The sequence below is a fragment of the Bubalus bubalis genome, chromosome 20 (assembly GCF_019923935.1).
Source record: "Bubalus bubalis isolate 160015118507 breed Murrah chromosome 20, NDDB_SH_1, whole genome shotgun sequence".
NCBI lineage: Eukaryota > Metazoa > Chordata > Mammalia > Artiodactyla > Bovidae > Bubalus > Bubalus bubalis.
Window position 1 is genome coordinate 64,975,509 of NC_059176.1, and position 122,764 is coordinate 65,098,272.

Sequence of the window (122,764 nt, forward strand, 5' to 3'; positions counted from 1 at the left end):
GCTCCCTCCTCCTCTATTTCATAACAGAATTTCTATGAAATTGGTATCATTTCTTAATTAAATATTGATACAATTAACTAGTGAAGCCATTTGGTATTGGAGATTTTCCCCTCTGGCCAGGTTTTTGTTTACAAATATTTTATGTTATATAAGGTTATTCAGATTATATATTTCACCTTGTGTCAATTTTATTAAGTCATATTTTTAAACGTGCCCATTCATCTTTGTTACTGAATTAATTGACATACAGTTATCTCTAATTACTCTTTAAATAGCTTCAAGATCTTTAGAGATAACCTCTTTTTCAATGGTATATTGGTAATTTGCATTTAGTCTTTTTCCCCCCTTGATTAGTCTTTGTAGAGCTTTGCTAATTTTTAAAAATTTTCAATGTGCCATCAAGTTTATCTAGTGCATTCTTCATTTCAGATATTGCATTTTTCTGAATAGCCAATGAAGTCCATTTTTCTAGTTTGTATTTCTCATTAAGATTCCTCTTGACTATTTTTTATTAATTGATTGATTGACTGATTTTGGTTCCACCGGGTCTTCATCCCTACATGCAGACTCTCTCCGGTGGTGGCGAGCAGGGGCTGGCCTCTGGCTGGGGTGCACATGCCTCTCACTGTGGTGGTTTCTCGTGTTGCAGAGCACGGGCTCTAGGTGTCTGGGCTTCAGCAGCTGCGGCACGCAGGCTCTAGACTGTGCAGGCTTCAGTAGTTGTGTGCACGGGCTTAGTTACTCTGTGGCATGTGGAATCTTCCCAGGCCAGGGCTTGAACTCATGTCCTCCACATTGGCAAGTGGACTCTTATCCTCTGTACCACCAAAGAAGTCCTATTTAAAAAAATTGTTTTTAAATTATATTATTGATGTATTTCATTGTGTTGGGTCTTCATTGCTGCATGTGGGTGTGGTGAGTGGGGGTACTCTTCCTTGCAGTGTGCAGGTTGGGCCTCTCATTGCTGCAGATTCTACTGTTGCAGAGCATAGGCCTATGGGGGCTTCAGTGGTTTCGGCATGTGGGTTCTACAGAGAGGACGGGCTCAGTAGCTGTCGTGCACGGGTCTAGTGACTTTGCAGCACGTAGAGTCCTCCTGGCCAGGGATCAAACCTGTATGCCCTGCATTGGCAGACAGACTCCTATCCACTGCGCCACCAAGGAAGTCCTTGGCTATTTTATAATAGCTATCTCAGAGACCTTGTCTGAAATTGTTTCTCTTGCTTGGATCTTCTCTTGATTATAGGTCCCATTTCCCCGTATACATGTCTCCTAATCAAAAGTTATTAATCACTATGGCAGCCACACAACCACAGATCTTGACAAGAAGACCCTATGTATGCAGAATTTAACAGGGCACAGTGCAAAAAGGGTCCAGAATCAGAATGGGGAGCCCTGAGTAAAACTCTGCCCAAGGTACTAAGAAAGGCTTGATTGAGGAGGAAATTTTGGATATCTTCCTTTGAAGAGCAGCTAAGTTGTAGAGCAACAAAGCCCGTGTGCACAACTACTAAAGCCTGCACACTCAAGGGCCTGCCTGCCACAACTACAGGGCTTCCCTGGTGGCTCAGGAGGTACAGAATCCGCCCACAATGCTGGAGACCTGGGTTCAATCCCTGGGTTGGAAAGATCCCCAGGAGAAAGAAACGGCTACCCACTCCAGTGTTCTGGCCTGGAGAATTCCATGGACAGAGGAGCCTAGTGGGCTGCAGTCCATGGGGTCCCAAAGAGTAGGATATGACTGAGCTACTTTCACTTCATTTCCTTTGAGGAATATTAATTTTTGTGAGGTTCCCGTCTGTTAAATTTCTTGCCGAACATCTCAATTTTGTGGAGATTTGTTTCTCACACTTGTTAGGGGAATTCTGTTTGGATTTTGCCATTGGTTTTAGGATAAATCTGAGATATAGTCTTGTCTCCTAATATACAGCCCAATGGAGTTTCAATAGACATTTCAAGGTGTTTGGGAAGCTCCTCTAACCTAGTGGAATTCTGAACTCTGACTTTCCTGCAGTGGGAAGCAGCTGAATTTTTTTACTAGCTTTTTCAGTTAATTCTTTCCACTGTGTTCTGTCCAGTTGCCCCCATGCAACAATTCCAGAAGCAACTGACTTAGTAAGGGAGCTGATAGGCAGATTTTGAAGTTCTCCTCTCTGTGTCTCCCTGCTTCCTTTGCTTTCTCTTTTTCCCTTCCAGATGAACTGTCAGTTCAAACCCCACCTTCTGGTGCCTCAAGCCAATAATAATGGAGCTTTCTTGGTTCTAATCCCCCAGTGCTCTGTGGCCTGGACAGTGTCCTCCAGGAAAAAGCTGGATAAATAATAAGCATGATTATAACAATATGTAGTTCTCTTCTTTCAAGAGTTAAATCTCCTTTAGCATTTGTCTGATTTTGGTCACTCTCCAGTGCTTCAAATAATTTTTTCTACTTTCCCTTTTTGTGTTTTTATTATCTTCTTTTTGCTATTTTGTTCATAGTTTATTTTGCTATCTATGGGAGGGTTAATCTGATACACAATACTCCACAGTTATTCCTATTGTTTAGTCACTCAGTTCTGTCTGACTCTTTTGTGACCCCCCTGGACTATAGCCCACCAACCTTCTCTGTGCATGGGATTTCCCAGGCAAGAATACTGGAGTGGGTTGCTATTCCCTACTCCCCTGTTACTAAAATAAAAACTCTTCTCAGTACTGTGTATTTTTAAAAAAGTATTATTGCATCTGTATTGAATTGCATGTTTTGGAATCTTAAAAAGTATTTAGCCTTTTAAAAAGGCAGAAAAATGATAAAGTACTTAGAAAAGTACTTAGAAAAATGATAATGATACTTTAAATGATAAAGTATATATGAGTTCTGTCATTCTCCTATGGTTCTGAAAACATACCATTCCATGGGTTTTCATTTCCTAATAATTTGTGAGCACTTTAAATTGAGTGCTGAAATCTCCCTGACAAGTAGACACACTGCTTCATGTTCCCTCCACACCCTGACCCCTGCCCCAACATGAATGTTGGAAAAAGGCCGATCTAGTGTGAATTCTGGATCTGCCATTTATTATGTGAGCTCTCTGAACTTCGTTTCTTCCTCTGTAAACTGAAGTCAAGAATACTGATCTCATAGAGGTTAAGTAAATGGAGTAACTTATATAAAGTGCCCGGGACTTAGTAACTCTTCTATAAATGTTAGTTTCATGATTCATAAGGGAAACATTCCATTTCTCTGAAGTAAGACTCATTATTATACCGAAAATTCTTTGATTATTTTAAGCTAAAAATTGGATATCCCAAGCTATTTGTGCAAAAATACTTTATCTTAGTTGTTATTTCCCCTTGGAAAATAGCCCCTGGATTCTGTTATCTTCTTCTGAAGAGTGTTGATTTTTGTGAAATTCCTGTTAAATTCCGGCTGAACATCTCAATTTGGTGATTTGTCTTTTACACTTATTAAGGGAAGTCTGTTTGGATTTTGCCATTGATTTTAGGATAAATCTGAAACAGTCATTTGACGGCAAATGTTATTTGGTGGCAAATAACCCCACCAAGAGCCTAGAATGGAAGTAAAGAGAAGCTAGTACTGGCTGTACACTGACCTGCCAGGCCGTGGTGGGTGAGGAAGGTGAGTGAGCCTCGGTTAGGGCCAGTCTGGTGTAGCAGCCAGGGATCCACAGGTGAAGGCAAGAAACCCCCAATAAGGAGCTGAAATCTACCGGGATTAGTGGAAAGGGGCCTGGATGGGGTAAGGAGGCGTGACAGAACTCCGTCAAAGTGCCCAGGAAGGCTGGACTGATCTTGCCACAGAATCTTCATATTTCCTCAAGAAGAGAGGAGGTAGGAATTCCAGCCCCAGGATGCTATGTGGGCCAAAGCTTGGAGCTTTAAGAGAGGTGTCTTGTCCCTTATCGGGGAGGTATGGTGATGGGGTTAGAACTCAAGAGTCCGGAAAGGTGGGAGGAAGCAGGGTCAATCAGGGCCTTAGGGCGGTCAGGCCATCACGTCTGACCTTGAACCAGTGTCCTGTCTAAGCAGAAGAGTCCAGATAAAGATTGCTTCTTTAGGAGGAAGAGCACGTAGACCCAGAGGAGGCTGGCCTGAAGGAGCAGGAAATGGTCAGGAGGTACACCAGCTCTCGGGGGAGACACTGGGGTGGGAGGAGGGGCCATCCGGTGACTGCGTCCAGGAGCGGCTGAACCACTTTGACGACTCACTAGAAGTGCGTCTGGAAGTTGATGACTCACCGGAAGTGCATCTGGAAGAAGTCTTGAGCAACTGAGATTTCTAGGTGGGGCGGTGATGTGGGGGTGATACGTTAACCGAAGCAGTGACAGGAGGTGCCCCAGGTCCTGTGAATTCTCTCCTCAGTCTCGTAGGTAATCATAACTGTGACCCCTTCAGAGGAGGACGCCAGTCTCTGCCGCGGGCAACTCACCTGAGATCACAAAGCAGTGGGTGGCCTGGCGCAGGGCCTGGTCCGTTGTCTGTGGAGTTGATCCGAACCAGTGCAAACCAGAGCTTATTCTGGAAATTGCAATTCAAATAAAAAAGCCTGACTTGAAGCATTTGCCATTTCCTGAGTTGTAAATATTCTTCCCACCTAGGCCAATTTCAGACCACCAGCAAGATGTCACTGAACATGGAGTTGGGAAGGGCTGTGTGTAAGTCATTGTCACGAGTGGGTGAGTGGGTACACGCCAGCTCATCCCTGACACTGACTCAGGTTTGCCTGGTACTGGGGCCCCTTCTTCCAACACCTCACAACTTCCCCAGTTTCTTGTATTTTCAGTCACTGGCCTTCACCCCAACCTCTCCAGGGTTTATCTCTCCACAGATTGGTATAGCAAGTGGGTTACAGTGAAATACAAATTCGTGAGAAAAGCCACACTTCCCCATTCTGTGCCCAGGCCCCCTTCCCTGAGATTTCACGGCAGTGAATTCCTTGGAGCTGTATTTCAGGGCAAATCTCACACAGGGACTTTCTGCTGAGTCTGCAGAGGAAGCACTCCAGCCAGCACACATCGTGTGTCTGGAGGACTCAGAGGAACCACACTTGGCAGCTCTCCTGGATCAGAAGGACTGGATATCTGCTCATCATTCAGAACCCAACACAGCGGTTTCCTGTCCCAAGTAGGGATGGTGTTACTGGTGCCACAATCTGGAAGTGGATTCAATACACACAGCAACTGTCTTCAGAGTTGTCCAAGCTACAACTTACGGACAATTCACATTCAGACAATCTGCAGTATTTTAGCACGGACCCTACGAACATCCATGTGTCACGGGTCCTCCCCCATCTTGTTTGTGAGTATTTTCCTTCTAATGTGGAACTGACTGCTGTAGAGGCTGAAGAAAGGCAAACACATGAAGCAAGGAATTAGGGCAAGAGGAACCCCGCGGATGGTGCCCTTCTGTGGGTGAGGAGGGAATGAGGATTTAGGTGAAACCAAGCAACTCTGTGACAAACTTATCTCCAAAGCAACTTGGGGGCAGCAAACTGCTGCAGTAGCCACTCTGAGGGAAGGGCGGTGTTAGGCCCTCAGCTGGGAGGCATGATGGTGGCTGGCACTGCAGGGACCCATCTAACAGGAAGTCACCAGCGGGTGAAATAGAAGTCGTGCATTCTCCCAGCTGGGGGACACCTGGCAGCCAAGCCCTGGGCCGTGGGCAGGCATGAGGCCAGGCTGCCCCATGACTCCCTGAACCTCAGGCCCCTGGCTGGGGCTGGAACAGGGCTTCCTGTCTTGCTGAGTTGCACAGCATATGCCTCACATCCTCCCGGGGACATGGCTCATGGTGGGCTGTGCTCACAATTTGCCTCAGAGAAACTGGCCCTGGTGAGCTTTTGCTGGCAGGCACACCCTTTTGGGAGAAGGAAAGGCTTGTCCCCAAATCTAATTTTAAAGAAGGCCTGTGAATCATAACCCAAACTGCTCATTACCCAGGGACTGCCTGGTAACTGACTCGGACCTTCAGCTCCAGCCAAGGAGAAGTCAGGAAGGCACGTGTTAACTGTGGTTTCCCCTAATCCCAAGAGGCTCTCAGAGACCTCCAGCTCACCCAGGCTCAACAGGGGTCTCAAGGTGCCTTTGTCTATCACAAGGTGCCCTTATCTTCCCTTTGTTGCTGCTCCTACTAACAAAGGATCGCTCACGGAAGCCCTCAGCCTTGAAATTCAGTCATGGGCTTTAGCTTCCAGGGAGCACAGAAGCCAAGTAACAATAAATTGCATTGTTTTATTGAGAAATGAAATGAAATATTTCCTGCCATATCAGCAAACAAAGATATCACAGTCATTGGTGATTCCAGCCCTCCAGTGTGAGCTGAAGGGCCCTAAGGGCACTTAGGAAGGAGAAGAATACTGGTATTCAGACTGCAGCCACTCCTGATGGTGAGCCCCAAGGGAGCTCAGGACATGAAGAAACACCGGATACCAGCCCAGGAGAGCTGAGATGCTTATTAAAGGAACGATTTCAGTGAACCCAGATTCTTGCATCTTACAATACATAGAAAAGCACGAACTCCTTAACTTGGGATATCTGGTTTTCTTTAATTAACAATAATCTCTTGCTGTTCAGACTAGCTGCCCCTTTGTTGCAGAACTTCTCTATAAACTGGCTCCTCCCCTCACCTCTTCAGAGCCATTCTCCCAGGGTCACTTGAGATCCTGTCTCCCAGGCTTGAAGTCCTAATAATTCCCATGGATTAAAACATAACTCTCAACTTTTAGGTTGTAAACTTTTTTTTTAAGTCAACATGTATTTTATACATTGTTTAGTCACTCAGTTGTGTCCAACTCTTCTGCGACCCCATGGACTATAGACCTGGCTCCTCTGACCATTAGACTCTCCAAGCAAGAATACTGGAGTGGGGTGCCATTTCCTTCTCCAGGGGATCTCCCAGCCAGGGATTGAACCCACATATCCTGTGTCTCCTGTATTGGCAGGCAAATTCTTTACCACCCAACCACCTGGGAAGCCCATATTTCATATATTACCTAAAATATATCATTTTATTTATACAGAACCTCAAAACCTCCCTACAACATAGGTAAGGGGTCAGTGGTAAGACTGAAATTAATTCCCATTTGTGTTCAAATGTACACTTTTCTCTGTGGAAAAATGCCTTTGCTTCTGGTCACATGGATCCTAGCATCTCTGGGCATGTCTACGCCCACCCCACTCCAAGTCTGGGAGGAGTCCCTTAGCTTGAGCTGCCACTTTTGTATCTTGCTTTGATCTCATGGGACAAATATCTGTGACCTGGGAGTGGAGATATGTACCTCATTCCCAAACAGCCCATCTACTACACCTTGCTTCCCCTCACCCCTGAGTCATCAGTAAATCTTTCTGCCTTTTTTCTCACTTTGCAATGACTCAAGTTTTGCAGCAACAAAATTAGGTTTGTTGAATTTCTGTTTTCACGGGATGATGTAACCAAGACACAGGGTGCAATATTCCCACAGTATTTCTTGAAGGCCATTTAGTTGTTCAGGTTTATTTTTAAAAGGTTTTATTAAATGACTAGTAGGCACTAAATGTCAGTGTTGACCAAGTGAAATACCAAATGACTTAATGTCAGAAGTGGCCAAATACTAAAGTCCCTAGAAGTGGATGACCTACTACTGGAAACCAATCTGATGATCTAAAGTATGAAAAGGGCTTTGTGCAAAAGGCTTCAACTATAGTGTTATCCAAGATGGAACAGGATGCTCGAGGTGGCCAACAGCAGGGAAATTCTCAACTCTAATAAGAGACATGAGGGCCTTTAAAGACAATTGTAGAGACAGTGTGTTTTAAGTGGGAGAGGGAGAGCAAAATGTCAAACAGTATGTATGCATACATTAAACTATAAAGAAAAACCCTAAAGAAATTTACCAAAATGGAATAGGATGGTGCAAAAGGAAGGTACTAAAGGCCATTCCTTTTCCTTCTCTACTTCCCAGTAAATCTATATTTGCATTGTGAAGACACTGTCATTTACAGTGGAGGAGACAGTCTTCATCTAAAACTCCAAATTGCTTCCTTCACAACATGATCATTTGAATGTGCAGTTTTAGTTTTACATTTCTAGTTTGCAGAGGGCATTCTGAGCACATGAATGAGATCTCCCCTTTAGTTATGTAACAGGAAGTGTTTTCCTAAAGAAAGACCTGAACTTAATTTGGAATTAATAAATTTGAAGGTCATTTTGAGGTTTGGCTAGAAATGCTCTCTTTTCTGCAATGGGAATATGTCTATAGCACTGAGCTAGGCGTGTGTGGGGCTGGAGCTTGACACAGGGTGATGGGTTGGGGCAAATCAGCAAAAGGAAAGAGGAAGTGGCAGCTCAGAGGTGTCATCGACTGAACTGTGATGGGCTACTTAACAGAGAAATTCATTATGGATGCATCAGCTTTGTCTAAGCAGATTCCAGATCTGGCCTAATTTGCACCATTAAATGATTTAATCAATTTATTAAGTTTTTTCATTAGAAATCAATGGATAGCTATTACCGTCTTAAAGGAAATGTAGCTAGGATATTCTTAAAGGAAAAAAACAACAACAACAACTTTGTTTTGGTTTACAGTAGTAAGAAAAGAAGACCCTCATAACTGGAATATGAGTGGTAAATTGAATGTATTAAAAAAAAAATCTGACAACAGGCACTTAAGTGGCTTAACTGCACTGATGACAAGCCAACCTCAGCTCTGGTTGGTCCTGTGGTTTTCAGTGAACGTTTTACTCCCATCTCCTCCTCCACGTGGTTGTCACTGTTTAGTTGCTCAGTTGTGTTAGACTCTTTGCAACCCCATGGACTGCAGCACACCGGGATCCCCTGTCCTTCACTATCTCCCAGAGCTTGCTCAAACTCATGTCCATTGACTCAGTGATGCCATCCAATCATTTCATCCTCTGTTGCCCCCTTCTCCTCCTGCCTTCAATCTTTTCCAGCATCAGGGTCTTTTCCAATAAGTCAGCTCTTCGCATCAGGTGGTCAAAATATTGGAGCTTCAGTTTCAGCATCAGTCCTTCCAGTGAATATTCAGGGTTGATTTCCTTGAGGATTGACTGGTTTGATCTCTTTGGTTTCCAACGGACTCTCAAGAGGCACCACAGTTCAAAAGCATCAATTCTTCACTGCTCAGCTTTCTTTATAGTCCAACTCTCACATCCATACATGACTACTGGAAAAACCATAGCTTTGACTATATGTACCTTTGTCAGCAAAGTGATGTCTCTGCTTTTTAATATGCTGTCTAGGTTGGTTATAGCTTTTCTTCCAGGGAGCAAGCATCTTTTAATTTCATGGTTGCAGTCACCATTTGCAGTGATTTTGGATCCCGAGAAAATAAAGTCTGTCACTGTTTCCCCATCTATTTATCATGAAGTGATGGGACTGGAAGAAAGGGAAAGGGAAAGTCACTCAGTTGTGTCCAACTCTTTTCGACCCCACAGACTATACAGTCCATGGAATTCTCTAGGCTAGAATATTGGAGTGGGTAGCCTTTCCCTTCTCCAGGGGATCTTCTGAACCCAGGGATCAAACCCAAGTCTCCCACATTGCAGGAGGATTCTTTACCAGCTGAGCCACAAGGGAGGCCCAGGACTGGATGCCATGATGTTTTTTTAATGTTGAGTTTAAAACTGGCTTTTTCACTCTCTTCACCTTTATCAAGAGGCTTTTTAGTCCCTCTTCACTTTCTGCCATTAGGGTGGTGTCATCTGCATTTCTGAGGTTATTGATATTTCTCCCAGCAATCTTGATTCCAGCTTGAGCTTCATCCAGCCCAGCATTTCACATGATGTACTCTGCATGTAAGTTAAATAAGCATCTGCCTGCCACTGCAGGAGACACAGGTTCAATCCTTGGGTTGGAAAGATCCCAAGGAGAAGGAAATGGCAAGCACTCCATATGCTTGCCTGGGAAATTCCATGGACAGAGGAGCCTGGTGGGCTAGTCTATTGGGTCACAAAAGAGTTGGATACAACTTAGCAACTAAACAACAACCTCCTCCACATACACCTCTGTAAAAAACAAACAAAACCCTGAAACATAGCAACACTTCTACATAAAGTCACACAAAATGAGTTGCTTTAATTTGATCCTCTGCATTGTAACACTTACATTTCATTGTATTTATAACAAGACTAAGCATATTTGGTGCGAGCTGGCCTTTTCCTTCAGGTGGAACAGGGACATTCTTTGAGGACTGGGAAAGTACAGTGGGACCCCTCGAGGCAGCTGTGTGGAGCCACTTCATGAGACAGATCCCTTGCTGGCCCCCAACACTGTGGCAATAAGCTCCTTTGCAGCGGAGATTATAGCAGATCACATGCAGCAATGCAGTTGAAACCCCCCAGGGAGGGCTGGCACCTGCTTCCTGCCATGATAAGGAAGCATAAGGAGAGATCTTGGAAGTCTGGGACTGGGTGGAGCCCCTCAGCCACTGGCAATCTGTCCAGTGGGTAGGCAGTGCCCAAAGTGTCATCTTCCTGGAGGAAGGACTTGCAAGGGGAGAAAAGCTTCTGTAGACCCACCGTTCTCTTAACCTGACCACTATCCTCGGGAGGTGGTGTGGAGACCACATCTCGCTGGTACCCCATGGAAACACTGAGTAACACATGAAGGTGGCTGCAGACACCACCAGAGCCTCAGTGACCTTTCAAGTGCCGAGAACTGAGGTGAAACACGACTTGTCACTTAGCTTGGTCACACATCATGACAAAGGTTGTGCTAGGAGCATTAGCCAAGGCCCCCGGTCTGCTGTCTGCGCTGCATGTTTTGCTCTGCTCCAGTTGCATCAGGATGCAGTTGGCCTTGTGAAACAGGATGTGGTCAGAGCGCTGGGCAGAAAGGAGGGGAAGGCAGACTTGCCCGTTGCTATCAGGAACTTGGCCACTGAGCTGATGATGTTTGGGGCAGTGGGACATGGACCAGCTCCTGAGGGTCATGGCTCCTTCTGTGTCTGGGCTCAGAAAGGGCCCTGGAGGGGAGTACCACCCAGCCCTTCTGCTCTCAGACTCTGAGAGTGATGGCACTTCCCTTGTGCCAAGAGGGCTGCCGCATGGCCCACACTATGCGACACGTGGCCTGTCTCCAGCCGAAGTCCTGCATGCTAAGATCTGTCGTGCACGTTCTCACGCTGGCTCAGAGGAACAGTGCTGGGAAAGCGATGTGGCCCTCCAAAAGTAACGAGCTGCATTGTCTGACCTGAGACAGGCTCTCCAGCCTCCACTCGGGCAGACCTCCCACACGGGCAGCCACACCTGGGCAGCCCACCCAGTCTGCTTTCCTCCAAACACAAGTCCGTAAGTCTGCTCGTGGCAACAGAGGCTGGCACAGATCCAAGCAAGCATGTGCCCTCCCTTATCCATTTCAGTGAAGTTTTAAAATGCTACCAAGTCAGCCTATTAAACAATTCATCCCGCCTACCGTACCAGAACCCCACACACCTGGTGGTTCTTGGCGGGAAGGGCCTGAAGGCTGGCTGGAGAAAGGAGGGGGGCTGTGCATGTCTTTGTGCGTTGTGATTGCCCCTCTTCACCACTTTCACATATTATCCTTAATTTTTAACAGGAATTATCTGGTTTGGGGTTTATGGGCCATTTCAGTTGAATTCTTCTCTGTATTTAAAATAAAGTTACACAAGCTAAGAGAAAGTCTAAAGTAAGAAGCAAAACAGAGTTCTAACCAGAAAGTGTTCCAAGTTTAAGGGAAGAAGGACTCATCTGTAGATCTTGAGTGTGGGAGGCCATGCAGTGGGCAGGCAGGACGGGGCTTCATCTGCCAGGAGGCGTGTGGGGTGGGCTCTGTGACTGGAGCATGGATGCAGGGCCGGGCAGCGTGGGGTACTGCAGGCTTCTGCAGACGTGGGCCTGGTGTGCGCGGTCATCACCTAGGAGAGACCCAGGACTGCGGTCTAGGGACACTGTCCACCTGTGTCACATCCACACTGGGAGGGCCTGAAATGACACCAGGGTGGACACGGGGGAGTTTCAGGGTCTCATGGAAGATGAGTCAGTGGTGAGGCAGGGAGAGTGCTCCAGGCAGAGGGAAAGCACAGGCGGATACAGACTTGACGTCCTCATGAATGAAGAGACTGTTTGGCTGGGTGGCATCCTGCGGGTCCTACAGAGTCTTCTTTCTGGGCAGCAGGGGGAATCAGAGCTGCTGATTTGGAGGGGTGCTTTAGGAAGAAGGAGTGTCCAACTGGAGCATAAGCCCACAGGCCAGGGGTACCGAGTTCAGGCATGGCAATGCCAGGCGAGTGAAGGGCTCCAACGGCATCTCTAGAGCCAGAGTCTTGATGAAGAGAGGGCAGCACTTCCATTATCAACACTGATGTTAGGAAGAGGAGCAGACACAGGTAAGAATGAGATTAGGGAAGGAAGTGGCCGGTGTGAAAGGATCACTGGGACACCTGATGGCCACTGAGGCTCAACAAAGCAATTGCTCACGCTCTGTCCTATGGTTCCCTATTATGATAAACAGGAGAGAAGTTAACTGACTTTGTCATCAGGATGTATACTATGCTCTTCCTTACTGAAGAATAAAAACGTCTGTGCTTTTTTCCAAGGAAAAACTAACTACTCCCACAAAGTAAATGGCAATTAGGCTGAAGGACAGCAATTCCTACTGTGAGCACGATGTCATTATCCTGGATCTTCACTGTCATTACATGGTAAATACCTGTCCTGGGAGTGTAATTCACATCCACAAAGCTTGCTGCTTTGGCGTCAAAGATCTTACTTTGTTTGATTCTTAGATTATATGGCAACTGTGGGCAATTTATTCTGTAGCTAGATCCACCTTAAAATCCTGAGCACATTGATGCACACAGTACCAGCAAGTGGACACTTGTTAAAATGCAGATTCTAAGGGGCCTAGCAGGTTCACTAAGGGGCCCTGAAAGATACACTTGTATGAAGAAGCCAGAGGGGGCTTGGATCTGGTTTGAAGACCTTTGTTCTATAAAACACAGATTCAGCAAGTTCTTTAACAAGAACAAACATAAGATGACGCATTCATTCCAGCAAAAAAAAAAAAAAAAAAAAAAAGAGGAAAGAAGCACTTGAAAGTTTCATTTCATTTCCAACTGTAGTGCACATAGATACTCCCTCAAATAACTTGAAAAACCTTATGAATCAGTGTTTAAGATTTTTACTCTCCAAATGTAATAAAATTCTTCAGCTAAAACAGGAGTAATGAGAACAAAATGGTTTTGCAAAGTACAATAGAAAAATATTGTCCACTGGTTTATTTTTCCAAATGAGCAATAGGCTATTTACAAATAAGCAGACCTCCAATGATGTATATTAAAACGACAAAACTATTACTGTTTGAAATCTAAATGAAAAAAAAAATTTATTAAGGCACATTTGTTCTGTGAGTCTAAAACAAACTTTCTGGTGTAATGACAGATTCATTTCACTTTTGTCCGAAAAACACATGAGCACCAGGATTTATCAAACAACACTCAATATTTAGTAAAACAGTAAGGAATGTAAAAATTGAGGATAGGGAAGAGTTTCCAAAAAGAAATCTTTGGAGATCAGTTTACTGCAAATAAAATATACTAAACACTCCTTATACACATAAATACTAATAACTAACAGAACTTGGGAAATGGTAGAGCTCTAAACAACGGATATTAAATAAATTAAAGGTATTTCAGATACAAAGGATAGAACAAAACAGTAATTAAAAAATGAGACACCCATCTCTGTCAACATAACACAGATAGGATGAAGTGAACAAAATCGGATACATTTTCCCCCAATTCTTTAATTAGGGTTAGGTTTTGTTTATTTTGTTTAACCTTGCATACATTACATTTATGGCAATAATTCTTTGCCGTTCTAAATATTAATATTTTATCTTTTAAAAAGAAGGGTCTGGAGAGGAGAAAGTGTCAGACTCTTCTTGAAATCCAATGCCAGGTCCGTCAGGCCACACTAATTGCAATAAGAACAGCCATCTATCTTACTATGCTTTCCTGCTCCCCTTGTTTTGAAAAATGAGACAAGTTTTGGGGAAACAATCACCTTTGGAAAGCTCGAGGATGACGACATAGCTACTGTCACATTTCCTTATTTGACAACTGGAACATGAAATGGCTTAAAAAAAAACTGTTGTAAAAAAGACAAAAGGTAGAATCTGTGCAAAGTTAACAGTCAAAACAAAACATTTATCAGAGTTACAGTGTTTTGTTACAATAACACTTTGCAGTAACGTTCATGTTTTCTGCCATAGGACTACAGCAAAGAGGTCTGAAAAAGAAATATTAAAAAAAAGTTTTGCTCCTCAGGTACATTTCAAGTCATAATTAAGCACATCTGCTACATAATGTTTAGCAAGAAAATGTGTTCAAAAGGCAAACATGATCACATTTTTGTTTAAAAAGCTCAATCCTCAAGGAGTCCTTTGTAAGAAAACCATGTGTAAAATATATCCCCTTGTATGGACTTCAAAAACTGATCGTACAAAAAAATTTTTGAAAAATAAATTAATTAAAAATGTCCTTTCCAGCAAAGCTGGACATTAGGCTGTCCTCACTGAGCCATTATTATTGCTGCTTTTACTATAATTTGGGTCATTTTTCTCTAGCCACATTTCAGCCAACTGATGTGTGGACCCATATGTTGACGCTTTGGACCCCAAGCACATTTTGTACTGTTTGGGATCAAGGTTGGGATCACAAAAGACAGGATGGTGGACATGGACTACTCCTACTTCTTGGCTCCTAAATGTCTTCAAACCTGCCTGGACAACCTTGTTGAAAAGGTCAACATCCTCAAGCCCCCAGCCTTGGATAGAAACATCAAAGCCGCCTACTCGGACGAGATCTCCCTTATAAATACAAGTGATGCCAAACCCATAGTTTCTCCAGAAGCCAGTTTTTTGAGTAAAGGCAAAATGGTTGTCACTGGGAACCTTCCCACTATAAACAATCTTTGGATCATACTGGCTAAAGATGATTGGAAAATATATTTGTTGGCCCAGAACCGTATTTGCTCGACATCGCTGGAGAAATTCTGCAGTAAATACAAGGTCAACGTCACAAAAGAAGAGCAAAGATTCATTATTAAACTGGGACGATCCCACTTCTAGGGCCAGAGCTCTTGAAAATTCTCCAGACACGGGCAAAATCTGCATGTCGGCTTTAGGGTACTTAATGCGGTAGTCTCTCATGAGTTCAACTTGCTTGGCCTTGTCGGGGTTGGAGTCAGAATTGAAGAGCAGAACAACGAGCTTGACGTTCTGATTAGGAATGAGGCACGTCTTCTCAAAGTTCCCCATAAATCTCACAAACATGTCAAACCGTCCAGACAAAGGAATCAATATATTGATCTTTTTCTCTTTGGGTTCTTTGTGCTCATTCTTGGACCCAGGAAGCTGAAAGGGAACAAGCTTCTTCAGGGAATTTGAGAGAAAGGACAAGGATCCGGATTCTTGATTGATTTTGTTGGCCAATTCCTTTGCGTCCAGCTCCTCGTGCTCCACAAACTGGATCTTGCTGAAGGTCTGCTGTAAATACGCGTGCCTCCGCACAGGGACCGTCATCTTCTTCCCTTTGTGCTTTTTGTACAGAAGCAGCAAGTCCAGAATGTACTCAGCCCCATACATGGGGTTCACTCGGCGATAGCCGTACTGTATCTCCTTAAAATCAATTATGCGCCCTCTGGTCTTGGCGTTGGCATTGATCATCTCCATGACCTGCATGACAATGTCATCCAAGGCCTCGCGCTGCGCGGAGTCCATCCCTCTTCGAGGGGGCTGGCTGTCAGCGGCTGAATACAAGTATTTCCCAGTCAGAAATTCCCATTCCAGAATCTCTTCTCGTTGGCGAGGCTGGAACCTCATGAAGGAAGGAGGGATTCCCAGCTGGAGGTCTTCTTTATGAACCTCGGTGTTGCTGTATTTGCTCATCAGGACAATCTCGCGGTGCAGCTGGATGGTGCGGTGGCGAAGCTCAGCGATCTTGCGGCTGAGCATGTAGCTGTGAAGCCTGTACTGGTAGGGCGGGTTTTTGTTCGGGTGCAGAGTGATGGCGCGGTGAATTTTACTGTTATGGAGATCCCTAATGTACCCCTTCTTGTTCTGTTCATAGTTCTCATAAAAAAGCTGCTGCATCTGTGAAGAAATAAGTAAGATTTCTATTAGTAATATGTGGGTGAGTGTCCCCCCTCTTGTACTTCCTTATATATCTGCATACTCTGTATTATAAATCTTTCTAAATGAGTCAGAGCATACCTAAGATTCTAGGTAAAGCTCGAAATACAGCAGTCCAGTGATAGTAGAGTAACTGTAAACTACTTACAGAAACAAGACTACATCAATAACCAAGTTGGTCAATACAATTCTGTAGGCAAATAGAACTATGAAAAAAAGTTTTCCCATAAAGTAAAAGTATAATCTTGAGCTCACAGTGCACCAACTCAGCATACCTGGAAGAGAATGCCACCTTTAGCCCCCAACAAACCTGGGAAGGGGACTGGAGAGCCAAGGTCCCCTTCCTGAAGACTGGCACCCACAAGGAGCTGCCATCTAAACAGGAGTAAACCATTATCAGTGGGGTGAAAAGCAGAACTCCAGGAGAATGAGCCGAACACAGACAAATGCTGCTTCCAGGGAGCTGAGCAGAAAGAAAACCATCCAACCACATGCAGAAAGAGGCCTGCCACTTGGCAGGGCACGCTGTAGGTAAAATCAAGGGTCAGCAAGGTCGCCAGGACCACACTCTGAGAGTCCCTTCACCATCTGTGTGTTCCTAGGCAGGCAGGAGAGGGCCTGCTCGCTAGCCACCAGCTATCAAGCACCAGGGCAGAGCAGAAGGGCAGGCAAGGCAAGGGGGCTCATTACCCCATCCGCTCTCTCTGTCTTAGGACACTGGTTGGGCAAACAAAAGTTTGAGGTCCTTCAGCCAAAACAGGGTCTGTTGCCTCAAGCTAGATAGGGAATATACTTAATTATCCAGTACATTCACGCAACAGAATGATGACCTCTACAAGAACGAAGAATTAAAAAATTTGCAAAAAATGTTTTAGTAAAAATAAGGTTTGCAGCTGGTATCTGATAACCTAGTCTTTGTTTTATTTGTGGCTCAACTTTGCCTTTCTGAACATGTTACTAAAAACTGACTCTTGATAAGGGTACATGGATTTGGATCAAGTAGTTTATTTGCCTCTGGACAGTCATATTTTTGAATTTTTTTTTTCCTTGAGCCACTAAAGTTGTAATAATAGAAAAATACAGATTAATATTTTTACACTGCATTTTCTTTTTCTATACAATTACCATAGGCTACCAATAAATGAAGCCAGTAAGAGCAAAAAGAAGAGAAATGCTTTCAAAGAATGGCTTAAGTGGAAAAATAAAAAGGCACACATGTAATGCTACCGGTGCTGAGTAGGGGCTGTGCGCACATCCACTGGCTCAATCCCCTGGAGCCGCGAGTCTGCTGAACGCTGACCACCTACGTCCTGTCCTTGGAAGAGCAAGCCAGCCTGGAACTCATCATTTCCAACTTCGCTCTCCAAATCATCTATAATCAACATACAAGGCAAGTGTGTACATGGAATTATCCACTGAAATAATTTCCAAATGTTACAGTTAAGTGGAACAGGTAGTCAAGCAAAAAAAAAAAAAAAAAAAAAAAAAAGAAAGAAAAGAAAAGGAAGCAGAGAGAGTGTCTCTACCGTTGGAGAGAGCACCACCCTTCTCTCTGCAGCAGGCACGCGGGGTGCTCACCCACCTGTGTGCAAGTGCCCACTCACTGTTCCTCTTAGCACAAACAGCACTTAACTCCTTAAAACACCCAACTTAGTAAATGATCTGATTTGCTGAGAGGGCTTTCAGTAACTGATGCTTGAACTCCTCCAGCCCTGGACGGGACAGGCCACAGAATGATAAATAAGAAAAGTGACAAGGTTTGGATGATGATCATAAGGACCATAAGAATTTACCTTTCTTTTAAGTTCACTCTTTAGACAGGTCACAACAAAAAAACTTCAATGGAATTCCTATTGAAAGTATTTTCACCATTCATTTTCTAGCTGGGCTGATTTCTGGGGAAGAAGTACCTGGCTCCAAGGTGACAAGTGAGTGTCCTCTGAGGATTCAAAACCATGAAGAAACACTGGGGAAAACCCTTTGCAGATGCTAAAGATATGAAACAAATACCTTCAATACCGTCGTTTCCTTCTTCTGACCCTAACCCCTATATGCCCCAACAACTTGAGGTCATTCTTCCAGTTTTAACAAAGTCAGCCTTTACAACATCCATCAAATTAGCTAGGCAAGCCACCTTATCCCGCTTCCTCCTCCTGAAGACTCCACTGTGTGAGAAGAGTCATTTAAAGGTCAGCAACATCCTCATCAGAGCAAAGAACTCGGCAAAACCCAATGCTCTGAGGTCAGGGAAAAGTACAATCACCACTGTAAGCCATATGATGGAAGGTTTCCTAACGATTTTGGCAGAGAGTTTAAATATTTGTTATAATTACAAATTATTTCCATTTTGTCTGCTTATAACTTTCAAAGTTTTAAAAATGAGCGCGAAGAACCACGACTGTTTTGGAAAGGTCCCTTTTACATCTTCAAGAATACAGACACAGCGAGCCATCAGCCTGGCCGTAAACACTGCTTTCCAACTCTGAAGATGCTCTGAAGCAGGCAGGCTCCTTCCTCGCCCTGCGCTGCCAATTCCGTCTGCACAGGCGTCTCAACTTTGCTCTGCTCCCTGCCTGCTGGCTGATGTCTCTGTCTCCCAATGGGTGTCCCTGCAGAATTCTGTTCTTTCCTCAATTTCTGCACAGTACCAAAACCAGTCTTCTTAAAATATAAATCAGAGGCTTAAGGCTAAAATATGAGTGGTAGAACCCACATGAGTCTCCTTCCCAAATGCTCTTAAAAGAGAATAAAGATATGCAAAAGGAATAAACTCGTAAGGACCAAGAGAATGGGGTCACAGACACAGACACAGTAGACAGGAAATGTCCCCAAATTCTTAGAAAATGGAGCATGAAGGAAGTTGAAACCAAACAGACTGCTCTGAAGAATAAGCCAATTTATTTAATCCTGAGAACCCTGGGAAAAGATACTGGTGTTGCAAAAGCTAGTGGGTGGGGGAGCTCCAGGGCTGAACACAGGGAGAGTGGAGGAGCTGGGAATATGAAGCAGGGAGAGTGGAGTTGCTGGGAATATGAAGCATGGAGAGTGGAGGAACTGGGAATAGGGAGCAGGGCGAGCCCCACGGCTCCTCCCACAGAACATCTCAGGAGCAGAGGGAGGCCATTGGTAGGAGATGCCCAACATCTTTAGAAACACGCTCCCAGTCACTCTGCCATTTAGACGATGGGTCTTTTGCCAGAATTCATGTAGGGTTGCCTGTCAATTGTTGCAACTAAACTAGCACTGTGAGTAGCAAATACTGGCGGCTTCTCTGCGATTTCTTAATGCAGAAATCATTTATAGTAGTTATTCCTGAATGTCCCTGTCTATAGGTTCTTTCTTTATTCCTCTGGGGTTACTTCATTGATAAGCATATAAGCCTTAAGTTCAATCTCTCCAAAAATGAAATGTGAACACCTGCGTAGAGGTGAGTTCAAAGCTGACAACAGCGGGAAGTGAAGTGAAAGTTGCTCAGTCGTGTCCAATTCTTTGGCACCCCATGGACTGTAGCCTGCCAGGGTCCTCTGTCCATGGAATTCTCTAGGCAAGAATACTGGAGTGGGTATCTGTTTCCTTCTGCAGGGGATCTTTCCAACCCAGGGATCGAACCCAGGTCTCCCACATTGCAGGCAGATTCTTTACTGTCTGAACTACCAGGGAGACCGCAAAGATACTAGTTTTAAAAAAAATCTTGCCTACAGAGATTCCACTTAGTTTTTCAATGCTTCAGTCTCAAGTGATAATCAACAGCAAAGACCATCAGGCAACTGAAAGAGGGTTCCAATGGGAAAGATGGAGACAAAACAAAGAAACAAAAAGCTTGGTGAAAATGCAAACAGTGAAATGACTAGAAGAAAAACTCTACAACCAAAGCAAAAACTACCAGGTATTCAAAGAGAAGCTACTGTCTCTGTGCAACAAAAATGGAATACTATAAAAAAGAACAACCAGAAAACAAGTAAGCTCTTGCAATTAAAATAAAATAGTAAAACAAAAAGAATAGAGTTCAAAGATAAAACTGAAGAATACACCAGAAAATAGAAAAACAAAAACAGAACACAGGAGAGAAACATATTCATTCTAGAAAGAGAAAGCACGTGGGGAAGAAAATACCAAAAAACAGGTCTAAAATGAAAGTGTTCAGATGCCTGGATTGAATCCTAAGTGCCCAAAACAGAGTACAGACTGGGAACGCTACAGGTTAAACTAGTAGAGGAGAAAAAAGGCTGCATATAAATAATTCAGAAACTGGAGTGGCACTAAACATATACAAAACTAAAGAATACCACCTTCAAAAGTGGGAAGAGGGAAAATTATTTCTTCATATAGAAGTGTCTTCCCAACCAAACTATCCATCAAGTAAGAGGGAAGAAACAGTTTCAGGTATTCAACAACCCCAGTTTTACCCTCCATCCATTCTTTCCCAGGAAGCTACTAGAGGAAGTGCCCATCCAGAATACGGGGATAAGTCTGGAAAGATGACACAGGATCCAGGAAGCAAGGGGAAAACGCAGAAGAAAGAAAAGAGAGCCCAGACGACAGTGCCAGGAAGCCCACCCAGAACAGTACTGTGGACTGCAGGTTTGTGTCCCCCCAGATTCGTGAGTCAGGAGGGAGGCCTCTGGAAGGTGCCTGAGCTTAGACAGGCCGTGAGAGTAGGGCCTCCAGTGAGACAGGGGACCTCACTCACAAGGGGACGGAGTACCAGGAGAGGAAACAGCAGGAAGGTGGCTGTGTGCAAACCCCCTAGACAGTCCTACCGAACCCACAATGCTGACACTTGGATCCTGGACTTCCAGCCTCCAGAACTGTGAAAACTGCTGCTGTTTAAGCCACCCAGTCTACAGTATTTTTGTGCTGGCAGCTGGAACAGACTAGACAAAGAGCTCTGCAGCAGGCTGAGGGTACCAGTGCACACGGAGAACGGCACAGATAGCTCACTGCTTGCATCTCCAGAGTCCAGCTCGGTGCTTGACACACTGCAAGATATTCAACTTGAATTAATGATTAACAGTGGTCCTGAAGCATAGCAAGTATCAAGAAACTGAACGACCACAGCTGATGCAGATAGACACAATACAATATAGCTGTGCTCCACTGACCAGGATACACTCTAAAACGTAAAAATCAGCAGCGTGTCTTGAAAGAGAATACATACCACCCAAGGATATAGCTGTCATTTGGTTTTCACTCCCCAGACACCAGTATACTACTGTGAGTTTTATTCTTGGCTATCAAAACCCTGCATGAGGAGAGCAAGGCCCATCAGGAGTCCTCTGTGAAAGCAGGTCTTCACACGTGACTGATAATTCTTACAGACTCAATATGACATCATGTTTCCAAACACTTTCAGGGAAACATTTCTCAGAACGTTTCAGACGTGGTCCACGGCCATTACTTTCATAGTGACTGAAGTAGAGACCAGCTTTACCTGAAACACAGAGTTTCAGCGTGCTGAAGGAATAAATACAGAGAAGAGAAAATGACTGACCAGCAGGCTTCTGATCCCCTGGAACTGTTGCAGACTGAGAATTTCAAGCTGTAGTAAAGCTGCTGTAAGCATCTTCTGGCTAAAGTTTGGCTGAAAGAAATGTTGTATTATATTCTTTTCTTTTACTGAGAGGAAATCTGTTGCAAGACAGAACTGTGTATGCACATTTGTGAGTGCGTGTGTGTGTTTAGTGGAGGAAGCACTTATTTTGTAACAAAGAAGGTCAAGTCTATACCTAGACTAGCTAGTGCCTCCCCTCCTCAATTCACTCCAAGCGACTGACCTAGTCCACGAACACTGCTACAAGACAAATGTTTTAGACATAGAAGCCACTCACTTGGCACACAGGATGGAGTAACGTACCTGCTAGGATCCTAAGAAAAGTCTAAATAAATGCCAGTGAAATAGCTCCGTTTCTAAAAGGACAAATGCAGGTACAAGTACTTTACAGAGAAGTGGACACAGTGTAACAGGTGAGCATGGGCACCTCCGCAGAAGGGTGTTAATGGCAATATTCAGACCCTGCCTGAATCAGCTGCCCTTGGCACCTCGTGGTCATTTAGCACATCTAGCAATCTCCCTCAGCTTCTATACAAAGCCTTATACCGTGCAGAGGCAAGAAATCATTTTCTTCTCACCCTCAATGTGGCACAATGGGAGAGGAGGGAAAATTCAGATTTCAGGGAAACTTTTGAAGAGAGAAATACATACAACAATGAACTTCCAAATTAAGAACAGAAAAATAAAGCATAATTCCAAGTAAAGATGTCAGTGAGATATGAAGGCCAGGTTAGGGAAGAAGGCTCGAGAATACTCTGTGACTTGAACCTGAAAAGGAGGCGGGGGCTGGAGGGAGGTCCTGGAGAAGCAGCCTGTGCTTAGACACGGCCCTCCCACCCCACCTGCCCAGGCCTGCAGGGTGGCCCTGGCGGGGGGTCAGGGGCCCCCGCATTTACCCCTCAGCACTCCACCCCTCGTCGCCCTGTCACGGCTCACCCGAGCCCACCTCAGCACTTGGAGGTCTCATTTCTGCCATTGTAGTAGTTCAGGCTGCATTTGATTTTGGAATCTCTGGCAAAGCTCTCCTCAAGCTATCTTTGTTTTTACCTTGACTAGTTCTCTGCTGTTATTCAGGTTTTTCCTACCTTTTACTTTTCTTTGAAGGTGTCCGCTTGCATTTAAGAAGGCATGTTGTGGGTGGGATGAAATTAAACCATTTTGCTCTTAGGCACTTGAATGAGAAATAACTGCATCATTAAGCTGACCATCTATATCACTATCCGTTGTCCGTCTTTCCCTCATACATGAGATAGCTAATTCCACTGCTTACTACAACGTTCCCCATTAAGCAGGTGAAATGCAGGTAAGATTTAATTTCTGAACTCCAGGGAATTTTCTGGATTCAACAGGAACGAAGTTTTCAGTCTCTTAGAGGAATAACCATATCATTAAGAAAACTTGGCAATTTTCTAATAATAGAAATAAAACTATCATTTCTCTTAAAGAAAATTTAGAATATAATGACTTAAAGTATAAAGGTTAAAAAAATAAGACTACATACTGACACTTACTGCTTTTATGCTACCAATAAGTTATAAGACCTCAGACAAGTCATTTGAATTTCTTGGGCCTCAAGTTTTCTCATTTATAAAATGATTGTATAGAGGTTCCTTCAAAGTGAAGAATTCTAAGCTCTTACGTGCTAACTGTAGAACCAGTCCCATAGTCATGCCCTGATGTTCTTCAACCCATCCATCCTGATATGGTTGAAGGTGTAACATCAGGATGTTACAGGATTCTACCTTTACCATATCAAACTGTATTAAAGGGTAAACACATCCCAAGGAACTGTTTCCATCTCATAAAAACAAACCTCCAATTATGCTATAAATGAAAAGAGTTAAGAACATGAGACTCATAATAGTTCATTTTAGTAACACTAGAGGTAACAAATATCCAAGCTTTTGGTAATAAAGAATATGTATTTTGCAGAGTACCAAATTTAGAGCAAGGATTTATTATTAACAAGTATTTCAATGATCTATTACTTGGCACATTCTTTGGAAAAATATTATAAAAAGCAAAGTTGAAAAGCACTGCAGAAGAAAACACAAATCAATGCATATAGCTTATCTAATAATCACAAGGAATACCTTGTTGAAAACACTCTAAAGGCTTTTCAAGATGGAGTACCACTGAAGGTTTGAAGTTAATTTCCAGTGTCCATAAAATAGCCCTTAATCTTTGATCTAAAAAGCAGCCCCATAATCTTGGATTCCAGAAAATCTCTCTCTTTTCTGGGAGATGTTTCAAGACTCTGAGTCATTCTATTGTAAATCTGAAAGGGGTTAATAAATAGCAAGGTCACTCTATTCCCAGAACTTCTAACCAGCTGGGAATAACTATCAACTACCCATGTCTAATCTTTAGTTAACAAATACTTCAATGGTCTTCATTAGCAAATGTCCTTCTTGTCCTCTGCAATGAACATCAACATTCTCATTAAGTCAAGACTCTTCCCATTAACTGTTTACATTAATGTCATCATTAAGTACATATTTCAGCCATATCAACAGATTATCACTGCTCCAGATGGACAGCTATTTCTAACTGTGATTTATGCAGTGTTTTAATTCACTGCACAGAATTTTTCTTACCCTTTTGTCCTGAGAACTGATTTAAAGAAAATATGGATTGTGTAAATGTCAGGAGACCATAACTAGTGGTAGTTTCAAAATAACTATATTCACAAGTTTTAAATACTTAAATTAACAATGTCATAAACCTGCAGGTAGGGTTTCCAGAAAGTTTATTGCCTGAAGCAGGATCTTCTGAGATGAAAGAGGAAATCTGTTGATTATCAGGTCAAGATCACTGGTACAAACTGGGCCTGTTCCCAGCTCTCAACACATATGGTTACTCTACATGTCCCTATTAGGTCTCTTCTAATTAGTTTTGTGTAGGCTTTGCCAATTTTCATCCAATTAAGTTCAAGGATTAGGTGCTTAGTGTTTTAAAGACTCTATTCAAGAAAGTAAGTTTTCCATGGGAATTAAGCTGGGTCTTTAATGGTAAAAAAAAAAAAAAAAAAAAAAAAAAGAACTATATGCGTGTCTTGAATGGTTAGTGTTAAATTTTGAAATCTAAAAACAACCTTTTAAAAAAGCCTGACACATTTCAAAATAATTGAGAATTAATCTTGGCAAAGTAAAGGAAAACTGTTGGTAGTAATTTAGGACTTCTACATCAGACAATAAAAGTATATGCAGAACTATCTTTAAATGACCAAAGTCTTATGCAAATACAGCACCAAATACTTGACTGAACATTTACATTAAAGGCATTGTACCATGCAGGGAAAATTCACAAGGCCATGTATAAAGAAAGGATATGCAAGCACATGCACACACAAACACACCCGGCCACATACAAAGTGTCACGCGAGTCTATGTTCCTCGGTTCTTTGTCTCGTGACAACAAAGATTTGGAGCAAGGGACATTAAAGCCCTCGGCGTGTCACAGCTCTTGGGTCTTGGACAAACCGTGCTACAGCTCTTAAGCAAATCAGTATTACAGCTCTATTTTATTTAGAAGATAGCAGGAGAGAGAGAGAGAGCATGCGCGCGTGCACGCACGCAGCAGAGAGAATCCGTGAGAAAGCGCTTTGGCTCCTTCTTTTATGTTTTTTCCTCCATCTGGGCCTGCCCTATGCAAATTGGGCTTAGCCAGGAGTGCTGTTTGTTCTGCCTGAAGTCTTCACTCTGGTCCTCGGACCTTCCTTTGACCTTCCTTGTCTTGTAGCCACCGCCACTTTGGACTCCTTTTCCCTATTCTACCTACCGAACAAAAGGATGCGTGAGCATGTGTACACACACACACACACACACACACACACACACACACTCTCGCTCTCTCTGATATGCAACAGAGCCCAGCACTGAATAGCCTGACACAGGACACCAGTGAGGTGCTCCCTCTGAAACTCGGCTCACAGCAAGTACTTGTGTCCAGCCCCCACTGGCCTCTGCTGATCCATCACTCACAGAACTGGCAAGTAGGTCCAGTCAACAAGCGACACACTAGCTCTCACACTTGACCAAAAGTCTTTGTGACAAACTGAGTTAAGCTGTGGTCTAGATCACCAAAAAACAAAGCAGAACAGAAATAAAACTAAGCAAAAGGGAGTCAGGAGAGCAGGATATATAGGAATATAGCCCTGTGAGGCCAGCTTTTAAAGAGAAACTAGAAATCTGACTGTTTTGGGTAGAATCTTCTACCTTTTAAATCTCAGCAACCATTTCAAAATAGAAAAAGAAACCAGGCCAAAATAAGTCTGTGGGTCAAATATGGCCTATAAGTTCATCTCCTTCTAAGATTTTTTAAAAGTCTATTTCTGATTTGTTATGGAATCTCATTCTGTCTAAAGATATTTTGTACCATTAGTATTTTATTTTAAAATGTTTTATTTATTTTAAAGCTGAATTTGTTACAGTATCACTTTTGGACACAAGATACCTGGAGTCTTAGCTCTCTGAAGAGGGATCGAACCTGCACCTGCTGTGTTGGAAGGCAAAGTCTTATTAACCACTGGACTGCCAGGTAAGTCCCTGTACCATTTAACTTTCCACGTTATCAAGCAGTATCTCACCAACGCCCACTCCCTAAAGATTCAAGTGGCCTTTAAATTATGAAGGACTATGAATGACGAGAGCTGCAGTCATGAGATAAGGCCATCAGGTGAAGGCAGCAAGCAAACTGGGGGAGGGGGCAGTGGGGAAAGCACAGATCAATTACCCTGCATTTATGAGACCCTGAATGTCTCATAAAGCACAGCAACCACTTTAGAACCAATGGTGTACAGATCTGTTTCACACATTAAAGTCAGTATTTTAGCCAAGTACACAGCACTGAGGAATATGCACTTGAATTAGTGGATCCAGAGTGGGCTTGGGATGCTCAGGTTTAATGAACTCTGTGGGGTTAAAACAGAGTTTAAGTCTGTGTTAAGACTCAGACTGTGTTAAGTCTGAGAAGGGATTCTCAATACACAACTATCACACAAACTCTTGAATTCTTAAAGTTTTCTTTCACAAAAGATTATAAGAAAAACTTTGTTGGAAGACATTTTGGCCATTTCTTATAAAACTAAATGTATTCTTACTGTATGATCTAGCAATTGCACTTCTTGGTATTTATCAAACTGAACTGAAAACTTGTATCCACAAAAAAACCTGCACATGAATGATCATAACTGCCAAATCCTGCAATCAGCCAAGATGTCCTTCAGAGTGTGTTAGGTGCTCAGTTGTGTCCGACTCTTTGCGACCCCATGGACTGTAGCCCTCCAGGCTCCTCTGTCCACAGAATTCTCCAGGCAAGAATACTGGAAAGTGAAAGGGAAAGTCGCTGTGTCCGACTCTTTGCGACCCCATGGACTATACAGTCCATGGAATTCTCAGGCCAGAATACCGGAGTGGGTAGTCTTTTCTTTCTCCAGGGGATCTTCCCAACCCAGGGACCAAACCCAGGTCTCCCACATGGCAGGTGGATTCTTTACCACCTGGGCCACAAGGGAAGCCCAAGAATACTGGAGTGGGTTGCTATTCTCTTCTCCAGTGTCCTTCAGTAGGTGAATGGATAAACTGTGATGCATCCAGAAAATGGAATACTATTCAGAACTAAAAAGAAATGGTTATAAAGCCATGAAAAAACATGGAAGAACTGTAACTGTACATTATTAAGTGACCGAAGCCAACCTGAAAAAGCTACATACTATTGTAATATCAACTGTATCACATTCTGGAAAAGGCAAAACTAGGAGCAATAAAAAGACCAGTGTTGTTAGCGGGTAGGAGAGGGATGACCAGGTGAGGCACAGGGGATTTCCAGGGTGGGGAAACGAATCTGCATGGTACTACAACGGGGGCCACGTGGCATCACGCACTTGTCAGAACCCAGAGTGTTCAATACCAAGACGGAACCTAAGGTGGACTATGGACTCTGGATAATTACGATGCAGGTTCATAGATTATAATAAATGTACCACTTTGTGAGGGATGCTGATAATAGGGGTGGCTTTGTGCGGTGGGGTGGGAGGGCTGGGGTATATGGAACTTGGTACATTTTGCTTTGAAACTAAAACTACAAAAAATGGAGCTTATTACTTAAAACAAACAAACAAAAAATACAGGCCACCCACTAGGGAAAGAAGTCCTCAAAATATTTATGTTAATTAAGACAGATTCTAGGGGAAAACAGTAAATCTTTTTTCTCTGTATTGTTATTTATGATCAATTCTTTCATCCCTTCCTTTGTTCATCCATCCACTCACTGCTCTAGACAAAACAAACCATTTAGATAAATATATAAAATACTTTAAATTTCAGATCCTTTGTGGAGAGAGGTAGGTGAAAATAAAAATGCAAGTGATTGATTAACTATCACAATGGATATAATCTTTTGTCCTTTAAGACAGTAATCCAAACTAAAAAGCCTTATAGAAAGAGAAGAAATAGTTTGAGCATCTGACCATCTACTACGAGACATCATGCTTCTCTACCTTTGATTCTCTCCACAAATGCACACATTCTTCACAACTTTAAACCCTTTGAGGGAAAACCTAGTTTTATTCATAAGCCATTGCCCCATCAGTACTTCCTGAATAAATGAACATCATTTCTCACATCACACAAATGAGGACAGAAAGATGAATCACTTAATAGTAAGTGGCTTCAGACAATATTTAAACATAATAAGTAAAAAGCAGCACCAGTTTAGAAATCATTGGAAGGACTGATGCTGAAGCTGAAGCTCCAATACTCTGGCCACCTGATGTGAAGAACTGACTCACTGGAAAAGACCCTGATGCTGGGAAAGACTGAAGGTGGGAGAAGGGGATGGCCGAGGATGAGATGGTTGGATGGCATCACTGACTCGATGGATGTGAGTTTGAGCAAGCTTCGGGAGTTGCTGATGGACAGGGAGGCCTGGCGTGCTGCAGTCCGTGGGGTCGCAAAGAGTCGGACGCAACTGAGCAACTGAACTGAACTGATCACCTCATACCAGTTAGATAAATGCTGGAGATGATGCAGAGAAAAGGGAATCGTCCTATAACCATTAGTGGGAATGTAAACCGGTGCAGCCGCTGTGGAGAATAACATGGGGGTTCCTCAGAAAACTAAAAGTAGAACCACCAAATGAATCAGCAATCCCGCTCCTTGCCATATATCCAAAGAAAACTCTAATTGAAAATGATACATGTGCCTCAAGTTCATGGCAGCACTGTTTACAATAGCCAAGACATGTAAGCAACCCAAATGTCTATGAACAGATGAGTGGATAAAGAAGATGTCATAGGCACACACATACACACAATGGAATATGACTCAACTGCCAAAACTAGAGACTATCATACTAAGTAAAGTCAGAGAAAGACAAATATCATATGATATCACTTACATGTGAAATCTAAGGTATGATACAAATGAGCTCATTTACAAAACAGAAACAGCCTCCCAGAAAACAAACCTATGGGTATAAAGGGGAAAGTGCGGCAAGGGTGGGGGTGGCATAAATTAGGAGTTTGAGATTGGTAGATACAAAGTATTATATAAAAAATACACAACAAAGTACCTACTGTACAGTGCAGGAAACTATTCAGTATCATGTAATAACCTATACTGTAAAAGATGAAAAAGAAAATATATATACACACATACACACATACTATGTATATAAACACACAACTGAATCACTCCACTCTATACCAAAAACTAAGACTACATTGTGAAATCAACTATATTTTAATAAAATAAATTCCAAGACAACCTACCTCCCTCATACAACCATTCAACGGAACTGTTATTAGAAGTTACCCTTGAGAACACAGGTCTTTTCCTCCAAAGGGTTCTTCAAGGGTACTGGACTTTGTAACAAAGGCTTCTCACCTCGAACCCAGAAAGGCAGGTAGGCATTAGTAAGCAGCACCTCTGGGAGGGTCTGTGCAGCACTCAGCACGGGCTCACGTGTGAGGCCGTGGGGGTCCTGCTGCCCCGCGCATCTCACACATGGGTGGGGGATGTCGGGGGTGTGTGCAGACCATCAGCAGCTACCCGGGGCCCCCGGGGGTGGGGTGGGCCCTGCTCTTGGGGCGTTCACCCTCCAGGGCCAGAACATGCAGTGTAGGAAGACCAGCTGACACAGGAGGCTGAGGACCAGAAGGTGGGAGACTGGACAGAGGGGAGCTCTGCAGACTCAGGAAGGGAAGGCGCTCAGGCAGGGGCTGTCAGAGCCAAGCCCGGTCAGAAGCAACTGGGAAGGGAAGTGCTGCAGAGGGCGCAGCAGGTCAGACGTCCACTCCACGCTCATCCACCCTGCCAGAAGCAGACCGTGGCTGGCTCCCCTGAGCTCCGTGGCCCAAGGGGCCCTTTTTCTTCCAGCCCACAGGTGCTACTACAGTCCCTCCAGGCCGGCTCACAGCAAGGCATGTTCATGTGGCTGTGGGGCCAATGATAAGTTAGTTACATAACAGAGTGTGTGTGTGTGTGTGTGTACCTCTGTGAACAGAAGGCGGGGAGGGGAGGGAGATGGACAGAATTTTAACAGCATAATCTTATCAAAGGTTTAAAAGAAGGAAATGACTACCCTGAACTTCCTGAATAAGTGTGTGTCTGTACACAAATGGGGTTTGCCAGGTGGCACTAGTGGTAAAGAGTCTGCCTGCAATGCAGGAGACCTGGGTTCGATCCCAGAGTCATGAAGATCCCCTGGAGGAGGGAATGGTAACTCACTCCAGTACCTTTGCCTGGAGAATCCCATGGACAGAGAGGAGCCCGGAAGGCTACAGGCCATGGAGTCACAAAGAGTCAGACTAAAGGGACTTAACATATACATATACATACACACACACACAGTGGGACCAAAATTTGTCAGACAGTATAAGAGCAAAGACAAGAATGAATAAGCCCCTTTTTGATGTGAGCACAACACAAACATCCTGGCACCAAGGAAGAGGGGGCGGGGCCAGCAGCAATGCCCCGCCCTGCGGGAATGGGACTGATGCTGTCTCCGCCACACGTGTGATGCCTCTCACCAGGGAGCTGCTGGGGGCACAGAGTCTCAGCACCGGGGGGGTACTGAGTGTCAGCAGGGAGCAGCCGGGGGCACTGAGTGCCAGCACCAGGGAACAGCTGGGGGCACTGAGTCTCAGCACAGGGAGGGGAGTGCACTGAGTCTCAGCACCAGGGGCACTGAGTCTCAGCAGGGAGCAGCTAAGGGCACTGAGTGTCAGCACCAGAGGCACTGAATCTCAGCAGGGAGCAGCCGGGGGCACTGAGTCTCAGCACCGGGGGGAACTGAGTCTCAGCACCAGTGGGCACTGAGTGTCAGCAGGGAGCAGCTGAGGGCACTGAGTCTCAGCACCGGGGGCACTGAGTGTCAGTGGGGAGCAGCTGGGGGCACTGAGTCTCAGCACTTGGGGCACTGAGTCTCAGTACCGGGGGTACTAAGTCTCAGCAGGGAGCAGCCGAGGGCACTAAGTGTCAGCACCGGGGGCACCGAGTGTCAGCGGGGAGCAGCTGGGGGCACTGAGTCTCAGCACCGGGGGCATGCCGGGAGAGGGGGGCCTCTTGCACTTGGCACAGATCCCCATACCTCCCTCTCCACCCACTTCCTTCCTTCTTGAAGCTGCTTAGAGGCAGCCATAGCCGCCAGCCCTTGCCCAGCACCAGAACCAGAACCAAGTAGGATCCAAGTGCCAGCCCAGTTGTCTTTAAAGCAGAAGTGGCTCAAAAGTACTAAGCAACTTTCCCTCAGTGCCCTCTGGATGGAGTGACTGAGTCTTGGACAGCAAAGCCATTATAAGCAAAAGGAGTTAAGGAATTTCTAAGTCAGAAAACTGAAAAGAAAACTGGCTGTAAAACAAGAAAGGGTAACTTTTATTTTATCACTAACGTTTATTTACATACGGGCCTGGGGTACTCTAAATTGAAAGGAAACAGAATGATGAGAAAGTTCATTCCTGGTAAAGTTATCTCCACTAATTAAGAGTTTCAGTTCAATTCAGTCACTCAGTCGTGTCCGACTCTTTGCAACCCCATGAATTGCAGCATGCCAGGCCTCCCTGTCCATCACCAACTCCTGGAGTTCACTCAAACTTATGTCCATCGAGTCGGTGATGCCATTCAGCCATCTCATCCTCTGTCGACCCCTTCTCCTCCTGCCCCCAATCCCTCCCAGCATCAGGGTCTTTTCCAATGAGTCAACTCTTCGCATGAGGTGGCCAAAGTACTGGAGTTTCAGCTTTAGCTTCATCATTCCTTCCAAAGAAATCCCAGGACTGATCTCCTTCAGAATGGACTGGTTGGACCTGCTTGCAGTCCAAGGGACTCTCAAGAGTTTTCTCCAACACCACAGTTCAAAAGCATCAATTCTTCGGCGCTCAGCTTTCTTCACAGTCCAACTCACATCCATACATGACCACCGGAAAAACCATTGACTAGACGGACCTTTGTTGGCAAAGTAATGTCTCTGCTTTTGAATATGCTATCTAGGTTGGTCATAACTTTCCTTTCAAGGAGTAAGCGTGTTTTAATTTCATGGCTGCAATCACCATCTGCAGTGATTTTGGAGCCCCCCAAAATAAAGTCTGACACTGTTTCCACTGTTTCCCCATCTATTTCCCATGAAGTGATGGGACCAGATGCCATGATCTTTGTTTTCTGAATGTTGAGCTTTAAGCCAACTTTTTCACTCTCCTCTTTCACTTTCATCAAGAGGCTTTTTAGTTCCTCTTCACTTTCTGCCATAAGGGTGGTATCATCTGCATATCTGAGGTTATTGATATTTCTCCTGGCAATCTTGACTCCAGCTTGTGCTTCCTCCAGCCCAGCGTTTCTCATGATGTACTCTGCATAGAAGTTAAATAAGCAGGGTGACAATATACAACCTTGACATACTCCTTTTCCTATTTGGAACCAGTCTGTTGTTTCATGTCCAGTTCTAACTCTTGCTTTCTGACCTGCATATAGGTTTCTCAAGAGGCAGGTCAGGTGGTCTGGTATTCCCATCTCTTTCAGAATTTCCCACAGTTTATTGTGATCCACACAGTCAAAGGCTTTGGCATAGTCAATAAACCAGAAATAGATGTTTTTCTGGAACTCTCTTGCTTTTTCCATGATCCAGCAGATGTTGGCAATTTGATCTCTGGTTCCTCTGCCTTTTCTAAAACCAGCTTGAACATCAGGAAGTTCACGGTTCACGTATTGCTGAAGCCTGGCTTGGACAATTTTGAGCATTACTTTACTAGCAGGTGAGATGAGTGCAATTGTGCGGTAGTTGGAGCATTCTTTGGCATTGTCTTTCTTTGGGACTGGAATGAAAACTGACCTTTTCCAGTCCTGTGGCCACCGCTGAGGTTTCCAAATTTGGTGGCATATTGAGTGCAGCACTTTCACAGCATCATCTTTCAGGATTTGGAATAGCTCAACTGGAACTCCATCACCTCCACTAGCTTTGTTCGTAGTGATGCTTTCTAAGGCCCACTTGACTTCACATTCCAGGATGTCTGGCTCTAGGTCAGTGATCACACCATTGTGATTATCTGGGTTGTAAACTCTTTTTTGTACAGTTCTTCTGGGTATTCTTGCCATCTCTTCTTAATATCTTCTGCTTCTGTTAGGTCCATACCATTTCTGTCCTTTATTGAGCCCATCTTTGCATGAAATGTTTCCTTGGTAGGTCTAATTTTCTTGAAGAGATCTCTAGTCTTTCCCATTCTGTTGTTTTCCTCTATTTCTTTGCACTGGTCGCTGAGGAAGGCTTTCTTATCTCTTCTTGCTATTCTTTGGAACTCTGCATTCAGATGCTTACATCTTTCCTTTTCTCCTTTGCTTTTCGCTTTTCTTCTTTTCACTGCTATTTGTAAGGCCTCCTCAGACAGCCATTTTACTTTTTTGCATTTCTTTTCCATGGGGATGGTCTTGATCCCTGTCTCCTGTACAATGTCATGAACCTCAGTCCATAGTTCTTCAGGCACTCTGTCTGTAAGATCTAATCCCTTAAATCCATTTCTCACTTCCACTGTAGAATCATAAGGGATTTGATTTAGGTCATACCTGAATGGTCTAGTGGTTTTCCCTACTTTCTTCAATTTAAGTCTGAATTTGGCAATAAGTTCATGATCTGAGCCACAGTCAGCTCCTGGTCTTGTTTTTGCTGACTGTATAGAGCTTCTCCATCTTTGGTTGCAAAGAATATAATCAATCTGATTTCGGTGTTGACCATCTGCTGATGTCCACGTGTAGAGTCTTCTCTTGTGTTGTTGGAAGAGGGTGTTTGCTATGACCAGTGCGCTTCCTTGGCAAAACTCTATTAGCCTTTGCCCTGCTTCATTCTGTACCTCAAGGGCAAATTTGCCTGTTACTCCAGGGTTTCTTGACTTCCTACTTTTGTATTCCAGTCCCCTATAATGAAAAGGACATCTTTTTTGGGTGTTAGTTCTAAAAGGTCTTGTAGGTCTTCATAGAACCGTTCAACTTCAGCTTCTTCAGTGTTACTGGTTGGGGCATAGGCTTGGATTACCGTGATTTTGAATGGTTTGCCTTGGAAACGAAGAGAAATCATTCTGTCATTTTTGAGATTGCATCCAAGTACTGCATTTTGGACTCTTTGTTTACCCTCCTGTTTCTTAGCCTGTTCACATATCAACACATTTCACATGGTGGATCTCTGAGATACAGTTAAGCAGGCTAGGTAACATTTCAAAATAATATATTTTAATGAATGCATTTTAAATGATAACTTCTAAATTAATTTTCCTCTGAGTTCTGTGGCCAATACAACTCTCGAGCTATCAATCTTGCCCTTATGGCCCTCCCTTGCTTCCTACCTAATATTCTGCACCTTTACATACTGGGTTGGCCAAAAAGTTCAGGTTTTCCATAATGCTTTATGAAAAACCCAAAGTTTTTAGCCAACCTAATATAACTAATAATCAAGTACTAGAAAGAGAATGGGCTTCCCTGGTTGCTAAGCTGGTCAAGAATCTGCCTCCAGATCGCCCAGAGAAGGCACAGGCTACCCACTCCAGTACTCTTGCCTGGAGAATCCTCATGGACAGAGCCTGGTGGGCTACAGTCCTCGAGGTCACCAAGAGTCAGATGGGACTAAGTGACTAAGCACAGCACAGAAAGAAAATGGGATAACTGCTTCTAAACACCAAATGAAGTGGTATTTAATCACACAAACCCACTGTGGCCTAGCCTAGCAAAGCAATAATGCTCTTCTTTTGTACTTCACTCAAAACTCTTTCTCCGGGATTTAATTTGGAGTTGGGTACAGAGGCCAGATTAGGCTTCAGTAACAAAACCAAATTATAATTGGTAAATTAGGTAGTGTGTATATACTTATTTTATAAACACACCACACATGAGTAATAATTCTACTTTTGACCATCTTATTTTCTTGAAACAGTGTTGTTTCTTGAAACAACAGTGACTGCTAAATAAAATCAAGCTATCAGGACTTTACACAAAGAAAAAGGGTCACTAAAATTATAAGCCATGAGGAAAGCAAAAATTTCATAGAAGCAAGAAAGCTGAAAGGTTAAAAGTAAAGGAATAAGTCATACATCAACCAAAGGCTAGAAGTACAAACTTCTTTCATTAAAAAAAAGTTTGGTGGGGGAAGAGTATCAACTGAATAGAATTTCATAAAGATTTAGAATCGAATTCAAGTTACATATTATGTTGACCCAAGTTCAGTTCAGTTGCTCAATCGTGTCCGACTCTTTGCGACCCCATGGACTGTAGCACACCAGGCCTCCCTGTCCATTAGCAACTCCCAGAGCTTGCTCAAACTCATGTTCATTGAGTCAGTGATGTGATCCAACCATCTCATCCTGTTGTCCCCTTCTCCTCCTGTCTTCAATCTTCCCCAGCATCAGGGTGTTTTCTAATGAGTCAGTTCTTTGTATCAGGTGGTCAGAGTATTGGAGCTTCAGCTTCAGCATCAGTCCTTCCAATGATTTCTAAGCTGGTGCTGCTTTTTCCTTGTTATGTTTAAATATTGTCTGGAGCCACTTACTGTTAAGTGATTAATCTTTCTGTCCTCATTTGTGTGATGTGAGAAATGATGTTCATTTATTCAGCAAGTGCTGATGGGGCAATGGCTTATGAATAAAAACAGGTTTTCCCTCAAAGGGTTTAAAGTTGTGAAGTAATCCACCATGAACTACAGACACATTCCTAGAATACAAAGGAGCAACATATATTTAGTTTTAATTACTTTAGTCTTTGTTGTACATTACTTTCAAGTACAATAAATGTAAGGGTTTTCCCGTGGTGCCATTGGTGAAGAGTCTGCCTGCCAATGCAGGAGATTTAAGAGATGCAGGTTCAATGCCTGGTTCAGGAAGATGCCCTGGAGGAGGGCACGGCAATCCACTCCACTATTCTTGCCTGGAGAACCCCATGGACAGAGGGGCCTGGCGGGCTACAGTCCACAGGGGCACCAAGAGTCAAACAGGACTAAAGCAACTTAGCATGCATGCAAGCAAGCACAACGCAAATACTTAAGAATCACAGATTTTGCTTTATTTCTTCCCAAAGAAGGTGGTGCTATGTGAACTCAGTCGTGTCCACTCTTTGCGACCCCATGGACGGCAGCCCACCAGGCTCCTCTGTTCAAGGGATTCTCCAGGCAAGAATACTGGAGTGGGTTGCCATTTCTTCCTCCAAAAAAAAGGTGGTATTAATCTATTTTCCCTCAAATTATTGGTAAATTTGACTGCAAACCTGACAATCACAAATTGGCACCTGTCATCTACAACAATTAGATCATGCTGCTGCAACTGCTGATCCTCAATCCCTGCTGAAAGGAGTTCAGGGTGGAGGGCAGAAATGAGGCGCTCTGTGCTGAGGGAGAGGGGGCGGGGGCTGGAAAGCAGACCCTTAGATAGTCAGATAGTTTGATTTTATGAGCCCAAGTCTTGTATCTTCCCATAACTAGAAAAGCACTAAAATCCTTCATAGTGACGACTGTTCCTCATGACCAGCAAAGCTCCATGAGACTAGTGGAAACCTTCTGGAAAGATACGTGCTTGACTGTATGTATTCCCCCTTCACCAGAATCACATATATACTGACCGTTCCCCTCTGCCTCTTCAGAGCGGTCTCAGAGCTATCTGAGGTGCTGACTCCTGAGCTGCAGTCCTCATTTTGCCCCAAATAAAGCTTAACTCACAACCCTTACATTGTGCATCTTTTTTCAGTCAACAAACCCATTATATTTTCTTTAAGCTCTGATAATAGTAATAAAGCATTTCCATGCTCCCCAAACGGAAGTTTAATCACAAATGCATTCCCAGTCTCAGTGTTAAGAGTAGGGGTAAAGTTAAAAGACACATAGCAGATACCCCAAGGGAAACTCCCAGCTGGACTGATTTGCTAGTTTCACACTGTAACTTGAGAATATTCCTAAGTCCTTACATTACATCCTACTATTACAGCCACTATGTTTTTCCATGAGAGGAAAACTCAGGGGCAGTATCTAAGGGCACCCTAAATTATGGCACTTATATAAAGTTAATTAATTAATACCAAAAAACCATACTACATATAATAAAACCGAAACCACGAATGAAAGGAAGCCCCCCATAGAACTGAGCTTCTCTGCAAGCTTATCATTAACCTTTCTATCTGAACCAGTATTTCCTTTCAAGTCCCTTTTCTGTTCCCCTCAGGACTGAGGCTATCAAAGTAAACAGGATAATACTGAAACCCAGCGGAACCCTGCCAAGCCCGCCCTGGTACAAAGCCCCCTCCACTTCCCGTTTCTTGTTTGTAGGAAAAAGTCTTTAGTCTCCTAAGGCCTTCCCTGAGTTAACAGAAAGCAGACTCAATTAGTAACTAATTAGGAAAGTGAGAGACTGCAGAACAAAGGAAGAGCAGTCAAGCAAGAAAAGTCATGAGAGCTCAACAATCTCATGCAAATCTTCGAGTTGTTCTACAGAAACTAAGACTCCCACCCAGGTGGAGGATGGTGACAACAAATGCAGACCCCAGACTGCTTGGAACCAGAAGGTTCATGCATGATTAAGATTCCCAAAACGCCACGCTGCTACCTCACCACCAACCTGTCAGAAGAAATCCTTGCCCTGCACCCCTCACCCCAAATGTTGCCTCTAAAAGCCCCTCCCTGAAAGCCATCAGGAAGTTCAGGTCTACTGAGTATGAGCTGCCTGTTCTCCATGCTTTGTGCTTCTTTGTTTGTGTTTAGTGGTTACGACCCCATGGGCAGCAGCCCGCCAGGCTCCTCTGTCCATGGGGATTCTCCAGGCAAGAACACAGGAGTAGGTTGCCATGCCTTCCTCCACGGGGTCTTCCTAACCCAGGGATCGAACCCAGGTCTCCCACATTGCTGGCGGATTCTTTACTTCCTGAGCCACCAGGGAAGCCCTGCAAATGGCACCCTGCAAATAAATGCTGCACTTTTCTTCACCACAACCTGGTGTCAGCAGACTGACTGGCTTTGCTGCTCATGGACTCAAGCTTGTTCAAGTAGTTCAGTTCAGTCCCTCAATTGAGTCTGACTCTTTGTGACCCCATGGACTGCAGCATGCCAGGCCTCACCATCCATCACCAACTCCCAGAGCTCACTAAAACTCATGTCCATTGAGTCGGTGATGCCATCCAACCATCTCATCCTCTGTCGTCCCCTTCTCCTCCTGCCTTCAATCTTTCCCAGCATCAAGATCTTTTCTAATGAGTCAGTTCTTCTCATCAGGTGGCCAAAATATTGGAGTTTCAGCTTCAACATCAGTCCTTCCAACGAATATTCAGAGTTGATATCCTTTAGGATGGACTGGTTGGATCTTGTAACAGAACTACAATGTATTGATGACCAGTTCCTAACAGTCAATGATTCTTGCCAATGGAAATGCTTGATAGAAACCTATTTCCCATTCAGATCTCATATTAGCTTTTTAACCTAAAAGTCAATTAAATGGGACTGTGCAACTGTAACATCTGACCCTGGTACATTGCCATGATTTCCAAATGTTTCCCTGCCGGCTGGTATCTTTCCAAGCCTGACTGTCTCCCTAGGCCCTGGTCTCCTGTGCATGTACCCAGAGCACCACAACCGTGCAGCTGAGGACGAGGCCACCAGACAACACGGAGAAATGAAACTACATACAGACCCGTTCAGGTCCCTAAATGACTGTGAGGAGCAGAGTCCCTTCCTTCCTGGAATACACGCCTACCCAGAAAGAAATTAACGTCCATCTCCACTGCATTTCTCAGCTGGCTGTGATGGTGTTCAGCCCTCTTCTAAGTCATATGTAACTCTGTAGGATGACATCTCTCAAAAATTATGTAGCAACTATTTTCTGAGCAGGATTTTACATAGTTCGTGTGATCTCATGCCAGTCCTGGGGATCATTCCCATTTAACAGAAGAAGACAAAGAGCTTCAGGAAACCAGCTGAGCCGACAAGGAGACCAGCGAGTAATGGCAGAGCTGACGTCTGAACGCCCGTGTCTTAACTGGAGCAGAGACCAGCACGTTCATGGCAAGTTCTGCTTCTCACGCTCGTTTGCCTAACTATTGTCTATGGCTGCTTTTGTTGGGACAGACACCTTACGGCCCACAAAGCCTAGAGTATTTACTGTCTGGCCCTTGACAGGAAAAGTCCACTGACCCCTGATCTGGAGCCGCATGCTGTCACAGTGCCTCTGCTCACCAGGGCCAAGCCAGGCACTCAGAGACTGTGCCTGGTGCGGTGCCCTCCCCAGGGCTCACCTCCCTGTCCGCAGCCCTGTGTCCCTGCCCCCAAACCCACCACTCTTGACCAGGGCTGGGCTGCGTCTCCCTCACACAAGGCGCTCCATTACACCCATGGAAGTCACATCTCTGGCATCTGACCTTCTTGACGCTATCTATACAGCTCTTAAAAAAAAGCAATTTCAAAATTAAAAACTTTATGTAAGTTGCTTAAAATAAATACTTGATTCAAGGGAAATTAAAAGTCTGCAAACAGTAACACCAGAAGCAGAAACTCAATGCATCAAATTCTGCATACTTTATACTTTGTGGTATATATTCATTTGCTTTGGTTTTGTCCATAAAGGCCGTTTCAAGACACAAAACCATGACATAATACTCCCTGAAATAGAACCCTCGAAGACCACGAACAGCAGACTTCTGCTCATTTTATCCCTGTTTCTAACCAGCATTGGAGTTGCACGAGCAACTGGATATGAATGAGTCACAAAAGCTCCCAGAAGCATCAGTCTGAATAAGGTATGAGAAAAAGTGACTTCATCTACACAATTCATTTCACAACAAATGGAAATATTTGTTTTTCACAACAAATATTTTTTGAACACCTACTATGTATCAGGCAGAGGTGTACAGTCACCCAGTACTCTAAAGCATGATGTAAATATTCAAGTACTTGTCATCTACGTGACAATACAGATTAAGACAAAACACAATCACCATCTGCAGTCATTTAATGAGCCGATTTACTTCTAGATTTTAAAATTTTCATTCTTATGTGTTTCAAGGTTAAAAAAAAGAAGTTTTGACTCCTCCTGCCACAAACTGCCAGCTGTGAAGAAAATTATGAAGGTCTGATCTATGTGACTGGTACATGTGCTGTGAAGATGAGGCTGAGATCCCAGAGCCTGTTTAGCTCCTCACAAGCTATGTGTTCTCAAACAAGTCTCAGCTTAATTGTGAAATAAAGCAATTGGGAAATAATGAAAGTCCCTTCCAGGGTTATAATTCAGGGTAAACTAATAGTATGAACAGGATAAGGGGGCCCATTCAAACACTGCTCTCCAAGACAACACCGAGGCACCGACAAGGATGCCTGGTTATCCCCTGCCTCCAACCTGCACCCCTGAAATCGGTCCGCCACCAAACTGGCAGTGCAGCCGAGGTGCTGCTGACACGCCCCTCCTCCGCAGCCCGCAGCGAGGGTCCTGGTTACCACCGACCTTCATCCTGTCTCACCGGGCTGCTGCGGAAATCTCTTCTGTCTTCCCTGCTCCAAGCCTCACCTTCCTCTAAACCTGTCGGGGTGACCTCAAATACATCATGCTTCTTGCTTGCTGGGAGTAATCAGATCCACCCAAAAGAGCTGCTCTATGTAACCCCGAGGTCTCCTCTCATTCCAGCCATCTCCACCAGGCCCAATTCTGAGGCCCCCTGGGGCTGGCAGCCACCCCATACCGTGCGTACCAATTGCCCTGTCCCCCTGGGACTCAGTCTTTTCCTGAGCCAAAATCTGTGGCTCCAGGAACCTGGGCACTTTTTGCCACATGATCTCGCGCTGCCTGATTCTGAGCCCTGCCTCCCAGGATGTCCTGGGGTGTGCTCACAGGTGTGTGGGTGACTGGGGTGGGGGGTGGGGGTGGGTAGTTTGAGGCCAAACAGAAGATAAAGTCTTCTTATAGAGCAGTGATTCTCCACGAGGAGAACATGGCAGAATCAACTGAGATTCCGATGCATGCCCCTGGCGAAACTCACTCTATAAAGAATCTGATGAGGCTGGAGTCAGAGAAAGGGGACCTTAAGGACCAGTGCCTATTACCCCACATGTGCCCCGCCCATGGGTATCAACACAAAGGCACTCTGGCAGGAAGGATCATCTCTCAAATCCTGTGGCACAAAGGTGCGGGACAAATGGATAAGCCAGAAAAGACTTCATAAGAAAGATGCCAAAAAACGGGTAGGAGGTTGGTTAGCAGTCCCCAGCTCACTCCTTCATGTCTTCATGGGGCTAATTTGCTGTGTTTAATGGGTAGAGTAGTGGCTCTTCGTCCAGCAGGATGCTGGGCAAGCAAACAGGAGGAACCGAGTCACAGAGGCTCAATCTTCACTGAGAAGTGCGGCTGTGAGCCACTGGGTGGAGAGGGGACAAGCGGTCAGCAGAGCGGTGGCAGGGAAGAAACGCAGACAGGCGCTCCCTGGCAGCTCTGGGGCCCTGCAACAGGGAGGGCCGCTCATGTCTTTCTGAGGTCTCCCTTTTTCAAGGAGACCAGGCTAGCCAGATGGAACGGAAGGAAAGGAAGACTGTCGCCTTCCACCATTCCTGAACTGGGACCGAGCAAGCACCGGACATTGCCTTTGTGCCGAGAAGTGACCGGAGGGGTGAGAAGTGATCTGAGGTCAGTAGCACCTGAGCCAAGGCCATTACCAGATAGAGACAATCTTCAACTCTCTGACTGCACTAGAGCTTTCAATCTGAGCTAACGTGATGGGTCAGACTGCATGTCCTGAGCAGCTTCAGAGGCTGCTGAGACAAGCTCTCATCCTAGCCAGCCTGCCAGGGAGGCAGGGGAGGGGCAGGCCTGGAAGAGGACCTGGGCTCTGGAAAGAAGGGCAGTGGGGGACCAAGGCATGTGGGACTGCTGGCAGCACTCACTAGCTGGGACGAGGTAACCCCAACTTAGGGTGGTGGGCTTTTTCTTCCTTTTTTTAACTTTAAAAAGGCTGATAAATAGTAGTTTGCATGTTTAGAAATTTTGGGAAGGTAGTTAAGACTGAAGGATAAAAATCATAAAATGAGAACCAATAATTAAAAGAGATCTATTTAATGGAAAACATACAAAGAAAAAAAAACCAAATACTGGTGAGATAAATTGTGTGTTTTAGAAGGCTTTTTCCCTACCAGCCTGAACCAGCTGTAATCTGGGGGGGAAACGTCAGTATCTTTGGGCTTATACGTAGACCAAGATTTCTTTTCTCTTCCCAAATCCACTTTGACCTGCTATAAAAAGGTCACTTATTTCTAGAAGAAAACATTAATACCACCAGTTAACATATATTTTTTTAAAACTGTGATAACAAGATTCAGTAACAGCTATCTCCAAGTAAATGAAACAATGTTAGTCACTCAGTCCGACTCTGTGATCCCATGGACTGTAGCCCACCAGGCTCCTCTGTCCATGGGATTCTCCAGGCAAGAATACTGGAGTGGGTTGCCATTTCCTTCTCCAAAATGAAATAAGACCACCACATATCAATTTTTATTAAGAACTGTTTAGACCTAAAACCAAGCTTTAAAGTGGAATATGCTGAGTTCCAGAAGCCACAAGCCTCTGAAAGGGGAATGAAGACTATAAGACAGCCCAGGCCCCCAGAGAGCACTCAGTAGGTCCTGTCCAAAATTCCCACAGGCCCCACACCTTCTCCCTTTGAGCCACTCACTGCACAGGTCAAGGCTAACACCCACGAGTACAAGGTGACAGAGGACAAGGGAGACACTGTTTAATTTCAACACAAACACTTAGCATATTTAGTCACTCAAACTATTTCTAGGAAAGTAAACAATTACCAAAAAGCTCCATTATAAAGTTGCCAGACATATAAACTAGCATCTGGTAAAGAATATCACCATTTGACAAACATCAGAGTAATTAACTCAGGTAAGAATCATGAATGGATGCTAAAATTAGTAGATGGCAGTAGAGGAGGAATAGGATAGCTCATGGTCTCAAAATATCTCCCTACAAAATAAGTATCTATTAATTACAAAGGGGAAAATAGAAGCAGTCATAGTTAGTCCTGCCCGTTGGGGGGTCACATTGACATCACATGTTCCTATTATGTCCTTATTCTTAGAAAATACATGTAAGGAGAAAAAAGTGTATAATATTTGCAACTTATTCTCAAATGGGTCATAAAAACATATATACATAGAGAGAAAAATGATATGGCAAATGTGGTAAACATTAACAACCAGGAAATCTGGATGAAGGGGTATAGGAGTTCTTTGCATTATTCTTGAAATTATCCTGTCTAAAGTTATTTCAAAAAAAAAAAAACAAAAAAACCACCAAAAAGAGAGGTTAAAAATGACCACGGTCTTTTTCTGTAATAGTCCATTCACCAACAAAGAAATCATGAATGACACTAAGTATTTCTAAAAGGTTCTTCAGCTGTTCAAAGATGTTTTCAGAAGTATAAAGCAAGATGCTTTTGATCTGTAACAGCTTTTATTCAACCTAAAGTTTCAGTATTTCATCTTTTGGATCTATTTTCCACTCTTTTTTTAAAAAGTAATCAACATGGCAATGCCTCATTATATTCTTTGAGGTTTCCTGGACAAAAACTTGTTACTATTTCTGTCTCTAATTCATCCTTTTTGCTGCTGTGCTGTGGGCATGACATCAATTTATTATACCCAATAATTTACAGTGCCTCCTAGTTACTAAATTACCACCATACACACTGATGATTCATGGTGGGGGGTGGGGAACTTAGCATGTACTACTAGAACCTGTATACTCATCAGTTAGGAAAAAGCTTAAGTCTTTGTAGTCCCCTTAACATAAAAAAAGTAGTCATTAATCTATATATGTTCTATAAACTTTCTGATAATCAAAGAAAATATACAGCTCTACCAGATCTTTATAGCCACTTGCTGAAAGACACATATGCAAACCTAAATGGTATTATAAAACTCTTATGAATTTGACATTTCAATTGATGACTATCTGTACTAGCCATTCTGACACTGGGACACACAAACCCATACACACTTAAACTGCTCAAAGTGGAAAACGTTGATTTTGAACATGGTTTAACAATTTGCTCTATCTCCCATGCTCCTCGGTATGGTACGGATTTCTATCAGGTTGGTGCAAAAGTAATTGCGGTTTTGGATTTTTGAAATTTGCCTTTTGATACTGGAATACATTCTTAAATAAATGTGGTTATGTTACATGTCATTTTGATGCACATTTCTTTGCTTTGCGTTTTTTTTTGCTAATGACTTATTGTTTATTATCTATTTATTTTAGACTAGGGAAATGATGTCAGACAAATTCAATCAATTTTCTTATTCGAGTTCAAAAGGGTTGTAAAGCCGTGGAGGTTTAAGAAGTCTTGCAAAGGAGACGAAAGCCTTGAAGATGAAGAATGTAGTGGCCAGCCATCAGAAGCTGATAATGACTGAGGGCAGTCACTGGTGCTGTTCCTCTTACAACTACACGAGAAGCTGCCGAAGAGTTCAGCGTTAACAATTCTACAGTCATTCAGCATTAGCAGCAAACAGGAAAGGTGAAGAAAGCTGGGTGAGTGGGTGCCTTGTGAACTGACTGAATATTTTAAAACTGGTCATTTTCAAGTGTTGTCTTCTCTTATTCTGTGAATCAGCAATGAACCATTTCTCAATTGGTCTGTGACATGTGATGAAAAGTAGATTTTATATGACAACCGGTGATGACCAGTTCAATGTCTGGAATGAGAAGAAGCTCAAAGTACTTTTCAAAGCCAAGCTAGCACCAAAAAAAGGTCATGGTCACTGTTTGGTGGTCTGCTGCAGTGTGATCCACTACAGTTTTCTGAACCCTGGCGAAGCCATTACATCTGAGAAGTACGCTCAGCAAACTGAGGAGATGCACTGAAAACTGCAATGCCTGCAGCAGGTACTGGTCAACAGAAGGGCTAAACTGTCCTCCACAACAACGTCCAAATGTATGTTGCACAATCAATGCTTCAAAAGTTGAACCAGCTGGGTTACAAAGTTTTGCCTCATCCACCATATTCATCTGACTTCTCGCCAACTGGCTACTACTTCCTTCAAGCATCTCAGCAACTTTTTGCAGGGAAAACACTTCCACGACCAGCAGGAAGCAGAAAGTGCTTTCCAAGAGTTTGCAGAATCCCAATGCACCTATTTTTATGCTACCAAATAAACTTACTTCTTGTTGGCTAAAGTGTGTTGATTGCAATGGTTTCTACGTAGATTAATAAAGATGTGTTTGAGCCTAGTTATAATGACTGAAAATTCACAGTCCCAAACTGCAATTATGTTTGCACCAACCTAATATTTCAAGTGCATATAGGTAGGGAAATGTTATTCATCAAAAATCAAAGACCCTTAGTTTAAGGATGGAACGTTTCCCTACCTATATGCACTTGAAATATTAGGTTGGTGCAAACATAATTGCAGTTTGGGACTGTGAATTTTCAGTTCTTGCCTGGAGAATCCCAGGGACGGGGGAGTCTGGTGGGCTGCCATCTATGGGGTCACACAGAGTCGGACACGACTGAAGTGATTAGCAAAAAAAAAAAAAAAAAAAAAAAAAAAAAATAGCACACAGTGTATGACCAAATGTGAAGTTTAATTTCAAACCCAAACACAAGCCTACATTCCTTTCTCTCCCACCTGGGGCAGTCTGAGCAAACAGGTAGGGTCTAGGAAATGGACTGAGGCCATATGGGCATATCTGGCTCTTGTGCCAGGTGTGAGGTTAGACAAAGCTGCAGAAGAGCCAATTCCCAAGTGTTTGTTTTTAAAGAGTCATAATGATCTGCTGAGAAACTCTGACAGATAGCAAAGGGCAGGGGAGCCTGCAGTCCATGGGGTCGCAAAGAGTTGGACACAACTTAGTGACTGAACAACAGTCCGTTAGAGAAGCAACTAAGCCTCTGAGACAGGGTGGGGGACAGGGAGGAGCAGCTGGTTTATGGGGCTCTGAAGACCGCAGAATGCTAAATGCTATGGTCACAACTGAGACCTGTTTCCTGTGGAAGTGGCTCAGAGCAGATTTATGTACATTCATTTCATACAAGTAACACTTGAGAAAATAAACGAACAGATAACAAATTATTATTCACTGAAAGAACATGGTGTTATATAAGTAAACTAGGGAAGTCAGAAAAGAGAGGAGCATTACACAACATCAATAAATTCGTTACAGAAAAGAACAGGGTAAAAGAGACGATCTAGCCTGTGAGAAAACAAATGTATTAAAAAAAAAATAGTTTTATTTATTTATTTTTTTGTTGTTCTGGGTCTTAGTTGCTGTACTGGCATAAATGCATTTATTTTTTCTTTTTTGCACACAGAAGTACCTTAATGGCAGAGAAGAAAAGATGAGTACTCCTGCAGTTTGGAGGGCATAGTCTAAAGCAGTCCTCCAATAAATATTAAATTTCTTTTCCCACTTTCAATCTTAAACCCCTTCCTGACCCAGGGACAAACCTGCATCTCCAGCACTGGCAGACAGACTCTTCAGCGCTGAGCCACCGGGGGAGCCCAAGCTTCCATGGTTATCCTCCGGCTACTCATTTTTCCCCAACCTAGCAGCACACACTTGAGAACACTTTTGGAGAAGCCTGGTTCTAAAACTAGAATTTTATTTAAGAGAAGTAAGACCAGATGAAAGAAAACAAAACCAACAGCAAAGAAATAAAACTTAACGGGGGGAAATTTTAGTGGGATGTCTGAAACACATCTTGTCTAGTCAGGAAAAAAGCCCACTCACGATAAATATTTTCTACATTAACGTAGCATAGCCAGCCAAAATAAGAAAACTCACTACCTAAAATGAGAAAGGCTTTCTTCTACACCTCAGTTCTTGAAACAAACAAACAAAAAATTTTGGCTAAAAGAAGAGGAAAGAGTTACACCCATATAAAACTTCAGAATGGGAAGAATTATATCACCAAGTACTTCTTGACTTTGCCAAGTAATAATGGTATTTTAGAAATTATTCATTCTGGTTTTTACAACCCAATTCACTTTGCTGGCTGGCTAATAGCTATATAGTCTAATACTTTATATAATATTTTATTTCAATTTTAACATCATTTTTTAAAAAAATCTCAAGGTAACTTTATCATAGTACCTATAAATACTAATTTATCAAACACATAAAGTGCTTAATATGTTAGGCCTCTAAGAGGAATATTCTGTAAGAGGAATACAGAAATGGTTAAGACCTAATTTACCAGGAAAGAAACAAAGTCGAAAATTTGATTCAAAGTCACACCAAGAGAAAACAGATCTTCAAGAGAACATACTATCAAAACAAATACTGTTTTGGTAAATTTATCAATAGGATCATAAGAGGAGGGCTACGTTGCTATGTGACACAGTCAGGTATTACCTAGACTCAGGTAACTAAAGCTACAAAAGCCTGTATGAAGATGGATTTAAGGGCTCTGGTTCAAGACGATGGAGCAGAAGGACGTGTGCTCATCTCCTGTGAGAGCACGGAAACCACAAGCAGCTGTGGCACAACCGCTGACAGGAGGACGCGGGAACACACCAGAAAAAGACGCCCCCGTCCAGAGACCGACAAGCAGCCACCCCGAGACGGCAGCAGGGGCACAGCCACGACACAATCACATCCCGTACCGGCCGGGTGGGCGACCCACAAACTGGAGGGCAGTAATGCCAACGCAGCCCTCCCGCTGATGTGAAGGTTCTGAACCCCACGTGAGGCTTCCCAGCCTGGGGGTCCAATAAAGGCATTGGGAATCCCCAGGGAACCTGATCTTGACGGCCCGCGGGATTTGACTACAGGACTTCCACAGGACTGGGGAAACAGACTCCAGTCCTGGAGGGCACAGAGAATACTGCACACACCACGCCCCAGAGGAGAGGAGCAGTGATCCCACTGGAGGCTGAACCAGACCTACTTGCTGGTGCTGGAGGGTCTCCTGCGGAGGCGTGGGTCAGCAGGGCTCCCCACAGGGACAGGGGCACTGGCGGCAGCAACCCTGGAAGGCCGCCCACAGCGTAAGCCCTCTCTGAGGTCGCCATTAACCTACCATCAACCCCTCAGATCCCAGGGCCAGGCTGCCTCAAGCCAACCCCACCCATCAGCAGACAACTGGATTAAAGCTTTGCAGAGCAAGACCCAGTTTCTCCCACTGCCAGTCCCTCCCATCAGGAAGCTTATACAAGCCTCATAGCCTCCTCCTCCATTAGAGGATAGACAGAAGAAGCAAGAAGAACCACAATCCCCCAGCTAGAATAAAACCACATTAGAGAAAGTTAATCAGGATGAAAAAGCAGAAGGTTATGTCCCAGATGAAGTTATCTTGTCCCAGATGACAAGATAAAACACCAGAAAAACAACTAAATGAAGTAGAGACAGTCAACCTTCCAGAAAAGGAATTTAGAATGAGAGTGAAGATAATCCAGGATCTCGAGAAAACAATGGGAAAGATGCAAAAAACGTTTACCAAAGACCTATAAGAACTAAAGGACAGACAAAGATGGAATCAATAGCAGAATAACTGAGGCAGAACAGATAAGTGACCTGGAGGACAGAATGGTGGAAATCACTGCTGCAGAACAGAATACTGGAAAAAGAAAGAAAAAAAAATGAAGACAGCCTAAGAGGCCTAAACACACCAATATTCACATTATAGGGGTCCAAAACGAGAAAAGAGAGACAGAGGACCTGAGAAAATATTTGAAGATATAATAGCTGAAAACTTCCCAAACATGGGAAAGGAACTAGTCAACCAAGTCCAGGAAGTACAGAGAGCCCCAGAGAGGATAAACCCAAGGAGGAATACACCAAGACACATAGCAATCAAACTGACAGAAAATAAAGACAGATAAAATATTAAAAGCAACAAGGGAAAAATGACAAACAACATACAAGGGAACTCCCATCAGGCTATCGGCTCATTTCTCAACAGAAAACTCTACAAACCAGAAGGGAATGGCATGATATATTTACAATGATAAAAGAGAAGCACTTACAACCAAGAATACTCTACCCAGCAAGCCTCTCCTTCAGATTTGATGGAGAAATCAAAGCTTTCCAAACAGGCAAAAGTTAAAAGAACTCAAGCACCATCCAACCAGCTTTACGACAAATGCTAAAGGAACTTCTCCAGGCAGGAAGCACAACAGAAGGAAAAGATCTACAGAAAATAAACCCAAAACAACTGAGAAACAGGTAACAGGAGAATACATATCAATCATTACCTTAAATGTTATTGGCTTAAACACACCAAACAAAAAACACAGGCTAGCTGGGCAGATGAAAACATGTGCAGCATATATGCACTTCCACTTACCACATCACTCCGTTTGACCCTCCCAAACTGTTCATAATCATTTTATATCATTAATCATGTTTCCATTAAGGCTTATAATTGTAATTTTCTTTTATTTTTTGTCTGGTTATTGATTGTGAAAACTGATAAGCATCTTTTCTATTGTGATTATGTAACTATTAGTCAATTATCATTGTATCATGATTGGTCAAAAGAAAAATAATAGAATTCTGTATCACCAAAACTACCATTTAATAGAAAAACCTGTAGTCACTTTTTAAAAATCCAGATGCATATAAGAATTATCTTCGAATTATTTGAAAAATACAAATGCCCAGTTATTGCTTTTGTCCTCCAGAGCTCCAGATATGTTTCTAATGAGCAGCCATATTTAAAAACAACTGGACTATATGAAGATTTTTTTCTTTCATCCAGTTTGTTTCACTTTTTCTATTTCGTATTCAGTGCTCCCATTTCATCTTTAGTTTATGTTTCCCAATTTCTCCATCTCTCTTTTTTTTTGGATGTTCTTTCTCAAGCCTTTATCAAGCACAGTAGAAAAGTTTTTGTATACATATATATAAGTAGTATGCATAATATATATCTTAGAAAATTCATTAATTTTTGCCTAACTAAACTCTATTTGTTTGACTTAGTATGACTAGAATGTTATATTTCTAATTAAAAAAAATATGCAACAAGCAACACAGATTTACTGTATATAGCACAGGGAACTACAGTCAATATCTTGTAATAACCTATAATGGAAAAAAATCTCAAAAATAATATATGCATATATGTATAACTCAATCACCTTGCTGTGCAGCTGAAATATTATAAGTCAACTGTACTTCCACAAAATATAAATATTATGAAAAGGAAAAAAGACAGATTTAGGTTTCCTGCTCAGAGAAGGCAATGGCACCCTACTCCAGTACTCTTGCCTGGAAAATCCCATGGACGGAGGGCTGGTGGGCTGCAGTCCATGGGGTCGCTAAGAGTCGGACACAACTGAGTGACTTCACTTTCACTTTTCACTTTGATCATTGGAGAAGGAAATGGCAACCCACTCTAGTGTTCTCGCCTGGAGAATCCCAGGGATGGGGGAGCCTCGTGGGCTGCCATCTATGGGGTCGCAAAGAGTCAGACATGACTGAAGTGACTTAGCAGCAGCAGCAGCAGCAGGCTTCCTGCTCATTCTGCACCCTTTTCCTGAAGTAAAGCCACCAATGACACCAGGCAAGGCAAGGTCCCTAACGGGAGGCAGGTAGCACCAAGGGTGGAGTATCCAAGCCTGAACAAGCTATACAAAGGTGTCCCGTTAACCACATACAGTGGAATTGACCCAGCGAGTGTCTATTTCTGAGGGTAGTGGGAGCTAGATTCTTCAACTGTCAAAGAAAGACACAAATATGGAAAAGGAGAAAATTACAATGAATCCTTTAGTGTTGAAATGGGATTCTGGGTACCAATGTAAATTCATGGATACAGACACAGACACAGACACACACACAGACACAGACAGACACACACACACACTTACTTTGTGGTTCAGTTCACTGAACAGGCCTGAGAGTGGCAATACCCCAATAGCAATGGGCACATTTAGAGCCGAGGTCTCTTCCCTAGTGACTCAGCTGGTAAAAAATCTGCCTACAATGCAGGAGACCCAGGTTCGACCTCTGGGTCGGCAATATCCCCTGGAGAAGGGAATGGCTATCCACTCCAATATTCTTGCCTGGAGAATTCCATGGACAGAGGAGCCTGGCAGGCTACTGTCCATGGGGTTGCAAAGAGTCAGACACAACTGAGCGACTAACACTTTCATTTTTTCACTTTCTTGGCTTCTAAATATTTCCCATGAAAACGATCCAGGGTCTGAGATACGGCAGACTGCACAGAAATAGCAGGGAAAAAAATAAGAGCTTGGAAGATTTTATTGTGCCAGAAAGCAAGAAACTACTCAAAATAAAGACAGATACAAGTTAAAAAGACCCAGAAGCCAACAACAGAAGATGGCCACTGGACAAATAGGGGAATATTTAAACACAGAAAAATATAATAGTAAAAGATTATCACCCACTAGAAGATCCTTCCTCATATAGACACATACATGAATAAACAGATGGAAGAGCAAGCTTTATCTAGTATCAACTAGTACAAGTAGAAACAATGACTGTAACTAGACAAGCATCATTTGGCAATCATTTGTAATAATTTATTCAGCTAAAAATCATTGATGGCTATTACAACTAGTGGGTATGAGTTTGATGAGGAATTTACAGAGCCTGAAAGTTCCTCTCCATAATGACACTAATTACCAAAAAAAAGTCATGCACCCCAATTTTCATAGTGGCACTATTTACAGTAACCAAGACATGGAAGCAAGCTATGTGTCCATTGACAGAGAAATGGATAAAGATGTATATATAAATAAAGATAAACACACAAATATACACACACAGAGAATATTACTCAGCCATAATAAATTACACAGTGACACTTATAGAAACATTGATGGAGCCAGAGATTTTGATACTGAGTGAAGCAAGTCAGACATGAACAGATAAATACCATATGATATCACTTATATGTGAAATCTAAAAAGCAATACAAACGAACTTATTTACAAAACAGAAACACATTCATAGACATAGAAAAAACTTATGGTTACTAAAGGGGAAAGGGGTGAGGATAGATAAATTACAAGTTTGGAATTAATAGATACATACTGCTTCTGCTGCTGCTAAGTCGCTTCAGTCGTGTCCGACTGTGCGACCCCATAGACAGCAGCCCACCAGGCTCCCCCGTCCCAGAGATTCTCCAGGCAAGAACACTGGAGTGGGTTGCCATTTCCTTCTCCAATGCATCAAAGTGAAAAGTGAAAGTGAAGTCGCTCAGTCGTGTCCGACTCCTAGCGACCCCATGGACTGCAGCCCACCAGGCTCCTCCGTCCATGGGATTCTCCAGGCAAGAGTACTGGAGTGGGGTGCCATTGCCTTCTCTGAGATACATACTACTATATATAAAATAAACAAGCATTTACTGTAAAGCACAGGTAACTATATTCAATGCCTTATAATAACCTATAATGGAAAAGAATATGAAGAAAAATCTCTATATAACGGAATCATTTTGCTGTGCACCTGAAACTAACACAATATTGTAAAGTAACTATGTTTCAATAACATTTTTTTAATTAAAAAAGAGACCAAGTAACTTTATAGTGGACAACACCTTGATCATGTGATCAGTGTTAATACCACCAGTAACAGAACAAATCAAAACCATGCACTTAAAAATACAAGAACATAGCATTATTTCTGTTATATTCCTGCCCCAAAGGCATAACTTTAATCTAATTGGGAGGAAACAATAAGCAAGTCCAAACTGATGAACACTTCACCAGTCTATGCTCTCGAAAAGCATCAAGGTCTAAAACTCAAGAAGCCTGAGGACCTACTTCAGATCGAAGGGACACAACACTCAGAGCACTTAAAATGCTACCTATTCTAATAAAATTTCAATTTACACAGATTTCTAGAAAAATGACAAAGAGAAGCACACCTGTATGCCATGAAGCTTTTTCTGTTTTAAGGGAAAGGGACAAAGTAAAAACTTTGATCAATGATACTTGAGAGACTGGAAACTGTTATACAAACTCAAAGTTCCATATTAAAAAAAAGCTGCTAAATAAAAATTACAAAGTCAGATGCTATGCAGCAATAATGAGATACATTTGCATGAAGTCAACAAAGGAGTAAACAACAAAAAGGCAGCAAAAATGAACCTTTCTCTGATTCCTATGTTAAACTTCCAGGACAGGATACACAAACAGTCAAGCCAGAAACTGTACCTACCCATGGAGGTATCTGCTTACACACGTGTCAGCTGACTGGAAGGGAATGGCTATAACCATGTGTTAAAGTCTACCAGTATGGGACTGACCTACAGTAGAAGGTAATTTAAATAGCAAGTTCAATACAGAATGTGTAAAAAGTGCCTCCAACTTTGTACTTCAGCCCTTTTAAGATCACTCTGGAGCCAGCACTGTTAAAATACTGATCAAGTTTCTCAAAGTCCCTGTCTTCAACTTTCAGTCCAGTATCTATCTTACCACACACTCACTCACCCTGGTAAAACTTCCCAAATGCTTTAAGTAAAAAGTATGGAAAGGTAAGCTCAAAAGATCTCTTATTAACCTTGATACAAGAGTTGATAATAACTACCCATTACATAGTTTGAGATTATATATTACCTTAAAATCGGTCAGATTTTTCACACACTTGGCCACAGGAAGTTAAGGTTAAGAGGTAGAGTCTATGGTCTTCCTGTCTTAGAGCAGAAGCAGCTCAGTAAACATCTTCAGTACGACTACAACACAGCTACACTAAAACACATTTTATTCCGCCTTGATTTGTCCCATGTAGTTTTGTAATCAGGATCTGGGGACACTTTAAGAGTCCTTCCCTTGTCACAACATGGGATAATTCTGATTCGCATAAGTTCCCTTGGAGGAATCAGGCAAAATAAGCTGGGTATATTCAACTCCCTCTGAACAAACTGTGGAAATCTTTAATCTCTTCATTCTAATTACTTTATCAGTTACACAAAGTTCAGCTTTTCTATACAAAGGTCTGTTAGTTTACTTGTTTGTTACCTAATCAGGAAAAAGACTTTCGTTGAAACATCAAGACAGTATGCAAAGAATAGGGTGCTTGTTTGATACCCTTATTCTCTAAAATAAGATCTAACCACTTTGGTTCATCCATTTTTCCAGTCTAATTTCCTACCAACCCATTATACTAAGACACATGTAGTTTTCACAGCAGATCAGGTCAGTTGCTCAGTCGTGTCCGACTCTTTGCAACCCCATGGACTGCAGCATGCCAGGCTTCCCTGTCCATCACCAATTCCTGGAGCTTGCTCAAACTCACGTCCATCCAGTCGGTCATGCCATCCAACCAACTCATCATCTGTTGTCCCCTTCTCCTCCTGCCTTCAATCTTCCCCAGCATTAGGGTCTTTTCCAATGAGTCAGTTCTTCCCATCAGGTGGCCAAAGTATTGGAGTTTCAGCTTCAACATCAGTCCTTCCAATGAATATTCAGGACTGATTTCCTTTAGGATGGACTGGTTTGATCTCCTTGCAGTCCATGGGACTCTCAAGAGTCTTCTCCAACACCAGAGTTCAAAAGCATCAATTCTTCAGTGCTCAGCTTTCTTTCACTGCAGATCAGACTATCCCATATTCATGGGACTTACTGCTACCTCAGCCCTGTGAGGTTGGGACCATCCAGCAAGGTTCTGGGTACCTGTCCTCCAACACGGGCTTCTCTCTCCCACCCCACTCCTCCACCCCAGTCTGTCTGGTTTCCCAGAACACCCTGTTCCTGGCTCTGCCAGCACTTCCCACTGAGACATGAGTTTACATGCTTTCTCCCTTGCAGGACCACAGGCTCCTTGACAGTGGGGTCCAGTATTACTCATCTTTGATCCTCCACATGCCTGCTTAAAATCCTTCTATCAGTCTGTACTGCTTCTATCAGATGGTAAAAATGTCATCTAAAAAAATCCAGCGTCTGCAAGATGTGCCTTCAGTTATATCACTGGCATTTTATTTGCTTTTGAGGGGAAAAGGATGGGATATAAGGCATAAAATTTATCTCTGCTGGGGGAAAACATCAAAAGAGAGTTGATGACTGTACATTCCCAGACTATCACGTGACTACCCTCAACCTGCCACCTTGCTTGCCCCTCCCCACCTGAACCTAGCCCAAATTACAAACAGAAATACAGAACCAAAAAAAGGCACACCAGCCAGGACTGGCCATAAACAGGGTACTAAAAATCTCTGAAAACAACAGTAAGACATTAGGAGACACCTATTAGAACAGCTAAAATCCAAATCACTGACAAATCCAACTGCTGGAGAGATGAAAACAACAAAAACCTCTCTCATTGCCGGTGGGGATGCAAACTGGGCCAGCCACTGTGGAAGACAGCTTGGCAGCTTCTTACAGAGCTAAACACAGTTTTACCATATCATCCAGCAATCACACTTCCAGAATTTACCCAACTGATTTAAGAACTTATATCTATACAAAGTCACGCAGACAAAAGTTTTACAGCCACTTTGTTCATAATCACCCAAACTAAAAACAATCAAATTGTCCTTCAACGGATGAACAGATTAACTATGGCACAAACAGACCAGCCCTTTATCCATCAGTAATACGGAGAAATAAGCTACCAAGCCACAAAAGACACGGATGAATCTTAAATCAATCATTTCTTCCTAAGTGAAGAAGCCAGTCAGAAAAAGCTACACAGTGCATGATTCCAACTATATGACATTCTGGAAAAAGTAAAACTATACAGCTGGTAAAAAGAGGAGTGATTGCCAAGGGCTCAGAGGGTGAAGGGAGGAGGGAGGAGCAGTGGACGGGTGAAGCACAGGGATCTCTGAGGGTCAGTCAGTTCAGTCGCTCAGTCTTGTCCGCCTCTCTGAGACCCCATGGACTGCAGCCAGGCTTCCCTATCGATCACCAACTCCTGGAGTTTGCTCAAATTCATGTCCATCCAATAGGATTTTTGAGGACAGTAAAAGTATTCTATGTAATATGAAGCTGTAATATGGAGGTAAAACACTATGTACGTATTTGTCAAAACCCATGGAACTTTACAGCATTTAAAGTCATTTAAAGTCACTGATAAAGGACAGAAATGGTATGGACCTAACAGAAGCAGAAGATATTAAGAAGAGGTGGCAGGAAGACACAGAAGAACTGTACAAAAAATATCTTCACGACCAAGAAATCACGATGGTGTGATCACTCACCTAGAGCCAGACATTCTGAAATGTAAAGTCAAGTGCGCCTTAGAGAGCATTACTACAAACAAAGCTAGTGGAGGTGATGGAATTCCAGTTGAGCTATTTCAAATCCTGGAAGATGATGCTGTGAAAGTGCTGCACTCAATATGCCAGCAAATTTGGAAAACTCAGCAGTGGCCACAGGACTGGAAAAGGTCCGTTTTCATTCCAATCCCAAAGAAAGGCAATGCCAAAGAATGCTCATACTACTGCTCAACTGCACTCATCTCACACACTAGTAAAGTAATGCTCAAAATTCTCCAAGCCAGGCTTCAGCAATACATGAACTGTGAACTTCCTGATGTTCAACCTGGTTTTAGAAAAGGCATAGGAACCAGAGATCAAATTGCCAACATCCGCTGGATCATGGAAAAAGCAAGAGAGTTCCAGAAAAACATCTATTTCTGCTTTATTGACTATGCCAAAGCCTTTGACTGTGTGGATCACAATAAACTGTGGAAAATTCTGAAAGAGATGGGAATACCAGACCACCTGACCCACCTCTTGAGAAACCTGTATGCAGGTCAGGAAGCAAGAGTTAGAACTGGACATGGAACAGACTGGTTCCAAATAGGAAAAGGAGTACGTCAAGGCTGTATACTGTCACCCTGCTTATTTAACTTATATGTAGAGTACATCATGAGAAACGCTGGGCTGGAAGAAGCACAAGCTGGAATCAAGATTGCCGGGAGAAATATCAATAACCTCCGATATGCAGATGACACCACCCTTATGGCAGAAAGTGAAGAGGAACTCAAAAGCCTCTTGATGAAAGTGAAAGTGGAGAGTGAAAAAGTTGGCTTAAAGCTCAACATTCAGAAAACAAAGATCATGGCATCTGGTCCCATCACTTCATGGGAAATAGATGGGGAAACAGTAGAGACTTTATTTTTTAGGGCTCCAAAATCACTGCAGATGATGACTGCAGCCATGAAATTAAAAGACGCTTACTCCTTGGAAGAAAAGTTATGATCAACCTAGATAGCATATTGAAAAGCAGAGACATTACTTTGCCAACAAAGGTCCGTCTAGTCAAGGCTATGGTTTTTCCAGTGGTCATGTATGGATGTGAGAGTTGGACTGTGAAGAAAGCTGAGCGCTGAAGAATTGATGCCTTTGAACTGTGGTGTTGGAGAAGACTCTTGAGCATCCCTTGGACTGCAAGGAGATCCAACCAGTCCATTCTGAAGGAGATCAGCCCTGGGTGTTCTTTGGAAGGACTGATGGGCTAAAGCTGAAACTCCAGTACTTTGGCCACCTCATGCAAAGAGTTGACTCATTGGAAAAGACTCTGATGCTGGGAGGAATTGGGGGCAGGAGGAGAAGGGGACGACAGAGGATGAGATGGCTGGATGGAATCACTGACTCGATGGACGTGAGGCTGAGTGAACTCTGGGAGTTGGTGATGGACAGGGAGGCCTGGCGTACTGCGATTCATGGGGTCGCAGAAAGTCGGACACGACTGAGTGACTGAACTGAACTGAACTGAAAGTCACTGAAGGGACTGGTGGTCCAGTGGTTAAGACTCTGCACTTCCACTGCAGGGGGTACAGGTTTGATCCCCAGTCAGGGAACGCAGATTCCCACATGCCATGCAGTGCAGCCCACCCAAAAAATTAAAAATAAAAAATGAAGTCATTTGAGAGGAAAGGCAAAGGACCTGAGCAGTTAGGCCAAGGGACAGTGGATGTTGAGAGCCATGCTTTCACTGCTGTAGTGGGAAAGTTGCAGTTAAGCAAAAGCAGTGGCGAGAGTGGTTCATGTGGTACTGATTCCAGCTGGAGACATCAGTACTAGCTCGTATTTAGTTTCATACAGATGTAGTCTGACATACAGGTGATTACATATAGAAATATTTATGGACACATTTATGTACACAGGTCAGTACGCACACACAGATGTCAGTATGAAGGGGGCACCTAGGAGCAAATGATACCCCAACAGCAATGAGCACACCCAGCACCCAGATCTTGGTTTCTAACACTCTCCTCCAAGAGAAGGAGCCTGGCTGGCCTTCCTGAAGAAACGGCTGACTCTAAGACCAGGGCAGAAAATTTATAAGACGAGCCTGCAGCTTATTCTAGTGCCAGGGAGTATTGGGGAGATGGGCAGGGAATCCAAATGAAAGAAGCTGCAATGGCCAAACCTGGAACAATTCTAGCAACCAAATCAAGTACTGTATAACCCCAAATATAAATATCCATGACTACATAGGTGATATTAAAAAAAAAAAATTGAGCAATTAAATGGGAAAGAAGAGACAAATCCATGCAGAATTCTAAGTAATATATGCAGATTGCTGCTGTTGTTTTGTTGCTAAGCCATGTCCGACTCCTTTGTGATATATGCAGATATACTCCAAGCTTAAGACCAGGGGAGCATAAGCCCTCACTCCTTAAGGGTGGGGCTGTGCACACTGATTTCCTTCCAAATAGCACAGTGTGGAAATGAGAGAGAATTTTTACAGTGGAGAAACCTAACACTCCCTCAGCCAGGTAATCAAGGTCAGCCTCAGTGGTGATAAGTCACCTGGGGATATGTGATGAGAACAACACTTTACCTTTGTGGTCCTCCTTTACACAACCCCAACTCCGGCCAAATCATGAGATAAACGACAGATAAATCTTAGTAGAGGGACACTTTCAAAATGCCTGACTGGAAATTGTCAAGGTCATCAAAAACAAAGAAGGTTTAAGAAACCGTTACAGAGCAGAGGAGCATAAGGAGAGGTGACGACAGGAGAAAGATGCTGGTAGAAACTATGGACGTCTGAATTAGCATTTTATTTGTAATTTTTCTGTAAATCCAAAACTGTTCTAAAGTCAAAAATTTATTTTAAAACACAATGAAACAAACCAAAATCTCCTTCTACTCACAATCAAACCTTACACCAATGGTTGTCAAAGTGCAGTCCCTGGACCAGCATCAGAATCCCCTGGAAACTTGTGAGAAAAGTGAATTTTCAGGCCCCACCCTAGGTCTACTGATTTCTGTCAGGGGATGGGGCTCAGCAATTGGGTTTTCAAAAAAGCCCCTCAGGTGACTATAATACATGCTCAAGTCTGCCCAGGGGCTCTGATTTCTTATACCAGAAGTGAGCAGGACCTGAGAACCAGATGATGCTCAGGCTACAGGTCTGGGAGCACACTTCTGAAAATCTCTGATTTACAAAAACCAAGCATTAAGAGCGGCCATTACTGGGTGCTTGCAGGTACTTACCACAACACGCCTGTGAGAAAGGTTTCACCACACCCACTACAGAGCAAGACACTGCTTCTGCTTGGCCGAATAATCACACAACGGGACTGGGGAACCTTTGTCCTACCCTCTCCTGGGGCAGCATTTCTGGGCAACACACTGTATTCATCTCCTGGCCAGCTATAACAAATGACCACAGACTGGGTGGTTTAACACAACAGGAGCAGCTCTGGAATCAGCTCTGGAGGCCAGAAGTCTGAAATCTAGCAGGGGAGATCTAGCACCCCATGGAGAAGGCGCCGCCCTGCCTTCTCTCCCAGCTTCCCCTGGCTGCGAGTATTCCGGGCTCCTGGCCACATGGTTCCAATCTCTGCCTGTCTCCTCTGTGTATCCGTGTTAATTCTCTCTGTTTCTCTCCTACAAAAACACTTAGGATGGCATTTAGGACCCAACTGGAATCTCCTTATCTGAAAATCCTTAGCTTAAATACATCTGCAAAGATCCATTTTCCAAATAAGGTAACAATTTGAGGGATGGGGACTTGATGCCTTTGGGTGGCAATTATTCAACCTACTACACATATTGTAAGACAGGATGCTAATCTAATGGATTTCTCCTACAAAATTATAGCAGAGAATGAAGATTTCTAATCAAGGATCTTTCAGCTTTTTTCTTTCTATAGGCATGACCACACAATACCATACAAAATCAACTACAAATGTGAAATACTGCCGTCTTTTAAACTATCAAAAATTCAACTTACAGTTAATAAACACCTTGTTCAAGGCCGGAGAATTCAAAGAACTTGTTCAAGACGATTCTGATCTTTAAAGACTTTTGGGAAATTTTTAGGACTAGCTTAAAAATTTCTCAAGAAACTGATCTAGGAATGTTTGTTCTGCTGCTTTTACAATGAAAATTTCCTAAGAATAAATCTAGGGATTGAAAATCAAACTCCCCTTTGTTTGTTCTTAGGTTGAGGTCCACCACTTTAAACCCATTACATCACTGCTTTAAACAAGTCATTTCCACTGGCTTGGCAGGAGTCTCAAAGAAAACCGACAGAGTACTATTACGTCTAACTGCTATCCATTAAACATTATCTTAGTATTACATGAGCATACTGAAAATATGCTGCCAAATAAAGAAATGTAACAACCACAAAAATCTTCCCCTCTTTTCAGATTCCTGACAACTGAACTTTATTCTTTTCAAATGAATACTGGCAATATTTACAGTAAAAAGGCATAGTGCAGTGCATTATAAAGAAAAAGAAAATGTCATTTCATCCGAGTTAGAATTGCAGGATCTGCAGTTAGACTGCCTGGATTCAAATTCAGAATCAAGCACTTAACCTTTTGTACCCTGGATGAGTTAAGTAACCCTGTGTTCACAGACTTGGAGACCAGAGCTTAAAGCATAAAATGTCCTCTACACCTCACCCCTCTCCAAAAACAAACTGTTACAATGGCTTAACTGAATAGTGCTCAATTAAAGTTCTCTCCTGAAATTAATAGTGATTTCTGCCTTCTAAGTTAAATGCCCACTAGGAAATACTACGGATCTACCATAACTATTACAAAACAACTTAGATCACTTGGTGATAAACAGGCTTTCCATTGATTAGTAGGAGTTTTATAAGCCAAAAATTAGAAAGGCTGAGCCCCTGCTACATTTCTCTATCAATTAGTAAAGGTTGTGCAGCGATTCCATGATCAATGCATGCAATGCTACGAGTGGCTTATCTTTTTAAAAGTAAGCAAAACCATGTCATTCAAAAATCAATACAAGTAAGTGTTAAATTTCATGATAAGTAAAACCTCTACAACACAGGTGCACAAGCCTCAGTGCTTACCACTCCAAGCAAACAATGTTCTGGCTTCTGTTCAGGGCTGACCACCAGCCGTCTGTGGTCCACTGGTCTTCAGGTTGCCCTGAGATTTGTTAGTTTCAAGTAGTTCTCACAGGCTTCCCTGGGAGCTCAGCAGCAAAGCACCCGCGTGTCAATGCAGGAGACGCAAGTTCAATCCCTGGGTCGGAAAGATGCCCTGGAGAAGGAAATGGCAACCCACTCCAGTATTCTTGCCTGGGAAATCCCATGGACAGAGAAGCCTGGTGGGTGACAGTCCACAGGGGTGCAAAAGAGTAGAACACAACTCAGCAACTAAACAACGGAAGTATTCCCACACACTAGTCATTAGCTGATTTAAAAAAGCTCCTCAACATTATGCCAGCACACCTCCCACCTTGCCTACCCATATCAGGAAATTCATTTTAAAGAAGAAGATGATCACTTTTGATTAAAAAAAAAAAAAAAACCTCCCACATTATTATCTTTTAAATCAACTATAACAAGTACCTCAATGGCGGGTGTTCAAACACTGCAAGTTCAAACTAAGCAAACATCAATCAAAGGTAAGAGCTTCCTCTTATTTCACCAGCCTCCCCTGCCCAGTCTCCCTGGATCCTTTCCACCTCTAGCTTCTAACCCCTGGCAACCCCAGGACTCAGCCTTACAGCCCTGTTTCTATCTCTACTAACTCCCTGGGAGATGTTATTTGTCCTCTGGCTTTAAAAAATGTCTAGATGCAGATGACTCACAGAATTTCTCCAGTCTCTCCCACCACCTTAATCCTCTCTTTCTACCTGTTCAAGCAACTTTCCTCTCCCCACATCTCATCCCTCAACAAACCCTACTAGCGACACCTCTGAAATCCACCCACCATCTAACCACTTCTCCTCACTCTTACTGTTCCCTCCCTGGGCTCCCACTACCCTTCCCAACCCCAACAGGGGCTGCCTGTCTGGCTCACCAATCTCCGGGCTCCCACACTTGCTCCCCTGCAGTTTCTTCGTCCACAAACCAGAGGAATCCTTTTGAAATACCGACAAGCTGCACTCCTCTCCCCACAACCCAGAGGGCCCTCCCAGATCACTCAGCATGGAACCCAGAGCCCTAACCGTGGGCAGGCCTTACAGGACCTGGCCTCTCATGCATGCGCTCCAGCCACTAGACCTAACCATGCAACATCCTTTGTCCCAGGGCTTTGCACACCCCATTCCCTCTGCTGGAGATGACCCACCCCATAGATAACAAGGCCTGCTTCTTACTCCTTCAGCAGGACTAGCATTCCCCCACCCCTCCATCACTCTATCCCCTTCTCATGCCTGTATTTCTTCAGAGGGCTTAGCACCACCTGACACTATGTATCTGTCTCCTTCTTCTCTGATGTTCCCACACAGGAGTAAATGTGTCACGAGCGTGTGGCTGTACTCACTGCTGCAACCCCAGCGTCTAGATCAGGGCCTGCCACACAACGGGCATGCAGGGAGTTTTCTAATGAATTAACCACTAAGAAAAATTTAAGTATGCTTGCATCATCTGGGATCTCACACCCACCTGATCCTAATAAAACCACCAGAATTCTAAATGATTATAGAAACGACATATAAAAACCTTCAAAAGCAAACAGAAGTGTTCTTTGGGTGGTAAGAAAGAACTAAGAATGGACTCATCTTTCTGCCTTAAATAAACCACATTGTTGTAAATAAAAATAAGCCTCATGTCTTTAAATGAGTGTTCCTGTTGAAGAGAAATGCACAGATGTTAACATATATGAAAGGAAAAGTAGTACCTACAGTATTTATCAAAAGAAAAAATTGTTTTGAAAGAATTAAAAAAAAAAACCTTTGAAAACAATGATGACAGACATCAAAGAAAATAATTTTGTACTGATTTAATCCCTGCAAAGGTCCATAAACAGAAACACAGAAGCAGAACATTATAGGGTTAAACATGATGACATCAGCCAGGGTGCTAGCGTTAAACTGTTGAGTGAATGCTGAAAGATTCCTTTAAGCCAGGGAAACGTTCTGCTGTAACGGTACCATTACAAATTTCTTACAGTAATAACACAGTGCATTATAAGCTTGCTCCAATGATAAGCTCTTTATGAGGGTTAAAAGTCTGCAGTCCTCTCAAACAAAGGTCTTTCTGTCTTGGATTTCCTAGAAGTCAATAAGCTAACAATCACATCCTGCCTGATACTTAAGACTCACAGAAGGTCTTCTATGACTTTACCCGGTTCCCCAAGGCACTGGGCAGTCAATGCGACACAGTGGTAGAGACGGCGACCTCGCTTCTGTGTCCAAATAAATCATCAATGGGTTCTTACTGCTTTTTATTTTGAAATAATTTCAGAATTACAGCACAGTTATAAAGGCAGTGGAGAGAGTTCCCATCTCTTCACCCTGCTTCTTCTAGTGTTGGCATCTTATGTAACTATTCAACACATATCAGAACTAAGAAAGTAACATTAATACACTATTATCTAAACTATAGGCGTTATTTAGATTTCACTAGTTTTCCCACCAATGTCCCTTTTCTCTTCCAACCAAGGAACCCACGCTGCATTCAGCTGCCGTGTCTCCTTTGTCTCATCCATTCTGGGATGGTGCCTCAGTATTTCCTCACTTTTCATGACCGTGGCCAAGTATCTTACAATATGTTCCTCAGCTTGGTCTGTCTGATGTTTTCTCGTAACTGACGGAGGATTAAGGCAGACGTCAAGAGCTTTCTCATCATATCCCACCCTGTGGTGTGCCACGGGTTTCTACTATGAACTTACTATTTTTTCTCTTCCCTACTCCATTCATTTAAACATGAGTCACCAAGTTCAGTCCACATGCAAGGGGAGGGAAAGTAAGTTCTACCTCCAGGAGGGAAGGTTATTAAATAATCTGCGACTGTTAAAACCACCGTGCATGTGTACTAAGTCACTTCAATCGTGTCCGACTCTTGGCAACTCTATAGATCACAGCCCGTCAGACTCTTCTGTTCATTGGATTCTCCAGGCAAGAATACTGGAGTGGGTTGCCATGCCCTCCTCCAGGGGATCTTTCCAACACAGATGTCGAACCTGAGTCTCTTGTATGGGCAGGAGGGTTCTTTACCACTAGCACCACCTGGGAGAAGGCAATGGCACCCCACTCCAGTACTCTTGCCTGGAAAATCCCATGCACGGAGGAGCATGGTAGGCTGCAGCCCATGGAGTCGCTACGAGTCGGACACGACTGAGCGACTCCACTTTCACTTTTCACTTTGATGCATTGGAGAAGGAAATGGCAACCCACTCCAGTGTTCTTGCCTGGAGAATCCCAGGGACGGGGGAGCCTGGTGGGCTGCCATCTATGGGGTCGCACAGAGTCGGACACGACTGAAGCGACTTAGCAATAGCAGCAGCAGCAGCACCACCTGGGAAGCCCCAAACCACCATAGTGATGAATAAATACTTTGTAACTACTTTTTTAAACTGAAATTTGTTTGATAAACAAATCTCAAGTTATGGATCACAGCAACTAACAAAGGTTGAGGCTTAAAATAGGGAAAAAAAAAAAAAAAAGAAGAAGAAAGCTTGAGCCTTGAGAAAGATTTATAACCAGAACACATAGATATTTGTGAAATTAAAAGTTGCAGAGACAAATAATGGTATTTTAAAATATCACTGACTTGTAGCTTTAAAGTGTTTGCCCATTTAATCTCTGCCCAAAAGTTCTTTATTTTCATCACTGCATCTAACAGAGATGCATTTACTCAGGATTTACTGCTGACCAGCACTCATCATTACTGACTTTATCTGCCAGATTGCAATTAACATGGCTTAGAAAAGGGAAGAAAGGAAAAAAATATATATATAAAGCATTAGCCTGCCAAACATAAATGATGAGAGGATACTGTGTGCCAAGTTTGGCTTCCCTACCAACTGGACTGTAAGTTCCTTACCGGAAAGGCGAAAGTCCAAACTCCTTTTTCGTGCTCTCCACTACCCAGGGCAAAGCTCTCCACAGGGGTTAAAGGAGATGATGCCAATTAATCAAAACAACTATGGTCTCTACTCAGTTTCAAAACATACTGGCTCAGGAGAAATGTTTTAAGGGTAAATAAATGGCATTGATAGTTCTTAAACATGAAAAAGGAGAACAATTAACAGAAGATGGTGGAAGACTAGGAGGATGCGGACTTCCCATCTATGCACGACTCGGGCGCCTCCCAGGCACTGGCTGTGAACCATAGACACCTAATGGGATGGGGGGACCCCAGAGCCACCAGGTAGGACGTGGGTGGGGAGGAAATGTAGAGGCCAGGGAGGCGACCTGTGCCCCTGGGGGGCAGCTGGGGAGGGGTGTCCATCCCAAGAGGGGCGCACCAGCACGGAGGGTACCCGTGCTGAGGGGAAGACCCTTGGGAGGGCAGAAGACAACAGAGGAACTTGGTCAGGGTCTCCTCTTCCCACTTGGGTCCTGGGGAGCCTGCTGAGGTCTTGGACCTAATCTTCACCCTCTGAGGCCCTCTCTGGCCCTGTGGGTCCTGAGTCTAGGCCCCAAACACATCCTAAACCCTGCCTATACCTAAGTCCTGAGTTGCCTAATCACCCTCTACAGTCAGTTCAGTCTCTCATTCATGTCTGACTCTTTGTGACTCCATGGACTGCAGCATGCGAGGCCTCCCTGTCCATCACCAACTCCCAGAGCTTACTCAAACTCATGTCTATTGAGTCGTTGATGCCATCCAACCATCTCATCCTCTGTTGTCCCCTTCTCCTCCTGCCTTCAATCTTTACCAGCATCAGGGTCTTTCCAATGAGTCGGCTCTTCGTATCAGGTGGCACAAGTACTGGAGCTTCAGCTTCAGCATCAGTCCTTCCAATGAATATTCAGGGTTGATTTCATTGAGGATTGACTGGTTTGATCTCCTTGCTGTCCAAGGGACCAAGAAGAGTTTCTCTAGCACCACAGTTTGAACGTATCAATTTTCCAGCACTCAGCCTTCTTTATGGCCCAACTCTCACATCCATACATGATTAATGGAAAAACCATAGCTTTGACTATATGGACCTTTGTTGGCAAAGAGATGTCTCTGCTTTTAAATATGCTGTCTAGGTTCTTCATAGCTTTCTTCCAAGGAACAAGTGTCTTTTAATTTCACGACTGCAGTCACCATCTGCAGTGATTTTGGAGCCCAAGAAAATAAAAGTCTGTCACTGTTTCCCCATCTATTTGCCATGAAGTGATGGGACCAGATATCACAATCTTCATTTTTTGAATGTTGAGTCTTAAGCTGGCTTTTTTTTTTTCACTCTCCTCTTTCACTTTCATCAAAAGGCTCTTTAGTTCCTCTTCATTTTCTGCCATTAGGGTGGTGTCATCTACATATCTGAGGTTATTGATATTTCTCCTGGCAATCTTGATTCCAGCTTGTGCTTCATCCAGCCTGGCATTTCACATGATGTGCTCTTCATATACATTAAATGAGCAAGGGTGACAATATACACCCTTGATATACCCCTTTCCCAATTTTGAACCAGTCCAGTGAATTGTTACATGTCCCATTCTAACTGTTGCTTCTTGACCTACCTGCATACATGTTTCTCAGGAGGAAGGTAAAGTGGTCTGGTATACCCATCGCTTTATGGATTTCCCAGTTTGTTGTGATCCACACAGTCATAGGATTTAGCATAGTCAATGAAGCAGAAGTAGATTGTTTTTCTGGAATTCTCTTGCTTTTTCTGAACCAATGAATGCTGGCAATTTGATCTCTGGTTCCTCTGCCTTTTCTAAATCCAGCTTGAACATCTGGAAGTTCATGATTAACATATTATTGAAGCCTAGCTTGGATTTTGAACATTACCTTGCTAGCACGTGAAATGAACACAGTTGTGTGGTAGTTTGAATACTCTCTGCAACTGTCCTTCTTTGGGATTGGAATGAAAACTGAGTTTTTCCAGTCCTGTGGCCACTGCTGAGTTTTCTAAATTTGCTGGCATATTGAGTCCAACACTTTAACAGCATCATTTTTTAAGGATTTGAAATAGCTCAACTGGAATTCCATCACCTCCACTAGCTTTGTTCTTAGTAATGATTCCTAAGGCCCACTGGAGTTCACACTCCAGGATGTCTGGCTCTAGGAGAGTGACCACACCATCATGGTTATCCAGGTCATTAAGACCTTTTTTTGTATAGCTCTTCTATGTATTCTTCCCATCTCATCTTAGTATCTTCTGCTTCTGTTAGGTTCATACCATTTCTGTCCTTTATTGTACTCATCTTTGCATGAAATGTTCTCTTGATATCTCTAATTTTCTTGAAGAGATCTCTAGTCTTTCTCATTCTATTGCTTTCCTCTATTTCTTTGCATTGTTCACTTAAGAAGGCTTTCTTACCTCTCCTTACTATTCTTTGGAACTCTGCATTCAGATGAGTATACATTTCCTTTTCTCCTTTGCCTTTCATTTCTCTTCTTTTCTCAGCTACTCTAAGATCCCCTACAGCAAAGGTCTTTTCTGGCCTTTCTTTTTTGGGGTTGTGGTTCTGTTTTACCTTGTTGTTTCATTTATATTTTTATTTCTAATAATTTTTTTTTACTTTTACTCCTTACACTTTGTTATTGCTATGTTACTTTTGGCTTGTTTTCCCCTGCCCCTTTTTTCTTTTTTCTGCTGTTCCTCTGTTTTACCTTGCTGTAGTTGCTTCACTTACATTTTTACTTTTCCTAATATATTTTTAATTTTTACAACTTTATTTTGTTTTCTATTCTTTTGTTATTGTACTGTCCTTTCTTTTCTTTTGCCACATCATGCAGCCTGTAGGATCTTGGTCCCCAGGCTGGGGGTCAGGCGTGAGATCCTGTGGTGAGGATGCCAAGTCCAAACCACTGAGCTAACAGAGAATCTCAACCCCCCTGGAATATTAATCAAGAGTGAGGTCCCATCTAGGTACCGAGATCTGGCTGTACAAAATTGGCTGCAAACGCCAGTGTTAGAAACGTCATGGCAAACAACCCTACCCATCAAAAAAGAGAGACAACCAAAAAGTATGCTACAGACGAAGGAGCAAGGTAAAAACCAACAAGACCAAATAAATGAAGAGGAAACAGGCAACCGACCTCAAATAGAGTTCAGAGTAATGACAGTAAAAATGATACAAAATCTTGGAACAGAACGGAGGCAAAAATAGAGAAAATACAAGAAATGTTTAACAAAGACCTCAAAGAACTAAAGAACAAACAGAGATGAACAACATAAAACCTGAAATGAAAAACACTAGGAGGAACCAACAGTAGAATAACTGATGCAGAAGGGCCAATAAGTGAGCTGGAAGACAGAATGGTGGGAATAACAACCAAGGAGCAGAATAAAGAGACAGAAAGAACAGAGGACACTCTCAGAGATCTCTGGGACAACATTAAACGTATCAATATTCAAATTATAGGGGTGCTACAAGAATAAAACAAAAAAAATAGGCTTTAAAGAAATATTTTAAGAGATTATAGTTGAAAATTTCCCTAACATCAGAAAGGAAATAGCTACTCACTTTCAGGAAGTGCAGAGTCCCATACAGGTTAAACTCTAGGAGAAACACATCAAGACACACTTTAATCAAACTAACAAAAATTAAATTCAAAGAAAAATATTACAGGCAGCAAGAGAAAAGCAACAAATAATATACAAAGGAATCCCAGTAAGGCTGTCAGCTGATTTTTCAGTAGAAACTCGGCAGGCCAGAAAGGAGTGGCAGGACACGTTTACAGTGATGAAAGGGAAAAACCTACACCCGAGATGCGTTGATCCTAAGATCTGAAAGAGAAATCACAGGGTTTACAGACAAGCAATGTAATTACCACTTACCACTGCAACAAAATAAGTAAAATACCTAGGACTAAATCTACCTAACAAGGCCAAAGACCTGTACTCAGAAAACTATAAAACACTGAAAGAAATCAAAGAGGCCACAACAGATGGAGAGATATGCCATGCTCCTAGATTGGAAGAATCAACATTTTGAAAATTACCATATTATCCAAAGCAATCTACAGGCTCAGTGCAATTCCTATTAAGTCAACAACACCAGTTTCGACAGAATTAGAACAAAAAAATCTTAAAATATGTATGGAAACATAAAAGACACTGAATAACCAAAGCAATCTTGAGAAAGAAAAACAAAGCTGGAGGAACCAGGCTCCCCAGCATCAGATTATAACATAAAACTACAGTAATCAACAGTATGGTACTGGCACAAAAACAGAAATACAGATGACAGTACAGGTTAGAAAGCCCAGAGATAAACCCACACACCAACGGTCACTTGATCTGACAAAGGAGGCAAGAATATATAATGAAGAAAAGACAACCTCTTCAATACAGGGAGATGGGAATACTGGACAACTACATGTAAAAGAATGAAACTAGGGCACTACCTAACTCCATACACAAAAATAAGCTCAAGATAGATTAAAGACCTAAAGGGAAGACTGGACACTATGGAACTTTTAGAGGAACACATAGGAAAAACACTCTTTGACATAAATCACAGCAAGGTCTTTTATGATCCATCTCCTAGATTGATGAAAATAAAAACAAAAATAAGCAATGGAATCTAATTAAGCTCAAAAGTTTTTGCATAGCAGAGGAAACCATAACCGTATGAGGAAATAATAACCCACAGAATGGTAGAAAATATTTTCAAACAAAGCAGTAGACAAAGGATTAATTTCCAAAATATACAAACAGGTAATGCAGCTTAAAAAAAAAACAAACCAACAGCCCAATCAAAAAGTGAGCAGAAGACCTAAATATACATTTCACTGAAGAAGACATACAGATGGCCAAGAGGCACATGAAAAAAGATGTTCAACATCGGTCATTATTAGAGAAATGCAAATCAAAACTACCATGAAGTTAACACCTCACACCAACCAGAATGGCCATCATCAAAAAAAATCCACAAACAACAAATGCTGGAGAGGGTGTGGAGAGAGAGGAACCCTCTTGGACTGTTGGGGAGAATGTAAATTGATACAGCCACTGTGGAAAACAGTATGAAGGTTTCTTAAAAAACTAAAAACAGAACTACCATATGATCCAGCAATCCTGCTGCTCGGCATATACCCTGAGAAAACCATAATTCAAAAAGACACATGTAACCCAATGTTCACTGGAATATTACTCAACCAGAAAAATAAATGAAATTGGGTCATCTGTGGAGATTTGGATGGATCTAGAATCTATCATACAGAGTGAAGTAAGTCAGAAAAAAACCCCAAATATCATATATTAACACATATATGTGAGACTCTTTGTGACCGCATGAACTACAGCCCGCCAGGCTCCTCTGTTCATGGGATTCTCCAGGCAAGAATCCTGGAGTGGAGAGCCATTCCCTCCTCCAGGGGATCTTCCTGGAGGATCCTCCAGGAAAGAACCCAGGTCCCCTGCATTGTAGGCAGATGCTTTACTGTCGGAGCCACCAGGGAAGCCCCCCAAAGTGGTACAGAGGAACCTGCTAGTGTGGCAGGAACAGAAACATAGATGAAGAGAACAAACACAAGAAAGTGGCGGGGGCAGGGGCAATGGGAGTGGGGTGACTGGGGAGATTCCCGGAATTGACAGCTTTAGAAACCTTTGCTGTTGCCACCCGGAGACCTCACCCGGACGTGACAAGACAGCTTCCTAACTGCTCACAACAGTCCGGAGACCCAGCCATCTTCAGAGAAGGTGGTGGCCCAGACCGGGCAAGCCCCCTCCACACTGTCCCCCAAGTCATCTTGCCTCATCCTAACTGTTCCACAGCCCTGCCACATTTTCCTGTGTGGTTTACACTATTTGCTCTGGTTTACTGTTGGCTTATTATTAGTAAGTAGTATTAGGTAATGAGGCATTTTTCGCATAGATTAGTCCATTTTCACATGGTGATAGTAAGTTTCACAGCTCATTTTACAATGGCTTGCAAAGCACTTTGAATACTGAGATAATTTAGAAGATAGACTGTCAGTTTATTACAAGAATTGGGGTGATGATCTTTATGATCTCAATGTTCTCGACTATACAGGAAGTGCTCTTCTGCTGTACTGTAAGATAAAGAAAAGGATGCATGGAGCCCATCTCCTGATAATGTTGCTAGGAGCCCTTTCCTGTCAACTGAACATTAAGTTAAATATGCCTTGTTATGAGTTCCCAGTAAGAAAGGTGGTTAATATATAAAGCCTGCTGCTGCTGCTGATGCTAAGTGGCTTCAGTCGTGTCCAACTCTGTGCAACCCCATAGACGGCAGCCCCCCAGGCTCCCTCGTCCCTGGGATTCTCCAGGCATGAAAGTGAAAAGTGAAAGTGAAGTCGCTGAGTCTTGTCCGACTCTTAGCGACCTCATGGACTGCGGTGCACCAGGTTCCTCCGTCCATGGGATTTTCCAGGCAAGAGTGCTGGAGTGGGGTGCCATTGCCTTCTCCGATATAAAGCCTAGAATACCTTTAACAAACTCCTACCAAACATGAACATCATGAAGACGTATCTATTTGCCTTAGACCCACACCTCACAACCACAAGACTCTGCTATATCAAACACTGAAACTGTTTCAGAAGTGTTTAAGTACCTATAGGAGGTTTCATCTTGCCACAAAGATAATTGCAGGTCCAAAGCAATGGACTTCTTCATTTCAGGTAAACTGTGATTTGTTCCATCAGAACAGTATTCTCAAAATTGCAAAAGAAAACAGAGATTCCAAGAAAACACTACTATTACAAAGTGTTAGTTGTTTAGTCGTGTCTGACTCTTTGTGACCCCATCAACTGTAGCCCACCAGACTCCTCTCCCTGGGATTTTCCTGGCAAGGATACTGGAGTGGGTTGCCATTTTCTCCTCCAGAGGATCTTCCTGATCTGGGGATCTCCTGAAGCCACCTGGGTACATGCATTCTAAGTCACTTCAGTCATGTCGGCTCATGGACCATAGCCTGCCAGGCTCCTCTGTCCATGGGATTTCCCCGGCAAGAACACTGGAGTGGGTTGCCATTCCTTCCTCCAGGGGATCTTCAGGACTCAGGGACTGAACCTGCATCTCTCATAACTCCTGCATGAGCAGGCAGGTTCTTCACCACTCATGCCACCTGGGAAGCCCTGTCAAAGACATATGCCCCCCAAATTTTTTCAGACACTTTTTTCAGGACTCTCAATATTAGTCAAAGATCTGCAGTCATTCAGGAAGCATTTCTACAAGAATAACTGAAATTTTGGTAAGAACAGTGGGTTTTGTGACATTATAACTTGCCCTATTTCCCTTCCCAGATTCCTAGCAATGTGTTAAATTTGAAAATCACTAGCTCACCATCACGGTGAAAACCAGCAGCCTGGCAGCCATGGAAGGAGGCAGGATGGGGCTGCACGTCCTTCACAGCCCTGTTCCCAGAGAACCATTGCCACCCGACCTGCCCAGTAGTGCCCGAGGAGACCGCACTTGTAAGAACGTCGTTTTTGTTTTCGGTTGTGCTGTGTGCGGGCTCTCTCCAGCGGCACTGAGCGGGGCTCTTCTTCGTGGTAGTGCATGGGCCTCCCACTGCGGCAGCGCCCGGCACTCCGCCCGAACCACCCCAAGGAATACTGAAATCTTTCACACCGAAATGGAGAGATCCTGGGCAGTAACACAAATATAAGAAGTCCACTAAGAGTAACCATATAGCTAAATACAAAAAATACTATAAATGCATTTTTTAAAATTCTAAGTCTTTTTTTCTCTATCATGATTTAAAAGACAATTACATAAAGCAATAATTATAAATGCACCTCAGTGGGCATACATAATTATACAGAGATATATAATTTCCATATAATAACAGCATGAAGGACTGAGGGGAGAATTAGGTATACAGAAGCAAAGATTTTGTATATTACTGCTATTAAGCTGGAATTAATTTGACCAAGGTTTTTATCAGTTAATACGTTAATTTTAACACTCAGAGTGACTTCTAAGAAAATAACAAAAAAGAAAAAAAAGAAATGACATGAGTGAAAATGTATAGAAAATGTGTATTTAACACAAAAGAAAATGGCAGGGAGGAACAAAAGAAAGACATGACATATAAAAAACATAGCAAAATGAGAGACATAAACCCTCAGTTCAGTCAGTTCAGTCACTCAGTTGTGTCTGACTCTTTGCAACTCCACAGACTGCAGCACGCCAGGACTCCCTGTCCATCTCCAACTCCCAGAGTTTACTCAAACTCATGTCCGTTGAGTTGCTGATGCCATCCAACCATCTCATCCTCTGTTGTCCCCGTCTCCTCCTGCCTTCAATCCTTCCCAGCATCAGGGTCTTTTCAAATGAGTCAGCTCTTCCCATTAGGTGGCGAAAGTATTGGAGTTTCAATGCCTCAGCATCAGTCCTTCCAATGAATATTCAGGACTGATTTCCTTTAGGATTGACTGGTTGGATCTCTTTGCAGCTCAAGGGACTCTCAAGAGTCTTCTTCAACATCACAGTTCAAAAGCATCAGTTCTTCAGGGCTCAGCTTTCTTTATAGTCCAACTCTCACATCCATACATGACTACTGGAAAAATCATAGCCTTGACTAGATGGACCTTTGTTGGCAAAGTAATGTCTCTGCTTTTTAATATGCTGTCTAGGCTGGTCGTAACTTTTCTTCCAAGGAGCAAGCATCTTTTAATTTCACGGCTGCAATCACCATCTGCAGTGTTTTAGAGCCCCCCAAAATAGTGTCATTGTTTCTGTTGTTTCCCTATCTATTTGCCATGAAGTCATGGGACCAGATGCCATGATCTTAGTTTTCTGAATGTTGAGTTTTAAGCCAACTTTTTCACTCTCCTCTTTCACCTTCAATCAAAAGGTTCTTTATTCTTTTTCACTTTCTGCCATAAGGGTGGTGTTATCTGTATCTCTAAGGTTATTGATATTTCTCCTGGCAATCTTGATTCCAGCTTGTGCTTCATCCAGTCCAGCATTTCACATGATGTACTCTGCATATAAGTTAAATAAGCAGGGTGACCATTTACAGCCTTCATGTACTCCTTGTCCGATTTGGAACCAGTCTGTTGTTCCATGTCCAGTTTTAACTGTTGCTTCTTGACCTGCATACTGATTTCTCAGGAGGCAGGTCAGATGGTCTGGTATTCCCATCTCTTTAAAAATTTTCCACAGTTTGTTGTGATTCACACAGTCAAAAGCTTTGGCGTAGTCAATAAATCAGAAGTAGATGTTTTTCTGAACTCTCTTGCTTTTTTGATGATCCAACGGATGTTGACAATCTGATTTCTGGTTCCTCTGCCTTTTCTAAATCTGGTTTTAACATCTGGAAGTTCACAGTTCATGTACTGTTGAAGCCTGGCTTAGAGAATTTTGAGCATTACTTTGATAGTGTGTGAGATGTGTGTGCAATTGTGCACTAGTTCACTGTATCAGTAATATTAAATATAAAGAGGTTAAACACTTCAATCAAAAAGCAGAATGGCAAAATGTGTTAAAAAATGATCCAACTATATGGTTTCTACTAGATCCACTCTGTTTTTTTAAATTTTTATCTTGTATGGGGTCTAGCCAATTAACACTGTTGTGATGGTTCCAGGTGTACAGCAAAGGGGCTCAGCCATACATACGTAAGTATCCATCCTCCCGGAAAACTCCCCTTCCACCCAGGCTGCCATGTAACACTGAGCAGAGTTCTGTGTGCTATATAGCAGTCCCTGTCAGTTATCCATTTAAAATATAGCAGTCTGTCCATGTCTGTCCATGTCCAATCCCAAACTCTCTAATCACCCCTTCCCCCTATCCTTCCATTGGCTAACCATAAAGGAGATATACTTTAGAGTCAAAGACTCAAACAGGATGAAAGAGCAAGGATGGAACAAAAGGTACCATGCAAAAGAGATGGAGTGGTTATACTAATATCAGATAAGACAGACTTTTAGATGGTGGAGTAGAAGGACCTGCGCTCATCTTCTCCTGTGAGAACTCCAGAATTACAACTCGCTGCTTAACAACCTTTGACAGGAGAATGTTGGATCCCACCAAAAAAAGATACCCCACAAAGGGCAATGGAGAAGCCCCTGCAAGATGGAAGGAAGGGCGAACTCGCATTTAGAATCAAACCCCATATCCACCAGAAACGCTCAGAGGACTCAAACAAAATCTTGTGCACACCAGAACCCAGAGACCTCACAGAGACTGAGCCAGACCTGCCTTTGAGTGTTTGAGTGTCTCCTACGGAGGTACAGGTCAGCAGTGGCCTGCCGCAGGGGCAGGGGCTCTGGGTGCAGGAGACCTGGGTCACAGCATGTGGCATAAGCCCTTTTGGAGGAGGTCCCCACTAACGCGACCACAGAGCCGCTGAGCAGACGACCCACAAACTGCAGAACAATTATATACACAACAGATTTCCCAACCTGGGGATCTGGCAAAGGGACTGAGAACCCCTAAGGAATTTGACTTGGAGGCCAATGGGTTTTGATTACAGAACTTGCACAGGACTGGGGAAGTAGACTCTTGGAGGGCACAAACAAAACCTTGTGCACACCAGGACCCAGGAGAAAGGAGCAGTGAGCCCGTAAGAGACTTGCGCCTGAGTGTCCAGGAGTCTCTGGTGGAGGCGTGGGTCAGCGGGGGCCTGCTGTGGGCTGGGGGCACTGACTGCGGCAGTGCCTCCACGGGATCTTCTGAAGGAGGTTGCCCTATCTTCATCACCTCCACCATAGTTTAGTCTCAGGTCAAACAACAGGGAGGGAACACAGCCCATCAACAGAAAATTGGATTAAAGATCTACTGAGCATGGCCCACCCATCAGAACAAGACCCAGTTTCCCCCTCAGTCAGTCTCTCCCATCAGGAACCTTTCCCATAAGCCTCTAATCCTTCTTCATCAGAGGGCAGACAGAATGAAAACCACAAAAACAGAAAACTAATCAAACTGATCACAGGGACGACAGCATTGTCTAACTCAGTGAAACTACAAGCCATGCCTTGTAGGGCCACCCAAGACGGATGGGTCATGGTGGAGAGTTCTGACAAAATGTGGTCCACAGGAGAAGGGAATGGTAAACCACTTCAGTATTTTTGCTTTGAGAATCCCAAGAACAGTATGAAAAGGCAAAAAGATATGACTCTGAAAGATGAACTCCCCAGGTTGGTAGGTGCCAAATATGCTACTGGAGAAGAGTGGAGAAATAACTCTAGAAAGAATGGAGAGATGGAGCCAAAGCAAAAACAATGCCCAGCTGTGGATGTGACTGGTGATGGAAGTAAAGTCTGATGCTGTAAAGAGCAATATGGCTTAGGAATGTTAGTCCTAGAATGTTAGGTCCACGAATCAAGGTAAATTGGAAGAGGTCAAACAGGAGATGTCAAGAGTGAACATTGACATTTTAGGAATCAGTGAAGTAAAATAGACTGGAATGGGTGAATTTAATTCAGATGACAATTGTATCTACTACTGTGGGCAAGAAACCCTTAGAATAAATGGAGTGGCCCTCAAAGTCAACAAAAGAGTCCAAAATGCAGTACCTGGATGCAACTTCAAAAATGACAAAATGATCTCTGTTCGTTTCCAAGGCAAATCATTCAATATCACAGTAATCCAAGTCTATGCCCCAACCAGCAATGCTGATGAAGCTGAAGTTGAACGGTTATATGAAGAACTACAACTAACACCCCAAAAACATGTCCTTTTCATCGTAAAGAACTGTAATCCAAAAGTAGGAAATCAAAAGATACCTGGAGTAACAGGCAAATCTGACATTGGAGTACAAAATGAAGCAGGGCAAAGGCTGACAGTTTTGCCAAGAGAACGCAGTGGTCATAGCAAACACCTTCTTACAACAACACAAGAGAAGACTCTACACATGGACATCACCAGATGGTCAATACCGAAATCAGACTGATATGTTTTTTGCAGCCAAAGATGAAGAAGCTCTATAAAGTCAGCAAAAACAAGACCAGAAGCTGACTGTGGCTTAGATCATGAACTCCTTATTGCCAAATTCAGACTTAAGTTGAAGAAAGTAGGGAAAACCACCAGACCATGAAGGTATGACCTAAATCAAATCCCTTGCGATTATACAGCGGAAATGAGAAATAGATTCAAGGGATTAGATCTGATAGACAGAGTGCTTGAAGAACTACGGACGGAGGTTCGTGACATTGTACAGGAGGCAGTGATCAAGACCATCCCCAAGAAAAAAAATGCCAAAAGGCAGAATGGTTGTCTGAGGAGGCCTTACAGATAGATAGCTGAGAAAAGAAGAGAAGTGAAAGGCAAAGGAGAAAAGGAAAGATACACCCATTTCAATGCAGAGTTCCAAAGAATAGCAAGGAGAGATAATAAAGCCTTCCTCAGTGATCAATGCAAAGGAACAGAGGAAAACAATAGAAAGGCAAAGACTAGAGATCTCTTCAAAAAAATTAGAGATACCAAAGGAACATTTCATGCAAAGATGGGCCACAATAAAGGACAGAAATGGCATGAACCTAACAGACGCAGAAGATATTAAGAAGAGGTGGCAACAATACATGGAAGAGCTGTACAAAAAAGGTCATCATGACCTGGATAACCACAATGATGTGATCACTCACCAAAAGCCAGACATCCTGGAATGTGAAGTCAAGTGGGCCTTAGGAAGCATCACTACAAACAAAGCTAGTGGAGGTGATGAAACTCCAGTTGGGCTATCTCAAATGATAAAAAATGATGCTGTTAAAGTGCTACACTCAATATGTCAGCAAAGTGGGAAAACTCAGCAGTAGCCATGGGACTGGAAAAGGTCAGTTTTCATTCCAATCCCAAAGAAAGGCAGTGCCAAAGAATGCTCAAACTACAGCACAATTGCACTGATTTTACACGCTAGCAAAATAATGCTCAAAATTCTCCAACTCAGACTTCAACAGTATGTGAACTATGACCTTCCAAATGTTCAAGCTGGATTTAGAAAAGGCAGAGAAATGAGAGATCAAATTGCCAACATCCACTGGATCACTGAAAAAGCAAGGGAGTTCCAGAAAAACATCTACTTCTTTATTGTGGATCACAACAAACTGTGGAAAATTCTTCAAAAGATGGGAATACTAGACCACCTTACTTGCCTCCTGAGAAATCTGCATGCAGGTCAAGAAACAACAGTTAGAACCAGACATGGAACATGATTTGTTCCAAATTGGGAAAAGAGTACATCAAGGCTGTATATGGTCACCCTGCTTATTTAACTTATATGCAGAGTACATTATGCAAAATGCAGGGCTGGATGAAGCACAAGCTGGAATCAGGATAGCCCGGGAGAAATATCAGTAACCTCTGACACACAGATGGCACCACCCTTATGGTAGAAAGCGAAGAAGAACTAAGGAGCCTCTCAATGAAAGTGAAAGAGGAGAGTGAAAAATTTGGCTTAAAACTCAACATTCAGAAAACTAAGATCATGGCATCTGGTCCCATCACTTCATGTCAAATAGATGGGAAAACAATGGAAACAGTGACAGACTTTATTTTTTGGGGCTCCAAAATCAGTGCAGATGGTGACTGCAGCCATGAAATTAAAAGATGCTTACTCCTTGGAAAGAAAGTTATGACCAACCTGGACAGCATATTAAAAAGCAGAGGCATTACTTTGCCGACAGAGGTCCGTCTAGTCAAAGCTATGGTTTTTCCAGTAGTCATGTGTGGATGTGAGAGTTGGACTGTGACGAAAGCTGAGCACCAAAGAATTGATGCTTTTGAACTGTGGTGCGAGAGAAGACTCCTGAGAGTCCCTTGGACTGCAAGGAGATCAAACCAGTCAATCCTAAAGGAAATCAGTCCTGAATATTCATTGGAAGGACTGATGGTGAAGCTCCAAAACTTTGGCCACGTGATATGAAGACTTGACTCATTTTAAAAGACCCTGATGCTCCGAAAGATTGAAGGGAGGAGGAGAAAGGAACAACAAATGATGAGATGGTTCGATGACATGACTGACTCGTTGGACTTGAGTTTGAGCAAACTCCGGGAGCTGGTGATGGACAGGGAAGCCTCACGTGCTGCAGTCCATGGTATCAAAAAGAGTTGGAACCAACTGAGTGACTGAACTAAGACAAAAATTGTTACTAAAGATAAAAGAAGAAATTTTATAATGATAAAAGGAGTCATTCATCATGAAAATATAAGAGTTATAAACATAAATGCTGTGATTCATGGGGTCGCAGAGAGTCGGACACGACTGAGCGACTGAACTGAACTGAAACATAACTGCACATAACAAGAGAGACCCAAAATGTATTAGGCAAAAACTGACATAATAAAAGGGAGAAATATAGACAATTCAACAATAATATTGGAGATTTCAATATCTGACTTTCAGTTATGGACAGAAAAACTAGCCAAAGACAGAAATAGACTTGATCAACATAAAAACCAACTAGACTTAACAGACAACAGCCCACACAATAAGAGCAGAATACACATTTTTCTGCAGTGCATGTGGAACATTCTCCAGGGTATACCACATGTGATACCATAAAAAACATTTAGCAATTTTTTAAAACTGGAAATACAAAGTATGTTTTCCAACCATACTGAATGAAACTAGAAAGAAATCAGTAAGATAATATTGGGTCTCAAGACTATTGTGCAGGTCATAGCTGCATTTTCTCTTATTTTTCACTTCCTTTCATGCCCTTCCCACTCACAAGTGACACAGTCCTTATACAGTAGGTGCTCATAGATTAGAAGGTAATCCTTTAGGGCTTGGAAACTGAACCACCAAACTGCCAGAACAAAAGACGACGACTCAGGAGAAGACCCCAGGGGTTGTGCCTCGAGGAAGCAGGCAGCACTAGCGCTCAGTACTCGAGCATCAGCCTGTGGAAGCCGCCTGGGTCGTGGGCAGGCAAGGTTACGGGGCAGCCTAAAGGAACGAGAAAGGCATCCCCATATAACACAAACCAGCTCTACGACAATTAGCATTAAGAAATATTATTTCTTCTGTGATTAAAGGAAAAAACCCAGGCTTCTGACATAAGGATGTTCAATATTCCTTTAAAAACCAGTCAGACTAACACAGAACTTCTCTTTTCATATATTTTGCTCTAAACGCCAATCTCCCTTGGTGATACGCCTTTCTAAAAAAAGAACATCATAGATCTTACCGTCAAGGCTATGGTTTTTCCAGTGGTCACGTATGGATGTGAGAGTTGCACTATAAAGAAACCTGAGCGCTGAAGAATTGATGCTTTTGAACTGTGGTGTTGGAGAAGACTCTTGAAGAGTCCCTTGGACTGCAAGGAGATCAAACCAGCCCATCTGAAAGGAAATCAGTCCTGGGTGTTCATTGGAAGGACTGATGTTGAAGCTGAAACTACAATACCTTGGCCACCTGATGCGAAGAGCTGACTCATTTGCAAAGACCCTGATGCTGGGAAAGATTGAGGGCAGGAGGAGAAGGGGACGACAGAGGATGAGATGGTTGGATGGCATCACCAACTTGATGGACATGGGTTTGGGTGGACTCCAGGAGTTGGTGATGGACAGGGAGGCCTGGCGTGCTGCGCAAAAAGTCGGACATGACTGAAAGACTGAACTGAATAGATCTTACCTTTCCCTGTTTTATATTTTTAAAATCAGCATCACAAGGTTTTACACTTCTAAGTTTTTTTCAACTATTTCATGAACATATATATTTTTATCTCCTTAACTAAAGTCTCTGAGAGAGAAAAAGGCCATTTTTCTTTCATCCTTCTTTGGCAATTTCCTACCAATTTCCCTTAACAAACACTTACCAGTTAACTCAGACATCACAAGTGATGGTCTTGGTAAACTGCTGCTGCTGCTGTTGCTGCTAAGTCGCTTCAGTCATGTCCGACTCTGTGAGACCCCAGAGACGGCAGCCCACCAGGCTCCCCCGTCCCTGGGATTCTCCAGGCAAGAACACTGGAGTGGGTTGCCATTTCCTTCTCCAATGCATGGAAGTGAAAAGTGAAAGTGAAGTTGCTCAGTCGTGTCCAACCTTTAGCAACCCCATGGACTGCAGCCCACCAGGCTCCCCCATCCATGACATTCTCCAGGCAAAAGAGTACTGGAGTGCGGTGCCATTGCCTTCTCCACTTGGTATACTGACGTATCCCCAAACAGTTCAGGATGTGCCAAATAACAACCCCTTTGGGTCTGGAGGGCGTGGGTAGAGTGTTAGGGATTGGGGTATTAGGAGCCCTCTGGAGGCAGCTGCCGTGTGCCATGATGTAAAAAAGACTGGGAAATATTAGGATGCATCACTGGTTAGAAACACTGCTGGAAAAAAACTAGAAATAACCTGAATGCCATGAAAACGGTAACACTCTTTCTGTATCAAATTGAAAATCTTCCAATTCATGTAAGTGTAGAGTAGCAAGATGGGCATAGTATGTAAAGCATGTTACCATCTGTATAAAAAGGGGAAAGATACACAAACATAACTGCTTATATACAGGACAGAGGAGCCTGGCATGCTGCAGTCCATGGGGTTGCGAGTCAGAAATGACTTAGGGCCTGAATAACAAGAAACAATGCACAGAGTACAACTTAAAGGTGCACTATGGTGACTGCCTTTTGGGGGAACCCAGTGGCTGGAGAGGAAGGTGGGAGGACTTATCTTTGCAAGCCCTTTGCACGTACCAATTTTCAACCACGTGACAGCATTAACTATTAAAAAGATCTTTACGTTGCTAAAAACGGGCTTCCCTTGTGGCTCAGCTGGTAAAGAATTCGCCTGCGATGCAGGAGACCTGGGTTTGATCCCTGGGTTGGGAAGATCCCCTGGAGAAGGGAAAAGCTACCCACTCCAGTATTCTGGCCTGGAGAATTCCATGAACCGTATAGTCCATGGGGCCACAAAGAGTCGGACACGACTGAGCGACTTTCACTTTAAGTTGCTGTATCTTTCTATTCCTGTTACTGACTTTCACTGGTAATGATTATTTTCTACCCCAAAGACATTCATTATTAGTCCAACACTGAGTTAAAATCATACAAGAAAGATCTGGATGCTGGTTACCCAGCTGTGTCCAGTTTGCCAAAACCCACTGAGCTCTGCACTTAGGTATGATCTTGCACTTCTCCAGAGGCGTAACATACACTTCAATAAGAAATGAAGATGCATGGTTTACTTGGCTCAACTTTCATTTTGTCCCTCCTATTAAAAGAGTAGTGTGTGGAATAATATGTCATATATTTGCCTACATAAATTACTGTTTTGAACTGTTCAATGTTTCTTAAGAAAAGAATGTGAGGTAGTGATACTGACCCTATGTGACAAGGGAGAATCAGGCTTGTGAGCTCCTCCTGACTCTTTCTGACCAGCATTAACAGTCTCAAGGCCCACACTGTGCTGAGAGGTGCTCTCGTGGGAGGTTTTAACAAGCCTTGAAGAGCATTACTAAAAACCACCTAATGGTTTACTATATTTAAGTCACATATTTTCAATATGAAAATCATGTTTTGAAAATGCCAAGGTCATGAAAAACAAAGAAAGAGGCTGTGCAAACATCCCAGATTAAAGAGACATGACAACCAAATGTAATGCCTGACCCCAGGATGGAGGCTGTAATGGAGAAGGAAGACATGTTGCTGGGACTTGACCGAGTCTACAGACATTATGTTTAATTTACTTAAGCTGTACTGTGGTGGTATAAGAGAATTTCTATATTTGTAGTCAAAATACACTGACACTGTTTAAAGTAAAGGGCCACAAAGAAAGCTACCCTTAAATGGTGGCTGAGTATGTCTATGTCTCTGTACTGGACAGACCGGGGGGCAAGTGGGAATACAAGCAAATGATGGCACAAATGGATAAAACATTAACAGGTTACTCTGAGTGTAGGCTTGCATTTTTTTTTTAATTCCTTTAATGTTCCTATAAAATTAAAATGATTGCCAAATAAAGTTTTTAAAGTCATGTATTAAGAATCAGCCACTATTAATAGACAAAACAGGGACTTCTCTGGTGGTACAGTGGTTAAGACTTCACGCTTCAAATGCAGGGGGTCACAAGTTCGATCTATGTCAGGGAACTAACATCCCCATGTGTTGCATGGCATGGCAAAAAAAAAAAAAAAAAAAGTCAAAACAAGTGTAGAAATGAATCTAAATTTGTATTATGACAGTTGCTCCTGAGTAGCCACTTTAATTATGTAAGTGTAATCCCAAGGCGTTATTTGGGACTTGCAAAAAGGAAAAAGAAAAAAAAACCTTCTGCGTTTATAACAGTACCTTCCAAGATCCAAAGCTTAACATAGCAGTCTTTAATATAAGACTCCACCTCAATAATTTCTCATAATGTGAGACTTAACAGAGAATCTAGATTTTACAGAAAGTTTAATAAAAGTTCCTCATCCACATGAGGGAATTATGGTGAACACAACAATAAATTCTAATGACTTTTCAGGTTAGAACTGCTTAAAGCCCTACATAAAGGGAAAGAGAAAAGAAATCAAAAGTCTAACAAAGTGGTGAATGCCTCAATAGACTTCTTAAAAATGACAGTGAAAAACTCTATGTGAAAATTAAATTTACAGAGAAATATATATAAAGTTCCTGTGACCCAGGGAAGGGAAGAATTTCTTAAGACATAAAAAGCACAAACCACACAGGGAAAGAATGATGAATTGGACTACACTTGAATTCATAACTTGCATATATTAGAAATCCCATATTTAAAGTGAAAAAACAAACTACCCTGCAGTAAAAGACTGCTGCTGTTCTTCAGCTGCTCAGTCAGGCCCGACTCTTTGGACCCCATGGACTGTGGCCCGCCAGGCTCCTCTGTCCGTGGGATTTCCCAGGCAAGGATACTGGAGCGGGTTGCCGTTTCCTCCTCCAGGGGATCTTTCCAACCCAGGGATCTAATGCAAGTCTCCTGCACTGGCGGGTAGATTCCCTACCTCTGAGCCTCTGGGGAAGGCCCAGGTAAAAGATATTCTCCCACAGAAGGAAAGTCATCTGGTGTAAGTCTTGTGGAGGCCAAGCAGCAGTATCTAGAAAAAACTGTCATCAGGCTTTAGAGATATGCAGAGGAGTGGGGCCTGCATCCAAGGTGACTCAGGAGCCCCTGGGCAGGGACACGCGTGACGGGTCACACAAGCAGTGACGGGAGCTTCCTCCCCACCAGGCCCTTTTTTTAATAAGGTCACCTACCAGACCCATGAAGTCTAACCAGCAGTTCCAAGTATACAAATGGGATGATTCCAGCACCCTCACTTCAGGCCTTACAAAACTTTGGCGATCACATCGTGAAAAGAAAAATAGCCCCTCAAACTGGCTCCCAAGCCCTACAACCTCAGGATAATACTTCCTCCCTCTATCTCGGCATTAATGTTAGGTCTAAGTTCTTGATAACTCAGTCCACTGAGTATTGGCGTCTACCTAGCAGCGTATAAGGTCTAACAGTGCAAAAACACTGAGACGGACGTGCCTAACAGGCGGTGTTAGCGGTCAAGAACCTGCCCACCAACGCAGGAGACAGTTTGATGCCTGCGCTGGGAAGGTCCCCTGGAGGAGGGCATGACAACCCACTCCGGTACTCTTGCCTGGAGAACCTCATGAAGAGAGGAGCCCGGTGCGCTACAGCCCGTAGGGTCACAGAGAGTCACACAGGACGGGAGCGACTTGGCACGTGCCTGGCACACCTCAAAGGCGGGCCTATCCTCGACATTTCTAGCAAGGAGGCCAGCGCCTCAGCGCTCAGGGGCAGTATAAACCACTCCAAAACACAGAGGGCATTGCACATTTTAAACATGATGAAACATGTTCAAGTTAAAACTACTTAATTAAGCATGAGGAAAATGCAAGAATACAGTAGCTGTATTTTGTTTAAAACTCCACAAAATTCCCAAATAGCTTTCCTAGCAGCAAAAATCCGTGAAAAACAGAACCTCCCCTCAATCCAGGGAGCAACAGCTGGTGGATGGAGGGGCACGGGAAGAGACAGAGATGACAGGGTTCACTCAGATGGCATTCTGATTCAAAAGGCATCTTTTGTATTTGGAAACTGTAGGAAGACTACTGTCTGTATACTTGAAAGTGTCCACTTCGCTAAAAGTTCAAACAAAAGAAACAGTATGATTAGGAGACATTTCAAAAGAAGTCCAGGGAAAAGACAAGTACAGGCAAGAACACCATTTCTTCACATAAGCACTTCAGAAAATTAACTCTGAAGACAGGCTAACAGTTTACATCTGAAGCTGCGTTTCTTTTTCTTGGGCAAAGGTCTAGCAATCCCCTCTGTGCCTCACAACTATCAGTAGTTTATCCATCTAAACACAACACAACCTAAATAATTTTTTCCATTCTGACTAATATCACATCCTGCAACTGCAGGCAAGAGGTGAACATCTGCCAATAAACACAGAAAAGTCAAAAGCTAACTCATATTCTCCAGAACTATTAAAAAGAAAACATCTCCAAGTAGGTTTCCTTCAAAAAATTGCACTTATGTATCAATATAACTCATAAACTGCCTATTCTGAAAGGAAAACTGTATTGCAAACTTCTAGATCTTAGTAACTGTAAGAAAGTCAAGGTTTAAAATAAATGCAAACCCAAATACTGTCGGTTGTTTTACATTATTACTCATTTTATGAATTCAAAACATGTAAGTCTCTAAACTATGCGGTCAGCATGACCAGATGAGAGGCGTCAGGCCTCTGGAAGAAAAAGGCCACTCTCACAAATCACATCTGCAGAATCAGAAGTCAGAGTAAATGAATCTTCGGGAAAATCATGAAAGTATCACCATGACCTGTATTAACCCTTTTCTTTGGGTCCCAAATGCCATCATTAACCAAAATTTCAGGACCAAAGTACAGAAGGTAAATTTAAAAGCTAAGAGAAAAGGTAATAAGAGAGAACTCAAAAGAACTAAGGTAAAAATATATAATAACTTAGTACCAATTGTTAAAGTGTTAAGGAGGACATTATCATAGTTTCCTATGACTGGTCCAGAACTAATGACAAAATCAACAGATTTTCTTCTTGTTCTTACCTCGTAAGACCAGACGCACTGCACCCCTGCAAACCTTCGGACGCACCTTCCCACCTCGACGTCCTCGTGGGTCGTATACATTTCCCGGAGGCACTTGCCGATGTGTGGGACCATTCTCCGGAGAACTTCCCGGCTCATGATCACACCAGGCCCCCCCATACAGAAGTTCTCGCCAGGTTCCAGAGCAAGCTTCCCCATTTCTTCCGTGGTGCCCAGTCCCGTCTGCCCAAGAAAGAGGGGTTCACTACTATTCAAACTCCTCAGAAAACTCTCCAGACGGTCTCCTTTGATGTAAACATCATCATCTGCTCTCATAAACCATTCGTATTTGTCCAAGTAGTGGTCATGCATGTACTTGAGCATCATAAAAGACTTCTTCTGGGGTGGGTAGGAGTCATCCACGCCCCGTAGTGGCACTACTGGAATTGAGATCGATGTGTCTGAACCCTCACTAGAGAAGAATTCAACTTTCCCAGGAATTGTCTTGGACCACGTCCTGGAATTAAAATAAACATCAGTGAGAGAACAGTTCATTCCAAGCTTCCCATTTCTATAAATTCCCATATCGACTCATGTTGAATCACTGTACATTCAAAAGGATGATAAAAAAACTACTTGATATGCTTGCTTCTCCTTAACAGAAACCCACACTACCGGGTACTGCAAAGTTCTAACTTGTTTTCAAAGGAATCCCAACAAAAAAGAATGATGAATATTAAAATACTTCCCAGATAACTATGCTTTGGCTAAGGCTGGAAAATCAAGGTCTATATATTCAGGTTAATTTTCTGATACTACCGACTCCCCACCTATAAAACCCTCTGCTCTATAAAACAAAAGATTAAACAATAAAATTGTTCATTCAACACATTTTCTTGGAACACTCATCAAGTGCCAAGTATGTGCTAGGCCACAGGGATGCAGTGGTGAGCAAAACACAGATCCTCCAGCTGAAGTGCATCTGAGGGACTGGTTCCCTGCGGCGGGGGAACATGAAGGGTGCAGCAGACCCAGAGCGCAGGGTCAGTCTCGGGGGAGAGCAGGGGAAAGCTGCAGGGCCTGAAGCCCCCAGCGATGGGGCCTTTATACTGTAAAACAGCAGGAAGCCTCTGGAGTCAAGGTGAAGGGCCCTGAGCTCTGGAACATACGCCTTTCATAGCAAACTGCTCATCCCACTGCTAGAGGAAACATTAGGGGTCAATTAAGAAAAAACAGTGACGAATTCTGCTGCCAAACAACAGATTTAAGGCCATCAGATTACATTTTTCCTTATGCTTTCTTTATGCTACATATTAAGAGTTGAAGTAGTCTAGCTACAAAAATACATTTATATACAAATGACTTCTAGAAAAAACATATCATAGAGAATAAATGAAACCGTACATTTAGCCTTAATACAGTCAAAAAGCCTAGTTTCCAAATGATATTCTTTCCAATATAGTCTTATTGTAGGTAACTGTTACAATTATATTGATGATAGTGAAAAACAACTGAAAAATCAACAAAAAACATGTATGTTCTCTGTAGGTTCAGATGATGGTTAGCATTTTTAGCAATAACATTTTTAAATTAGCATAGGTACATTGGTTTTTAAACATAATGATATTGCACACTTAAAAGACCATAGTATAGCATAAATATAACTTTTATATGCAGTGGGAAGTAAAAAAAAAATTGTGTGACTTGCATTCTTCTGATACCTGTTTTTCTGCAGCAGCTACAAATTTCCAGTGTAACTATGAGATATGCCTATACTGCCAGTTGTAATCACATAATGCCAGCAACTGCAAAATGCATCTTCACTTCAGAGATGCTAAAATGTTAAAACAATGCCCATCTTAGAATGTATATAGTACAGTAGTTGTAACGAGTGCTAAGTCGCGTCAGCTGTGTCCAACTCTTTGCAACCCTATGGACTGCAGCCCACCAGATTCTCCAGGAAAGAACACTGGAGTGGGTTGCCATGCCCTCCTCCAGGGGATCTTTCCAACCCAGGGATCGAACTTGCACCTCTTCTGTTTCCTGCATTGGCGTGTTCTTTACCACTAGCGTCACCTGATAATGTTTTTCCCTTAATGCCTATGGATTTAAAACGGACCTATAGGTCTTATGCCAGTTACAGAACCCTTAACAACGAATTTGGCATAAATGAAACCTGCCTGGACTACAGAAAATATACCAGGTTACTACATTTTTACAAATGATATGCTCCTGAAAAGAAGTATGCAAACATAGCAGGAATGAGGCAATTAATTTAAAGAGAAATCAACCCCTCCCATAAAGAGAAAGTCCATTTTAAAATGGGAACGAGCCCCAACCTACACAAAATATAACTCATATATCAGTCCCTGCCTGTAACAGTGTTCAGTAAACACTGCTCACCCGTGTGAAGTAAGTGACTGAAAGATATCTTTGTACATGTGTGGGTATGCTAAAGGGAAGAAACCATTTGTTTCTTATCTTTCAAAAATTTCCAAGAGAGCCACATTAATATTCCTATGTGCACAAAGAAACCAATTTTATCAAAACACAACCAGAATACAATTATTAAGAGGTAAAATTGACAGGCATACTTGAGTTGAAATATACTACCATTCATGCTACTTCTGAAATGCAATTTAAAGCTAGTCTGTAGTATCTCACAGCTGATTTTAAAAGGGTAATGAATAAAATCAATTTAGTTTTAGCTTCCACCCAACTGCTTCTGTGATTAACAACACAGATCAAGTTCAAAGTAGTACTAAAGTAGTCAATTCCACAAGCCATTAATATACTAAAGCATCTGGGATTATCTGGAATACAGGGGCTGTAAGACAACGTCTACCTCCACAGGAAAAACCTGCTCTCAAGACACAATACGGTGTGTGACGGCTAAAAGCGCGGACTCAGGATTCAGGCTGTTGGGATGAGAATCCTGCCTTCACTTTGGGCAAAATATTCTGCGGCTCACTATCCTTATCTGTGAACTGGGGATAATAAAAAATATCTGTTTTGTAGGGTTGGGGTGAGGGTTAAGTGGATTATTATATCTAAAAACGCCAGCCTGGTGTGAGATAAGCAAGTATACAGGTGTGACTCATTAGGGAAGACAAGAGTTTGCAAATAAAATAAGGTACTGAAATAAAAATGAGAGAGAGAGGAAACTGTGGGCTGAACTTAGAATAGTCAGTCTCAAAATTACACCCCAAAGTGAAAGCACGGAGATAAATGCTGCTTCTCTTGTTTCTGGCTAAAAATCGGACACTTAAGCTATATGACAAGTTCTATCATATTATGAACCTCAAGACAACATCAGGGTGCAAGTCTAAAAAGACTTCAAACTTTAAAAGCGCTCTCACTTAAAACACCGCAATCCTTCATACTAAACAGAATAAAAACCCATTTGGTCTGGCTCTGCTTCCCATGGCTGCCCCACAGAGAATACAGAGATGGAAGCCCTAGCGGCACAACCATCGGTGAAGTGATTAATACTTGAACTGTAACCTGAAATGCCGTTAATGTGTCCAGGAAGAGCAAGCAATTAATTTTAAAAACAGACAATCTAACTTCAAACCATCTTTGAAAGCCTCTCTGCAGTTTAAGGTAACACCAATCATTATTATCTTTTCCTCAGGTAACCCATGGAAACATGCTGCCTTTGCTTAGATGGCTGGTGATTTGAGGGAAATCTCTCAATACGGAGTTGTTGTAAATCCTTTAATCTCGATAAATTACGATCTTTTAACTTAGGATACCTTTAGCTTAACTAGCTCCATAAAGTTAAAGAGTTCTGGAACACAAATCATGATTCATCACCCTCGGGGAACCAAGGTGAGGGCATCGATAATTCCAAAGAAATGAAGAAAATGCTACTGAAGAAGCAAACTGCCTCCCCTTTCTGAGACAGAAACAGGTTAGCATCCTTAATTTTCATAAGCAAACATCAACTTTGCCATCAACACATTTGTAACTGGCGGGAAAGAGCTCCTACTCAATTCAAACCACAGAACATTTGAATGGGTCCCTGCCAGAAAGCTCACTTTTCAATGAGCTGATAACCAACTTTTGCTAAAGCAGACAAGATAACTGAAATCTGCGAATGCCAAGCCAATAATCTTTCTTTCCTCCAGGCTTCTAAACCCTGCCCCTATACTGAGTTAAATCACAGTGAAGTCACGCAGTTGGACAACATTAGCTTCGCTGAGGAATGCCTTTGCTGAACTGGGATTTAATAACAGTCTCCATCTCTATTTATATCACTTTAAGAAAAACTACATAAAATACATTTCTATACAAAACCACATCTACAGCATGAGTACTGTCCTGGGTACACACTCACGTAGCTAAATTTTAAAAGCAAGCAATAGAATACTCGTGATATGGATTAATAGGGGAACAAAAGTACACACACAAATAATGTACAACTCTACCCCAAAGTGTTTACTATAGTTATTTTTGGATAGAGGATCAGAAGGGATTTACTTTTCTTCATGTTTTCTACAACAAATACAGTTACAGAAAAAAAATTTTAAGTCCAAGGGAAAGCTTCAAACTAAAAAGCATCCAAAGAAATAGAACTTGACAAGAGATAATTTTACTTGTGTGATACTTTTTACTCTAGTCAATGGGAAAAAAACTAAAAGAAAAATGGAGTAAGATTGAGTACTTTTCTTTCACATTTTCTAGGCTTTAAAAGTTATATTAAGTTTTATAAATAAGTGGAGATTTTCTGTGAGTTGCCCCGAATCACTATTACATATGTGGTTTGATGGTTACAGTGTAAGTTTGAAAGGACTCATGATCAAATCGCTTTGTAATTTCTAGTCAAAGAAGGAAGGGAGAATACAGTTTTCCCCTATGAATTGATAGGTTTGTTTGTTTGTTCAGTCCCTCAGTCACATTCGATTCTTTGCAACCCTATAGACTGCAGCATGCCAGGCTTCCCTGTCCTTCACTATCTCCCTGAGTTTGCTCAAATTCATGTTCACTGAGTCAGTGACGCCATCCAACCATCTCACCCTCTGTAGGCCCCCTTCTCTTCCTGCCCTCAATCTTTCCTAGCATCAAAGTCTTCTCCAACAAGCTGGCTTTTTGCAATAGGTGGCCAAAGTACTGGAGCTTCAGCATCAGTCCGTCCTTCCAATGAATATTCAGGGTTGATTTCCTTTAGGATGGACTGGTTGGATCTCCTTGAGAGTCCAAGGGACTCTCAAGAGTCTTCTCCAAGATCACAGTTCAAAAGCATCAGTTCTTCAGCGCTCAGCCTTCTTTATGGTCCAACTCTCACATCCATACATGTCTACTGGAAAATCCATAGCTCTGACTAGATGGACTTTTGTTGGCAAAGTGATACCTCTGCTTTTTAATGCTTTTTTTCTAGGTTGGTCATGGCTTGTCTTCCAAGAAGCAAGAGTCTTTTAATTTCATGGCTGGAGTCACCATTCACAGTGATTTTGGAGCCCAAGAAAATAAAGTCTGTCACTGTTTCCATCATTTCCCCATCTATTTGACATGAAGTGATGGGACCAGATGCCATGATCTTAGTTTTCTGAATGTTGAGTTTTAAGCCAGCTTTTTGCTCTCCTCTCACTTTCATCAAGAGGCTCTTCAATTCCTCTTCACTTTCTGCCATAAGGGTGGTGTCATCTGCGTATCTGAGGTTATTGATATTTCTCCCAGCAATCTTGATTCCAGCTTGTGATTCATCTAGCTTGGCATTTCGCATGATGCACTCTGCATAGAACTTAAATAAGCAGGGTGACAATATACAGCCTTGATGTATTCCTTTCACGATTTTGAAGCAGCTTGTTATTCCATGCCTGGTTCTGACTGTTGCTTCTTGATCTGCATACAGGTTTCACAGGAGGCAGGTAAGGTATTCTAATCAAGGAAGCAGTAGCAGATGTTTTTCTGGAACTCCCTTGCTTTTTCTGTGATCCAACAGATGTTGGCAATTTGATCTCTGGTTCCTCTGCCTTTTCTAAATCCAGCTTGGACATCTGGAACTTCTCAGTTCATATACTGCTGAAGCCTAGCTTAAAGGATTTTTGAGCATTACCTTGCTAGCATGTGAAATAAGTGCAACTGTGAAGTAGTTTGAACATTCTCTGGCATTGCCCTTCTTTGGAACTAGAATGAAAACTGACCTTTTCCGGTCCTGTGGCCTCTGCTGAGTTTTCCAAATTTGCTGGCATACTGAGTACAGCACTTTAACCGCATCATCTTTCAGAATTTGAAATAGTTCAGCTGAAATTTCATCACCTCCACTAGTTTTCTGCTTGTAGTAATGCTTCCTAAGGCCCACCTGACTTCACACTCCAGGATGTTTGGCTCCTGTAATTATGCTTGTGTAATTAAATGTACACATTTATATTCTTCCCTATTACAGAAAGGATTTAAGACAACCAAAATGCATACAAGATGAAAAGAATAATCAAGAAAATTAGGCAAAAGAAAAACAAAAGTAGGAAAGTTGGAGCAAGGCATGAAGGTGGTACCTGTAGCAGAGAGACAAAATCAGGGTCGGGGCTGCCTGCCCACCTCAGTACCGGACCATGATTACCCAGTGAGCTCAAGGGGCGAGACCTTATCAGTTGTCACACGTCCTCTATGTCTGCTAACACGGTGCCAAATTTAGTTGTAAGCCTTTCAGCAGGCAACCAAGATGAGTCATGAGACTGGGCCCCACTGTTCAGGGTCAAGTGAGATAACGGTTCTAGATACTAAGACCTCAAGGAAGTTTCTCCCCTGTGTCTACGGGAAAGAAATGGAGCAAAGGTACCGAGCACCCTTACAGGAGGCACAACGCAATGGAGCAGCAGCCTTAGCTCAACCTCCCAAACAAGCCCACGAACGACAGTTCTAGACTGCCAGTCAGAGCAGCCAGGGGCCTGGAGAACAAGGAGGGCTTCCCAGGCAGGCTACCCAGTGAGGACTCACAGCCTCTCCTGGAACTGAGGGAATGTCCCTGGCAGGAGACCACAAGCCTATTCAGCCCATTACCTCCAGGAGCACTGCAGTCAGAGTACTGAGCTGCAGCTTCCCTCTTCTATGCATGTGGTTTCCGGGTATGTGGCTTCCTAGTTTTAAATGTTTAACTGCCTCGCTGCTATGACCATATGACATGAGCAATCTCAAAGTCTTTTTGGAAGCGGGTGGGTAAGCATATAACAGGGATCACAAATGTTGGGAAAATTTTTTAAAGGAAAAATCAAATTAGACCACTTACCATTAATTCTGAAAACCAGACTTAAGCTAAAAGCAAACATTAAAGAGCTCCCCCACCCAATAAAGCTGTTGGGGGGTGGGTGACAGCTTCCCAGCTCAACAATGGCCTGGGCACAAGCCCAGGAGGCAGCACCACGGTATTAAGAGCAATCTGCCCTTTGAGCCTAGATTCACAGCAAACAACAGAAACACTTACCAACAGAGACCACAAATACACCATCCATGAAACACAAGAATTAAAATTTGGAGTGTTAATAGCAGAAGATAAATTCTGATTCTGTGGTCCATTTCCAAGCTTCAAGTCTTAGCTACTTTTAGAAAGCTGTAAGTTTATATTTTGCTGCTTACACTTAAAAAGTGTAAACACACAACTAATTCTTAACCATGCATAAACAAAATTAAGTTTTCAAATGTAATTTTAAGGGAAAAAAAAAAAATCAGTGTTGTTTGAAACTACCCTGAACCCACAGCCAACTCCTGTGAAGCCAGTCGTCGTCTTCTGCTGGGGTGCTCCCTGGCATCAAGCCTGCCTCACAATCATCAACAACGCAACAGTTACGGCGTAAGGGGCAGTGCATGCTGAGGGCATCAGACGCTTGACCTTACAACAATGCCATGAGATGTGAGAGGTACCAAGACCCACATTTTACAGAGGAGACTCAGGCTCAGAGCCAGATAAGTAAGTTGCCCAAGATCACACCGCTAAAAACGTGGAAGCCAGGCCACCAGTGAGGGCTGACTCTAACACGTCCGCTGGCTTGTTCATCTCACGCTGCTCTCCCAGGTCATCACCCACACTTCTGCAGTCCCTCCTCCTCTTTTGTGTGCGTGTGCTTAGTCGTTCAGTCGGGTCCAACTTTTTGCGACCCCATGGACTGCAGTTCGCCAGACTCTTCTGTCCATGGGGATTCTCCAGGCAAGAATACTAGAGTGGGTTGCCATGTCCTTCTCCAGGGGCTGATCTTCCCAACCCAGGGACTGAAACCAGGTCTCCAGCATTGCAGGCGGATTCTTTACCATCTGAGCCACCAGGGAAGCCCCAGCTGAGAAAACAGGCATCACAGATAGGGAGAGCACCCTTATACCCGTTTCAGTTACTGCCTGCCATGTTATCTGTCTGCCTGGCTAAGACCTGCCCATTGAAGGATACCTTCGTAGTTTGGGCTGATTTCAAATGCCAAAAGACTTCATTCAAAACTAACTTCCTGAAATTTTCATTCCGTCTTTGGGTCCCTCTGTCACTCCAAATCCTGCCCAATTATTTCCTGGTATTAGGTTGCATCTAGGTTCAATTTACAAAGCAATCATTTTAATGGCATTAATAGCTACATTTTCAATCATCCTCAGGCTTTGCAAGCCCAGAGTTGACATCAAATCAGAGCAGACCACCTCATTTTTAATCATCCACAGAAAAATACTTAACTACAGAACAAATATAGTAGCCACGAACGCTTCAGTTCATGACAATTAAGGTGAGGTGAACAGTTTCACTACCTTATTCTAAAAAGATTTATTTATCTTTTGGTTGTGGAGGGTCTCTGTTGCTACACACAGGCTTCCTCCAGCTGTGGCGAGCAGGGCGGCTCTCTGTCGCGGGGCACAGGCTTCTCACCACCGTGGCTTCCACCGCGGAGGCTCGGGCTCAGGTGCTCCACGGTATGGAGGATCTTTCCAGAACAGGGATCAAACTGGTGTCCCCTGCGTTGTAAAGCTCATGCTTTACCACTGGACCACCAGAGAAGCCCCAGTTCCCCTTCTTTTACATCATAACTAAGTTTCTCATTCCTTCAATTTCATCCAGAACCAGAAGACGGAGGCAGAAAATACTATGAATACACAAAAGCCCTCATATTAAAAATGCTGTCACCTGACTCTCCTCAGTATCATCTGGAAGTGTACAGATACAGTAACTGATGACATACAGTTATAGTAACTCCACATAAATGTGTTATCCCTACATTTGGGGGCAGGAATGATTGTCATTTACTGAAACAAGAATGGCCCTGACTTCAAGCCCCAGGGAACCCAGGGCCAACACGCCCCCTGTGCCCAGCAGTCCTGCAGGTACCTGCAATTAACACACTCAAAACTGCATTCACACTTCCTCCCAAGAGCTGTCACCTCTCTGTTTTTTAAAAACTTGTAGTTATGTAGCTTCATTATAAAATAAGTTCTCACTGCAGAAAAACTCAAAAATACAGAAAGTGCCAAGAATATGAAAAATCATTCAGCATCATGGTATGTATATCTTTTATACTTTCTTTTCTATATCACAGAAAAAGAAACATTTCATTTGATTTTAAAAATGGTCTCATACTTGGCATACAGTTTTAAAACCTACTGTCATTTAGATATATTATGAACTTTCCTTCATTCCAATAAACATATTTCAGCCACAGTATTTTTAAAGATTAGAGAAGCAGATCACAAAATGGACAAACTAGAGAAATCAATCATGGTCCGTAGTTCCTAATGCAGGACACCAAAGCTTGGTGTAATTCCCACTTCATAGAATACATACTTGAGCACACTTTTAAATTCCCTCGGAAGCATCCCTAGTGGAACTGCTAGGTCTCAGCTCCCAGTCCCATGAACTGTTCTTTCTCATCATCCCTTCACTACCTCCTGCTATTTCACATTTCCAGGAACCTGTTGTCTCCCCCAGAAACTCCAGCTCATCCTTCAAGACTATGCAAGGGAAGAGGGGTAAGACTGCGAGGGAGACCTTCCTCAATCCCCTTCGTAAGTCAGTGCAGACCTCTCTCTTCTGCACCCACACAGTAACAAGTCCGGGCACCTTGCGAGCCCTATCATTCAACGGTATCATTTGCTTGCTTCCTTCCCTAGACAATTAATTCCACAAGAATGGACTTATTAATCTACTTTCAAAAACTGCAGCTTAACTAATGAATGGGAAAAATGAAATTGCCAGTGCAACAAAAACACAATTGTGTATATCTTCTATTGACAACCAAACTATCCTTGGAATATTCTGTTTGAAGACATCAAGATCTGGAACCATGATATATAACATGAAACTAATTTTCAGGACTGTAATTTTCATCAGTTTTCTTATACAGGTAATTTATAATGTGAAATGGATTGTGCCCCCCAAAGTTCACTTACATGTTAATTATTTTGACTATAGAAGTCTTTCAGTAATTTTTTGCCAAACTGAATTCGGAGAAAGCAAGCACTGCTCTAAACTGTTTCAAGATAAACATGGTTTACAGCATTCAAAAAAGAAGGAACTCTGAGATCTGCTCATGGAGACTGGTAAAAGGAACAGTTTGCCTTCATTTAAAACATTAGGAAGAGGCTATTAATTGATAAAACATCTTGCAATAAGATTCTTGTATCTAAAGCTAGTGTTTCTCGAACTTTCTTCCCATAATTCCCTATAAAAGGATGCTAATATTTAAGAGCGCCCTTTATCACTCCTGGGGCAAAGAAGGGAAACCAGCCACCTCTCTATTCTGAGAAAAAGAACAAATCAGTTCCCCATCTTCAGCCCAGGGGAAGCAAGAGTCAAGATAAATAGATAGTGTTGTATTAGTTTAGTGTTCAGGGTATAAAAATGGACTGATATCTAAATACAATTTTTTTTTAAATCAAACCATTAATTAAAAAAAAAAAATCCAAAGCACACCAAAACTCTCTCAGCATGAACAGGTAAGTGTAGCCAAGTAATGTTTGAAACAGAAGAGTAACAAAGGGGACTTGTCTACCGGATATTAAAATATTATTCAATCTTCAATAATTTCAGTGGGTGGTACTGGAACAAGAACAGACAGAAAGATCAATGAAACAAAACAGGAAGTCCAAAAACATACTCAAGAATCTTGAGTATGATGAAGATGGCATTTCAAATTGGTAGGGAAATGGGAGCTTATTTAACAGGTGGTGCTGAGACAATGTATCATTTGGAGTGAAAATGATGGTGACATGATTTGTACCCCTTCTAAAATGAGAAAAATGTTCCTTAAAAAAAATCTTGGGACTTCACTGGTTGTCCACCAGTTAAGACTGCACACTTCCAATGCAGGGGGAGTAGCTGTGATCCCTGATTGGGGAACTAAGATCCCACAAGCTGAGAAGCACGGTCAAAAAAAAAAAATCTCTCCAGGGCAATAAACTTTCTGCGCTTCCTGAAAGGAAGAGACTGAACGACATGAACATCTAACTTCTACATATCAAGTGATGTAACGAAGAAAACATGAAAAAAAAATTGCATCTAGTAACAGTAAAACATAATGAACCCAGCCGGAGACTCCAATGAACTATCGCTAACCAGCACACTAAATTACTTTAGAAGAATCACAGAACCATTTTAAAAATTACCTAGAATACAAATACTTTGCAGATGAGTGAAAAAAAAAAAAAAATCTTACATATTGACTTGTAGAACTCCACGCTATCCAGAACCCTAAGGGAATTTTACTTTAAGAGAGCGTCAGAGTTCCAACACTGTAATCACTTCAGATATAAATCTGTTCTCAATTCCTTTTAAAATTCATTATATTTATAAAACTAAGGATACATCCACCTGCTCCTGTACAAAACCAGATTTCTGCTGACTTAACCTCCTTCCCCCTAAATTCATTCCTCCTCTAGTTTTCACCATCTCAATAAATGACACCGCCACGCACCCTTTCTTTCAAGGCAAAATCTTAGAAATTATCCTGAATTCCTCTCTGCTTCACGGCCTCTAAAGCATTTTGTCAACACGTCCCCAACTCTGGCTCCTGCATATATCATTGGGCCATGCTCCTCTCTCCATCCCAACCATCTTCACCTAGACCACCTAACAGCTCCTTGCTCCCCCACAACCTATTCACACAACAGCATGAATTAACTTTTCAGAATATAATGCAAGCCCCTCCCTTTCCCATCTAAACCGTCCAAGTGAAAGTCGCTCAGTTGTGTCCTACTCTTTGGAACCCCATGGACCATAGAGTCCGTGGAATTCTCTAGGCCAGAATACTGGAGCGGGTAACTTTTCACTCCTCCAGGGGATCTTCCCAACCCAGGAATTGAACCCATGTCCCCTGCATTGCAGGCAGATTCTTTACCAGCTGAGCCGCAAAGGATGCCCAAGAACACTGGAGTGGGTAGCCTATCCCTTCTCCAGCAGATCTTCCCGACCCAGGAATCAAACCAGTGTCTCCTGCATTGCAGGCAGATTCCCTACCAACGGAGCTATCAGGGAAGCCCAAAACCTCCAAAGGCTTTCTAATTCACTTAGAGTAAAATTCCATGACACCGGACACACACCTTCTTTCTTTCATTGATCTTCTTCAAGTTTCAAACTGATTCCTGTCTTATAATTTATCAGCTCTTCCCTCTGCCAAGCACACTCAGCAGTGACATTCCCAAATCTCAGCCCAAACACCACATTCTCGGAGATGTTCCCCAAACATCTAACAGAAAGAGGACATCCCCTCACCCTGCCTTTACCCTGCTCTATTTGTTCCACAGTACCATCACTAGCTGAAACCCTCTTTTTAAGTATCTGTCCCTCTCACTAGAGCAGAAGCTCCATGAGAACAAGCATCTTCACTTTTGTGTTTCCAAACATTCAAAGTCCAGGCCCAAGGCACCATGCACCTATTTGTTGAACGAAGGGATGAATCCTAAGTGTATGGGATCATTTTGATGAGCCAAAATCACTCCCGTGAACATAAGAGCTACAGTATCTGCTCGGAGCCTGTGAAGGAGCGCTACTGCTGGCCTGTCTGAAGACTACACTCTGAGTTTTGCTTCGCCTGCTTTCAGCTGCCGCTGTACTGCTAACCGGAGAAGGCGATGGCACCCCACTCCAGTACTCTTGCCTGGAAAATCCCATGCACGGAGGAGCCCGGTAGGCTGCAGTCCATGGGGTGGCTCAGAGTCGGACAGGACTGAGCTACTTCACTTTCACTTTTCACCTTCGTGCACTGGAGAAGGAAATGGCAACCCACTCCAGTGTTCTTGCCTGGAGAATCCCAGGGACAGGGGAGCCTGGTGGGCTGCCGTCTATGGGGTCGCACAGAGTCGGACACGACTGAAGCGACTTAGCAGCAGCAGCAGTAGCAGTACTGCTAACATCTATTGGTGCTCCCTCTCCTCATTGGAAGCATACAGCAGAACTGAAAAGTCAGTAATGATGGTGCTCTCCCATCACATAAGTGTACCAACTTTAGTGCAGACAAGTGTATCTCCTTGAATTTTTCAAAGGCTTTTATAGCTCCTTTCTGAATCTCAGACAGTAGTCCCTAAATTTGAATTCTGACACTGTCCACGTCCTAGCATAAAAGTACATCATAGTGTCATCTTTCTAAAAACACTGCCATCTCCTTCAACCTATAAGCTGAAAATTTTACTTTAATAAAAAATAAAAACATTGACTTTTTTTCCTAAGGTAAAGAACATATTCACCTTTCAGCGGAAATGTAGAACTCAGCGCCAAACTAGAGTTCTACCCTGTGCTAGAAGATTCAAGCCAACTTTTATACTGCGTGAAATTTCCAGTTTAAAAGCTGAGTGTGGACTTTTGGCCCAGGCTGCAAAGCACAGCAAAGCCATAATTATAAGTTACATCCTATAACCTCCATCCCAATTTTGGCTTTCCCCAAAAGTTCCTTAAGGCTAAAATCGTCTTGTGTCATCTCCTACAGCCAGTCTAATCACAATGTTGACAGGCTGAGAAGGAGGACCTTAACCAGAAACGCTGGGTCCACCCCCAGGCTCCAACTAATGTGACTACTTAAGATCAGAGAGATACAAGAAGAAGTATGCAGGAAAGCTGACAGAATGACTGAATAGAATATACCGTTTCCTGGTAAGGGTTTTATCAAAAAGGCAGAGCTTCCACAAAGAAGGGCCAGAGGACAAATTATGTTTTTACTTTTCCCTAGCTGCCTTAAAGAAAATAAACAATGAGATAAAATCCTACATCCAAGAAAGATGAGGTAGGAGATTTGGAAAGGAGGCCAAGCATAGAGCCTCAAGCATAGGTTTGGGGAAAGATCATTTCCAAGTGTTAAATAGTATCCAGTTTGCAAACCATTTTCTGAGTATTGGTGGTGTTACCAGGACCCCTTCTAGTTTGTGATTTCATATCTACAAAAAAGTATTTGCTTGGGGGGCAGGGAGTTACAGGTCCCCTATTTGAACAAACCACTTTTGGTAACTGTCCCAAACTTGTGATTTAAAAGAACTTGTCACCAAATTGGAGTCATATAGATTTACTTTAAAAACCATGCTGTAAACAATGTATACAGCTCATCCTCAATTTCTGATTATATATTCCTTTTTTTTTCAAAAATCAAATGCTTTTTTGATGTACACCTAAAACACTGTAAATCAACTATACTTCAAAGGAAAAAAAAACAAACAAACCCACGAAACAACAAAAAGCACAACTCCACCTAATTCAATAGATCTGGGAGAAAAACATAATCTGCATGTTTGTTTCCAAGTCATGATCTTAGTCAAATTTATGCTACCTTTTCTAACCTTTCCAGGCACTCAGTCTCCTTCTGGCAGAACCTAGGTCATGGGCTTAAATAAGATCCAGTGGAAACACACAGGAATGGGGAATTAATGCACTGAAAAGGCAGACATTCTTTACTGCTCTCTACCTTCCTTTTCAACCCTTTACCTCCTCCTTTAGAACGGAGACCCAAATATGCTTTTCTCCTCACAACATCTAATGCCTGAAAATTTAGTCCAGGACTACAGTTAAAAGCTGAAGTTATAAAGGTGATGGTTATAAATTAAGAACCAACAACAACCAGCTTGGCCTCGCTCAGTAATGACTGCTCTAAGAGTCCATTCCCAGCAGACCTCTCAGGTTGGTTTGCTCTGTGGTTGGATGAATACCAAATCTTATCTGTAGAGTAAGCGTTTCTGTACTTCACACATATAAGGTTTCCATTAAATCTCTTTACTGAATCTATTAATACATCCTTCTTCTACCTCAAATTCATTCCAATATCATCTCTCTTTCACTCTTCTAAAGATTACTTTGGCTAATCCCTTTGTTAATCCTGAACATGATTCCAGCCACTTTTCTGACTCATACGGCCAACTAGGACCCAGATACCGGCCAACTAGGACCCAGATACCGGATAACACACACGTCACTAAATTGGGCTAGTTAACAACAAATCTACCATGAGCCAAGAACTGCTTTTCCCAAAGGTTCTCTTTCCAATTACAAAACAGTCTGGTGGGGTTGAGTGTGCAGCGTGTACCCCTTGCATTTACCAGAATGGTTCCAACAGTGAAAACTGCAAGTGGAAGGCCTCTAACCAAATTAATTTACACAGGCTCTAGTTCTGCAAGGCCAAAAGTGCAGCTTTCAGAAACTCGAATAATAACCCCCGCTGCCACCACCATCACCAGTATTGTGCTGAGTTTTCTAAACACTCTTATGGGTGTTTGGAAATGTTCAGTCGTGCTTATTCAACAAAGGAAAGGACTTGGACAAGAAAAGATGAAGCGCGGAGCAGGAAAGTCCGCGTAAAGACTACACCCAGAGGGGCCAAGCTGGTCCGCTGGATCCCAAAGCCCCTGCTTTTGAGCGCTGCGCTCCCTATACCGCCCCTGAGCCCGCTGCCAACGCCCGGCACGCCCCGCGGGGCACAGCGGCCCCACGGAAGCCCAGCGAGTACCGGGTTTGGGAAGCAGGCAAAGACGCGCGCTCGGATGCTGGACGCCGCCCGGGAGCGGGGACTCACCTGAAGGCCGCCACCGCGCGGGTCTGCAGGTACTTCTGGGCAGTCATGACTCCCACGAAGAGAAAGTTCCTGTCGCGCGGGACGCCATCCTGGGCCTCGCCGTGGGGCCAGAGCCGCTGCCCGCGCGCATCCCCGCGCGCCCCGCCAGCCAGGGGCACCGCGGCCGCCTGCCCGGGCCGGCACGCCTCGGGGCTGGCGCGGCGCCGCGGGCCCGCCCGCTTCAACTCGGAGGCGCGGGGCAGCACGAGCCGCGAGGCCAGCACGAAACCCAGCACGAGCCCGAGCAGCACGCTGAGCCAGGCGCGCCGGCCACGCACGGCCATGCCCGCGCCGCTCCGCCCGCCGGGCCGCCGCCGCCGCCGCTCCGCGCGCCCTCAGCCCGCCCGCCGAGGCCAGCCCGCCCTACGCGGCCCCGCCCGGGCAGCGCCGCGGCTGCGGCGGGCCCGCCGTGCCCATCGCGGAGCGCGGGCCGCCCGCAGGCCCCGCGCCGGCGCTCGGTCCCGCTCGCGCGCCCCCGCCTTCAGGGGCGCAGCATGCTCGGCGCGCGCCGGCCGCGGCCCCCCGCCCGCGCCCCGCGCCCCGCGCCCCACGGCCGGCTCAGCTCCCCGCGCGGCGCCCCCCGGGCGCTCGGCTCCGCTGGCGCTGCGCGCGGCGCGCTGATGTCCGTGGCCGGCGCCGGCGCGGCCGCTGCTCATCGTCCGGCTCCGCGCGCCATCGCCGCACGTCACGCACGGCGCGCAGGGGGCGGTGCGCTGTGGCCCCGCTCGGGATCCGTCCGCGCCGCGCGATTGGCGCAGCAGTGAATGGGGGGCGGTTCACGTGGCGAAAGTTTGCCCGAAAAAGAAAGCCCAGCTCGGGGCCCCGCCCTCGCGGTCTGCGGCGGCCCCGGGCGGAGGGGGCGTGGGTCGGGCTCGGCGCCGCCTGGGGCCGGGAGCAAGGCGCCCGGCCGCCCGTTACCCGCCCCGCCGGCCCGCGCCGGGCATCCCTGCCGCGGCGCGCGGCGCTGCCCCAAGGCCGTCCTGCCCGGCCTCCGGCTGCCGCGAGACGCTGCGCCAGCGTGGATCTTATCAGGGATTTCTAAGAAAGGGCTTCTTGGTCCTCGAACACTGCACTCGTGGAGGACGTACCGCGCGTTCCTCCTGCACACACTGTCCTCAGACACACTCGCTTCCCTACGCCCAGCCCTCCAGCCGGGCGGACCTCTCCGGCCACCTTCCCTGCGTCTTCCCGATTCACACTGTATCTTTGTTCCCGCAGCTCTGTGGGTACGAGCGAGCGTGTGTAGCATAAACAGCTCAGGAGCCGTTTGAAACGTGCATGACTGCAGAATGAACCGTGAATTCAGCTACCTTGTTCTCTGCTACTAGTTTCTAAGCTAAAAAAAGAAAGAAAAAGAAAGCTATACTCAGTGTCCAACCTTCTAACACTAGCAGCATTTAAAGGATGTTGAAGAAATGGTAGATGGTGTTTATACGCTTTTTTTTTACATTCTATGTAGAAACTCATCAGTTAGTATCTCTAACCTGAGTCTTTGTTTTTTTTGTTTGTTTGTTTGTTTTTTTTTTTTAACATAATCTATCCATAAAAGTGCCGTGGATTTCTAAAGACAACTTTTGATAATCGGCTTCTCTATGATGGATTTTGTTAAAACAGCTAAGGTAACAAAAGCTGATGAAATGACCACACAACAAATATTTGTGTAAACAGTATTATTATTTAGTCCCCAGTGTGTTGGAGTTTTTTTTTTTTAATGAAACTCCCAGACAGCACAGTAGTTCCCTCGGCCTGACAGGTTTCTGTCATTTAAACAAATGAACCCAAGATTTAGGGACAGAAAATAAGCATGCTTGGGTAAACCTTGGATCTTTGTTCATTGCTGAGATGACCAAATGATGAAATATACACAATTTAAAGTGGCATCTTACAGGAGAGAGATCATCTCTGCAGTTAAATAGTGGTCACTCTTGGTATTCTTTGGATATCAGCACTTTCTCTGGCACTTGTGAATTGTGCCAGATATAGTTCGTTACCCACCTTCCCACAGGCTCCCTGGGTAGGTGATCCACATCTAAAAATAAAATACTCATTATACAGTGAACACAGGATTCCAACAGTGGTCTTGAGAAAAAAATGCAGAACTCATAACCATGAATTACAGACTCAAAAATCAGCCAAAGGGGTTTCCAGTAAGACCATAAGCCACAAATGCCAAGTTCCCCCAAATTCAGCAACAGCCTCATAATTCACAATGATGTCCATAAAGCACAAATCTAGCTAGGTACAGATGTTCAATTTTTTGACATAATGATTTCAATAAATTTCTCTGTTTCCTCATCTAGACTAAAATCTGATTTAAAAAGCACGTAAATGGTGTGTTGTTGTTCAGCCACTCAGTCATGTTCAACTCTTTGCAACCCTGTGGACTGCAGCATGCCAGGCTTCTTTGTCCTTCACTAGCTCCTGGAGCTTGCTCAGACTCATCCATTGAGTCAATGATGCCATCCAACCATCTCATCCTCTGCCATCCCCTTCTCCTCCTACCTTCAAACTTTCCCAGCATCAGGGTCTTTTTCCAATAAGTTGGGTCTTCACATACACAAAAGTGTCACGGATTTCTTAAGACAGGTTTTGAGAACCAGCTTCTCAAGTGTCTTCTTCCCCAGCACCACAATGCAAAAGCATCAATTCTTCGGTGCTCAGCTTTCTTTATGGTCCAATTCTAACACCCATACATGACTATCGGAAAAACCATAGCTTTGACTGAACGGACCTTTGTTGGCAAAGTGATTTCTCTGCTTTTTAATACGCCGTCAAAGTTCGTCATAGCTTTTCTTCCAAGGAGCAAGCATCTTTTAATTTCATGGCTGCAGTCACTATCCGCGGTGATTTTGGAGCCCAAGAAAATAAAGTCAGTCACTGTTTCCATTTTTTCCCCATCTGTTTGCCATGAAGTGATGGGACTGGATGTCATGATCTTAGTTTTTTGAATTCTGTTTTGTCCCCCTCCATTTCCTGGCTCCTAGGTCCCCGTCAGTTCCTAGGTCAGCAGCCTTAGCTGCACACCTGTAGGCTCAATGGGAGTGGGTGTTTCTTAATGTAGAGAAAGTAACCTATTTTCCATAAAGATTGGGCCTGAAGGTTCAGAGCACCTGGGTCAAGGGAAATACTACACAGGTCAAGTCCTCGGGACAAGTGTGGGGTGATGCTAGGCTAGGAGCAAGCAGGAGACTAGGGAGGGCGGGGTCATGTAGGTGCCGGCCAGGGTCTCCAGGAGCCTGCACGTTGCGGCTGGGGCAGCTTCCCGAGTGCAGCCTGGGGAAGTGGAGAGGAAGCTCCTGCACAGCTGGACGGTCTGGCTAAGACAGTTCTGGAGAGGGACCCAGAAGTGAGGACACAAGGGTCTCCTCAGAGGTCTGCATCAGGAGGCAGAACTCTCCTATGTGGGAGGATTTCACAGCTGGAGGCAAGTGCCCAGAACCAAAGACTTCAGGAACAGCCAGAGGCTCCAGGGGCCAGACAAATAAGCCCAGCACGAGGTCCATCCAGAGACTGGCCCCACCGCAGACACAGCTGACACCAGCGGGATCTGTGGCAGGGCACGCCTCTGAGACCCCTGCCCTGCACACACGTGCCCCCTCCCCGGAACTCCCTCAAGGCTGCCCCCGTGTCTTCTTTTCCTTTATTTATTTGCAAAGGTGAGGAAGTCGGTTCAGCAGATTTCCTGGCCTTTTCACCTCAGGAAACTGAGGAAAAAACTTTCCTCCAAGGAGCTGTACTAGGAGCCCTCTTTGTTAAGTTGAAGTCATTAACGGTCTTTCTCATTTAAAAAAGGAATGGTGTTAACCATAATCAGATAGAGGTATTCAGTGAAGAAGACTCCTAAAGGCACACCCCACCCATGAGGCAGCCTGGGCTGAATCGGGGCCTCCCATCGAGTGTGGGGTCTCAGTTTCCTTCTGCGTGGAGGGTATCCCCCCAGACAAGCATCTGCAGACACCTCAGTGTCTTAGTTTCCTTGTGAGCCTTTCCACTAGTTCATGCTAGAAGTTTCTCCTCAGTGATTCTAGACAGATGATGAAAAATTTGTTCAAAAGTGCCACATCATCCAACTTCCTTTCTGTTTTCATGAGTGTGATTCATCTCTACCTACATTACTGAACACTTTCTCACAAATTGCAACACTGTTCCCACACATGTTACATTTTTCCCCTGTTCCTAATACATTGAATGCCTGTTACAGGTATAATATTTCATATAATTTGCAGCAATTTCTTGGAAACCCTTGGTAAATACCTCAATTGTTTGTTGGCAGCAAGCCTTGAACAACTGACAGAGTTCCCTGTAAGGGCTTCTTTAAAGACACAGCTACTAGACTCCTGCCTCAAACAGGGGGCAATGCAAAAAGTGGTCATAATTTTTAAAACCTTTAGAAATGCCTCTTTTAAGAAAAAGCAAATGCAGAGGAGGGAGTTATAATCTGTGCTTTCAGAAGGCTCTGTTCATTGCCTGCAAAGAAGAAAATCTATAATGACCATTTTACTAATATTACCACTTAACCTCTATTAACCCAATAAAACTTTGCTTTATTATTAATGCTGCTATTAAACTGACATTTAAGGTCCTCATTAGCTAATGAATTTTGCTCCCTGTTTCCCTTGTATTTGCAGCATTTCCAGCCAGATGCAGGAAAGGGCAACCGATATGCCTTCAGGCTTCCACACGCTAATGGTTGCGACGCTGGTGTGCTAGAATGTACTTTATGCTTCCTTGTTCTGCTTATCAGCTCTGTCCATTCTTCTGTCAGACACTGAGTCCGTGTGTGTGTGTTTCTCACACAAGTGCAAGTATTTGTGTGTGGGAGGGAGAGACGAGGAACTGAGCGCCACTCTTTGTGCTGTCCGAACGGGATGTAATCTTACTAACTAGAAAACGCTGGCGGCCGCCAGCACCAGGAAACTGCCGGAGTGTTCTCCGGGAGATAACCTCACTGCAGAGGCTGGCGACAGTTTGCTCCTAGTCTAGGACTTAATCCTTGTGTAGCAGAGCAGTTTGCCTTTCCCATTCATCGCCAAGTAATGCCATTAATCTTTAAAGCCGTGCTGGAGTTTCCACAGCTGGAGAGTTTGCACAAAGACAAAGCTTCCATTTCTCAAGAGGGAAGGAGTGCCTCCCCACCCCCAGACACTGGTCAGCTGGCCTGCCGCCTTGCCACCTGAGGGCCGCACACAGTGGTGGTCAGGCCTGGGAGTCTCGTGGAAATGTTCCAGATGTGCAACTCAAACTCTCTTTGCTTTACTCAAGGCCTAATGAAGCATAAAATTGTCTGGGGTGGTGGAGTGGAATTCAAGCTGCAGAAGAAGGTTTAAGCTTCAAACTGAGGCAGCAGAAATTCAGATCCACAAACACATAAAGGGCAATGCAAGGATAAAATTTTAACACCATAAAACTGGATAAATGACCTTACTGCATTGATCATTTATTTGTACACCTTGTTGTCATGCTATCATGCTCCACTCAGGCTAGGGTCATAAAGACTTCTATCACCCAGTGATGGGTGATAAAATTATCGATCATGGTAGTAAGGCCTCTACCGGAGTTTAAAATAAACACAGTGAGATGAGATATTCTGCTGGGGAGTCTGGAGAAAGAGGCTCTGAAACCGGCTGGGAGAGCCAAGTCCTGCAACCCGTCTGGACAGCAATTTCATCACAGTTGCAAATTACTAATGAATTTACTTTTGACTCAGCACCCTCACTTCTGAGAATTTTTCCTCCAGTCATACCAGTACAGAATGACACTTGTACTGGATTATTCTCTGTCTCCTGCGTGTGATAGTAAACGATTAGACCTGTGTCCATTTAGAGGGGAGTGAGGAAGTAAACAACTCTGTATCCATCAGAGAATGAGATATTCTGCAGATGTAAAACAGGGCGAGGAAACCCTCTCCTTTCTTCGATTGAGAGACTGCCATTCCGTCAGGACAAAAAGCAGAGAGAATAAGAATTTTGCTCAGGTCTTTACAACAAAACACTAGAAGAATACACACGAAATGAAATGAAACCTGGGGTGGGTGGTGGGGCTGGTTGAAAGGAGAGACATAAGCCAGGAGTTCCCAATGGGTACTTTTAAATACACTTCTGATTTTTTAGTGTGTGACTGTATTATCTATCCACCTCTCCAAAAAAAGTACCCATTTCCTACAAGTTGAAGCCCTAAAATGCTATTAGCAGATCATTGACCATTAAGACCATAGATTCTCACTGACAACTTATTTGCTTCCACTGCTCTTGTTTAACTGAAGTGGAAATTGGCGCTAGTTAGCATGGTGAGAGCTGCCACCAAACCAGTCAGTCTGCCTTCTGGGCTGGAATGCCGCAGACTGTAAGCAAGAATCCCCCAAATATCTTATTTCAAGCTTTGTCTCTTGCCCCTTAGGAACTGGTTAAAATGAGGTCTAATTTCTGAGGTCTAATTACTTTTACTTTCCAGTTTCCTTAGCATATCATTATAAGTGTTCTTCCAGCTGTGGAAATATTAAGAGCCTTCTCAAACCATCAAAATGGACATGCCTGTATTCATTTCAGGGAGAAGGCAATTGCAACCCACCCCAGTACTCTTGCCTGGAAAATCCCATGGACGGAGGATCCTGCCTGGTAGGCTGCAGTCCATGGGGTCGCGAAGAGTCGGACACGACTGAGTGACTTCACTTTCATTTTTCACTTTCATGCATTGGAGAAGGAAATGGCAACCCACTCCAGTGTTCTTGCCTGGAGAATCCCAGGGACGGGGGAGCCTGGGGGGCTGCCGTCTATGGGGTCGTACAGAGTCGGACACGACTAAAGTGACTTAGCAGCAGCAGCAGCAGTACTCATTTCAGAATCTCTTTCTCCATTTGTTTTGTACTGGCTCCTCCTTGGACTTAATTTTTGGATCTCTCATAATTTTAAGAGCTCTTGCCACATCTTTTCCCCCCAACTTAAAAAAAAAAAAAATCCTTCTTTCAAAACTCTTGGACTCTTGGAGCACTACACACAAGAAAGTCTGGAGCAGCACTAGAACTTTGGGACAATGGCGCCCTCTTATGGTGTGTAGTTATTTCTGTCACCAGAAGGCCTGTACTCTTGGACTCAAAAGAGAATAATGTCCAGTATTTTGTTTTATGGCTCCACTTTACCAGCATTTGCCAAAGTGATATCCTGGTCTTGGATTTGTGACTAACTAGCTGATGATACAGAGAAGGCAGTGGCACCCCACTCCAGTACTCAAGCCTGGAAAACCCCATGGATGGAGGAGTCTGGTGGGCTACAATCCATGGGGTGTTGCTAAGAGTCAGACACGATTTCACTTTCACTTTTCACTTTCATGCATTGGAAAAGGAAATGGCAACCCACTCCAGTGTTCTTGCCTGGAGAATCCCAGGGATGGGGGAGCCTGGTGGGCTGCTGTCTATGGGGTCGCACAGAGTCGGACACGACTGAAGCGACTTAGCAGCAGCAGCAGCTGATGATACTGTAAAAATGAGAGGAATTGAGCTAAACAGTCAGCTAGAAACTATCCCTTCCTTATATTTTGAAATTGAGTGAGACACTCTGGGGGAGTGTAGGTTTAGCACTCACTTCCCCTTCATGACTCTGATACCCAAATAGTTTTGAGAGCCATGGATATCTGCTTTCTTGTGGAAAATAGGCTGATTTCCTCAATATATGAAAAGTGTCAGCCAGTGTAAATTGATTGTATATGGGAGTAGATTCTTCCTGCAACTGTTCAGATTCACAGCTGCAAAGGGGTTCACATTGGAGAGGCTGTCTGCAGGCCCCAGAGCTCCAAATGTTTTCTTTGCGATTCTCAAAAAGCCACCTTTAATCCTTCTGATTAAATTGCTAGTGGTGTGGTCAACTGCACACAGCGTTTGCTTTGGTTTTGCTCGCCGCAAGGAGGGCACTAGTTTCGACCCACACCTGAATTCAGAGGGCGCCCTGCACATGCACCCTCTTGCCTAGCAAACACAAGAAAAATCTCATCACTAACATGCATTCATTATCACAAACTAAATGTGGCCCTCGACACACCTGGCCCTGATGCCGAACATTTCAGTGATGTTGAAGTGAACAGAAGGAAATTAAACTAGTATAATTGGTATCTGCTCTATATTTTCTGGGTTTTATGACATTTTCCAATCACTGTTTTATTTGGTTTAATGAGAAATGAGCATTTATGTCACTGCAAAACATTTTTTATTTCTAAATATTTCATAGTAATGAAGCCAAGTTACAAGTGAGTGAACGTCAGAAGGATGAGAAGCTGTGTTACTTCGGCTCAGACGTGGGAACTGTGCATGACACACCTGGGACATATGCCAGGCCCAAACCACCTCTGCTTTACTCCTTGGTCAGACTTCATGCTGTCAAGAGAGCAAAACTGGCAGAGACTCCCAGATCCCACAGAGAGCTCTGATCCCCCATCAGTACCACCTGTGCCATCAGAGTCTAGTCAGGTGATAGAAACCTTGCCAGTCATTTGAACAGAAAGATTTTAAGTTTTATTGAGATCTAATTGATTTACGATAAACTGCACATATTTCAAACGTACAATTTGTTAATTTTTTATACAAGTATGCATCTGTGAAAACACCACCTCTGCTATAAGCTGAATGTTTGTGCCGCCCTCCCAGTTCTTATGCTGAAATCCTAACCTCTGAGGTGAAGGCATCAGGAAGTAGGGCCCTTGGGATGGAGACCCCTCATGAATGAGGCCAGCGTCTTTATAAAGGGACCCATACAGTTCTCTAGCCCTTCCCACCATGTCAGGACCTGGAAGGGGACCCTCATCCACCTGTGCTGACCCCCTCATCTCAGGCTTCCAGATTTCACGTGAGAATACATTTCTGTCGTTTATAAGCCACCTAGTCGGTTGTATTTTGTTATATCAGCCTGAACAGACTGACACAACCATGATCAATAAAGTGAACTCATCTGTCATTCCCAAAAGTTACTCCTTCTCTGCCCCAACCTCCATCTTGGGGACACTGATCACCATAGACTAGTGTGCATTTTCTATAGTTTTGCATAAATGGAATTATAGAGTCCCTACTTTTAAAAATCTGGCCTCTTTCATGTACATTATTTTGGAGTCCATTCATGTTGTCGCAGGTATCAAGAGTTCATTCCACTTTACTGCTGAGCAGCACTGAATTCTATGAACATACCAGCACTCACCTACTGATGGACATTTGTATTGATTTTGACTTAGGCTGTTACATGCAAAGCTGCTATGAACATTCATGTGGAAGTCTTCATATGAACACATGCTTTCATTCCCCTTAGGCAAATACTTAGGAGAGGAATGACTGGATTGTAGAGTATGTGATTTAACTTTTGAAAGTGAAAATTGCTCAGTCGTGTTCGACTCTTTGTGACCCCATGGACTGTAGCCTGACAGGCTCCGCTGTCCATGGAATTCTCCAGGCAAGAATACTGGAGCGGGTAGCAGCCATTCACTTGTCCAGGTCTCATGCATTGCAGGCAGATTCTTTACCATCTGAGCCACCAGGGAAGCCCTCAACTTAGGAACTGCCAAATGTTTTCTCATTTTTTTTTCTTCTAGCAGTGAATTTCAGCTCTTTCACATCTTCATCAACACTTGGAATAGTGAGTCATTTTTAATAACCTTTTTAATAAGTATGTAGTAGAACCTCATGGTGGTTTTAACTGCTTTTTCCTAATGACTAATGATGCAGAGGACTTTCTCATGAAAAGCTATCTGTATGTCATTTTGGTGAACTGTCTGTTCAATGCTTTTGTTCACTTTAAAAAAATAGAAAATACACACACACACACACACACACACATATATATATATATATATATATATATATATATATATATAAGTTACTTTGCAGTGCAGCAGCAACTGCCACAGAATTGTAAACCAACTATACTTCAAATCCTGTCACACATGGATCATCCTGCTGCAACTCGCATGAACCTTGAGGGCATTATATGAAGTGAAATGAGTAGATCACAAAAGGACAAAAACTGTGTGATTCCACTTATATGAGGTTAAAGCAGTCAAATTCATAGAGACTGAAAGTAGACTCCTGGGTGCCAGAAGGTGGCAGAGAGTAAGAGGGAAGAGTTGTTTAATCTGTAAGGTTTCTATTTTGAAAGGTGAACCTAGAGAGCTGCTGTATAAAAATGTCAATATTCTTAACACTGCTGAACTGCACACTTAAAAACAGTTCAGTTCAGTCACTCAGTCATGTCCAACTCTTTGCAACCCCATGGACTGCAGCATGCCAGGCCTCCATGTCCATCACCAACTCATGGAGTTTACTCAAACTCACGTCCATTGAGTCGCTGATGCCATCCAACCATCTCATTCTGTCATCCCCTTCTCCTCCCACCTTCAATTTTTCCCAGCATCAGGGTGTTTCCCAATGAGAAAGTTCTTCACATCATGTGGCCAAAGCATTGGAGCTTCAGCTTCAGCATCAGTCCTTCCAATGAACACCCAGGGCTGATCTCCTTTAGGATGGACTGGTTGGATCTCCTTGCAGTCCAAGGGATTCTCAAGAGTCTTCTCTGCTGGTTCTTAAATTCTAATGAGCCTGGGTATATGACCAGGGCATAAATCAATTTCACTTTGATTGTCTATGCACGTTGATTAAAAGTGAGCCTAGGGAACTATGTTAAAAAGAACTATGATAATATGTAAGAACTTGATAATATATGTAAGGAAGACTGCCAAAAAAAAAAAAAAAAAAGAGTCTTCTCCAACACCACAGTTCAAAAGCATCAATTCTTTGGTGCTCAGCTTTCTTTATAGTCCAGCTCTCACATCCATACATGACTACTGGAAAAACCAGTAGCTTTGACTAGATGGACCTTTGTTGGCAAAGTAATGTCTCTGCTTTTTAATATGCTGTCTAGGTTGGTCATAATTTTTCTTCCAAAGGGTAAGCGTCTTTTAATTTCATGGCTGCAGTCACCATCCGCAGTGATTTTGGAGTGCAGAAAATAATAGTCTCTCACTGTTCCCACTGTTTCCCCACCTATTTGCCATGAAGTGATGGGACTGGATGCCATGATCTTTTCAGTTTTCTGAATGCTGAGTTTTAAGTCAACTTTTCACTCTTCTCTTTCACTTTCATCAAGAGGCTCTTTAGTTCTTCGCTTTCTGCCATAAGGGTGGTGGTATCTGCATATCTGAGGTTATTGATATTTCTCCCAGCAATCTTAATTCCAGCTTGTGCTTCATCCAGCCCAGTATTTTGCATGATGTACTCTGCATAGAAGTCAAATAAGTAGGGTAACCATATACAGCCTTCACATATGCCTTTCCCAATTTGGAACCAGTCTGTTGCTCCATGTCTGGTTCTAACTATGGCTTCTTGATCTGCATGCAGATTTCTCAGGAGGCAGGGCAGGTGGTCTGGTATTCCCATCTCTTTAAGAATTTTCCAGTTTGTTGTGATCCACACAGTCAAAAGTTTTGGCATAGTCAATAAAGCAGAAGTAAATGTTTTTCTGGAACTCTTTTGCCTTTTCAATGATCCAGTAGATGCTGGCAATTTGATCTGTGGTTCCTCTGCCTTTGTTAAATCCAGCTTGAACATCTGGAAGGTCATGGTTCATGTACTGTTCAAGCCTGGCTTGGAGAATTTTGAGCATTACTTTGCTAATGTGTAAAATGAGTGCAATTGTGTGGTACTTTGAGCATTCTTTGGCATTGCCTTTCTTTGGGATTGGAATGAAAACTGACCTTTTACAGTCCTGTGGCCACTGCTGAGTTTTCCAAATTTGCTGGCATATTGAGTGCAACACTTTCACAGCATCGTCTTTTAGGATTTGAAATAGCTCAACTGGAATTCTATCACCTCCACTACCTTTGTTCCTAGTGATCCTTCCTAAGGCGCATTTGATTTCGCATTCCAGATGTCTGGTTCTAGGTGAGTGATCACACCATAATGGTTATCTGGGTCATGAAGATCTTTTTTGTATAGTTCTTCTGTGTATTCTTGCCACCTCTTCTTAATATCTTCTGCTTCTGTTAGGTCCATACCATTTCTGTCCTTTATTGAGCCCATCTTTGCATGAAATGTTCCCTTGGTATCTTTAATTTTCTTGTAGAGATCTCTAGCCTTTCCCATTTTATTGTTTTCTTATATTTCTTTGCATTGATCACTGAGGAAGGCTTTGTTATCTCTCCTTGCTATTCTTTAGAGCTCTGCATTCAAATGGGTATATCTTTCCTTTTCTCCTTTGCCTTTCGCCTCTCTTCTTTTCTCAGCTACTTGTAAGACCTCCTCAGACAGCCATGTTGCCTTTTGGCATCTTTTTCTTGGGGATGGTCTCGATCACTGCCTCCTATACAATGTCTTGGTTACTGTAGCTTTGCAAGTCTTGAAATCAGGTAACATGAGGCCTCCAACTTACTTCTTTTTTGACATTGCCTATTCTGATATTCTGAATACTTTACATCCTTTGTGAATTTTAGAATTGCCTTGTCAATTTCTATGAAAATGCCTGCTGAAATTCTGATTGATACTGCATAGAGTATTTAGATCAATTTGGGGAAAAATGTTGTCTTAACAATATGAAATCTTGCAACTCATAAATAAATATATTGTTTATATATCTTTTTAAAATATAATTTATGTTTTTTAAATTTCCCTCAGAAAACATTTATAGTTTTCAATACACAGATCTTTTACATATTTTTCAGATTTAAGTATTTCTTGTTTTTGGTGATAATGAGAATATCATTTTAAGGTTTCAGTTTCCTATTGTTTATATTAGATAGCTAGTATACAGAAATGCAATTGAAATCTGCATACTGACCAATCACACAACCATGCTAAATTCAAAGGTTCAGATAACATTTTGTAAATTCTATCAGATTTTCTACATAGATGGTCAGATCATCTGCACATAATAGTTTTACTTTCCTTTCTGGTATGGATACAACTGGTCATTTTTGGTAGATGCCCTTTATCAAGTTGAGGACGTTCCTTTCTAGTCCTAGTTCACTGAGTTTTATTAGGAATTGGTGTTAAGTTTTGTTAAATGTTTTTTCTGTGCCTATTGAGATCATATGGTGTTTCTTAGTTTTTTAATACATTGAATTATACTGACTGGTTTTCAATGTTAAAACAACCCACACTTCATCATTATGTCATGATGTCTTTATTCTTTTTGTAAATTATAGGACTTTATCAATTTTGATTTAGAATTTATGCATTTATGTTCATGGGAGATGTCTTGGGAAATTTTAAATTTTCGTTCCTTTTTTTGGTAAGGTGTTTGCATGATTTTCATACTGAGGTAATGGTATCTTTATAGAATGAGTCAGAAAGTTCTCTCTTCTTTGATTTCTGCAAGAGTTTGTGTAGAATTTGTATTATATCTTTCTTACATGTTTGGTAGAATGTACCAGGGGAGCCATCTGAGCCTGGAGTTTTCCTTGTGGAAAACTTTTAAACTATAGATTCAATTTCATTAATAGATACAGGACTATTTAGATTATCTGTGTGTGCATACATGCTCAATCATGTCCAACTCTTTGCAACACCATGGACTGTAGCCCACCAGGCTCCTCTGTGCATGGGATTTCCCAGGCAAGAACACTGGAGTGGGTTGCCATTTCCTTTTCAGGGGATCTTTTCAACCCAGGGATTGAACCCATGTCTCTTGTGTCTCCTGCATTGGCAGGCAGATTCTTTACCACTGCACCACCTGGGTTTTCTATTTTTCTTAAATAATCTTCGGTAGTTTGTGTCTTCCAAGAAATTTATCCTTTTCCTCTAAATTATCAAATTTCTTGGCATAAAGTTTGTAGTATTTCCCCTTTATCCTTTTAATATCTACAGAATCCATAGTGATATTATCTTCCTCAATTCTAATATTGGTAATTCGTATCTTTTCTTCCCCCTACCAGATTAGTTTGGTTACAGATTTTTCAATTTTATTGATTTTTTAAATCAAAGAACCAGCTTTTGGTTTTATTGATTTTCTCTATTGTTTCCTTTTTCAATGATTCCTGCTCTGATCATTATTATTTCCTTTGTTCTAGTTACTTTGGGATTAATCTGCTTTTATTTTTCTTGTTTTTTGAAATCGGAGAGGTGGTAACTGATTTGAGACCTTTTTCTTTTGTGATATAGGTGTTTAATACTATAAATGTTCCCCCAAGTACTATGTTACCAGCATCCCACAAATTTTGAGTGTTGTATTTTTATATTTAGTTAAAAATGCTTATTTTCCCTTTATTTTTTGACTCATGGATTAGTTAGATGTTTCCAAATATTTGAGAAATAGATTTTCCCAGATATCTTTCTGTTACTGATTTCTAATTTAATTCCATGACAGCCAGAAAAAACAAACAAACAAACAAACATGTTGTATGACTTGAATCTTTAAACACTTTTCAACATTTATTTTATGGCTAGAATATTATCTACCTTTGGAAATGTTCTATGAACACTTGAAAAAAGAATGTATGTTCTGCTGAGTTGGGGAGGAGTGTTCTGTAAATGTCAGTTGGATCAAGTTGATCTAAAACATCCTTGCTGAGTCTACGTTTTCCATCAGTTACTGAAGGTAGTCTGTGAAGGTTCCAGTCCCCACAGCCTGGCAATTGGGCAAGAGGAAATGGAGTCCCCAGGGAAACTGATCTTGAAGGCCATAGGGATTTGATTACAGAACTTCCACAGGGCTGGGGGAAACAGAGATTCTTGGAGGGCACAAACTTTGTGTGCACCAGGAACCAGGGGAGAGGAGCAGTGGTGCCACAGAGACTGAGCCAGGCCTGCCTGTGAGTGTCGGAGGGTCTCCTGCAGAAGCGTGGGTCAGTGGTGGCCGGCCTCTGGGACAGGGGCACTGGCAGCAGCAGTCCTGGGAGGTGTGTGCTGGTGAACCCTCTGGAGGGTTCACTAGAGCCCTACCATAGAGCATGTAGACTCCAGGGCTGGGAGGCCTCAGGCCAAACAAACAGAGAGGGAGCAGAGCCCCATCAATCGGCAGACAATTGGATTAGAGATTTACTGAGCATGGCCCTACCCACCAGCTGCTAAGTCACTTCAGTCATGTCCAACTCTGTGCGACCCCATAGACGGCAGCCCACCAGGCTCCGCCATCCCTGGGATTCTACAGGCAAGAACACTGGAGTGGGTTGCCATTTCCTTCCCCAATGCATGAAAGTGAAAAGTGAAAGTGAAGACGCTCAGTCATGTCCGACTCCTAGTGACCCCATGGACTGCAGCCCACCAGGCTCCTCCATCCATGGGATTTTCCAGGCAAGAGTGCTGGAGTGGGCTGCCATTGCCTTCTCCTACCCACCAGAGTAAGACCCAATTTTCTCCACAGTCAGTCCTTCTCATTGGGAAGTCTGCACAGGCCTCTTATCCTCAGCCATCAGAGGGCAGACAGAAGAAGTAAGAACTACAATCCCACAGTCTCTAGAATGAAAACTACAATCACAGAAAGCTAGCCAAATGATCACATGGATCACAGCCTTGTCTAACTTAATGAAGCTGTAAGCCATGGCCATGCAGGGCCACCCAAGATGGACAGGTCATGGTGGACAGTTCTGACAAAACGTGGTCCACTGGAGAAGGGAATGGCAAACCACTCCAGTATTCTTACTTCTAGAACTCTGTGAAACAATATGAAAGAGCAAAAAGATATGACACCAGAAGATAAGCCCCCCAGGTTGGTAGGTGTCCAGTATGCTGCTGGGGCAGAGCAGAGAAATAGTTCCAGAAAGAATGAAGAGGGTGGGCCAAGGCAGAAATGATGCTCAATTGTGGATGTGTCTGGTGGTGAAAGTGAAGTCTGATGCAGTGAAGAACAACATTTCACAGAGATCTAATGTTAGGTCCATGAATCAAGGTAAGTTGAACTTGGTCAAGCAGGAGATGGCAAGCATGAACATTAACATTTAGGAATCAGTTAACTAAAATGGACAAAAATGGGTGAATTTAATTCAGATGACCATTATATCTACTATCGTGGGCAAGAAAGGCTTAGAAGAAATGGAGTAGCTGTCATAGTCAAGAGTCTGAAATGCAGTACTTGGGCACAGCCTCAAAAGCAAGAGAATGATCTCAGTTCATTTCCAAGGCAAACCATTCAACATCACAGTGATCCAAGTCTATGCCCCAACCATGATGCTAGAGAGGCAGAAGTTGAACGGTTCTATGAAGATCCACACCTTTTCACCATAGGGGACTGGAATGCAAAAGTAGCAAGTCAAGAGATACTTGGAGTAACAGGCAAGTTTGGTCTTGGAGAACAAAGTGAAGCAGGGCAAAGGCTAACAGAGTTTTGCCAGAACACACTGGTCCAGCAAACATGCTCTTCCAACAACACAAGAGACGACTCTACACATGGACGTCACCAGATGGTCAATACTGAAATCAGATTGATTATACTCATTGCAGACAAAGATGGAGAAGCTCTATAGAGTCAGAAAATACAAGGCCTGGAGCTGACTGTGGCTCTGATCATCAGCTCCTTATTGAAAAATTTAGGTTTAAATTAAAGAAAGTAGAAATAAGCACTAGGCCATTCAGGTATGACTTAAATAAAATCCCTTATGATTATACAGTGGAGGTGATGAATAGATTCAAGGGATTAGATCTTGCTAGATAGAGTGCCTGAAGGACTATGGACAGAGGTTCATAACATTGTACAGGAGGTGGTAACCAAAACCATCCCAAAGAAGAAGAAATGCAAAAAAGGCAAAGTGGTTGTCTGAGGAGACCTTTCACACAGCTGAGAAAAGAAGAAAAGCAAAAGGCAAAGAAGAAAGGAAAAGATATATCCAACTGAATGCAGAGTTCCTGAGAATATTAAGGAGAGATAAGAAAGACTTTTTAAGTGAACAGTGCAAAGAAATAGAGGAAAACAACAGAATGGGAAAGACTAGAGATCTCTTCAAGAAAACTGGAGAGATCAAGGAAAACATTTCATGCAAAGATGGGCACTATAAAGGAAAGAAATGGTATGGACCTAACAGAAGCAGAAGATATTAAGAAAAGGTGGCAAGAAAACACAGAAAAAGCTAGGCTCACACTTACTTACATCAGTAAGATGGCAGAGTAGAAGGACGTGTGTTCAACTTCTCCTGTGAGAACACAAAAATCGCAACTAGTTGCTGAACACCATTGACATGAGAATGTTGGAATCCACCAAAAAAAAAAAAAAAAGATATTCACATTCAAGGGCAAAGGAGAAGCCACTAGAAGACGGTAGGAGGGTGCAATCACATTTAAAATCAAACCTCAGACCCACCAGAGATGCTCAGAGGGTGCAAAAAAACCTTGTGCCCAGCAGGACCCAGGGAGAGGAGCAGTGATCCCCACAAGAGACTGAGCTAGACCTGCCTGTGTCTCCTGTGGAGGCGTGGGTCAGCAGTGGCCAGCCACAGGGACAGGGGCTCTGGTAGCACCAGTCCTGGGAGTTGCAGTACGTGGCCTAAGTCCTCTTGAAGGAGATCACCATTAGCCCCACTATACAACCACCAGGTGGGCGATCCACAAACTGGAGAACAATTATACCAAAGAAGTTCTTGCACTGCTGTGAAACTTCTAGGCCGCACAACAGATTTCCCAACCTGGGGATCTGACAAATGGACTGAAAACTCTCAGGGACTTTGAATTTGAAGGTCAGCAGAATTTGATCACAGAGTTTCCACAGGGCTGGAGAAACAGAGACTCTTGGAGGGCACAAACAAAACCTTGTGCACACCAGGACCCAAGAGAAAGGAGCAGTGACCCCACAAGAGACTGATCCAGACTTGCTCGTGATTGTTCAGGGGTCTCTGGTGGAGGCATGGGTTGACAGTGGCCTGTTGCGGGGTCAGGGGTATTGAGTGCAGCAGTTCTGGAAGGTGAAGCATGCTTGCATAAGTCCTTTGGAAGAGGTCACCATTACCTGCACTACCCCTACCATAGTTTGGTCTTAGACCAAACTACAGGGCGGGAACAGAGCCCAACCCATCAGCAGAAAATTGGATTAAAGGTTTACTGAGCCTGGTCTTGCCTATCAGAGCAAGACCCAGATTCCTCCACAGCCAGTCCCTCCCATCAGGAAGCTTCCACAAGCCTCTTATCCTTATCTATCAAAAAGCAGACAGAATAAAAACCACAATCACAGCAAACTAACCAAACTGATCACATGGGTCACATCCTTGTCTAACTCAATGAAACTATGAGCCATGCTGTGTAGGGCCACTCAAGATGGATGGGTCATGGTGGAGAGTTCTGACAAAACATGATCCACTGGAGAAGGGAATGGCAAACTATTTCAGCATTCTTGCCTTGAGAAGCCCATGAACAGCACGAAAAGGCAAAAAGATGTGACACTGAAAGATGAACTCCCCATGTAGGTAGGTGTCAAATATGCTATTAGAGAAGAGTAGAAAATAGCTCCAGAAGGAATGAAGAGGCTGAGCCAAAGCCTCAGAAACAACACCCAGTTGTGGATGTATCTGGTGGTGAAAGTAAAGTCTGATTGCATTTGGTTCAAGATGGCAGAGTAGAAGGGTGTGTACTCATCTCCTCCTGCAAGAGCACCCAAATTGCAACTAGCTTTTGAACAACCATCGGCAGGAGGATGCTGGAACCCACCAAAAAAAGCTACCCCACATCAAAAGACAAAGCAGCAGCAGCAGTGAGACAACAGGAGGCGTGCAATCACGATAGAATTAAATCCTATACCCACCAGGTGGGGGACACAGACTGGAGAATAATAATACCAAAGAAGTTCTCACACTGTTGTGAACATTCTGAACCCCATGTCAGGCTTCCCAGTCTGGGGATCTGACAAAGGGACTGGGAACCCCTAGGGAATTTGAATATGAAGGTCAGCTGGATTTGATCTCAGAACTTCCACAGGACTGGGGAAACAGAGACTCCTGGAGGACACAAACAAAACCTTGTGTGCACCAGGACCCAGGAGAAAGGAGTCCTCCAGAGGACTGGGGGAAACAGACTGCAGTCTTGGAGGGCACAAACAAAATTTTGCATGCATAAGACCCAGAGGAGAGGCGCACTGACCCTACAGAAGACTGAACCCAAACTACCTGCTAGTGTTGCAGAGCCTCCTGTGGAAGCACGGGTTGGCAGAGGCTCACCACAGGGACAGGGGCACTGGAAGGTCCCTCTTGGTGGAAACCCTCCTGGAGTTTGCCACTAACCCTACCATAAAGCCCGCAGACCCCAGGGCTGGGTCGCTTCAGGCCAAACAACTACTGGAGGGAGTGTAACCTCAGTTCAGTTCAGTTCAGTCACTCAGTCGTGTCCGACTCTTTGCAACCCCATGAATCGCAGCCTGCCAGGCCTCCCTGTCTATCACCAACTCCCGGAGTTCAATCAGACTCACATCCATCAAGTCAGTGATGCCATCCAGCCATCTCATCCTTTGTCCCCTTCTCCTCCTGCCCCCAATCCCTCCCAGCATCAGAGTCTTTTCCAATGAGTCAACTCTTCGCATGAGGTGGCCTAAGTACTGGAGTTTCAGCTTTAGCATCATTCCTTCCAAAGTAATCCCAGGGCTGATCTCCTTCAGAATGGACTGGTTGAATCTCCTTGCAGTCCAAGGGACTCGCAAGAGTCTTCTCCAACACCACAGTTCAAAGGCAAGGTCAGTAGGTGCCCAATATGCTACTGGAGATCAGTGGAGAAATAACTTCAGAAAGAATGAAGAGTTGGAGCCAAAGCAAAAACAATACCCAGCTGTGGATGTGACTGGTGATAGAAGCAAGGTCTGATGCTGTAAAGAGCAACATTGCATAGGAACCTGGAATGTCAGGTCCATGAATCAAGGCAAATTGGAAGTGGTCAAACAAAAGATGGCAAGAGTGAACATAGACATTCTAGGAATCAGCAAACTAAAATGGACTGGAATGGGTGAATTTAACTCAGATGACCATTATATCTACTACTGCGGGCAGGAATCCTTCAGAAGAAATGGAGTAGCCATCATGGTCAACAAAAGAGTTCGAAATGCAGTACTTGGATGCAATCTCAAAAACGAAAGAATGATCTCTGTTCGTTTCCAAGGCAAACCATTCAATATCACAGTAATCCAAGTCTATGCCCCAACCAGTAACGCTGAAGAAGCTGATGTTGAATGGTTTTATGAAGACCTACAAAAGCTTTTAGAACTAACGCCCAAAAAAGATGTCCTTTTCATTATAGGGGACTGGAATGCAAAAGTACGAAGTCAAGAAACACCTGGAGTAACAGGCAAATTTGGCCTTGGAATATGGAATGAAGCAGGGCAAAGACTAATAGAGTTTTGCCAAGAAAATGCACTGGTCATAGCAAACACCCTCTTCCAACAACACAAGAGAAGACTCTATACATGGACATCACCAGATGGTCAACACCAAAATCAGACTAATTATATTCTTTGCAGCCAAAGATGGAGAAGCTCTATACAGTGTAATCTCACCCATCAGCATATAACTGGATTAAAGCTTTAATCAGCAAGGCC

At 43.2% G+C, this 122,764-nt stretch overlaps 1 protein-coding gene across 1 annotated transcript; it reads right to left on the reverse strand.

Annotated features, from left to right (window-relative positions):
- Positions 1 to 13,216: 13,216 nt before the first annotated feature.
- CHSY1 (chondroitin sulfate synthase 1) lies at positions 13,217 to 102,613 on the reverse strand. Its single transcript, XM_025271636.3, has 3 exons — positions 102,267 to 102,613; positions 86,338 to 86,833; positions 13,217 to 16,107 (listed from the first exon to the last, which is right to left on the reverse strand). The coding sequence occupies exons 1-3, from the start codon at positions 102,587 to 102,589 to the stop codon at positions 14,515 to 14,517; spliced, it is 2,412 nt and encodes an 803-aa protein (XP_025127421.1). The 5' UTR covers positions 102,590 to 102,613; the 3' UTR covers positions 13,217 to 14,514.
- Between the last annotated feature and the right edge of the window lie 20,151 nt (positions 102,614 to 122,764).

Coding starts and splice junctions, on each gene's coding strand:
- CHSY1 (XM_025271636.3), bottom strand. CDS start 102,589: ATGGCCGTGCGTGGCCGGCGCGCCTGGCTCAGCGTGCTGCTCGGGCTC. Junction 86,834..102,266: donor CGCGCGGTGGCGGCCTTCAG/GTGAGTCCCCGC, acceptor TTTTAATTCCAG/GACGTGGTCCAAGACAATTC. Junction 16,108..86,337: donor AGTGCGTCTGGTCTTACGAG/GTAAGAACAAGA, acceptor ATTTCTTCACAG/ATGCAGCAGCTTTTTTATGA.